The 144,179-nt window shown below is 33.0% G+C and overlaps 1 protein-coding gene across 1 annotated transcript; it reads right to left on the bottom strand.

The window, feature by feature from the left end:
• Positions 1-35,008: 35,008 nt before the first annotated feature.
• St8sia4 (ST8 alpha-N-acetyl-neuraminide alpha-2,8-sialyltransferase 4) lies at positions 35,009-130,125 on the bottom strand. Its single transcript, XM_076856973.2, has 5 exons — positions 129,695-130,125; positions 123,689-123,820; positions 116,386-116,643; positions 83,840-84,133; positions 35,009-39,496 (listed from the first exon to the last, which is right to left on the bottom strand). The coding sequence occupies exons 1-5, from the start codon at positions 129,805-129,807 to the stop codon at positions 39,214-39,216; spliced, it is 1,080 nt and encodes a 359-aa protein (XP_076713088.1). The 5' UTR covers positions 129,808-130,125; the 3' UTR covers positions 35,009-39,213.
• Between the last annotated feature and the right edge of the window lie 14,054 nt (positions 130,126-144,179).

The raw sequence follows: 144,179 nt of genomic DNA, 5'->3' as shown, positions 1-144,179 counted from the left end.
TTTCTTGTTTGGGCCTTTTCTTGTATATTCTGAACTGCACTTTCATGATTAAAACTTCCACATTGTCATTGGGAAATAGTGACCCATAGATCCTTGAAATTAACCCTCCATTTCATATCATTAAAATTTATACTGCCTACTTATACTACCAATAATTGTTTGAAAAAAGAAAAAATTAAACAAACTAGTTATTTTCATCAGAGTAACAAAGAAACCACATACTTCCATTTCTGTAAATGTTTTAAAATTAAACTGGGAGTTAACTTGATGAAGATGCAGGATTGGAGCAAAAATGGTGCTATATCTGTAATGGGATTGGGAGGAGTAATAAAGTCTGGGTCTCATGGAGAGTCATCTTTTAGTGAAAAACCTATCCCCTTCTTTTCCTTGTAAAGAAGATAATGCATAGATGCAACTGGCTTTTCTAAACATTAGTGGGAGATTGATGTAAAAACTGAATTATCTGAAAATGCTGCCTATCCATTTGCTTGCAGTAGCAGAAATGACCACCTAGTCAAGACAAAGAAACATATGGGATTTAACTACTTGAAGATAGAGTCTGTTACTTATTGAGCAAATGACACCTTGAACTATTGCTTATTACATTGTAATAATTGTATTGATCACCAGACTTAGTTCTAGCTGATGCCAATTTTTAAATTTTTTAATAACCAAAGTGATATGCATGTAGTGACCTACTCCATGTTAAAATATGTTTATCTTTGGGTGGACTCATTAGTTTTAAGGATATAAATTTATGAATGAACTCTCAATTATAGTAAGCAATATTCCTAGCATCTGTATTCTTGTTCACAATAACTTTCAGAGGATCATCATAAAAAGTTCCAGAAAAATGCAGGAGTAAGTATATTGAAAATTAAGCCCAAGCTTCAGTCAGCCATGATTTCCTGATGACCCACCCTTTACCCACACATTCTCACCAGCACTTATTAATTTTATTTTTGATAATTTTTTATTCTAACAAGGGTGAGATGAGATATAAATGTAGTTCTGATTTTTACTTCCCTAATTGCTAGTAATGCTGAACATTTTTTATATAATTGTTTGCCATTTTTACTTCTTTTGAGAAATGTCCGTTTAATTCACTTATTCATAAATTGAATGGGTTATTTTTAGTGCATGGTTTTTGAGTTCTTTATATATTTTAGATATAAATCCTTTGTCAGAGAATATCTGGCAAAGTCTTTCTCCCATTTGTAGGTTATTTCTTTTCACAGTTGTTTTCTATGCTGTGTAGAAGTTTTTTAGTTTGATGATGTTGCATTTCTTGATTCCTGGTATTTTTTTTTTCCTGAGTCAAAGAAGTCTTATTGAGGAAGTCCCTGCCTGTGATTATATGTTGGAGTATTGCCCCAATATTCTCTTCTAGCAGTTACAAAGTTTCTACTCTTACTCCTGGTTCTTTGAGAATTTTAGTTTTTTGGGGGGCAGCGTGAGAGGAGGAATGTATGTTCAATGTTTTACACATGGTTATCCAGTTTGCCCAGCACCTTTGTTAAAGAGGTTGTCTTTTCTCCAATCTAACTTTTTGTAGATATTTTAATGGGTTTGTCTCTATGCCTTCTATTTTGTTCTGTTGGCCTACATGCTTATTTTTATGCCAGTACCAAGCTATTTTTGTTATGATGGCTCTGGAGTGTAATTAAAAGTTAGGTATTGTTATGCCTCCAGCTTTACTATTTTAGCTTAGAATTGTTTAGGCTATTCTGGTTCTTTCTCACTAGCAAATAAATATCAGGATATATTTTTCTGCTACTGAGAAGAATATGGTTCATATTTAATGTGCATTGCATTCAATCTATAGATCACATTTGGTTGGTCATTTTAACAATATTAATTCTGCCTATTCATGAACATAGAAGAGTATTCCATCTTCCAGTATCTTCACTTTCTATTTTTGGTGTTCTGTAATTTTTCTTATAGAGATCTTTCACTTATTTGGTTAGATTTATTTCTAAATATTAAATTTGTTGAATTTTTTTCCTGATTTTATTCTGAGTAATTTCATTATTAACATATGTATTAAAATCTATCTTTTGTATGCTGATTTTATATCCCACTGCTTTGCTGAACTTATTTTGATCTCTAGAATTCTTCTGATGGAGATTCTGGGATCTTTGAAGTATGTGATCATATCTTCTACAAACAGGGACAATTTGACTTCTTAATGATTAGTGTTCTTTTTTATTTCCTTTTCTTACCTCTAGTTACCATTTTTCTATTCTTGCAGTTTTCTATTAGCAAGATCAGGGAAGGGTTCTTTGATGGAGTGGTTAGACTGAAAATAAGTTTGTTTCAAAGTAGGTTAACAAATAAGACAGACATGTGAGCAGAGTTTTAAAAAAACTAGTAGAAATGCATTTGACTCAATTTTAATTTTTGTAGATTCTTAGGCCAGAAATGCACAAGCAAATAAAGTAAAATAATCAACCACTTAAAAAAACACTAATGCATTATAAATATTAATTTATTAATTATTTTGTTTAGCACAACAAATCAGACATCAGTAGAAATGTTTAAGAGTAATTAATCATTTATACAGACTTTCAGTAATCTCTGGTTTGCAGCACATATGTCTACAGAAAAAATAATGCCCTGACTGACAAGAGATTATTACATATTAAGATCTATTTTACCTATTATCACCAATAATAGACTCATGATTATCTACAATCAGTTATAATTTCAGTTAAAAAACAAATTTCCATTCTAAAATAATTATGCAGCATATTTTTGGAGTTCCAATTCATTAAATAAGTTGTATATTAATTCATAAAATGTAACTAAATTACATTTTAATTATTATATTTGAACAACATGAGTATTTTTTGACAAAATAACAGAGAAATTAACAAACCTGGGTGGGGGCATAGAGGGTTGTTTCTAATGCTAAAGGGAAAAATAATTAGAACTATTTGAAAATTTTCTGTAATATAGATAATAATTTGTTTTTTAAAAGCTTTTTAATAAAGTACTTTCATAGACAACTTAAAAAGGTGAGTTTTGGTAAATCAGGAAAAATAAAAAATTGCAGTAGCTATAGCTTTCATTCAATGGCTTATATCACCTGTGTGAAGAGGAAAGCAAGAACAGATTAGTCTCCTTTGAAGGGGTCATTAGTTCAGCAGAAGGCCTGTGACTGGAACATACATTTACTATTTAATCTGGTAGAATGTTTTCTTAATATGTGGTACAACTTAGGCAATACCTGGTAGCAATTTTAACTTCCATAATATAAAAAGGGGGAAAAAAGCAAGATTTTAAGAGCCGTCATTTTAAAAGTGTTTTTGAGTCTTTGTTTATTCAGAAATATACTCTACCATAATTATTAAATAGAAAGTAAAATCCATTAGTTCTAACAATGAGATGGGCTAAATCCAAATGGATTCTTCACAAGCACAATTTACCTTAAGTCCCAAAAGAACAAAGGCAATTTTGGTAGTTGAACTATTCTTTTTCTCAGGATTGTTTATAATTGCTACTGGTTTGACAGATAAATAAGATCAAATTTAAAAAAAAAAAAACTGATGGATTTGCTTATTAGACCTTCTTATTAACTGCAATATATCAATAATGCTTAGAATTAAAATGAAATCACCTCAGTTGTAGTAGAGGTCAATATACTCTTATAGGTTCCCACCACATTTTTATTTATTTTTAAATTTTGCATTTGAAGACTTTTAGCATAGTGCTAGTCATTTCAGTTCAAATCAGAGCAATAAGCCTATATTAAGCACTTACTCTGTATAAAACACAGTGCTAGATGAAATGTGGGATAAGAAGGTATTGAAACTTGACAGCTGGCCTCTAAGGGATCACAATCTAGTGGGAGAGAAACGAGTTTAAAGCAATTAACCACAGAGTCAGACATAGTGTATTAAGTGCTATAATATAGATACAATGTGACAGGAGAGTTGAACAAAAGCAGGAAATAATTCAGACTAGGGAAGAGTAAAAGATTCCTGAAAAGTTTTGTGAGATATTTCATTTTGAAAAATTCTCATTTTGATAGATTCAGAAGGAAGAAAACTCAACACATATGGTGGGGCTTAGCACTTCCTAGGAGTAAGAACCTGGCCAGAAAAGGAGGTGCAGCATGGGTTGAAGCTAAAAAGCAACGTGGAAGTTAGCTCATGAAGGACTCGGGATGCAACCCTAAGGAATTCTCACTCTATTCTGTATGTGATAGGAATCCACAAAAACACAGAACAAAGCACTCTGACCTGTGTGGGGGAAGGCACGCTCAGAGGCCAACACAGGAAAGGATTGTTGAAGCCAATAGTTCAAGTTAAGGACATCACATAATAATTATTAACACTACATTGAGGGGGCACGAAGTATTGAGCTATATAAGTTGTGACAAAGAAAATGTAGAAGAGAAAGTCAGTGAAATCCAATGACTGATAGGGGTGAGGCAGAAACATGGGTCAAAAAGGACATTGGATCCTGGACAATTAATGATGTATTTAAAGAAAATGTAGACTGAGAAAGTTTGTATGTGCAATGATGATATTTCATAGTTTTAACCATTACAGTTTTGTGCATAATTCTTAAACTAGTTTCATCATCCACCTCTCCACTAATTACTAGTACTACATTTCTAATTAGCTCATCCTAGATGCTTTGCTGTCACTTCAAGCTCAATAGAATATATTGAGTAATATATAGTGAGTACTAGAAATTATACTAAAACTTAGAATGTTCATGATTTAAGAGATCATAAAACTCATGAAATCCAGTTCTTGTTCACTGACTGAACATTAGAAGCAGCTAAGGAGTAATATTTCAAAATACTGATGTTTGTAATCTGCTTCATGAGATTTGGATGTAAGTGGTCTGGCCATGTATTTATTTATATTTAAGTTTTCCAAGTCACATGAAATGTAGCCATACTTAAAACCCCTAAAACAATCTGTGACTTTTATTTTTATTGTAAAGATTATGCTGATATTCAACAAGATTTGGATCCCATTGAGAAGTTTCCATTTTATGGTGGATCATGGTGCTGACTCTTCTTCCCCTGCATCTGACTCCCCTTCTTCCTTCTGTAACCATTATTTAAAAAATTGTTCTTTTTAGTTATTCATGATGGCGAAGTATATTTTGACAAATTTATTCAAACATGGAATGCATCTTATTAGGATCCCAGTCTTGTGATTATACATGATGTGGAGATTCACTCTAACCATTCTTTTTGCATTTGTACAATGAATCTCATCAGTGAGGTGCCAAGTATTGTTTAAAAAGTAAAAAAATAAGAAAATGACTACAGCATGTCTACTGTTTGTATATGCAATGGTCGTATTTCATGGTTTTCAGGGTTTTAATCATTACATTTTGGTGCATAATTCTTTTTTTATTTTTTGAAGAGAGTGTGGGGGAGAGAGAGAGAGAGAATTTTAATATTTATTTTTTAGTTCTCGGCGGACACAACATCTTTGTTTGTATGTGGTGCTGAGGATCGAACCCGGGCCGCACGCACACCAGGCGAGCGCGCTATCGCTTGAGCCACATCCCCAGCCCGGTGCATAATTCTTAAATTATGTCCCTCCTCCAGCTCTCTCTTCTAACTCCCAGTTCCACATTTGTAATTTGCTTGTCCTGAATGCTCTGCTGTCACTACAAACTCAATAGTTCTAAATTAATTTATCTTCCTTCCAAATATTCATTACTAGTTACACAAGGACAAAATGAGCTACTAACATACATCTTTAGTCATGAAAAACCATCCACATATTCATTCAAATTTAAATGATTTGAGTCATTGTTGCCTGTCACCTCTGATATGAGTCTACCTTCTAGGTTTTCCATGGTACTTTGTATTCAACAGGCATGTTACTGATTAATATTTCCATAAGTTTTCTCTCAGAAGCATGATCATGAATTCAGGACTATTTTCCTCTTCATCCTTTCCCCTTCATCTTCTTCTTTTCCCCTTCATCTTTATTTTTCACTCACTATATGTATACAAACATCTAAACTGGGATAATTTGTCTTCAGTTGACATAGAGAAGTGGAGAGTGAGGGATGGGAAAGCATCCTCCTTACTCCTAATTTTGTTATTTTCCTCACCCCCCAAATCTAGTGGGGTTTCTGTAACCATTATCTGCTTTATATAATATTGAGGTTGAAGTGACAATAGAATATTATCTTAGGTGGCATTTGCCTCTCACACTGCATTACTAAAGTTAGATTTGAGGACAATAAAAAGTCTAAAGACTGGCTATTCCTTTCTTTTTATTAAATCTCATCTTATAATGATGAATATATTGCTTGATTTGGAGGACTTAGGTGGAAATAACAGAAGGAAAAAATTCTAAAAATATTTCACTTTTTAGAGCTTTATTTTAACCTCTTTCTGTTTTACATTCTCAAAATTAAAATAAGGATATTTGTGCTTAGCTCTCATGATTACTACAAAGATTAAATAAAAATAATTGATCAGAATCACTTATTAACTGTTAACATTATTATTTTTTCTGATGGTCTCAGATTTCACCATCTAGTCAACTGGTAGTTGTTTGTCACAAAAAGAATCAGGCAAACAACATGCATGTTTAGGAAGAAAAATATTAGCTATGAGTAGGATTGCTATAGAATTGTCATTAAAATATATTTCCTATAATATTAGCAAATAATGACTCTCAGAGGGTCTGAGAGGGGCAAGTGATCCTGGAAAATACATCTTCAAAAACAATCCTGGAGGACTTGTCAGATGTCATGATTAATTGCTGTTTCTGAAGCAGAAGTAAAAGCATCACAAAACCGTGAACAAACACCAGACATCCAAATAAGCTCCCATCCAGCACAGTTCCACGTTAGCCAAGGTACTCAGCTGTAAACTGGAGGTACTTGCTTGCCTTCTAAACTCATCAAAAAGCTTAGCCAACCAGTAAATGATAACAATAAACAGTTAACCATGCATGAAACAAGAAATCAGAGTTTTCTACTTGTATGCATGCTTAAGGTAGGAGAGATGCCAGTCAATGAGCTTAAAAAAATGTCTGAGGCAACAACAAGATGGCTATTTGGAATCTCTGTCAAGACCTAGGAAAATATGTCTAGTGCCTTACGTAGTGGAGGGGAGCTGTGGCTCCTGGGGGTCCTATGAGATGAGCTTCCTGCAGTAAGCAGGGCAATTAACCTAAAGCAGATTCTGGTTGCTAAGTGAGGTAGAAGGGTCTCTGGTCAGCCAGAGACTTCCTTGGTTCACCCTTTGAACCACTTTTGCACACAAATATGAGTTTTCTGGGTTCAGCATCTTCCTCACAGAAGAGTTCTGAAGATCTCACTTCTGCCATCCTGATTGCACAGCTGAATTGAGAGGACTGAAGGAATTTGAGGGTGGATTGGCTTTGCAGAGAGCTATGTTCACCTGGGGAAAGGAGAGGAGATATGCTTCCGTAGTTCCTTCGGATTCTGCCTTTTTCTCACAGTTTAATTATTTACTGAAAGTGAGAAACAAAATCATGTGTTTTAGCCCTTGATTAAAAAGAGGATAATGTTTTGTTAGAAAAGTCAGCTGCAGAGATTCAGTCTGAATGTGGCGGCTGCTGCTGCTGAAAGGTTTTGATTTAGCTAATCACAGAGGTCTTTCTGGAATACTAACTAAGGATCCCAAGCAGAACAAATTCATTCCTGATGAAGTCTTGCAGCCGACAACGTGGAATAATTTGAATCACAGACCTGTGAAATTTGATCAGGATGGAATTAAACGACTTTCCCGAAGTGATTTGCCAAGTCTGTTTTAACCAAAGTGCTGTGGTGAACCTCAGTAGCTGGTGAGGGATAATTTTCATTGGCAATCTCACCTGTGGTTCTGCTACTACAAGAAATTCTGAAATCCATACCATGGAGGTCATTCTTACTTGTCTGAAGTCAAATTTGAAGATATGCTGCAAACTCACATCTTCAATTTATTATCTTTTATGACCCCATCATTTACTAAGATGTCTAGATACTTCCAGGATCTATTTATGCTAGATCCACCTCTTGGAGATGATTGTTTCTTGATGTGTTTTCATTGTTTGAAATATAATTTATTTTTTTCTCATAAAATTTGCATCGTTTACATTTTAAATGGTACAAACTACATGCAGATGGAGAAACACTCGAAACTAGCACAAAACACAGTCTAATCTTGAATTACAATGCCCCCAATGTAGGAATTCTCTTTAAGTTTAATCTTGATGAAATATATTGAAACATTCACTTTTGTTCTTAGTGCTTATTGATCAAGTGTTATCAGCTTGGCCTTCTGAAGATAAGGTGGGGCTAAGGTGAGGGTGGAAATAAGAGAATGAAGGCAAAGTGAGACATAGGCTAAAGTTCTATAATATCAGCTGTGAATTCTGCTATTTAAATGAAACAGTTTGTACCAAGATGGTCGAAAGATGTATGGATCTTTGCAAGAAAATGATATAAATCATTATTAAACCATTTTTATCATAAAAGAACATCTGAAAAAAATATTTTTAGTGTTATGTTCTACTACTGTTTCTTTTTTAGATACTAGGCATAATAAGGGAAGTTTTTAGAGAATGATACATAGGCCATAATAATCAAATTTTAAGAGGTTAAGATTACAGATGTTTTCAAAGGAAAGAATGATACGAAAGGGAAATATTTAGGGGCAGCTGTGAAACTTAGTGGCAGAGTGTTCATTGAGCATGTGTGAAGCCTTGGTTCAATAATCAGCATGGGAAAAAGAAATTACTGAGTTTCAGAGAAATAAAGTAAGTGGGAGGCAAAGATGATTCAGGAAAATATAGCATTCAAATTACCATATTTTTGCAACAAACATTTTATTGATTAATCATAAATGTCATCAAGTGTGGTTACAAGGGAAATATTATTGCTAGAGCTAGGCACCAAGCAAATGGTTGGGTTCTCCTTGAAATAAGAAGGCTTTCACTTTAATGTACTTGCACAGTAGGCTGATACATCTGTTCTTGGTGGTGTTTAGGGGGACATTATTGTTAGAGACTGAAGGGTGCCAAAGCCTACAAGTGTGATATTAACCTATAAATACATGTGAATATGGCCATGATTTATGTTTCAAACATTTTCCAAATTCAAAGAGAATTCCTTTTAAACTGAGCATTGCTCTTCTAAAGTATTTCTGAGTGGAATGAGGTTCACTCCTCCTTTGTTCATTAGGCAATACTGTATTTTAATAATAAGGAAATTAGGCCAATTCATGTGATGTATTTTCTTCCACATCATGTAAAAAGAAATTACAGCACACAAGTTAGACTAATTCCATACTTTAGTTGAATTCACACATTAGTTCCCCTATTTTTCCCTGAGGTTGAAATGGGATACAGATGAAGAAACAAAAGCTTCTTCCTATCATAAGTCTATTCTATGACTATCCTCTATGGCTTTAAATATTTTTAACATCTCTGATGGCATATTATACACACACACACACACACACACACACACACACCCCTCTGGTCTATAGTATTCTGTTATTCTGAACTAAGACATAATTTCATTTAACAAATCATAATTTTCTTGCTATAATTTCATATATTATATGTACATATTTCACAAACCATAGTTGTTTGTAAAATATAAGACACATACAGGAAGTACTTAATGAAGAAGTATATGTTGCTGACTCACAGAATACACTACAATCTTCTTGAATTTGGAAAATGTTTGAAACATTTTGAAACATTTTGTCTTCTCTACTGAATTCTAATATCAGCATTACTTTAAGGGAGACAGGAATGCCTTTAGGACGCTTAATAGCAACTATTTGTATGTTGTTATGTATTGAATATGTGTCGCCTCCAAAATTCATATTTTGAAAACCCAAACAGCCATGAGATGATATTTGGAGGTAATTAGCTTATGAGGGTAGAGCTTTCACAAATGGAATTAACACCCTTATAAAAGAGACCCTAAGAAGTCTCTCTTTCTTTCTTTTTCTCTCTCTTCCATGAGAGGATATGGCAAAAAGAAAGCTGTCTGAAAATCAAGAACTGGGCCCTTACCAAACACTGGATCTGCTAGTGCTTTGGTTTTTGATATCTCAGGCTTCAGACAGGTTAGAAATTAATGTCCTATGTTTATGTCTCACAGTGTATGATATTCTGTTATAGTGGCCTGAACTAAGTAGGATTATACACAGCCATTATTTTTCTCAGCTACTTTATTCAAAAATAAACTGTGAAAAAGTAGAAAAAAATAAAAATCTTATTTGGAAGCAAATTGCAAGACAATCCAAGTGCTACTTATATTAAATTATGCATATTTTGTCTCTGAATTATTTGAACAAATATCGCAAATCACTTGGTATCTCCTCCTTCTAAGAATATCTAACTGGGCATGAAGATGATAATCCTTATGTTATTGGAGTACTGCTAATATTTGCATTAAATGTCATACATGCTGATAACATCTTTTGATTTATAATAATGGCAAACATCTGTGGAGAACATTTTTTTTATATACTCACGTTGAGTGCATGAGATGAATGTTATTAGAAAAAACTGGATCCCTGCAAAAACAACTAGTAAACATTTGAGAAATTTCTATACACTGTACAAATTCCTGACTTAGACCACATCATTTCCCTCAGACCTGATAAAAGTGTCCATTTTATGGAGTGTATCTAAACTCTTTGTTTTATCTAATGAATTTTTAAAATGTTCATTAGCTCTGTATTCAACAACAACTCCTCAGTAGCTTCCTGTGAGTTTGTCTTTGGTTTTTCTCCTACTGAATCACGCCTTCATTTCCTGTTTTGGGTCTTCTTTGCCCTTCTGCTCCATAAATGTTGACCACTGTCAAGTTTCCATTCTTTATTTATGATTTCTCCTTCAGACGTTTCATATGGCTTCAAATTTTACTACTAAGTTGTAGTTTTTTAAACTAATTTCTTTAGCATCAAGGCTCTGTTAAGATTTCTGGTTGAAATTTCAGTTCCCTAGTCATAGTCTCCATTTATGGCTCCTATGTATTATTTTGGCTTCCAATTTTTCCTAAATATTTAGACTTGGGAAATATATTTTACTTGGTGTATTTGCTTCCCTCTTCAAACACCAACTACCTCTCTGATTTGAATATCTCAGCTCCAAATCAATACTTTGAATATATTCAACTGACAACTTAATAGTTCTACATTAATGTCAAAATGTTACAGCAATTTAACTTATACATAGAGCTCTTGCCTTAAATCTCTCTCAATCTGATCTTTTTCTATAATTCTTTGTTTCCATGAATTATATCACTATGCACATTGTTTCACAAGCCAAAGACATAGAAGTTCTCTTTGCATTACCCACATGGGCAATGCAATCCAACCACACTGTTGACTTAATAAAAGCTATCATTGTCTTTCTTTGTATTACCACACAACTTCATATTTTCTCCATATAGGCATTTTTTTTCTTCTTTAATCTGCTTTCTTTATTGCAACTAGAGAAAATCCTCATTTTCTTTGTTTATCTGAAATTCTATGCATTCTTAAAATCTTAGCTGTGGTTGAATGTTTTTTCAAACTTTTCCATGATTCCCACTAGCCCAGAAATAATATTTTAGTTTTTAAAGTAGCAGTATGATGGAAAATGTATGTGCCTTGCTCATACCCACTGAACAGAGAAATCAAAGGTTTAAAAACAGAAATAATATGTCTGAAGTCACCTATCTAGTTGGTAGCAGCAGGGCTTTGAAACCAGATTTCTGTCACTTAAAATTCATCCTTGTCTAAATTACTATGATGTTTAGTGTTCAGTCTTGCCTCTTAATATTAGTACTCATCTTGTACTTCCATTTTCTCATATTCCCACCTGAAGTAGAAACTCCTTGATAGAGCAACTGGGGCTTCATTCACTCACTTATCAAGTGCTTTTGTCCAAGTACTGGGCTGTCATGTAAGATTTAATAAATAGCAATTTCCAGCATAAAACATGACATTTGGATGATCTTAGTAATAATTAATAGAGTAGGAATATAATCTGCTTTTATTTTAACATTATTAATAATCTCCACTAGACTTTGCCCTTCTAGATTTCAGTCACTAGAATCTTAGAAAATAACTTTTAGTTGTTTGTAATATAATTCAGGTTTTGAAGATTCAAATTCTTTCAAAGAAATATCCTTATAAAATAAGTACTCAGAGGTACAATTATTTTTTACAAGCCCTTTATTATGTTATATAATGTTTAAAATAAATGGCACATTTAATAGTACATATTATAGCAACTCACTGACTAAATTCAGAAATAATTAAATAAATGGATATCAGTATTTGTAAGATAATGGGCACAACTTTATTGTGAATAATAAAATGTAGGTTCAAATGCTCAACAAAAAGCACTCTTGCTAAACCTAGAGGAGACATGAAATCGTAGGGCCTGCTAAGTATTCTGGAAGGCCTAAGCTGCTCTTCCTTATCCCTTTGCCCATGGGAACGTAGAACAGATGAGATTATTTAAATATTAAGAGAAAATAAAGGGGTATAAATTTGTCTAGCACACTTGATATATCTAGACTCTGAATCTGTCTAGGAATCTCAGTATATTCTCAGTGGCCAAATCATTCAAGCCTCATATCAAAAAAAAAAAAAAAAAAAAAAGGAATAAAAGAAAGAAGAAGAAAAAGAAAAAAAAAGCAGTCAGTGCTTACCAAGTAATTAATATAGCTATGCTGTCAGTGTGTCACTAGTGGGCACCTATGTAAAGTGATCTACCTGTCTGGGTCATGAGTGTGCTTGACTGTGTCATATAGCTAGACCATTAACGTATCTAAATTGGTCACTATGTTTGGGAGATGTGTTTGCCTGAAGTCATCAGTAAGTTCTGTTCTTGCCAGATGTTGGCTGTGTCTTTGTATCTTAAGTTGAGGGTAAGTAGACTCTCTGGTGTCAACTGGAATCTTGTCAATTTATTGTAGCACATAAGCAAGATGACTGATATCACCACTCTGGTTGTGTAGAGAAATTGCTAAATTCTCAAAGCAAAAGGAATCAGCACCCTAACATCCAGTCTGTATCCTAAGATCACCTAAGAACAGGATTATAAATCACCATGATCAGAAGGGTGATGGTGGAAAAGCAAAGGGTAGTCAGGCACAGTTTCACATAATGGTAATCCCAGGAACTCATTAGGCTGAGGCACAAGGATGGCAAGTTCAAAGCCAGTCTCAGCAATTTAATGAAACCTTCTCTCCAAAAATAAAAGCAAAAAGGACTATGGATGTAACTCAATGATAAAGCATCACTGAGTTCAATCTCCAGTACAAAATAATAATAATAATAAATAATAATAATATCATCAACAAAGGGTAGATGTCATCAGCCTTGACTTTAAATCTTCCTCTGTGTGAAAATTGAGTAGTGGCTGTAGGGAGACCTGCACAAAGGATCTTATAATTTTCTAGGCAAAAGATTATATTATCATGAACTATTACAATGGCAAAAGGGTTGGTGAAAATTTTGTGTATTCAATAAATATTGAGAATTGCAATGAATGATATTTAATTTTTTGTAGGGACTGAATAAAACAGATGACTCAGTCTTGGTGTGAGTAACTAAGTAGATGATAAAACAATTTAAGATAGGAAATATTAGAAGAAGAAAATGAGTAGAAATGGTTAGGAGTGGAGTGTTTATTAATGTCATACTTCCTAAACAGGCAGTTATCTATCAAAGTCTTAAAGTGAGGAGACAGATTTGGGCTGAAAGATCAACTTTATTTATTTATTTTTTCAGTGCTTAAGATTGAAACAGGTGTCTGAAACACACTTGCAAGCTCTCTACCACTGAGCTACATTCCCAGGCAACATTAGCTTTTAAAGAAGTTGGTATAAAGAGGATGCCACCAAAGCCATAGAAATGGGAAGGGAGTGCCCATAGAGAATACAAAGAATGAAAGACAGGAGGGGGATTAGCTTGTCTATAATTGGTTACTGGCACACTGTACCCTATAAGTTCTTGGTACTCATCAAATCCCAATTAAAATTTGATAAAAGATGAATAAATGCCTCTAACTTTAAAGGTCTTTTCAGAGCAAAGACATATTTTCACATATCAAAAATGTCTAGTTTGGCATGTGCTTCCAATCTGATGTAGTCTTTCCCTGCTATGTAGAAGTTCATGGTGATGACCTGATTTCTTTCTACAGCTTTAAGGTAAGGGCATTTACACACTTTCCCCTTGTCCTATGCTATAAAATTCTGGGGAGAATAGATGCTTCCAGGAGTGGCCACTCCGAGAAAATATGTCCAATTAAAAATAATAAACTTATGATAAGCTAATTATATAATTTTAGTAAGATCTTAGTAAATACATAAGTGCCTAAGAAAATCCTCTGTTTTTTGGACACTGGAGTGGAGATAGAGAAAAATGGAAATAAGAAATCAAAATTCCTGGAAGACAAAAGAAAATTAAATTATGTGAAACAGAAATGACAATTAGGTAGGTTCCTTAGACTTGAAACAAAATGTCAATCATTGCATTTGACCTACTTATCTTATAGTGTTATTGATACATTTATTATTCGAATGAATCTCTCTTTAGTTAGAATCCAATGCTTCATTGCACATCAATTTTAATCACAGTTCCTATTACCTACATATTAAGTCTTTTAAAATGCTAGAACCTATTCTTTGAACTCTGTCAGGTTTTATATGCCATCTCGGGAAATTTGTGTCTTACTAGTTCCTCCATCTGGGATAATCACATCTTCCCCATGTGATAGTAACCTTTCTGACCTGATTATGCAACAGATGTCCTCTTTAAGAAACAGTCTGTCCCTAAAGCATGGCTAAGGAGGTGGCTGAGACACATCACCTATTGAAGGTACATTTTCCTCAGTGAATTCACCTGCTCAGAGTCTCTCAATCTCTCAGGTGCACTGCAGTACAACTCTGAAATGGTAGGTGACATTCTACTGCTCATTGTATTTTCACACAATGCAGCCTTTGATCATGTTGTCACTTTACATGAAGAGATTCAGGTAGACAGTAGATTGACTTCTGCTGTGTTCTCAGAAATGAACAAAGATGCTCTCTCTGGGAATGTCAGATCTTGAATTTTTTAAAATGTTGGAGCACTATTTCACCCAGCCACAAAGCTACCATACACTCTATACTTTCCAATTGCCTTTAGACTTGCTAAACACATTCACAGGCCAGAATGAGCAATAGGAAATACGTGGTAGGTGAAATGCAGTCTTTTCCACACTGCCCCTTTTATTATTGTGTTACAAAAACCCAGGCTTAAAATAGATTGAGGTAGATTTATCTTTTAATGAAAATCGCTGGGAGGTTTAAAGTCAAATATTCTTATCTTTTTCTCATGTCTCCAGTGCAGAGCTGACCTTGCAGTACCATCCTAGAGGGAGCTACAGTGATTATTGCAGATTGACTTGCTTCAGAAGGGACATTTAAAAGAAATGATGGAGCCAGCATGCCTCTTTTAAAGCTCCATTGTCTGAGGCTGTAGGTGTCAACTATTCTAGAAAGCAAGGACAAAAAGTGCAGGGGCATTGTGTGAAACAGAAAGGAGTAAGTTCTTAGGACATTGTTAGGAAGCTGGCCTCAAGTGCTCAAGAGGCCATCTGCAGCACTTATTTGGTGGCATCAGTGGTAATGTGAACTGAAGGCTGGAGGCAGGGCAGGTCTATATCACACACCACACAATGTATACTCCCACTTCCTCCACGCAACATGGGGCAAGACACAGCACAACAGTGGAGCCTTTGCAGACAGTAACATAAATAACTCTTTCTGTAGTCATTGTGGTCTCAGGATACCGGAAATATGTTCTCAGAAACCTGTGTAGAATAAGAGTAATTTTACCAGTTACTTAGTTTTTCTTCTTAAATAGCCCAGTAAAGGAAATCACAATTTTATGCTTTTTTGTTTGTTTGTTTTTAGACCTTTCTTGCATGAATTTCAAAATTTATAATGGAGAACAATTGAGAATTTGTGTTGGGACAAATGATGAGTCTTTTATGTTCTTTTGTGTATTTTTATTTTTTCATAAATTCTACATATTTCTTTTTTTAATGTGTATCTGTGTAAAATGTCATGTGTGATGTTTCATTAAGAAAAATAAAGATAAATAGGCAAGGACATTTAAGGAAAGATTTATTGCCAGTCAACATTTAACAAATATCTGCCAAAAAAAAAAAGAAAAAAAGAAAGAAAATTAAATTGGGGAAATACAGTAAAGAGAAATTTTTGTCAAAAAATTGTAACATTTTTGCCTAAATAGGCTCAAAATGAACAAGAACTCTCTTTATCAAAATTAGAAATAGATGAGGGTATTTCAATAATGTTTTCCAAAACTGAATAGCTCTTAGAAGTAATCCCTTTCCAAGTTGAATATGTAATAGAATAATTAGGATGACTGGTATGTTGTATGTTACAGGGAACACAACTAATATCACACTGATTTTCTGAACTTCATGAACAGAGAAGCATCTCAGTGTAGCTGGTAGTAAATACAATTCTGTCAGAATAGACTTTTATATTTAATGTATATTACTATAAAATCACCTTACTGTAAGTGAATTTCATGTTCAATGGCCAAAGCATATCTAAAACATTTATTAGGACATGTACATTTTATCTATACCCTTAAATAACAGTGTCAATGAATTTGTATGCCACTTAGTATTTAATGAATTTTATAAATTGGGGGAACAAATATATATACTATAAAAGTATGCTTATAATTGGAGAAACAGATATATCTGCTATAAAAGTATGTTTATCTGGAACTAACTCATTATAGTACAATCTACCCATTACCCTCAATTAATGCTCATATTTTTCATTGTTTCACAGAACCACTTAGCATCAAGGGAATTGCCTTGTATCTACATATGGTTTTAAGTAGTTTGGTAATTTTAACAATAGTAATTACTCCAATCTGCGAGCATAAATAACTTTCCATTTATTTATTGTCCACTTTAAATTTTTTCATTAATGTTTCTTAGATCTCAGTGCACAGACTTTCACCTCCCAGGTTGAATTTATTCCTAAGTATTTCTTTTTTTAATATTATTATAAATGGGATTCTTTTTTTGTTTACTATTTCAGTCTGATTGTTATTTGTGTATAAAAATGCCACAAACTTTTTATGCTAAATTTATATTTGGCAAATTTACTGAATTCATTTATTAGATCTAACAGGTTTTGGGAGGACACTGAGCAATTTTCTACATACAGGATCATCCCATCTGCAAATAGAGATGATTGTACTTCATTTCTGATTTGGAAGTCTTTTATTTATTTATCTTGTCTAATTGCACTTGATAGTATTTTTAGTACTATACTGAATGGATATGACTGAACAATTATGTTGAGGAACTATCTTTTTTAATATATAAACTATTATAAATTTTTGCAAAGAAGAATTTGAAATTTGTTATAGTTTGTATATATATATAGTGTGTGTGTGTCCTCTAGTACTTCCTCTACTAGAAGTGTGATCTCCTGTGTGGTGATGTAAGAAATGATACTGTTGAGGACCACAGCCAAGTCAAGATGGCGCCTGGCACTTTGCCAGGAGGAGTGGTTTGTGAAGTAACACCAGCAAGTCATTAAGATGATGAGGATTCCATAATGACTGACTGCTGTATCTAGATGATGTTAATTAAGTTAAACTGTGGGTAATTAGTTAAGTATATATACCTCTGCTGTCCTGTAATAAAGCGGCTCCCGCTGTTTCAACATTCACAAGTTGCTTGTCACCCCCTGGTTATTTTGCCCAGCCAGACTGACGCATGATACAACTTTTAACAAGATGCATGGCCTAATTAAAAGTGTGATTAAGTCATTGAAGGTGCTGCCTTTGGAAGGAATTAATGCTAGTCTCCCTGAGTTAACCAGTTTTTATGAGAATGAGTTGTTATAAAACAAATAATGTGACTTCTGAATCCCTCTCTGATTTTCTGTCTCACCATGTTATCATTTCTGTATGCATCCCATCATTGTAATGCAATCCCCAGTGATGGAAAACAGAGTCCACCTCCTGCCCTTGGCCCCCCAAAACTGTGAGCTATGTAGAACCCCTTTCTTTTAAAATAATTTTTATCTCAGGAATTTTATTATAGCAATAGAAAATGGAATGATACAAACTTTGTTGAGTATATTTTTTGCTGTGTCAAAAGATATGATCATATGCTTTTTGTCTTTCAGTATGTAAAGGTGATACATCACATTCCTTGATTTGAGAATGTTAAATCAGACTTGTATGCTAGGGATATATCCCATTTCACCATGATATATAATCTTTTTGATGTGTTGCTGAATTTGATTTAGTAATACTTTGTTGAAGAGTTTGACATCAATGTTGATCAGAAATATTGGTCTATAATTTTCTTTCCTATGGTGTCTTTGCTTGGCTTAGTTTCAAGGTGATGTTGGTTGACTGAAATGTCTTAAGAAGTATTCTCTCTAGTTCTACTGTCTTTTAGAAGAGTTTAAGAAGTATTGGCTTTAAGTTTTCCAGGAAGATCTGATAGAACTCAGTTGCTAAATCATGCTGTCTTTGGATTTTCTTTGTTAATGAGAATGTAAGTATCTCAATATCTTTTGGTTTGCGTCTGTGTAGGCTTTCTATGTATTCTGTATTTTACATTGACAAATTGTAAGTTTTTCCTAGGAATTCATCCATTTCCTTTAGATTAAACAATTTTTGGTATGTATTTGTTCATAATGGTTCCTTATAATCTCTTCATTTCTAAGTTATCAGCTATAATGTTTCCACAATGATTTCTAATTTTTATGTATTTGAGTCTTTCTTAAGCTAATTAACTAGGTGTTCATTACTTTTGTTTAGATTTTTCAGAAAACAGTTTTGAGTTTTATTGATTTTTTTCTGATTATTAAATTTTGTATTTAATTTCTTTCTGTTATGATTATCGAACTTTTATTTCTATTAATTTAGGTTTGGTTTGTTATTTTTTTATATTTCCTTAGGTCTGATGTTAAGCTATTTAATTTTGATATTTTATTGTATTAAATATAGATACCTATGGCAGTGGATTTTCTTTTGAGGACCACCTTTACTACATCTTGCAGGTTTTGGTAAGTTGGATTTTCATTGTAATTTCTATCAAGGTACTTTAAATCTCTCACTATTTTGTTAGTTGTTGTTGTTTTTCTTTTTGTCTTTTGGCCTATTGTTCAGGAAAATTTTACTGAATTTTCACATATTTGTGGACTTTTAAATTCTTCTGCTGTTAATTTTTAGTTTCATGCCATTGTGATCAGAAACAATATATAACATGATTTTAGTCCTCCTAAATGCATTAAGAATTGTTTTGTGGGGCTGGGGTTGTGACTCAGTGGTTGAGCACTTGCCTAGAATGTATGAGGCACTGAATTTGATTCTTAGCATTGCATATAAATAAATAAAATAAAGGTCAAGTGACAACTAATTATATATGTGTGTATGCGTGTGTGTGTGTGTGTGTGTGTGTGTATGTATAAAATTTTCTTTCCTATGTGTCATTGCTTGGCTTAATTTCAAGGTGATGTTGGTTGACTGAAATGTCTCAAGAAATATTTCCATTTATTTATTGTCCACTTTAAATTCTTTCATTAATATTTGAATTACATACAATTACACACATACATACATACACACACACACACACACAAACACACACATGTACTGTGCAAGTGCATGTCATTTACCAGATGGTCTATCCTGAACAATGTTCCATATGCACTAGAGAATAATATTTATATTCTACTGATGTTGAATCAAAAGTTCTATATACTTTAGTAAGGTCCATTATATCTAAAGTACAGTTCAAGTCCAGTATTTTATAGTCAATTTTCTGTCTGTTTGATGTGTGTATTGTTAAAGGTGAGATATTGAAGTCTCCTACCATTGATGCATTGTTCTTTATTTTTCTCTTTAATATTGGCTTTACATATTTAGGTGCTTTGATATTGTATGTACAGGAGTTTAGGACAACTAAACTGGTATGTCTGATTGATGAAATGAGTTTTATCATTAAATAATGATAACATTTGTCTCTTATCACCAATTTTTTATCTGAAGTCTGCTTTATCTGATCTAAGTTTAGCTGTCCCTGCTGTCTTTCAGTAGCCTTGTGCATGTAATATTTTCCATTCCTTTATTTTCAGCCTACATATGTATCCTTGAGGCTAAAGTGGGACTCATATAGGCAGAATATAATTGAACCTTATTTTATTATCCATTCAGTCACTCTGTGCCTTTGGATTGAAGAAATTAATTCATTTTCATTTGAGGTAATTATTGCTATAGTAGGACTTACCACTGCCATTTAGTAATTTTTCTGATTGTTGCATATATCCTTTATTTATTTTCCTCTCTTGTTTATGTTTGTGATTTCCTGAGTATATGCAGTGCTAGTATTTTTTTCTTTTATAATTCATGTTTTTACAATTGTTCTTTGCGTTTTGGTTACCATGAGGCTTATAAAAGTATTTTGTAAGAGGCTGTTTTACTCTGATAAAAAAGTTAATTTTGGTCACCAATAAATACCCACCCCCTCACAATTTATATTTTTGATGTCATAATCTTTATCTTATTATAGTATGTATTTCTCAACAACTTATTATAGATAGTTATTTTTTATTTTTGACTTTTCATATTTATGCTAGAGGTGTATTTGATTTACACAGTGCCATAACATTACTGGGTTACTCAGGATTTGACTACATATTTACCTTTACCTGTGGATTTTATACTTTCATATGTTAGCATGTCAGTAATTAGTGGCCTTTTGTTTGCACTTAAAGAACTCCCTTACCATTTCTTGTGAGGTTCTTTAATGGTAATGAATTTCTTCAAATTTTTCTATTCAAGACACCACTCTAACAAATTTAATTGTGCCATGAAGATTATGCCTATAACTGGACTTGCTTGAAAATGTCCACTTTACTCAAATTAGTTGAAAACTATGAAGACGTTTCATAGTAAAAAAATCTAGAATAATTCAATTAGAACTTGAACCTAATCAAAATCATCACTGTAGGACCTGGTTTTACACATGTGCAAATGATGTAAAATTCAGCACGCTCTTCACCAAGCTACAAAGGAAACTTCTGTCCCATTCTTCAGTTTAAAAGATCTTGCAAAATGTTGGAAGACTCCTATGTTTTAGTGAGGAAAACAAAGGAGTTTCTGGTTAGGTGAACAAACTTTATTTAGTCATATTCATATGGTGAAGAATAGTGACCATCAGGATGTCTGCTTTTGCTATTTGTTCTTTTAATTTTTTTTTAATAAAGTTCTTTTTTCTAAGATAGGAGAGAGAGAGAGAGAATTTTTTAATATTTATTTTTCAGTTTTCGGTGGACACAACATCTTTATTTTATTTTTATGTGGTGCTGAGGATCGAACCTAGTGCCACAAGCAAGCCAGGCGAGCGCATTACCACTTGAGCCACATCCCCAGCCCATAAATAAAGTTCTTTATGTTAAGCAAACTGACTGCTTAGTACTCTTAGGTTTTTGAACCTATGATGGGGCATTTTATAATCCTATATTAAAGAAAGAACAAGTGAAAGAATAATAATACCTTGAATATAAGAAATTTATGAAAATCAAAATGAAGACTGAATCAAACATATTTAATTGAAAGTTTTATTTATTTATTTATTTTCTTATTTAGTTATTTATTTATTTTTGTGGTGCTGGAGATTGAACCCAGAGCCTTGTGCGTATGAGGGAAGCACTCTACAACTGAGCTATGTCCTCAGCCCAAAAGTTTTACTTTTTAAGGTTGCACTGAATTCCAATATGTAAAGTTAATGAGTTTTAGTCATAAATAATAGTTTTTTTTGAAGTAGGCACAAGATTTTTTAATGTTAATTCCTTTATAAGCTATCAAAATTATGGTTCTGAATATTGTTTTAACCCTGATTCCTAAATCATATTTTGCCTTAAAAAACTAATTTTCTTGATATCCACTATGTGTTAGACACTGTTTCAAATGCAATAGAAGAGTAGTGACTAATAAAACAAGACTTCCTGCCTTATTGAAACTAACCTCTTAGTAAATAAAAATAGACAACGAGTAAAAAGTAAAAGGCAGTCATAAATGTTGGGAGGGGGAAATAAGCCAGAAAGAGAGGTGTGTTTAAATGTTATATAATATAGTTGGAAAGGGCCACCAAGAGGGTGACATTTGACAAAAGTACAGAAGATGAAGAGGAAAGGAGCCCTGAAGATACACAGTGGCAGAGGGAACTCTAGGGATAGGGCAGATCAGTACAAAGTTTCTGGCTCATAACAGCAGGAAGCCACTACAGCTGGGGTGGAGTGAAGGGGGAGGACACTTGACTGGTTCAGAGTTGCAGCCTGGGAACAGACACTGTTAGGACTACATTATGTTGAGTGAGATGAGAGGGGTGGCACTTTCACTAAAAAAAAATAAATAAATAAATCCCACTACTCTCATTTACATTTTTTTTTCTTGATATCAGGTTTGATTTGATGGTTTCTCTTTTTTGAGGATGAGTTTAAAATAAGGCTAATCTTATCCTTGCAACTTTAGCTTCTTCCTTGAGCCAGGAAGAAGAGTTTTATTACATTTTGTCACCTAACTGTCCATATTATAAAAAAACATATGTAATAGAGGTCTAAATTGCACCAAAAGACCTAAATGTGTTTTCCATTTTTAAAATGTCAAGGTAGGATCAGCTACACAGAAGGCTGATGGAAAGTGTGGGGTCATATGGAATGTGAGACCCAACATGCAAGTGTCCAGAGCCAGATCCCATCTGTGGTGGATCACTTGAAGTCTTATTCTTTAGAAAAACCTGGAGACCATTGAAAAGGCATTGACAGCTCAGAATAATGAGTGTGGTACTTCCTGCCCACTGAGCCATAGAAGCCTGAATTTTATAACAAGGTATTGCCAGGTGCCCTTCTCTTTTGGCACTGCTTTATTCAGTATGCACAAGCAGAGGCTGTCTCAAACAGGAGTTCATGACGTGTACTTCAGATATAATGATAGGTGTCATAAATCATTTGCAGGTGGTTTCTTTCTATCTTTTTTAAATTCTTTGTTTCTTCTTTGTGTCCTCCCTCCTTTCCTCCACCTCTCCCCTCTCTTATTTATTTATTTATTGGTCATTATTGAAAATAAAGGAGATTAGATTTAAGTACACTTTGAAATTCTTTCAAAGGTGCCTGAACGCGTGACCAATGAGACTACTCAGTAAGAGGATAACCAGCTTAATAGAGGCATACATTCTTTTAGGAACTTATAATCATTTTTTTTGAAAATGGATAAACACATCCTGAAGACTTATTTTGCTTTCTTCTAATTATTATACTGCATAATAGAGTTGCTGTTTTTTTTATTATATATGGTAAGTGATATCATATTTTGTGGCCAAGGGGTCTAAAAATTTTACTTATTGCCTGACTAGAGCTAACTTGTTTTCTTGTCTCTAACTACAAAGATTTTCTTTGTGGAATGTCTGGTATGATATACTGATTGGGCTTATAATCAAAGTATTTTAAATTCCTTTGATCAAATTTTGGGTTGTAGTAATTTGTGTTATTCCAACTAGTTGATGGTGTACTAAAGAAATAGTTCAGCAACTTGCATTGAGAATACAGATGTGACTGACAGAAAGGCTCTGGTCAATACAACTTGACAGTTAATAATTAGGGCATTTCACCTTATTATTATACTATTTATTAAATTTCAAATACAATAAGCAAAAACTGATTTCAAACTTCAAGCACTTTCAACTTAATGACCTTTTTCTTTTTTTTAGAACCAAAGACATCATCAATTGTCAGACACTATCATTTGGGTGAAATGGAAACAAAAACAAACCTTCCAAACAGCCCTATGTTGTTGATCAATGTCTGATTTAACACCTCTGATTTTAAATTATTTTAATATGTATGTCTTGGAATTGGCAAAACACAGTAATTAAATTATTTATCCACATAAAGATATTGAGAACCTACTGTATGCTAGGTATTGTGATAAGCAGTCTGGTCATAAGTCTTGAACTAATAAAATCCAACCTATGACACTAAGCTATTAAAAACTATGACACATACAATTAAATAAGTGATAATGATAAAGATTTTCACAGAATTCTGATGAGGTGATGTAGCCTAATAGTTCAGCTAAAACTCAAATGTTAAATAGATGTTATCCAGATAACATAGGAATAGGGAATCAAGAGCAATGTTCTAATAGAAATAGACCAGGATGGTGCACTTAATAGTCTGAAAAAAAAAAAATTCTATGGCTAAAACCTACGTTTGGCCCTGATAAAGTTAATGGAACCCTATGCCAAAATATGGCACCTTGACATTGGAGAAAACAGTAGAAGCAGGAAAGCAGCTCTCTAGCTCTCTTTTCTCTCACTTTTTTTTTTTTTTTTTTTTTTTGCTTGAATCAGGCTATAAAAGTCATTCTGATTTCTCCTGACTTTTTCTCTTGAGGCAGGTCATAAAACCTTCTTTAAAGAGATACCCTCCCTGTACTCAGAGGAAAAGAACCTCCTTACTTCTGAAAATACAGGGCTATAGAGAAGAATCTGAACCAGTAGATTGAGCTAGGTCTTCTTATCCCTGCTCTCTACCACCATTAAAACACACATTTTGTATTATCATGCTTCCCCTGACTGATCACACATCATTAAACCTGAGTATAAAAATGCACATATTTTCCTTTTTCTTTGAGAATTTATTTCTAAAGCCTCTTATGGCATATAAAACTATTATTAAACAATTTATATACAGTTTTTCTCTGTTAATTTGCCTTTTCTTATAGTGGTCTCGGCCATAAACTTACCAATTAATGGGAGAATGTACTCTTTATTCTCCTCTAGCCCGTAAGTTTAAGCATCAAGAAATGTGATAAAATATATGAGAAGACATGAATACCTGAAGGATTGATGAGCACAGAATAAGAGAAAACTACATTTAGATCTATAATAGCTATCATTTAATACAGTCAGAGTTCTTGTCACCCTGAGAGCATTTTCTCCTAAAATACCTTATTTTATTTACAGGCAATGGATTGAAATGTTTGTGGTGAGGGAAAATGTTTACTTGGAGGATCAACCTGTAATTAAGAGAACTTTTTGACTTGAGATATACAGGTGTGCACTGGAAGTACATCTTGCTACATGCAGAGAAACTAACTTTGCTGGCACTTGGTTCTTGTCTGAGAATTATTCTTTATTTGAACATTTAAAAGAAAACACTTTAAAAATTTATATTCATACAATTGGATAATAAATAATAGTGAAAATGTATTAAATGGTGATACATGTAACAATATAATAAATAAAAATACGTTTTTAAAGATTTCGTGGGAAATTCAAGTGCCCTCTATAAATATGTTAATATGTTAATATTTTTGTATTCTAATAGTTTTGGGAAACAAGATTCTTTCAACAATTTTCAATATCTAGCATACTCTGCATGTTACAATTTTTTTCAAACTTAATATTATTTTCTATAAATTGTTATAACTCATCATTTCTCTCAGAATCTGTGAGAATATTGTTATTCTCTACAGTTATCAGATGCAATAAAAATCAAAGATTTTGCCTTAAATGAGAAAGGGGACCAAGACCAAGCCTTTTGCCTTATAGCCATCATCTTTGACCTACGTTAACATAAACCTTTAACCAGGGTTATAGGATGTAAAACTTATCCTACAATTTATCAAAGAAGGAATATGTTGAATTGTGTCTCCAAGTTGTCTTATATTGCTATAGAACACTCTAAATCTAGTTCAGGAAAATTTAGGAAGTCAATATTTTGGAAGGCATGTAACAGAATCTCATTTTTTTAATGCCCCACCACACTTTTAAAGTTAAGATTTGACATAACAAGTACCTTTGGTTGAGAGTTTTATCTTTTTTGAAGCTAAGCTTTCTTCTATTTAGATGGTTAAATAAGGGCTTCCTCAGCTTTCTCTGCCTTCTCAGTGCAGAAGAATGTCTGTGTTGTCAGTGTTAACTCTCTGAGTGTCCTTTTATCTTTCCTGCTACTCTTCAATTGCCTATTAAGTCACATTTAATTTTTTACCTTTATCTTTTTCTAGTGCATCAATTATTGTGCCTAATAGTAACCATTCAGTCCTACGATCCTTCTGTTTACTCTTTTCCCTACGTCAATGACCTGTACCATCTGAATTTATAGTTATTATTTGTAACGACGCAACACCAATTTAAGCTAGCAGCAGTCTGTTTCGCCCAGCAACATTGGTTAAATGGATTCCCCATTTCCAACTAGGTGACATCATATTTTTTAATTTTTCTGCCACCTTCAGCATTGCCACAGGTTTAATTCTATTGAAACACACACTGTAAGAAAAATTTTTAAGTTGGGTTTTTATGAGAGACTAATATCTGGGAAATAGGTGGAGAGGAAGAATGACTAGGCAAAATGTGTGGGAGTCAGCTTTTCATCCAGGGCATGTGTTGGTAAGATGTGGGCTCCAAAGGGCTGAGGCATCCCTGCCCCCATGGACTGGCTGGTGGCAGCACACATGGGCTCTCTCTTGAGCTGACTCTGCTCACTACCTGCAGCATTCCTGAGCAGATGTTCCATGTTCCTGGCATCTCTAACATCTTTGGGTCTTCAATGCAGCTTTAGTTACACTCTCAGCTTCATGTATCACATGCTCAGGGCCTGCCTGCTTCTAGCTGTGATACCTATTGCCTTACTTTACAGGACTGCCTTTAAAATATTGGTGCAAGAATCTGACTAAATAACATTCATTTCTTGTGCCTACAAAACTAGCACCACATGGATGATGCCTTGGTCTACTGCCAGCAGTAATAGTAACTTGACCTAGTTGGACCATGACTGCAGCAACCTCTGAGTTCCTGTATAGTGGAGTGTTTTGAAAAGAATCCCGAGAAACAACTTTTAAGACGAACCTATGTGAGCAGGGTGCCCCACCAGCTGTTTTCTTCTCAAAGAAGTTTTAAAAATGAGTTTATACTTTCACACACTTGAGCCTGAGGTTGGAAGAGTTAGACCAATTTCTCAATTTCTGAGAAGTCCTCAAGACATCTTTCCTATTGTCTTTGATAAAAAAAATAGTAGTTATTTTCTTTTTAATGTTACTAATTTTTTCAGCAATCATACCTTCCTTGGCCCCAAATTTACAAGCACTATTCTGGTCAAACTGCAAATCTTTCAAATATTTGTGCTCTTATTCTTGCTCCGAATTCTCACTATAAACTTCACTAAACACTGACAGCAATACCCAAGCCACAATTTGAAAGCTGTACTTCTTTAAAATGTGTTCCACCAAATTAATTAATCTATAACCTTTAAATTTGCCCTCATGCAAAGTCTCAGGATCTGGGCAAAATGAGGACAAGTTCTTTACCAGAATGAGCACATGTGGTTTCTAGTCCATTTCCAGATAGAGTTCTCATTCTCATCTAAACATACAGTCTTAACTATCTGCATTCCTATCAGCATTCTGGTCTTCTGAGCCCCAGCAGAATTGTCCATTAAGCTCCATTTACAGAATTCTAAGGATTATCTAGCCTGAAGATCCAAACTTCTCTAAACTTTTCCTGTAAACCAGTTCCAAAGACTTGTGAACCACATGCTTATATATCATCCCAGCAAAAATCTTACTTCTCAGTACCAGTTTTCTGTGTTGGTCATCTTCTCATCTCTGTGACTCAAATATCAGACATAGACAAAGGAGAAAAATTTTATTTTGGGTCATGGTTCCAGAAGTTTCAGTTCACTGTTAACAGACTCCATTGCTTTGATCATGGAAGAGGGTATGTGAAGGAAAGCTGCTGACCTCAAAGCATCCACAAAGCAGAGAGAGATGAAGAGAGACAGAAGCGGGCAGGAGGAAAGGACCAGAAACAACAATACCCTTCCAGGGCATACCCCCAGTAACCTACTTCTTCCAGCCACATTTTATCACATAGTTTTTATCTCCCCCCCCAAGTAGTCCACTAATTTATCAATGGGTTAATCCACTGATGAGGTCATATCGTATCCCAAAAGTCCCATCTCTGACTATTTGCTGCTTTGAGTACTAAGCCTTCAACACATGACACTTTGTGGGACATTTCAGATTCAAACTATAACAGAAGCGAAAGTCAAATTCTATCAGAGATCCTCAACTAACCCTGTGGAAACATAAAGGGAGCTCTAGAACTTTCATCTAACATAGTGGTCTCATATCATCTCAAGATAGTGGAACTTTTATATTCTTACCTAAATTAGTTCTTAAATGTGAGATGTTCTGATGTTGGAGTGGCTCTGAATAAGGCAGATATTTTCAGCTGAGGTAAAATCTGAAGTATTGATTACTAAATCTGTCTGGTATAGCTGAGATAACACATCCCATGCCCTGAGCTGATTATTCAGTTCTGCCATTCTCTTTCATTCCAGACTCATATTTCCAACTATCATCTTTTTAAAATATATTTTTTAATTGTAGTCAGATACAGTACCTTTATTTTATTTATTTATTTTTATGTGGTGCTGAGGATTGAACTCAATGCCTCACATGTGCTAGGTAAGTGCTGTACCCCTGAGTCCCAACCCTAGCCCCTCCAACTATCATCTTGATGTCTTCATTCTCCTAGAATTCTCAGGATCAACACTGATTAGTCTTTAACCTGACCCAGGTACAGTCCTGTGGGACAGCAGCTATGGGAAATCTTCACAGTAAACAGAGTTAGTGGTATTCTTGGTCATTAACTTTATATTGAAGTGGCAAATTATTTTTACTGGTTTGATGTATAAGGGTATAAAGAGACAAAAATTGGGGTGACCTTATTTTGGAGTATTATATGCAGATGTATAAGAGATAGAACAAAAAGTTTTGGATTATTTTGTGTTTCATAAGAATGTCGTATAGAGAAATTTTAATAAGGAGGGAAATCTTAACCACTGAGTGGACAAGATCACTTATTCTGCAAGATATCAGTCAGCTTGCATCTCAGCTAATAGGCTGTCTGTACAATGGCTTCAGAAACAGGCTGTGTAAGGTGTGGCAGGGTGTATGCATGGACTCAATGATATGGGTTCCTTTTTATTGAAGCTGATTATCTGCTACCATTACTGAATGGACAAACTACAGTTATAAAACTAACTAATTTAGCTTTCTGGAAATTTGACTGACTTCTAGCACGTTGGTGAATTTGTTATAAACTGGAATTAATGGTGAGACTATGCTTAGGCAATTAATGTAATAGAAGGAATATATCAAATACCTCTTACATCACTTTGCTTTCCTCAACCTCACCAATGAGTCCAGTCATTAACTCAGTGAACAAGATTGTGTAGACAGTGTCTCATGTCAAGCATTCATTGCTTCTCCTAGCAATGCTTGGATGATTTTTTGACACATGGTAAATGATACATTCTGGGAACTAAGAATTTACATGTACAGAAATTCAGAGACTGAATGACTTGTGGAGAAATTCTTAATTGAAGATATGGTTTAATGGATAATATTCTCAATCTTTCATCCTTTGTATCCTAAGGTCTATATCACACTGTGAACTGAAGTTCAGGTGAGATTGAATACCCATTATTTACAGAAACAGTCAATTTGGAAACATATTTTTATGTAGGCTTTCTATCCTTTCCCGTTATACTTTGTCTAGTTCCTCACAGCCAAATAATTTCCATGTAAACCCATTCAAACTGAGTTTTAAGAGTAATCTATAGTATAAGAATGCATACTTTTCTATGAATATATTGCTTGATTTTTCTATCTTCTTCATATGTCCATATATCTACCACAATTTACAAAAGATCCAAATAAGTAAGACCTTTAGAGTGGAAAAGAGAGAAGAAAAAGATTAAAGAAAAATCTTCCAGAAGCACATTTTGGAGAAGAATATAAAAAGGGAAACCTACAGAGGAGAGACAAGTAATATTAAAAGGTTTCCAAATAATATTTTGAATATTTTGTCAGTTTGATTTGCAGGTTCTGGAGTCACACTAAAAGAAAACTTTAAAAAATAATGATAATTTAGAAACTGCTGTTAAAGTGATGAAAAGAAATTATTTAATCAACTTGTTATTTAGAGTCAAGTACAAGACATTTTCTTTTATGGTTCATTTCTTCAAGCCAGTAACACAAAGTAAATATTAAGACAGTGATATTTGGCATTAGAGGTATTACACAATGGTTAATTTCAGAAGTATTTATTTAATTGGTTTTGGTACAAAGTCCTTGGCTTAGGGTAGGCTTCAATTTTATTTAAACTTATAATTCAGTAATGAATCTGAGAAATTATGGTCAGGATGGGTAGTGGTGATTTCCATAAGTAGAAATTGTAAGGTATTTCAATTTTCTTGGATAGTAAAACTTTTCAGACTCTACTGTTTAGATTAATTAATAAATAAATATATCTGGTTTCTAATATTTTGGGGGGGTTTTGTGTTAATAAAAAACTGTTTTCTTATTACCAGGATATGGTTTGTCTTGATTTTATCATCCAACTACAAACATGCTCTGCTTGGCCCATGTCCTCTGTCAGGATATTTCAAGATTGCAGAGGAGGTACCATTGTACTTTATCAGGAAAAAGGGGTGTCATTCCACCAGACTGAGATCTTTCCTGAAATATTTCTGTTTTATGTCCTGACAAGTCTGTGGCTGAATTAATTCATGGATGATCAGAGGTCTTATGTTGCTTTTTATCCAGCAACTGAACTAAAGCTCATAGATATAAATATTGCTTACTTCTGGTGAGTACATGTCATCAGTCATTAATGAATACTTGCTGAATTATATTTAAAATGTCCTTTAACATTCAGTTCAGTAGCCACTGGTCTAAAGATGCTTTCTTGACTATACATTTTTAAAGGACAAGACAGCTGATTCTATCTTCTGTGTTCCTGGATCTCTGGGCACACTAGAGTAAAGTACTTGTCACCAAATAATATTTTAAAAATTTCTTGTATGTCTCATCTGTTCAAATTTTGACAACCATGATAAAAGATATTCCAAATGTTTAATATTTTTAAGTAGTATTACTTGTTACTTTATATGTCGAGTGTAAATATTTTATAAGATGAATAATTTCTAAATTTTGCATGTCATCAAGATTTGCCAATATACACACAACATTAGTTTATAAACTCGCATAAGAGAAACATGCCATAGGGTCTATAGAATGAAATACAATGAATACACATGTAACTGCCTAGTATTTTGATAAACATGAGGACTGAGAACTACAAATATAGACAATTATTAGAACAACACACAAGAACACTAGCTCAAATTAGGCTGATGATCATAGCAAAACAGGAAGGATATTTCTCTCTCTCACTAGAGCTCATATTTAATCTTTAAAGTTCTCGGTAAATATGTCTTAAAGTCAAATAAATTCCCATTTTTTTTAAAGAAAAATCTTGGCCTATTAGGAGAGACATTAATAAATTTTCTCCATATATTATATGGTCAATATCCAAGAGTTGAGCTAGTACTTACCCTGTTTTTGTTCTATTCCTGAGAGGACATGATCTATTTGAACAGAATGGCCTTAGGCCCAACCATAGAGATTAACTGATGTAGAATCCAAAGCAGCACAACTCCAGTGGTGGCGATCTTTCCTGAAAAACATCTGCTACCAGCTGAGTGTGTTTACATTTTGGCAGTACTAGCAGATGTGCTAGTTGTCAGCCCATCTGTGTGGTGTTGGGAGACTGGGGCTAAGGAACCTGGGAGGGGCAGGCAGCAGTGAGTGAGCTTACTGTAATATCCTCAGTTGTTCCAGAAAGTGAAAATTAGTACCTTAGAGCAATTTTTTTCTTCCTGTGCCAATGACTTAAAGCTAACTGATTTATGTGTATTGCCTAGAATGAACAATAGAGTTTAGCAGTGGGACCTCTATTAGAAATGTAGCCATGGTAAGATCAATATTTTAGAAAAGTGAATAATTGTTTCTGTAAAAAATATTAAAAATTTGGAGAGTAAATGTCAGTTTTAATATTTGTAAATATAAAATATACGGTCTATGGGAAAAGAAAACACTGAGTGAAATAAGCAACAGTTTTTGTAAGTGAAACTCTTATTTTGCTCTCTTGTATTTTTGTTATCTTAAATATTATCCAAAGCAAGTTCTTTAAAACATATTTTCATAGCTAACAGAAAAGTTACTTAGAGAAATTTTCAAGAGAAACCTACAGTTGTCATTTACTGAACACATTTTTTATTTTTTTCCTGGAACACATCATGGATTGCTATATTTTTTTCTTTTACTTGAAAAATTACATTAGCAATTGAGACAGAAATCACCAATTTGGAAACAGTAAATATATAAAGAAATAAACAAATTACCATATATTTACATTGATATTTAATTTTTTCACAGTGTGGTTACTGGTCTTCTAGAAATTAAGCAACTAAATGAAATCTTTTCTCTCTTATATAGGGGAAATCATTAAACTGTCCTCTTAAGTTGAAGATTAGGCAGCCCCCAGGCCTAGAAAGAAAGAGAAATTCCAGTTTAAAGAGAAATCAGTATTAAATGATGAACTTAGCTATCTTCAGAAGTCAAACCTTAAGACATTTCTATAAAAAATTTCTAGTGGAAATGAATGAAACTCTCAAGTTCAATCAAAATGGTTGATAGGAACTTCAACTTTAAGATGACTCTAATATAATGATTTTTTTGATACATAAAATAAGATTTCACATAAGGAAAATACAGGGTGCATGAAAAACATGTACCACAAGTTTGAAGCAAGAAATGGCAATATTTATTTAACACTGTTTAGGGGAGAGTCACTGACCTGGCAGGCATAGATATTCTTATCATTAAAAATAATTGTGCTGTTTTGAGGCAGTGATCATTAATACTTTCCCAAGTCTAAGTTACATATTCTCTTTATATATGTACCTATACTTCTTGTTTCTGCTCATTAAATAATAATCTGTTGGGTAAGTTAGTTTGCCAAGGAAATTCTTGCCAGTTAAGAGGAGGCAGCATCAAATGTGGCTAAGAGAATGGGCCCTGAAGTTAGTGGGCTCCAGTTTTGGTTGTCTCCCTTTTGAGCTGCATGACCTTGAACAAATCGCACAACCTCTTATAAAACTGGGATACCTGCAGCATTCCTGTAATAGTTTTGTTATTGAAATTAAATCTGTTACTATATGTAAATAATTCAGAATCTATTTGATCAGAGTGTGGACAATTTCAGTTTTGTTAACATAGAAGAGAAAGATGTGCATTGGTCTCATAAACTGTTGGATTATTATGAGCATGTAGTCAGTCTATTTTACACTGAAAGTATAAACTTTAATACATTGAATTAGTTTGATTCAGTCACTTAGAGCTAAAAAAAAATCTTCAAAAATTTAGGAAAAATTATTTCAATAATTGGCAGAATTTGTGCTTAATTAAATGAGCACAAATTATTTTGTATTTTAATACCTGTATTTTAAATGAATACTAGCAAATACAAGAACAAAGACATTTATTTTTATACAAGACACTAACAATAAATATATTATAAGGAAAGTGTTTGCCTAGTTTTTAATTCCAGGGAAAAAACTGCAAAAATACTGTATAATTACACTTCTTAAAACATGCATTGAAGATGTAAAAGTTGAATTTGTTTGGTCATTCTTACTTAGAAAAATTAATTTTGTAATTACCCTACTTCTCAAAGTTTGCAGTATGCTATAGTGCCTTTTTAATCCCTGAAGATAAATTGGAATTGTGTGAGAAAGAAATCATTCCTTTGGAAAGCCTGTTGAACAACAGCACACTATAGAGAAAAATCACAGAAAATCTAATCACAATTTCAGAGAACAACATACCTACATCTATTCAAAAGAATAAGTATTTAGTGACTGCTGGGGTGACTCAGTAGTAGAGTGTTTTCCTAGCATGCATGAAGCACTGAGTTTAATCTCTGACACCACAAAAATAAATAGATAGATTTTGAAAATAATAAATAAATGTTGTATACAATATTTGATGGTAGGAAAAAAAAATTAATATTGCCTTTTTTGGGGAGTATTGAGAATGGAACTCAGGGGCACTTTCCCACTCAGCTATATCCCCTTCCTTATTCCTTTTTATTTATTTATTTATTTTGAAACAGGCTCTTGTTAAATTGCTGAGGCTGGCTTTGAACTTGTGATACTCTTGCCTCATTCTTTCAAGTAGCTGGGATTACAAACATGTGCCAGCATACTTGGCTTAACATTGCCTTTTTAAAAAATAGCTGAAAGTCACCATAACTCACCAAAATCCTGAAAGATGCTCTGTAATATCAGAAAATGGAGTTCTACATGATGAGATACGATTATACTCCAAGAACAGAGAGGAACAATCCACTGTTTATGGATCTTTGAAGGTAAAATATAATAACACAAGTATAAAAATAGCATCTTTGCTAATTTTTCTTTGTTAACAGTTACTTATTGGTCTTCAGCAAATTTCAAAATCACAGAATACTGAAAGAGACCTCATGAATTTATAGTTAAAATTTTCTTTAGAAAATAGTGTAGTAAATGAAAACATGGATTAGCACATATGAAAAGTCATGAAAGAAAGTTTAAGTATATAGTCTTTCAAAATCATCCCCTGGAAGGCCACCTGCAAAGAATAGCAATTTGCAGATGAAATCACAAGTCAAGAGGCAGTCCTTGAATATATATGTATAAGGAGTTATTGTCCTCTTCAGCCCTAAAGCTGAAATGACTCAGTTACTTTAGTCAGTGGGACTATAATTTGGATATAAATGACCATCATCTCTGTAATGCTCCTCCAAAAACCAAAACCAAAATGTACTATACAATAAATTGTTAATGATTTTCTCATGTTCTTTTTCTACTGATCTTATTCATATTTCTATGCACACACTTTGAAATAAAATGGTTAGCCTAATTTTCAATGACTGTGGCTAAAGGGAAAGGAAGACAAAAACATCAATAAAAAATTACTAAACTGACCACCCAATATTGACATATTAAGTAGAACCAAGGTCTTTGATATAAAAGCAAGAGAAAAAAATTGAAAAAAGGAATTTAATTTATTTTACAATTTTACAAATGATGAAACAATAATACCCAGTTGCTATACACAAACGATAGGGAAACATTGTTTAACAGAATGAACCTGACAGAAAAAAACCTCATCTCTTAATTCCACAAATAAATGATATAAGAAATTCTCAGTAGCAATTATCCTGTGCAGCAATACTATCTCTGTAAACTGACTTTTTTCCTGCTATATACATTTGAAACACTTGTGCTTTTGCCTACACAAAGAAACAATATTTATTAAAAGGTGCTACTTAAATGAGACACGCAAGGCCTGGAGTCACAATCTGAAAACTGCAATTCAAATACACTGCCAGCTTGAAGACTTTTATTTTTTTTTCATTTAAAAAAAAAATGTGGACATACTAGTCCCTTATTTTAACTCTAAGTATGAACATAGAATTCAGTTTTAAAGTAGGTCTCTCTTAAAGCAGTTTAGTCACTGAAGTTTCAAAAGAACTTCTTTATTCCCAAGTGGTCTAATATCTCCAGGGTAGTTCACAGTGCAGACCCTGAAGATGTTAACATAACACAAATCTAGTGTGTACATTTTACAGACTCAGTGTGTATACACACGGATACACATATATAACATTGTATATATGTTACACACATGTCTATTTGTACTATATAGATATATCTATAGCACATATATAATAAAATATCTATTTCTAGGTGGGCTTTATTTGGATTTTTTAAAAAATCAAATACAAACAACAACCCTCACTCATTTTTTTAAAACATTGGTATATTAATAATGTTTGATGGGGAAACTTCCAAACTTGAAGAGATAACAACTGACTATACATAACTCTTCCCACACCCTTTCCACAATTACAGATAGTCCTTATAATAACCACATAAAAACAATTCTTTTATGAACCAAATACAACATTATGTGCATTATGACTAACTGGCTCAATTAGAAATAAATTACTTTGTTCACCCTTTTCCTGTGTAATAGCTTAGTAACTAGTCGGTATGTACACTACCCCTAGCATTATTTAAATTAATCACTTCTATAAGCATATATGTAGAAATTCCCATTAATAATTGATATACAATTCATATGATATACAATACATGAAGACATTTGAATGCCCAGCACCTTCTTTCAGTTAGGAAAACTTCCACAGTAGTTTCATCAGTCTTGTGGGCTGAATCATTTAGATTTGCCCAGAAAATCTGTTACTGACTCACTTTTTTTTTCAGCAATATAACATTAACCATAGAACAGGCTGGGTAATAATGATGCAATGTTTCCATGGCCTATTCATGTTAACAGCACAGTAACATTATGTTACCTAAACAGGAATATTTCACAATCAGCTGCCTGAGCATTGCCAGGTACATGGTTAAATCATGAAAAATAAGTAAAAAAAAAAAAAAAAAAGAAAAATTAAAGCTGTAAGTGTAAGACAGTTTCAAAAGAAAGAAAAACCCCTGTATTTCAAGTATGTATTTATAATTTGATTTTGCTCTGATCCCATTTGCCCCCTTGTTGGTTAAATTTCAACTCTTTGTTAGTCTTGCTGTTAGCCTTCAATGATTTCCTTGCCCTATCCTTATAAGAAGGCCACAGTAGATATCGAAGGGGGAAGACAGATGGATAGGTATATACAATAGGGAATGAAATAGACTTGTACAGTTGCCTTATTTGAACACTGAATACCTTAATTGAATTCATTCTTGAGTATTGAAAGTTCCCTGAGATGAACAAAAATAGTCTCAGTCAATACTGAAGCCCTTTTTTTATGCTGAACATTTTCAGAACTGGGCAAGTATTTAGAGAACAGAAAGTGTAGGATAATAAAGCAGAGCGAAGAAGCTAAAAAGGCACTACCCAATACATCTATGAGATAAACATCAATGCACAGAAACAGTGAATGGCTGACATGTGTTTGCTGTGGCCTTAAAATTGTTTAAGTACATTTGTTGAAAATGCAGTAAAAATGGCAAGGTACCTTGCTGTTGCTTTTTAAGACAAACTTTGAATGAATATCAAGTTGGAAGATTTACTTGTGACTTCTACATTTCTACTGAATTCAAGATAAAGGCTACTGTAACAATTTATTATGAGAAAATAGTCCAAACTGAGATACAATTTTACTTTTCATTTATTAAATAAATCATACTTTATGAAAAGATTCTACTTTTCATGTTAGATAAATCGACTTTTCAAGTTTACCTTCAAAGCATATGCAATTTTTAAAAAATTTTCAATAGATAAGAGGTTTAATGATAAAAGTACATTAAAGTTCTATTCATTTTTAGCTATGAATCTCCCATATGTATTCCATTTTGCTTTCTTAGGGACACAAGAATCCTAGGAAAATATAGTCTTCTGTATCCCAATGTTCTACCTTATTTTTTAAAATAATAGTACATATCATTAAAAATACTAAAAATCATACTATTCTGAATATCTATACTGTGATAACATGAATATACATATATATTTGTGTGTATATATATATATATTATTCATGCTTTTATTAATCTCTCACATTGCCTTCTCTAAGAAAGAAACAAAACAAACCTATTCCTCATGCTATTTCTTCTTTCCTCAGACACCTTCCCCAAGAAACAAGAAGTCATGTAAGTTGGTTCATGCCAAAGAAGAAGTGAGAAAAAAGTGCTTCTGCTTTCTGAAGAAACAATTTACCATCAGAATTATCTACTGGTGCAGTATAAATTATAAGAAAACTAACTTACTGACCCATTTTGTTATATTTTATACTTTTTAAAAAATTACCTTATGAAAAACTTTAGTTTCTTTAAAAACACATTTAGGGGTAATGTGATTAAATTTACAGAAAATTATTGGTCAATTGAATTCACTTTTAAGTACATAACACTGACACAGTTTCATTGTTAAACCTCTTAACATTAATCATCTCTGATATTAATCATGATATTTTTGCACTAAGAATGATACAAAGAGCATAACAATCTTTGCCTTTGAATCACAGGGGAATATTAAACAACTAGAAGTCACATTTCTGCTATATCAAACTTTATTCTAAACATATACTTTTATTATATTTTTTTTTATTTTCTTGCTTACTCTTTATGCCCCTCTTTATTCTAAAGAGCAAAATGTTTCCACAGAATTATTATGAAATGAAGAGAATATGGAAGATTTCCCTCCAATAAAAATAAAATTTGACTTTGGAAATTTAAAAATATTTAGAAACAACTTTCACGTTAATAGCATAATACTATATTCATTTTAATAATGTATTACTTTCATGAGAGGAGAATGGTATGTTGTGTAGAAAAATGAGTATAATCTTTGGTACCTAAAGTGCTTTTTTTTTTCCTGTTAATTTTCCCATTTTAGATGATCTGGAACGTCTTTCCTTTAAAATGGTCCACTTTTACTAAGTGGTACAGTTTAGCTGGTACCTTCTACACCACTGGAAATTAATCTGGAGGTTTAGAGTTGTGCAAAACAAAACTTAAAAATAGAAACAGTGTGATTGTTTTTGAAAATTATGAGAACTTTAGTAATGATTATTTGACATTTATTTTTCTCATTCATTTGTATTTCCTATTTCTTTATCTCAGAAAAGATTTCTGAGCATCGCAGTATCTAAATCAAAAGAGACTTCAGAAGACATCCCCCCCACCCCCCAAAAAATTAAAAAACACAAACAAAAACATAACATTCATGATCAGACTCAGAGTCCTGACTGAAGGCATTTACTTGAGTTGTCTAATCTTATGGATTTCACTGCTCAAATTGTTTCATCTTTATTTCTGCTGATAAGGATGATTTAATTTCCCGAGGACTGAGTTGTGTTCCTGGGTTCCTCTTCTCATGTGCTTTGCTTTGCAGCGGCAGCCCAAAATTAACGAACATATTTGCTTTGCTAATTAATGACAAATGCATTGTTTGATCTTGTAAACACTACTGATTATACATTCAAACTGTATTCTTAGTGGAAGTGGCACTTACTAGGACCCTTGAAGTCAAAATATTTAATTTTTAGAGCACTTTGCAGGTATTTCATCAGCTGGTAGTGGATTTCACATGAGCTTCCTTTATCAACCTTTCAGTTAATTGGTGAATGCTGAAACCCAGCCTTGTTTTGGATCCTGTTTTCAAATCTTCAGAAGCATCTTCAGAACAGAAGTGCATATTCGGTTTGTTTGTATGTTTTAAAATGTGCTTTATTGCTTTATACACTTTCCTGTTGTCAATTTTAGAGCTCCTCTATTATGTAGCACATTTAACGTTTTGAATTCTAATGGCATTCTGTGAGGACTTGCATTGGAAAAGTACCTATATTTTAAGTCATCATAGTAATGATATTTGACAGCTTTTCCATTTAAATCCTTAGGGAACGGCCAGAATCCATACAGGTGAATTTCATCACAGAATCTTGTGGCGAGTGTATACATGAGCAGACCTGTGCTGGGTCTTTTGATGGGAACTTTGTTTGTTAGCCAGTAACTGGAAGAAAAAAAGAAACAATAGAAGAGTTTAGAGAGACAGGCAACATATTCTCAAGCAAGTACTTTCTATATAGAAAATTTTAAAAGCCCCTCATTTACCAATATTTTGAATGATTACTGAAAAAATGTAGCATTTATGTATTTAGAAACTTATACTTTTATTCTATGGTTTCTTTATTTTCTTGCTTATTCTTGATGCCCCTCTTCTAGCTAGAGAACCTAAAATCTAGGTAACTATTATTCTAGAATACCACATTCAAAAGGAACTACTAGAAAACAATATACTGAATAGAATTTTGTCAGAAAAGGTTAAATATTGCTGGGAATATGCACGATTTTTGGATAGAGAATTATCCTTTTAGGAAAAATAATTTGAAACAATCACCTATAGATTTCAAAATATTTAAAAATCCAATCAAATAAATACTTTATCTGCACTATGCCAACTGATTTTTTCAACTCTAATTATAAAAATCATACTTCAGTAAAGCATACTAAAGCAAATTAAAAGTATTTTCTTAATGGAAGTAAGAATATAAAAAAAAACACAAATAAAATATAGTAGTAGAATCACTGATAAATACCACTTAGGCAGTTTAACATCTTGTAAGTGTAAAGGTAGGTAAAATGTATTTCAATATTGATAAATATTTTATAGTACCAACTTTTGGAGGCAAAGTATTCATAATATTCATATCCGTCACTGATACCAAACTTTATTGGCCTTAAAAACATGCAAACTCTCAAATTAATCAGTACTTCTGGAAGGCAGGGAGTTTCCAGTATTTCTTGGTATATTCATTTTCTTAAAGACAGTGTCTACTGTGAAAACAGCTGAAAGGGGAAGAGTGTGGGTTTTCTCTTAATTCAAAAGTTGACTACTTATACATACAACAAACAATAAACAATTTGTTTGTTAAATTTTTGTTTTCACTATTGTGTCTTAAGTGGGGAAATATATATCCTACATACAAATGTAAGTGGAAGAATACATTAGATCCTGGTAATTGTTATATTTCATATACTTGACTTTGATTTCACAGAATATTCTTTCTCTGGTTTTAAAACAATTCTTAAGGGCTGGGGTATAGCTCAGTGGTAGAGTGCCTGTCTTACAGGTGTGAGGCCCTGGGTTCAATTCTCAGCACTACATAAAAACAAATAAATCGATCCATAGATAAATATATCATGTTTATCTACAGCTTAAAAAATTCTTATGAAGCTTACAAGAGAAATCAAATATATCTTGAGTATTAAATAAGAACAATTTTGAAATGTTATTTTACACCAATTTTTTTTTTATAAAAAAAAAAAAGTAAAGTACTTTCAAACTTTACCAGAAACATCCCAAACAGAGAAAACATGTTATTATGATACTTTGTTTTATCACCCCTTATATTCCAGCCAGGATTGAACTTATATGTTTTATATATTTTTTCTCTTTTGAGAATGCAGTGGGCTAAATATTTTGAGCTCTGAAAAATTTATTATGAACATTTTTTATCACAAAATTGTTTTGAGAAAGTCTGTTCTCAGTAAAGATTTATAAGAAATGTTTAGAGAGGAACAACTGAAAATTTTCTTATCTAAAGGTAGCTGAGTAAACAAAGTATATTATATGTTGAAGGTTAAATGAATGAAGAACTCACAGACAGAAATTCCATGCAAGGAGCATAGTTAAAGTCTAGTTTGAAGATTTTGAAGAAACCAATGTGGTCAGAAGATCCTCTGGCACTAAAATGTTGGTGTTCTTAACATGAAATCGTTATAGAAAAGTTTTACCAGTGATTTGTGTATGGTTACAAATGTCCAGTGATGAAGTTGGTTAGTTAAAAAATGTATCCATTTTTAAATTTGTAAGGTAAGCTAAGTCATTTCAAATGCACAAAATAAAATTGATTATTACCATCATGGAATGTCAATGTTGGAGATAATCTGCAGTATTATAATTATGCTAAATTATTTCCAAGGGGGAAAAAAACTATTAGCAGGAAATAACATGGTGCCTTATTATTTGTATGGAACTGTAAGGTCTTATTATTATTAGATTCTTTCCATTTCTTAATTGTGGAAATTTCCTAGAAGTCTTTGTAACTGTGGATGGATATTGACAAACACCAAAGCAACTTTTATGTGGAATACAAGATGGTAACTACAATGTCAGACAGAAATATTCAAGGCAAAGTATCCATTTAAATTCTTCACACCAGTGTCAGAAATGTGCAATCACTCAGCCTTTTTCGATCCATGGCATCTCATGAGATATCACAATCAGAAAGCCAGAAAAGTGTCTTGAAAATGAAACTCTGGTGGCAAAGCACACTATTTTAAAATAACAAGTAGAGGGGCTTTATAAACTTGGAGTATTGTTCCAAATATATTGATCTGTACATTTATTACAGGAGATTATTAATTTAGCTTTAGACACACTAACATAAGAAGAAAGCGAATTTTATGATGCTTGGCTTACAGCACTTTGTATAATTCCAATGTAAATCACTAATTCAGTACAATGTGTTCTAGTTTTAATCTCAATTTTATATCTTTTACATGGTTTAAAATTTAGAAATATTTCAGCAAATAATGTAGCCATATATGTATTTATGTTATGTAAATTGGTTTTGGAACTATTAAAACAATGTAGGTTCCCTGTGGATAATTTAAAGAAGAAATGTATGAAGAAGAAAATACAAATATGATACAACTACTTAGAGATAATTGCTGCTACAGCATCTCTGTCATTTCACTTCTTCAGCTGATTTGAATCTTACTATGTGTTTTAGTCATTCACAGATATATACAGGATGTTTTTCCATCAACTAGGTTGTTTTATTTCTGCTATTATTGCCTTCCTTTTCCTTCTCACTTTTTCCCTGCCCCTTCTTTTCTTCTTTCTTCTTTCCTTCCTTTGTTCCCTCCCTTCTTTTCTTTTGCTTTATTATTATAATAGTCTCTCCTGATGGATGAAACCAATTTGCTTTGAATTCTGTGTGTAAATAGATCACTTATTACTTTTTTAAAAATGTGATATCCTCCATAGATCTTATTATTCCCAGCATGGAATCTCTGTGCTTGCTAAACCAGATGTCTTATCTACTCTTCCTCCAATGTGATAATCCCAGCTCGTACTTCAAACAAACTCAAAACTTGGAATGCCTCTACCTACCAGATCACTGTTTATGGTCAGAAAACATGGGTTTGGATCTCTTCTGTGATGGTTATTGGTCCTTGGAAAAGTTGCTTTACTTCCTTGGACCTCAGTCAGTGGCATTTTATGTGGAAGATTTTTGCAATAATGTAAAAGAGATAGTAAATGTGAATAAATACAGCATAAACTTGACATGTAGTGACAGTTGAGTTCCAACATGTCCTATAACAACCCATTAATCAATCCCACACATAAATCCCACTTCTCCCTTGGAAGTATATCTTGGTAGAGAATTGTGGTGATACCACTGAACCTCAAAGAACATGTTTCCTTTGTTCAGAAACATAAGCATTTGTATCTATGTCTTGGGGTTTCCTCCAGCTGTAAGATTTTTTTTTTCAACTGGGGATTGAACCCTGAGGTGATTCATCACTGAACCACATCCCCAGTCCCCTCTTTTTTCTTTTCCTATCTTTTTTTTTTTTTTTTTTTTTTTTTAAATTTGAGACAGGGTCACAGTAAATTGCTTAGGGCCTTGCTAAATTGCTGAGGCTGGCTTTGAACTTGCAATCTTCTTGCCCCAGCTTCCCAATCCACTGATATTACAGGTGTGTGCCACCAAAAAAAAAAAAAAAAAAAAATTCTTTTTGTAGTTTAAAATCTCCTTTCTTCACAAAACTGTAAAAGAGTCTTATTCCTCCTCTGCTTCCACCTCATCCTGCTGTTACTTTATTTTCTTTTAGGCAAAGCCAAGAAGGTACTTAGTAATCTTAATCTTAGTAAATGTAATAAATCTTGATTTTTAAAGACAGACTGTATCTCATCATAAAATCAGATGGTAATCACCTGATGAGTCAAAGTATCAGATGGTTTCAAGCAAGCACAATTTTAGAAAGAAAAGCAAAAAATATTACATTTTACAGTACCAATTAGATTGGTGAGAATTTATACTCAAAATATTGGTAAGAATGAACTATTAGTTTGAATTTGTATTTATATAATGAAGCCTAAAGCTTTATAAATAAGGTAATTTGCCTTGTAAAATATAAATGTTCTTCAAAAAATTGATAATTCCTAAGAAAATTCAAATATAGAGAAAGATATCTTACCATGCTAGCAGTTATAAATTAATGTTATATTACATTTAAGTTTCTGTTCATGAGCTCAGAAATTCTTTCTGGTATATGAGATGAAGCAAAAAATATAATAAATATGTGTGTTCTTAATTTATAGGTGTCTCCTTTATTTCCCTTCTTGTGTTTATCTCCTACAACTGAACTTTATCTTTGGTTGTATACAAAATTCTGTAGTTAATAACATGGTTTCTGATTCTAATACATCTACAAAAACTTGAGATATTACAAAAGAATTATATTTCTACATTTCACCTTTACAGGAGATGTCCACATCTCCTCAACTCTACACCCCACCTCCAGAAAGCTAACAGGTTCCATCCATTTCATGTCCCTTCTCATTAAGAATGGCATCATGGGGAAACAAACCAAAAAAAAAATAATAATAATAATTCTGTGAGATTTTACCTTTTTTATTTGCCAATATATTTGTTCATATAAGGAGTATAAGTGGATCAATTCTATAAAATAAAGTGTAAGTCAGTCATTCCTCAATATACTGAAATGCAATGTCTCTGCTATCTTCTTCCAAACTGTTAAAATAACCATTTAGTTGGGTACTGCACCATTTGCCACTGGGCAAATGGTGTAATTCTAGAAGCTTGAGAGACTGAGACAGGAGGATTACAAATACAGCCAGTCTCTGCAACTTTGCAAGGCCCCAAGCAACTTAGGGAGACCCTGTCTCAAAATAAAAAAATTAAAAGGGCTGGCCATGTGGCTCATTGGATCAGTGCTTTTTCAGTTCAATCCCTAGCATCTAATAAGTAAATAAGTAGCCATTTATTACATTCCTAGTCTACAGTATACTAGACAAGATGAATGAATTTTTAAGTCCATAAAATAATACTGTTTGTAAATTATTTTGGTAAAATTCATGATACATTTAAATATTATTAGAGGCCATGCTACTACAAAAAAAAAAAAAAGGTTGACAATCAGTTCTTTAAGAAAGATAGAAGCTCCAGTAATCTGTTTACTAAGAATAATTCAATCAATCATGAATTAATCCTTACATTATGCCTGAAAAGCAAGAATAGATAAATCCAAAATATTTTTCTGATGTAAGGAAACAAAGGGAAATGGCATATTTATTGTGACTTGGAAAACTAACAGTAAACTCAGGGATAAAATGTTAAGCAATTCACTCAGAGTCAGTGATGATAATAATAATTAATTGAAGTGTACCAGACATATTTCCTCTGTATTTATGTTCCTTTCTTTTCTTTTCTTTTACATTTACTTCTCAGCACAAACTCATGAGTAGCTGTTATTTCACAGAGGAGGAAACTGAGGCTTGGTGGACAGGGAGGGTTAAATAAGCAGAATATACTTCTAGAAATTTCAAGTCACTGGACCAGAATGTAAGTTTACACCTACCTGCTTGTAATTGTTTCAATTTTCATTAACAAGAATTTGGACTCTTCAGCTTCTTGAGAACATTCAGTTTGAAACAGCAAGTCTTTTGCTACCATTTTCACATATAGTTCATTGGGTAAATAATAAAGATCTGTGTAGCATTATGATGATTAACAGACCAGCATCAATAGTAATGCTCTTTATACATAGGGCTTTTTTGACATTTTTATTTCAAAGGTAAATATGACCTGACTAATACATAGGACCCGTTTTTCCCAGTGTACACACTCAGAAAGTGTTTGAAGTCAGATGAGGATTTTTTGGTTTCAACATATAATTTGCTTAACCACATTGCAAATGCCAGGGACAGTGACATTGTATCAAAGCATAAGAATTTCCCTGCAGATATGAATAGTGTTCCTTAAAGTATTTTGAAGTGTCATTGAAATGAAAGCAGACATTTGTAACCTCACAAGTCATTTATCAATATTTTTCCTGTATGCCCTTTGTATTCAGAGCTCTGTATTAAGTAGGAGATAAAAAGAAAATAGGCAGAAGCCCTCCATATAGATTATACAAAGTTTTATCAAACTTTAGAAGCCAGATTCATCAAAAGTAGAGGTTTCAAGGAATGGAGAAAGGACTAGGGATATTATTTTACACTCAGTAATCTGTATATAGTCTATATTAGAATGTGAATTCTATAGAACAGTCTATTCATAGACAATCTCTACATTGTATTTGGTAAATATGTAAGCTATTTGATATTTACCATAAGGAACCAAGCTTTGCTCTTAGCTCTGATAACACTCCTTTTTTTTTTTTTTTTATGTTACTGTGAACATTGTCAGGTTGACAGCAGATAAAGGGTTAAGAAATATCAGATAGCCCTATAGTCTACTGGTATTACAAAGTGCCTCATATTTTCTTAGTTAACACATAATTCTCATTATTATGATATTAATAATTTTTTCATTATCATAGTTTCAAAGTACCTTTACATGATCCTCATAAAATGTTTTGATGCATGCTATAGTATACACATATATTCTCTGTACTTCATAGAGAGTAAATTTGTTGCTCGAGAAGTGGAATCACTTATCAATCTGTTCTGTCACTAAATTGTATATTGACAAGCTGCAAAGAGCTTAAGAGCAGACACTGGGTAGTGGGAAGAAAGGGTTACCAATTTGTAACATTTTGGTTTCTGTGGTGTGTGTATGCCTCACACTGCTGATTTCAAACTACTAACCTGACCTCAGTGCACACTTCCTTGGGAACAGATACACAATCAACTGTAGCAAACTAGTACAATTCAGCTTTAGCCCACCACTGACAGGAAAGAGATAGGAAATCTTGCTTCCGACCCATAGCGCTACAAATTTTGAACGACTACAAAAAAAAAAAAAAAAAAAAAAAAAAAAAAAAACAACATTAAGTAAATTTTCCTTACAAAAAATTTCCACGTATTAGTTGTTTACCTAATTTGTAAAGAGAGAAAATGACGTGGATGGTATAACTATCTTCTTTATAAACATAGTTTTACTATATATTAATAGAAAGTTTTAATATTATCACCTAAAGTAAATGGAGGAGATGCATGGCATTTCTGTTTTTTTTTTTTTTCCTGCTGATTTCAAACTACTAACCTGACCTCAGTGCACAGTTCTGATAATGGTTAGCACAATGCTTAATATACAGGAGGTACTTAATATACAATTATTTATTCTAGTTGACATTTTAGAGATTTATAGTGTTAGTAAAATGGAACACATACAATATTCAGTTGTGGGAAAACATCGGAAAAGGTAGAGTCTGGGCTGGTTCTAGTTGTAACTAAACATGTAATGTCGATCAAGTCTTCAAAGCATATTCAGTTCCATGTGTCACTACATCTAAAACTTTCATTTATAAAGAGTCATAAGGAATCCAAATTTAAATTGTGGGAGTTTGGAGTTTATCCAACTGTAGCAGGAGTCTAATCTTTTTCTTTAAATATTTTTTTAGATGTCTATAGACTTTTATTTTATTTATTTATATGTGGTGCTAAGACTCGAACCCAGTGCCTCACACATGCTAGGCAAGCACTCTACCACGGAGCCACAACCCCAGTCCCAGGAGCCTAATATTAGTTAATATTGCTCCTACTATCTAATTACTCCTATTTTATCTGACATAATGAGCAATATTTTTCCTCAGTCACATTATATAGGTATTTGATAAAATCATTCCTACTGCAAAACTTTCAACAGTGTTTCCAGCTTCTTATAGTGCTTGTAACTAAAGGTCATTAAATATTCTCCACTCAAAAATTCATGACAAATTAATTTTTTATTTTTCTAAAAATTGAAAAATGTTTCATTATAACTTCAAGTATAAAGATAATGAGAGAGACTGATGTCACAGGACTACTGAATCTTTTTGAGAAGTGAGAGAAGTTAAATAAAAATACCCACAGGGAATCCTCTATACTTCATTTACATGTCAGAATCCTGAAGGGAACTAAAATGGATCTCTCCAAACTACATAAATGACTTAAGTTATCATATTTTGGCTAGATTTTGATAAAAGTTTTTTTTTTTTTTTTTTTAATTGTCATCATCCACAGATGGATTCTAACTGTATTTAAGAAAATATCTTTGGGGAGTTCTCAAAGATAATTTCAAAAAAACGAAACTGGTAAATGGCAGCTCCAGCAAAACATAAAATAGATGTCAAAACCACAAGTTTTAATGACCTTCTCTTTTAGCCCAGTTTAATCTTAAGAGAAAACTAAAACTCATAATCTAAACTACCAGAATAAGGAAGTCGTGACGTACAAAAAAAAGAACTTCTGGAAACAGAATGGGCAGGATTTTTTAGAGCATGTTGAGGGAGTTAAATGGGACTCACGCTAAAGTGTCTTGTGCACTTGACTCTTGTGATATAGGTTCACTTTTTAAAAATCAGAGATTCTGGAGACTTTATATTTTTCCTATTAAGATTGAAAGGAAATTGTGTAATCATTCCTCATAGGGCATGAAGGCCTACAAAGACAAAAAAAAAAAGGGGGGGGGCGGGGATTGGGATGTAGGAAACCCAAAAGCTTGAAAAATAGATTAGACAGTGGAAGCTGGAATGATGGAGATGTGTATACACGCATGCACCCTGTTCCTTACATTAACATTTAGTCCACGCTACTAACCTGACCTTAGTGCACACTTCCTTGAGAAGAGAGGGAAAATAAACTGTAGCAAACCAGTACAGCCAGCCAGGTCCAGCAAACCCCTGTCAGTAAAGAAATAGGAAATCTTGTTCCTTCCTGACTCTTAGCATTACAAATTTTGGACAAGAAATTTAGAGAGTAAACTTTTCTTACAAAAATTTGCACATATCAAACTTTGAGATTACACTTCCACATTATCCAGTTAACAAAAGGATAGTGTCTTAATAAAAGTCTATTTTTTTTAAGAGAGAGTGAGAGAGGAGAGAGAGAGAGAGAATTCTTTTTTAAAAATATTTATTTCTTAGTTATCGGCGGACACAACATCTTTGTTTGTACGTGGTGCTGAGAATCGAACCCGGGCCACACGCATGCCAGGAGAGCGCGCCACCACTTGAGCCACATCCCCAGCCCCAATAAAAGTCTATTTTATTATGAAAACAAAGTATAAACAACTCTTCCAATGGTCTGATGATCTCTTTTTTTTTTTTTTTTGTTCAGTTTTGACTGCTTACAAATAGACCTGCCCAATTTACATTAATAAGTCAGTTTACATTAACCTCTCAGATAGGAATGTGCTAAAATCATTTCAAAAGGTTTAAAAGGCCAACAAGTGTGATCTATATTATAGTCAATAATACAAAATTCTTGCTAACAAACTGTGCAAACTAAATATCAGCCAAACACAGAGTTATCAAAACCAAGTAAAAGAATAGAATTATGATAGCCATAAGCAAATTCTAAGTAATTCCTTATGGCTTTCCAGAAAGTATAAGACTAATAGCATTTGAGAGGATAGATAAATGTAGACATTATTCTCAATTTCTTTCCGACCATAAAGGATCAGGTGCTGAAGGGACTGCCTATTTAGACAATTGTCTTGTCCTTTGCACAATTTTATGACTCAATTTCAGGGCTTTCCATGAACATATAACTTGAGAAAGGGGCTTCCAGCTGAGGAAAAATCCCTTAAAGGAATGATGCTGAGGCCAGGGATGTAGGTCTTGAGATCTAAACTACATTACAAAGCTGCCTGTCACTAGAAATACAGTAAATTCTGCTCCACAAATTTATTAGGGGATAGTTTAAGTTGTTATCACAAAAAACTTTGATATAAAATATGACTCAGCAAGTCAAATGTTAGTAAAGACATATTTTCCTGCCCCCAAGTCAATCTTTATTTGATGTTATGTCAATCTAATAGAACCAATATTAATCTTCCTTATATTTCTCCTTTTTAGTCAATGCTGGTATCTTTGACATATTTTATGTAGAATCATTTAATTTATAAATAACATTTCTAAAATTGTATCTGAATTAAAGAATATAGAGAATTTTTTTGAAAGTAATGTTATTCTGAAGAAAAAAATTAAACATGCAGCTAAAAATACAATTGCATTATGGAAATATGCTATGTTTTACAATGAAAAATAACAAAAATGAAAATAATAGTACAACAATCAGACACTATGTAACAATCAGACACTATGTAACATTATTATTTTTCCCATTATTACATTTCTCATAATATTCAGTTAAAATGTATTGTTGAAAAATAAAGTTTGGCACTTTTATCATGCTATTTACAAAAGCTAAAATAGATCATAGACCTAAATTTAAGGGCTAAAACTCTAACAGGAAAATGCAGGATTTAAGCATTTTGTCTTTAGGCAAAATCTTCCTAAATATGACAATAAAATAAAAGATCAAACAACAAAAGAAAAAAAGATAAATTGGAATATTCAAAATTTAAAAAAAAAACTTGCATGCTATTATAAAAAGGAGAAAGTTCATGGAAGGAGAAAACATCAGTAAACACATCTTGTAAGAAACTTGCCTCCAAAATACACAAATGACTTTTGAAAATAAATAATAAGAAGATATAAAAATACAAATGTAAAATGAAATAGAATCTGAATATATGTTTACCAAGATTATAATAAATAAATGGCCAATATGAACATCAAAAGATATTCCACCTATCAGCATCAAGGAAGTATAAATCAAAAACAACCCTAGTTACTCCACATCATGTTCAACCACAAGAATGCAATCCTAATTAAAATAAATTTGTCAAAATACATTCTACTGTCATGTATATCTAAAAAGAACAAATCAAAAAATTTAAAAAATAAATAAAGTAAAAAAAAAACCAAAATGAGATACTATTTCATGCTGTCTAGGAGTGGCTATAATAAAAATATTCAAATAATAAGTGTTGATAAGGATATAATGGAATTGAAACCCTCATACATTGCTTGGTGGGAAGGTGAAATGGTAAAAGCCCTTTTGGAAAATGGTCTAGAAGTTTCTCAGATGATTAAAAATAGAGTTAAAATATGATGCAGCAATTGCATTCCTAAGCAAAAATTCTCCCATTGTCCAAACTCTACTTAAGCTCCTCTAAGCCCCTTCTTAACTAAATCTCAACACTGGCCTTCTAGCTCCATCCTTGCTGAGTCCAGTTGTATCAAAAATCTTGCTAAACTTATATAGTGAGAACTCTTCTACTCTTGATAACTGAACATGACTGATCTACTGTCCAGTTCCTCATTTCTTGTCCAAATCCTTTCCCTGTTTTTAGAAAGAATTCTGTTAGGCCTGTCTATTAAGAATCTCCCTGTCCTCCATGTCTCCTCTTAGTGATTTTTTTTTATACCTCTTTCTATTCCTTGGCTATAAATCCCCTCTTTTCCTTCCAACACATGAAAGTGAGCCCAGTTATATTTAACTAATCTTTTCTCCTGTTATTTTGAGATTTTTTTTCCTCCTTCACAAGTCTCAAGAAAATTGAAAACTCATGTCCAGCCAAAAATATACACTCAAATACTTATATAAAATTACTATTAATAGAAAAAAAATCCAATTTTTATTAACTAATGAATGAATAAATAAATTGTGGTATGTCCCTAAGATGTAATATTATATGATGATTACAATGAAGTACTCAGCCCTGCTAAAAACCATACAAATCTTGAAAACATGATAGCAAATGAAAGGAGTCAGCTACAAAAGAACACCTAGCCAGGTATGGTGGTGCATTCCTGTAATTCCAGTGGCTCACGACACTGAGGCAGGAGGATCATAAATTCAGCAACTTAGAGAGGCCCTAAGCAACTCAGTGAGACCCTGTCTCTAAATATGATAAAAAATAGGGCTGGGGATATGGCTCAGTGGTTGAGTGCTCTTGAATTCAATCCCCAGTACCCCCCGCCCCCCACCAAAGTGAAGAACCCACCTCATAAGAATCCATTTATATGCAATATCTGAAATAAAATAGTTCATACAAACAGAAAGTTAATTACTGGTAGCTAAGAACTGGAGTTGAAGCTCGGGAAAAATGGGGCATGATTGTTAATGAATACAGTCTTTTCTTTTTTGTAAATAAAATGTTCTAAAGTTCATTATGATGATAGTTAAACAACTCTATCATTAAACTAAAAACTATTTAATTAGACAATTTAAATGAATGAATTGTATGGTATGGGAATTGTATGTGAATAAAGTTAATTTATAAACTAATTTATAAATAAAGTTAATTTATAAATTTATAACTTTACAATAAATAAATTTATTGTAAAACTTCAATATTGAATATATAAACCTCATATTGGTAAGGAGATAAATTACTAGATCAAGCATTATTTTCTCTTAATGTTATTAAATGCATTACAACTTTCAGAACTTGCTTATAGGGAATTATAATCCTTAAGAAACTGAACAATAAATAGTGCTAAAATTGAGATTATCCATCTTTCAATTATCTCTATATATTACATACATGTTATATGTATGGTTTATTTAGTATTAGAACATTTTTTAAAATGAGAAATGGAAAGATTAACTCAGAAGTATGAATGAAATTGACCCTATTGTACTGTATTACTTGCCAGCTTTTGTGCATGAAAAACCCTAGAACTCAGAATGAATTCAGCTGTTAGAATCCAAACTGAGCCTCTTGTTTATCTTCAGAGACTTGGCTGGTCCTTCTCATGTGTGTGTGAGGTTCCTGAGCTATAAATTTTGGTTAAAACATCTTACCTTCTGAAATGCTGGAGGAATCAAAAGTTAGCATATAAATAATAGTTCAGTGAATTATCAATATACAAATGAAATTTAATATGTCATGTTACTATAACTACATTAAGAAAATTCAAGCCTGTTAGCTATGTAAACGTTCATAGAATATTCAACCAGTGAATCTGAGTTTAGCTTAGTGTAGCTCTTGTTTTTGTTTAAAAATTTTAATGAATTACTGCCTACATTATACAACTAGAGCTTGAAAATCAGCTGGCAAAACAAAACAAAACAAATGAAACAACAAAAAAACCAATAGTTACTTCTCAGACTTGATGAATTTTAAAAGGCAGGGAGATATGATCATGAAGTATCTATCTTGAATGTGAACTACAATTCCACTTACTCTAGCAATCATGAAATTCACATAAACTTGGAGTACTAAGACAACCATCTATTTCATACAATTTGTTTTCTTTCAGCTACACTGATATAATAGAAATTCAGCAATGAGAGCCACAAAGTTTTTTCTCAGACTCTTTGAATAAGAATATAAGTTGATGGAGATAATTAGCTTGGACTTTATAACAATAAACTTAACAAGGGTGAAACACAACTTTCTTCAAAATGAAAATGTGATTGAAATTGCTTTTTGTTATTTTTATTGTTCAAGAGGAATATTTCCATAATAAAGCATCTCAAATCACTTATTTGATGATTGGTTCTACATAAGGGGAAAAAAAATCTGAAGGCAGGCAATCTGTGGGAGTTGTCTTACAAAGTGTGTGTACAGTACTCTTGACCATCTGTTTCCCTCTGTTAGTACATTCATGTAATATTTTTTTGTATGCTGACTCAAATTTATTGTATAAACTTCCATTGTGCATGCAACATGCATAGAGTGCAGAAAACAAGAGATGAATCTGTAGAATAAAGAGGTTCAGGAAAAAAATAGACTGTCAGAGAATAAATTTCATTTAATCATTAGAAAAAGAGATTAAATTTAAAATATTAAGAAATGTCATCTTGAATCTCTAATAGCGTTGCTTAACTAATAAAACATCGCTAAAATCTTTTTATTGCTGTCTTAATATCTCTCCTTTTCAAATAAAAAGGATAAATGAAATTCAACACCACAGAAGATTGAAAAAACTTAACATTAGTGGGAACTCTAAGAACAGTCCTGAAAGTCTTTCATTTTGTGCAGTGAAGAAAGCCTTTTCATTTCTGGGCTCATAATTGTATATCAAAGCTAACTCAGAAATTCAGGGAATAATTTATGTATCTGAGCAATATTATAGAATCTGAGGCAAATAACAAAATGAAGGTAGGCCACCCCATTCAGTTCCTTAATTAACTAGAAGAATGCACACAAAGAGTTTCTCAAAATGGCGTGTATATGAGAGATTTTGCAAATACTATCATTATTCAGCTTATTAGAGCCAGTGATTATTCCCTGAAAAAGGAATAAACATATGACTTTCTAGAGTAGAAGTGAAGCAGCATGATAAATATGGTTGTTTTGATTAGGTTCAAGTTATACTATTTAACTTATCTTAAAATTCCAAATATTATTAAAGAAAGACATGAGGTTTTATGTTTTCTGAAGAGGGAAAGGCTTAGAATAACTTTGAAGATGGTTTATGAATTCTACATAAACTCATTTTGTAATAATTACATTAAACTTTCTAAACCAGTGCTGTTGAAATAACAAACACAGAAATAAGGAGTGCATTAATGGCTATCTTTGATCATTCACATTTTGGTTATTAAATTTTTTTATGTAGCACATGGAGTTTCCAAATTCTCAAGTGCCCTATAATTCCGTTATCTCTTCTAGGCCAATCAGCAATTGGATTCACCTCATAGGAAAGCTAAGAATACTTACTATGACAGTTCTTTTCAAATCAAGAAAAACTAGGTCAGTAACAGATTCTAGAAGTGCGGGACAGTTACTAAACTCTAGACATTAAAGGGTCTTTAAACTTGGGAACTGATTATTGTCAAGAAAATTATGCTGTTTATAAATGAGGTATCAATTTATGAATGAATATACATTTTCCAACTACAGAATTAAGATCTGTCTTAGGTGGATACTTTTGTCACTTTGTATGTTTTATATTTTGAAAAGGGGTCCCGCCATGTTTCTCAGGCTGGTCTTGACCTCATAGACTCAAGTGATCCTCTTACTTTAGCTTCCAAAGTAGCTGGCACTATTGGTATATATCTCCATGTCTGGCTTTTCTGTAGTTTTTGTATTTTGTATTTTTTTTAAAAAATATCCTTTACCTAATTTGTAGCTTGTAAAGAGCATTCTTCAATCCTGAATTCCCCAAAAGCCTCAATAGGACTTACTGTATTTGGGTCAAATAATTCGTATAATTATATAAAATTCAGAAATATAAACATCTCTTCCAGGATAATAGTCCATTTGTTTTTCACTCACCATTTCACCAGCACTTGCTGCATTTTCAGCACTCTAGTGTTTTGGGAGACTATTCTTACCAGAGTAAAACACAGGCTATCCGACTAAAGGCTAGGGGAAATCTAAACTTTTTTTTATATGTGGTATAAACTAAAGAAATATGGAGCTTATTAAAAAACTAAATGGTGATCTTCCAGTTTTTTTATTGTCATGCACCCTGGCCAGTTTCCCTGTTTTCTGTTTCCTTTCTATCTTAAGAGCTGACTGCATATTCCAATGTGGGAAAACACTGGTCCTTTACATCAGAAGTTCCACATAAGTTTCAAATTCCAGTTGATTCATCAAAACAAAGCTAGTTCAGAAAGGGGAAAAATTACAAATTGCTTACATCTGTTCAACCTAAAATATTATTCATGATCTGCCAGTGATGATGGCTAAGCCATCTGGGGAATATGATAGGTGTTAAGGGGAAAAAAATCTGTCACACTGCATTGAAGAAATATCATGTGTAAAGACCTCAATGTTATTCAAGAGTTCAGTGATGGCTTTCAGGTATTTTGGGATATGCAATTTCTACATTTAAATTCACACAAACTATAAGCACTTTTGTACTGAATAGTTAATCATAACATAAAAAAAATTAAAAAATATTTTTAAATAAATTAATGAATTATTGATTTAAGATTTAGGAGATAAGTGAATCAAATGGCTACATATTATCATTAGGCATTAGGACATTTCATTTAAATTAATAAAATGGATAAAGATATATTACAGGTTTTCTTTTAACTATGATTATAAAATATGTGGTATATTATATTTACATAAATAAATATGCATAATAAAATACTTCACAGAATGACATGTAAGTAGATATAAAAAGATAAACATATGTCTACAGTTTACTATATAAATGTATATACACACACATATCTCTTATGCATATTATAAGCTACATAGTTGACGATAATTAGTTAATTTAGTTAAAATAAAAATAGTTTGGAACACTGAAATATTTTTATTTGTAGTGTTAGCTGAATCAAATGTTCTCTCATCCTATTTGCTTATATCTATTGGTTGACAATGTAGGTATGCAAAATTCTAGAGAAAACCCTAGCTAAGATGAGGAATTTTTATTTGAGATCTATTAGAAATAGTTTTATCAAGAATATGCTTCTACATTTCAGGAACTTTTAATATAAAGCTTAAAAAGTAAGAAATTGCCACCCAAATTGCTTCATTACTACTAATCTGGGCACATCTGTGAAAACCTGAGTATTAGTTCTTTATTGGGGAGAATAGTTCATGTGAATCCTAATTTTATTCACTCATTATTTTGACATTGACAATACAAATTAGGAGTTTTAAATCTTTATTATAAATTTTGTGCTTGTGCTATAAATTGATAATAGTATGGAAACAATAAGCTCAATATCAATAAATAATCTCTCTTTTTGAGATGTTCCTTAGAATAGCTTGAAGGATCTATAAAATTTTTTCCTTCATTGAGGGAAGAGGATAGAACTGCTTATCTTCAATCTGTTTGTCTTTCAAATGTTCCCTATCCTTCTCAAATATAGAGTAGGAAAAATATGCCTCCAGAAAATGTGTGGCAATGAATGACTTGAGGAGAAACTGGGGTCACTTCCACTCATCTGCATATTTAATATAGAACCTAATGTTGAAAAAAAATCACATTGAAATATGTTAGGAGCTGTGCATTTGTATTCATTCCACCATGGAAACAGTTTGAATGTTTTTCTCTGGAGACTTATGTATCAGTGGCAGCTGCATTGCCACAATATGCTGAAGTGGCTCATCTTGACAGGTCATATCCTGGATTTCACATTCTGAATGGCAGCTGGGGGATGTCAGAGAGTTTCTCACAGTGGGTTGGCCCTGCATTTAATAAGTCCCTCTCTGGCCTTAGAGACAATCTGCATGTACAGCCACAAGTAACTGCAAGAAGTCCAGGATATCCCTTTATCTCTCTACCTAGTCCCTAAATAGCAGTGACATTCATGACAGCAATCTCTTCAGGTCTGTAAGAACAGCCTTGAGTGTCTTTTAAGATCACAGTTTTATTGTAGTACTCTACTCTACCTGTGTTTTATTGTAGTACTCGACCCTGATAATAGGTTCAGTAAAAGCATCATGTACACAGTTGATAAGCACTGGCTAAGTTATTCAAGTTTCAAATTCAAATCATGCATTTGTATGCTTTTATGCGTGCATATACAAAAATGTATAAATTGAAGCACAAATAAACCATCTGATGGTTCTCAGAAACCTCACCAATCAAAGCAAATCTGTGCTTGCAACTATAAAACGTTAGTCTACTTCCATTTACAGGTAAGAAAATTACCTATACTGGGAGAACCTTTGATTCCTGGTACATTGTGGCCGTTAGTTTTCATGGTCATGGAAACAGTACATTGTCCACTGAGGTCTGCATAAGCCAAATGCCTTGCAAATCTCTAATGAGGAGATGGGTGATAAGTTGATATGTGTTGACTTGAGGAGTATTTCCCTCACTCTTTCAGGGTTCCTACTTAGTGCCTGGCAAGCAGCTTTTGAGGCGGTTCATCCAGAGTACCTGAGAGAGCAACTCTGTCAGTGATTTTGCAGCACCTAAGTCTCCACTTTTCTTCTGAGATTTCAAAAAGCAACACTTTTTTGAAAACCTCTCTGAAAGCTGCTCATAACGGCATCAAATCTTTTTGTGTTAGATGGAAACAGGTTGAGTTTAAGTACATCTTTGCAAAAAGGCTCCTCTCAGACGAAAAGTATAGATTGTGTCCTAGGATCCTGTGTCTGCAGGATTCCAGAGACATCTAGGATCTCTTTCACTGGTTAAACCTGTACTGTGACTATTGATAATTTAAGCAGAAAGTTTCCAGAACTCTAGAGGAGTCAGTGGTTTACATAGGATCTGGTAAATTCTTAGTCTGTAATAAATGGTTCGGGAAAGGCAACATACTGCTGAATTAATTGAACAAGTGAAGTATTCAGCTTCTTCAAAGGCCCAGTTCCCTGTGACACTTTCTTATCAGGTCTGAGACTGAGAAGAATTTTTAATGGCCTAATTACAATAGTCAGGAAAAGAACAAGCTCTGCCAAGTGAACAAGGAAATGACTATGAATTTTGATACAGACAATATTTGAGCCCAAAATATAGTCCAGTGACCTTTATAAAGGGTATTGGAGTAGGCATTTTTATGCTCAGGGGTATTCCTATGCCACACACCTTTACCCATGAAATGGTTAATGTTCTCCACAAAGATCCTCAGTATGCATGTGCGGTGGCTCTCGCCTCATGACTGTGCTCTGATCTCTTAGGATAAATGCCCAAAGAATCCTAGGGCATGATAGAACTCATGAGCCTCTGTGGAACTCCAAGTAAAGCAATCTTCCCTCTTTTAACCCCCTAACCCCCCAGAAAAGAACTAAAGAAAGAAACCAACTATCTTTAGGCATGGTCCTTGTCCTTTGTCTTTTTCTTTTTTTTTTTTTTTTTCATCACATGGATTAGAAATGTAAACACAATTCTTTTTCAAATATAAACAAATATATCCTCTTTGATCCACTTATCCTTTGTTTCCTCCAAACTATTGACTATATACTTTGATAAATCTTTTAATTTATTTTAACTTTCTTCTTAGCCTAAATTCTATTTGGCAGTAATAAAGAAAGGTTAAAAAAATAAAGGATATTGACAGTAATCCATTTATAGGGAAGGAAAAAAATTGTCATAAGTGAATAAGAAAACAGACATAATGAATTCTTGTGTCCTTAACCTCTAAAGTATTTGACATACCCAGAATATCTTTTACAATTAAAACAACATTTCTATCTGCAACCCATTTTTCTCTAAGGAAAACTGACTTTGCTAAAGCACAATTAAACAAGATGAAAAAGTACTATTATGTTGTATTTTTATTATTTATGTTATATTTTTATCAGTACAGTCATCCAATTTTTTCCACAAACATGCCACAATGAAGATAAAGTGTTCATGTGTCCCAGTCTCAAAGCTCTGCTACCATTTCTAAAATTGTTATTTTAGAAGACCTTTTCTAAGAAGCAAACAAGTAAAAGGAAATGAAGCTCAGCAAGATGGATTCTTGCACAGTAGTTATGGGTACTCTTACTGGAGCCAGACTGATGGGGTTCAAAGCCAGTACCATTATTTATTGTGTGAGCTTTGACAAGGTATTTAACTTTATTGTACTTCATTCCATCATCAATAACATTGGGACAGAATTTAGCTAAAACAATTGTTACGGAGACTAAATAAGTTAAAATTGTCATAGTGCTTCAAATACTGCCTGGAGCATAGTTAGCAATAGAGTATTTATTATTGACTATAACAGCGGGTGCTGTCCCATTTCAGCATCACATTTTTTAAGCCCAATTCATTTCTAACTTATAAACTAAGCATATGAAAGAAATATCCATACAAAACCTAATATGCCTTCAAAGCTTCAGTGAATCCATTTTATGACTTAAAGTATCTCTGGATGGGAATATATTATAATAAGCTTGGAAGTTCAGTCAAATAGTCAAAAATGACATGACAACTCAGTATTATGCTATTTAGACAACTCTGTGCATTTTGTTTGTGTGATGCACGTGTGTCTATAGGTGCACAGATATCTGAGACATACATGCACAAATACAGCTAAAATTATTCTCAAAAAAAGCTACAAGGCTGGGAATGGTAGTGCATGTCTGTAATCCCAGCAACTCAGGAGGCTGAGGCAGGAAGACCACAAATCTGAAGTCAATGTCAATATTTTAATGAGACTTTCAGCAACATAGGAGGACCATATCTCAAAATAAAAAATAAGAAGGGTTGGAGATATAGCTCAGTGGTAAAGTGTCCCTGGGTTTGATCCTCAATACAAAAAAAAAAAAAAAAGCAAACAAAAAGATACATACAATCATACAATATTGTTTCTAAGAGGATTAAGCAAATAGTCATAGCTATAGAACTATACTTGCATACGGCTTCTAATATAAATATTCTATTTTATTAAGTTTGCTTAGGTTGTAAATATGTACAATGTTTTAGTAACAAATTACTAAAATATATTATGACCAGTGTAGTGTATTAGTTCTTAAAATTTAGACCTGTACTTTCTCAGAACAAATCTGACTCTGTATATATAGGACTTGTATTAAGTGTCTAATGACAACTCTCTTTATCAGTACTGATTGAAATTGAAATTGCTGGTTTACCAGTGAATCATTAGTTACATTATAATATTGTATAATGTAACTAAATTAATTTTAGAATGATTTCTTTTTTCATTTATTGCTTCAGTCCTGCAGCAACCACTATAGTTTTGAGAGTTTGGAATTTTCCAGGTCTGCTGGTGAATAAGCAAAGACCTGGACAGACACAGTTCTGAGAGACATATTGTGACAAACTCCACCCCGGAACTGAGGATTCAGCGAGCTGATCATAAGCTAAAAAGATACTGTATGGATTGCCTTGATGTCCCAGATCAAGAAAAGCTCCAAAAAATAACTACAGTAATACCAGGATTGCATCTTAAAAAATAAAACACTTTTCATTCTATATACTTCCTATCTCTAACAAACCCCTGCAAACCTCAATTATAATCTTAAAAAGAGACTTATCAAACCTACTTTTATGTTAACTCAATGACAAAATACATGGCCAATAACTGGAACTGTTTTTGGCAAGGTAATTCTGCCCAGGCAGACAAACACCTCTTTTCCAACCCGTCTTCCCACCTCTGCCCACTTCATAGCCCTTTCTCCCTCAGTGCCCCCGACTGCACTGGTCAGCATTCCACTGTAGCTGGCATCCTGTGCTTAGCTCCAGAGTCCCCAGAGAAGTCACACCCGATCATCTCTGAACAGGGTTCAAAACAAAAACTTCATTTAATAATTTTCCCCATTTGACTACTGATCTAACTTTTGAACAATTTGGGGCGGGGGTGGGGTGGGAAGGGATCAATAGGTGTTTTAAAAATTAGGACATGATAGGAATCTCTATGCCAAGTGAAAAATATTTGAGTATGTTCCCAGAGTCAAGAACCATAATCTTATTTAAAACATTCATTCTGGAAAATACTTATCAATACTTATTAATCAATTGTAAACCTAAGCTAGTTTAAACACCTTTTTACTCTTTGTTTAAATAGATGTCAGATGCAGTGATAGAAATAATATTTAGGTAGGGTGAATGTGTCATGTTCTTTTATATTTAGAACAGGAAATTTAATACAAATCAGTTCAAACTTTAGGTTTTATCTTTTTATTTAGTTAATTCCACATGGTCTAGTTTTTCTTTTGGGGCTCTGTTGGGGCATCACAGTTTTTTCAATTATAACTAAAATATGAAACTGCATATCTGGGACATATGCCTGAGGGAAGCCTTCCCAATACTTACAAAATATTGAAGATATTTTTGTATCACAGATGTTTCATTATTGAAGATATTTCAGTATCACAGATGTTTCATTTTCAAACATGCTTTGGACCACAGAAAGTGCAATAATAGGAAGAAAGATTTCCTATCCCCTTCAGTGAAATGAAGGGAATTGTTCTTATTTTCAAGGTGTGACTTTCCCTCTTTCAGCTAATGCAGGTTGGTACCCTAAAATGTGTTACAGAATTCTAAAAACTTAATACACCCCTGGTTTACTTCCTTTTTCTTACTTTTATTGGTTTGCTTTAGATTATCATTGATTTGCATAAAGTTTAGCAGACTGGCCTCTAAAATAAAGTTTAGCAGACTGGCCTCTAAAATATCTTCATGGGCTCCATTTAACCAATAAAACATGAGTTTTGTAAAAGTACAGTTCTGATCCTATTATTTATTGCTCAAAAAAAATGTCTACTGAGTCTCCATTTTCAAAAGAATTGAGTTACTTCCTACAGCATTCAAGGCTTTTGAGAACTGAGTGTCAATAAAGCTCTTCAGCAAATCCTCCTACTGTACTCACTTGTACTCATTTAGGCCTCTGACTTTTCTACTCTAGTGCTTTTTTTCTTCCACCCTTCTGTATCTTATTTCATTTTGCTCTGCCCCTATGCCACCTTCCATGATAGAAATCCAATCTACAATTCAGGGCCCCAAATGCCTCTTTTAATGAAATATTTCATGATTTACCCTGATGGAAGTGATTCTCTGCTTTATATTGCATCCTTATGTTCAGATATTCATTACATGTTTAGGCAAGTTTTAGAAACTCTAAAATGAATTCTAAAGTGAATAAGGCCAACTCTATGCCCGCCTAGCACACACAGGTGTGTTCTCAGTTGTATTTGCCTTAGGTATTATATATTCTTATTCATTTACACATCACTTGCAGGAAAAATTGTCACCTCATTGTAGGCAGAGATAAAACTAAATTATCTTCATATACCTAATTACTAGCAAAGAACCTTGTAGAGGAAGAAGACAATGACTCTGTGAAGAATTGAAGTGAATTCCATCTCATTGCTGATTTATGATTTATGATAAATGACACACAAGCTTTTTGGTGAATTGTGTTATTTTGGCATTTGTCCACTGGTGTCTATTATAAGTTTACCAACTTTATTGGACTGCAAAATGAATACCTCGTATAATAAATGGACTTTTTTACTTCAGTGAATTCCCACTGTTAAGAGTGGCATGGAATTGAGAGACTTCAGAAGATGGAAACAAGATGCTTGGCTTGGATCTTGGCTTTGCCTTTTACTAGCTGTGTACATGAGCAAGTTACTTAACTAATTCATTTCTCAGTTTCTTCATGTGGAAAATGAGATTAATAGCACAACTAGCTTGCAAAGTTGTTTACATACTGTGAAAATCACTCTAATAATGACTGGCACATAATGTTATAAGAGTGTTAGCTGATTTTACACAACAAAATGGTTACACAAAAGCATCTGGTTTCACACTTTTCATTTTCTCTGCCTGAAACACTTCCTATTCCTGGCATAAATTAAAATATCAGTTGTTTCAGCAGGTCTTTTTCTTTTAATCAGTTCCCACCTCAGTTCTGCTAGAAAGGTCCCTCTAGAGAGCATCCATTTCTCCCCCATCTTGCACTTATCACACTTCACTGTCATTTCCTGGTGCTGATAAAATCATCAAGTGAGGTCAGAACCATAGCTACTTAATGCAGATTTGTGTACCTCAGATCTAGCAAAGTCCCTGGAACATGGCATATGCTCAATTAATGTATGCTAAGTGAGTAGATGAAAGAATTTAAAATACTGAAAAGACTGGGAAATCATCTTAATCAGGTTCTTGAAACAATAGCCAAATGTTGTTACTTACTAAAAAATACAAATCAAATATACAATATATAGTGTATTAATATTCGGGACTCCTTTTGCCTTTTTTCCTCTTTTTTCTTTCTTTCTCCATTTCTTTCATTTTTTTCCTTTCTTTTCTTCTTCCTTCCTTTCTTTATTTTCTTTTTTATTCTTTTTCATTCCCTTTCCTCCTTCCTTCCTTCCTTCATTTCTTTCATTCTTTTTTTTTTTTTTTTTTTTCCAGAGATAGGGTCTCTCTCTGTTGGTCATGTTAGCTCAAACTCTTGGGCTAACACTATCCTCCTGCCCCAGCCTCCTTGGTAGTGGGAACTGTAGCTATGTGTCTGCACTTGACTTTTGAAATTTATTTTTACTAGAATTAGAAAGATTGGAAAGGTAAATTACAATAAAACATGTAATCCTTCAGTGACAACAAAAGGATCAAACTTTATTTTGTTGGGCATGGAAAATGAAGAGAGTGCTTAGGAATTAGCATTGTATAAAACTTCATTTCAATATTAAATGAAGTGATTTTATGATTATCTATGTCAAATAAAAAAGAAATAATTTTATTTGTGACAATGATTGTAATTTGGTATCTAAAGTGGCATTAAAAGGACACATTATCATGGAATTTAGGTGGATTTGAGTTTCTGGATGCTTTAGTATTTTTCTTTTAGTTATTTCCTCTCTTGTTCTTAAATTGTAATCCTTGATCAAATTTACACATTCTTTGTAGATTATTTTTTCTCAAAGCTTCAAGACAAGAACGGAATGGGAGGAAAAGAGAAAGAACTAAGGTGCAGAAGTCTTTCAACTTATATTCTTGCTTTTCAGATGTAGTGTTTTTATATCCCAAGCATGAAACCAAGACTCTTTTTCTATTGTACACAAAGTTGCCAATCACAAATTCTAAAGACACTCCTAGGTTCAGATCTATTATCAAATAGCAGTTCATTAACTATACAAAGGAATATTTCATTACCATATGGGGAAGAAAGAATTATTCATGGAAATGTGACATATTCTGAAAGCCAAGCTTTGTCCTCTATTTATTTTGAAAGACATTGCAATTTTCTCAAACTTAAGCAAACTATAACATAATCATATAAATATAGATAAATGTGTAGAAAATATTTCTAAAATCCTCCTATCCAGCTAAAAATCAATGTGGCTATTTGAAATCTTAAAATGTCCAAAGGCTATAAAACATAAACATTGGAAAATTTATGTAGTATTGAGATTACTGGTAGTTGAAATAAACTTTTCTACAAATTCATATTCTCTCATGGCAGATTACTTGGTACTCAGAAGTTGTAATTGCCACTCATATGAAAAGCTTAATATGAATTTTAAAATTATAAAAAGAAAAGGCCCTTATGGATGATGTGGTTGTCAATTAGTATTTCATAAATTACATGGTTAAAGACAATAGAGATTTTATCACCAAATAATGTAGGGTCATTGCATCTGCCAGGTTTGAAATATATGTATTCCATTGAGAAACTCGTTGGACATGTTCATCTAGTATTAATATCCACCTGAATGAAAAGATAAATATCAACTGACTTCAATCCAAATTGAGAGAGAGATAGAAGTGGAGAAGAAAAGAAAATTATCCACCTGAATTAGAAGGATTTCTGAAATCAAGGTATGGCAGATGTAATCATCGCTTTTCTTATTTGTTGTCCTAACCCAAACTCTTTTTGAAATTTACTTCAAGATACTTTATTAGAAACAACTGTGATTAATTTAAACAAAATAGTAGAAAGGGAGGTGGTGTCTGGAGAGGAGAAAATACCTTGAGAGAGAAATGAGCTTTTCCTAATTACCCAAAGGAGAATTTACTGAATCTGCTTTTCAATGACACACTAATAGGAGTTAAGCCTTATTTAGCATTTGTGATGTGCCAGACTGTTCTAAGCGCTTTACAAGTAGCTCAAGGGATCTTCTCAACAACCCTATGAAGTAAAGCACTCAAAAACTACAGATGAGGAAACAGAAAATCTATGATAGCCAGTAACTGGCTCAAAGTAACAGAGTGGGCAAACTGCAGAACTGTGGATTGAAAAGCAATCTGGTTCCAGTGTCAGTGCCCTAACACCAGGTTGAGCTGGAGCTCTACAATAATATTATTTTGGCTATATTGGATTACATTAAATTTAAATTTAAAAATAAAATTACTAAGATTATTGAGGGTCTAAGTTTTATAGTTTTCTTTTTGTGGTAGTCTGAGATGAGTCATTAGGTGATTTACCCTACTGATAAAAACACACACAGAAGCACAAATCCTCCTAAAATCTAATGGATACAACATTAATATGCTTGCCTCATTAAATATATAGTACTCCTTAATAAATGTAACCTATAATTGAGCAGCTTTCTCTTTTCTACTGCAAATGTTAAACACCATGTGCACATCTTTACTTGATCCAAAGTGATCATTGTTTTTTTCCAAAGGGCACAAATAGAGTTTTAGAAATAAAAATTAATTTAAATATTCAACTTGAACTATTATTAGAAAAATTACTTTATTACTTTCAGATTCAATTTTTACTTAGATTTGGAAGAATATGTTTATACCTGGGAAATAACAAGATCCCTCAAAGGAAATTGCTACCATTTTGTGCTGACAATAAAACGGAATACTTTGGAGACTTAACTTTCCAACTTTCGTCTAGAAATATTCCCATGTCACTTATTATCACTATTGACTTTACTCACAGGAGCTTTAAAGGAAGCTGCCTTAAAGGAAGCCTGGGAAATTTTCTCATTGGCGCTCATACACCTGTGCATGCCCACACACGCGCGCGCGCACGCGCACACACACACACACACACACACCCTTTATTACACAAGGGAAATACAAAACCATTCTGATTTTTAGTTCTACTTTCCACTTATAAAATCTAAATCAGTCAGAGATGCTTCAGGAAAGCAGTTTTGAATTGGTTTATAAAAGAAAACAAGAAAGATGAGGGAACAGATTGATTCCTCACATTTTATTTCCCCTATTGCAATTTCTTTAAATTTGTGGGCAAAAATAATGAAATGAGAAGCCAATTTATATGTTGCTCTCATGCAGCTATTGCCAAATTCCTTCTCAAGGATAATGCTAGAAACTTGCCTACAGACTATTTAACTTTTCTTTTATAATTTTTTTCTTTTCTTTGTTCATGCTCTATTTGTTCCAAACTCAAGGTACTTTCTCCAACTCATTAAAAAAATAAATAAATAAACAAATAAAAATAACATTTTCACTGATATTATGGGTAAAGAACAATAACTGCTTTAAGTGAGTCTCCCAATACACACACACACACACACACACACACACACACACACATGCGCGCGTTTTTTATTTTGCCAGTCTTCACAATTCATATGTCCTGTGAGCATCAGCAACCTGATACTAGTATTGAAATATTTTTCAGGAGATTCTCTTTTTCTTGCTTTTGCTAAATTAATTGTCACATTTTCTATTACCTTATTCTTTCTTTCAATACAGGGCAGTTAATGGAAGCAAAAGGGGCAGATTCTCTATCTGTAATAATTCTGGAACTTTGGGCAAATCTTCATACCAGAAAGGTAAAATATTTTTGATGAAATGGTTGCAAATGGAACCACATTCAACCATAAGAATGAATTTAAAAGCTGTTGGATTACGTAACCACTAATTTACTTTGCCTGTTCATCCCCACAAAATCAATTTTTGATTAAACCATTTTATTTTATTATAATATTAATACTGGTAGAAACCAGAATATGGTCTTGACTATTGTTGCAAATATTTCCAGTTCACTTTGTGAGATTCTTTTTATTATGTAAAATGGAAGAAATACTATTTCAATTCTAACCTATTTTTTTTTCTGAATTGACAGTGGATAATAAAATATCACAGGTGAAAGTTGAGCTGCTACATTGCACACAGTGTTTTTGTTTCTATTTATAAATGAATCTTAACCTGTATTAACAATTAGTTCAATAAAATCTTAGGGTTGTGAAATTAGAAACTGAATTAAAGGCATAATAATTGATGTGTTTATATATGATATTTTTATAAATATATAAACTGTAATATATATGCATGCACACAAACGTGTACAATTAAATAAATATTATTATCATTATTATTATTAATTTTTATACTAGAGCTAGATCCCAAGTCCCTTAACCTGAGCCATATTTTTTTTTATTTATATTTTTCATTTTAAAACAGGGACTTGTTAAGTTGCTGAGGCTGGCTTTAAATTTGTGAGCCTCTTGCCTCAGCCTTCTAAGCCATTGGGATTATAGGTGTGTGTCACTACACCCAGATAAGACTTATTTTTAAGTGAAAAATTTGTCATAAATTATATCTCATGCTATATATTTAATTGTGATTAAAGGAAATGACAGTGTAATTTTACTTTATCAGATAAGCTGTGATTACTTTTACTAATGTCCTTTTGGATTTCACTTAAAGTTGTTAAGAAATCTAATTTTTCCAATTATGTAAGTAAATGTGTATTTTACTGTGGGAATCAATGTCATAAATAGAAAAATTTAAATCCTGTTAAATTTATCACAAGCATTTATAATAGAGAAAATAGAGTAAATGAATTGTGCTGTCATAAATATTACTAATTATCTCATAATTTTTTACATTTTAGAAAAATGATGAATATTTCAGTAAATAATAACAGGTTTAGAATAAATATCCATCTCTGACAAACACTATGAAATTTGAATGCTATTCAAAAGTATTTAGTCAGACCTAGCTCAATAGTAAAGAATTTAAGTTCTTCTTCTTTAGTCAATAACATTTAGACACTCCACTTTAAGGATTATTATATAAAATGTCCATTATGCATGCTTATATTTAATTAGAATAATAAACCAGAAGAGGCTAATTAAATAAAAGCTATTGATTTGCTTTTATAAATATCACTGTAGTCAGTGCATTTGCATTAGCCAATCTAAACTATGATGACAGATACAATAAAAAGAAACATTCTGATAAATGAGATAGTATTTCTGATAGAGCTCTCTGTGTGATAGAAAGGATTTCATCTAATAAGGCTGAATGTAAGTGGCTTCATTTTTTTCTTCACTCAATACAGACAAAAATTTCCTTTAACTATGTACATATTTGGGTGTACTATAGCTGAAGCTTATTAACATACAAGGTTTGTCAAATTGTCTGCAATTTTGCAATCCAGTTAATATTTTATCATTAACTTGAAACTGGATATGTTGGGAGTATATACACTATGAAAATCAACAAATATGAATTCAGATTTTTTTGTTTACCTAGACAGATCATTGTTAAACAGTCACTAGCACACATTGCCTGAAAGAAACTTCCCATTGGTAAGATGCTGCCTAACTTTCTGCAACTATTTAACATTTGGTTTCTTAAACTGGTGACAAAATATGTGCATTTGAGACCAAGCTATTGCATATATATTCTTACTAAGTCACTTAACTGACTCAAGAATATCTTAATGTGATTATTTTAATATGAAATCTTGATTGATGTTATGCAAAGTCTTCTCTACTTCTATGAGTGTCCGAATCAATTATCATACATGTTTATACCTTTTCCTACTCTTCAAAGGCAGAAGAATGAAACTAAGGGTTAATGATCTGGTGTCAGTGTGGGAGAGACAAAAGGGTACCTGGGTTGTAAAGGACTGGATGGCAATACCCAGGCCACAAAAGAAAGCACAGTTAGCTGTTATTACAAGGAAAGAAAGATCTATTTCAGACAGATTTTCAATTTTAAAATAAATTTTTGCAATTTGGAATTTCTTTTGAAATCTCACTATTTTTAAATGTTGGCATCCAATTTAATTTTTAAAGTTATATGTTCCTAAGTAGGTCAGTAGACTTGAAATAAACTGTGAGTCATTAGTTTGTGACTCCTATTCTATAATCAGAAATAGGAACGGAAATGGCAGTATGGTGTCCTACAAGAGAAATGAGAGAAATTACGGAATTTAAATAAGGACCAATGTTATATTACACAAAGTGGTAACATCAAATAGATGCTGAATAATAACATCATAAAAATTTGTCTTGTTCATAAGTAGTATTCAATTTATAGTTTTGTAATTAGGTCCATACATTAGTAAACTGATTTAAAAAAACATGCTATATTAAATATTAAAAGTTCAACACCACATGTATTTCCTTATTTATTTATGAGAATGCAATTAATTCAATCTGAATTTTTAAAATGAAGTCCCTCCTACCCCCACTGTCTTGTGTTCCAGACAATCAACTCTCAACATTGTAGACACTGAGAATATAAATATATTCTCTGGTACTTCTTCAAATATATCCTTGAGAATATCTGCTTTGAAAAGAATAATAAATATGTATAAGGAAAAACAAAATTATCAATATACAGTGTCAGTATGCCACAAATTCTTTTGCTAACATTATGTGACCCATATTAAACCTTTTAGTAAAATAAAGTAAAACTATTGACAAAGCATGCCCTAAAAACTAAAGTTTTTTTTTCTTTTATTCCTATAACCCTTTACTAACTTTGAATGTGTACAACTTGATATTTAGTTTTAAAATGAATTCCATTTGTTCTTTGGCCAAATACATACATTAAGGTCTCTAATTTTGTTTCAAATTTCAATTAACATAAAATATTTCAAATGTAGATGGTTTGAGTTTTACAAATAATATGGTGCACCATCAATCAATTTTCCAGAAGAGATCTTGATTTTGCTCTGCAGATGTCAGCTGAAAGCCTGAGTAGATAAATGAACTTAAATTAAATGAAATGCTTCCGAACCCAGCTATAGAATTTGTGCTATCTTTTTTAGGGTTGAAAAAAAAATGGAATTCTATTTTAGAATTATTTAAAAACTTAGACTTGCAGTTTGGGCTATAAATCCATAGCTAGATAAGCATTTTTTTTAGTTTTTTTTTTTCCTCTTCTAGTCTGTGAAAAATAATCTTTCTTTTATATTTGTCCATGAAACACAAGCCAGAAACAGCTCCAGATCTGTGATAACTTATAAACTGAAATGCATTCAATTTCTGAATATTACTTTGAAAAAGTAAAATGGCATATAAATCAATACTATTATATTGAAAAATCATATATAAAAAGGAATGATTAAATGGCACAGATATTGTTATACCAATATAACGCTGCACTGTTCTACAGAAGGAGTGCTAGAAAGATAACCTGGAATCAGCAACTCTGGTTGTGCCACTAAATGAGTGTTTATTTTATTCTTGAATGAGTCTGTGCTTTAATAGTGCCCTACATAAAATGAGAAAATTAATAGATTATATAAGAGATCACTGAAATATTTTCATATATATTTATTAGCTATGCATAATATATACCTAATTTTGTACGATAGTTATATCATTTTACTGTTATATATATATATATATATATATATATATATATAATTTTAAAAATATTAATTCCTCATCCTGAACTTTTATATCATATCATATCATATTTGGTCTCACCAGGGAGATAGAGTACACTTGCCTAATACTTGAAATGAAAATCTCCAATGTTTTTCAAATGACTCATCTCAAGTGACTTAGAGTGCTTCAAGAAGTCATAAATTTTCTCTCACCTTTTCAACATTTTTAAACATTTTCTACTTATTTTATGCAGTATTGTAGTGCTTTACTGCTCTCTGAAGTACAATGCAGTTATTTAATCATAAACACACACACACACACACACACACACACACACACACACACATGATCAATTCCAGACTTTCCTTTAGGGTGAAAATGGGGGAATTTGTAAAAGACAATGGAACTAATTTTCAATGTATTGCTATAATGGAATAAAGAACAAGCTATTTAATTTTTTTCTAATATCATCAAACAACAGCTTGGATAGAAAGTCCCCAGTCCACCATATGTATTAACAATTGAAAGGTCCAGAGCATTCAGAGGCATCCAAAATTCCCCCAAGCAGTTCATTTAGTTATGAGTCACAATGCTTGGATAATGCAAAGTCATTTCCTAATATGTGAACCACTGGAGAGGAAGCTGGATGTCAACATTATCTGTTTCTCAGTACAGGCAAAATATCATTTTACTAGTTTTTCATTGGGAAAAATCTCTTTTTTATGTTTCATCTGGAAAAATCCTTTTCCTATTTCTTTCCTCAGCCTATGTTTGCTCATCTAACATTTCAGTCTCCTGGTTACTTAAGGTTATATATATATATATATATATATATATATATATATATATATATATATATATATATTTATCAAAATTTTCTTGTTATGGATATCTTAAAGAATACAACAAATAAAGATAGTTCATTCTTTTTGTTTTGTTCTTTGTTTCTTCTTAGTGTATCCTTTTAATTTTTTTTTCTTTTTGCTTTATTCTCCAGTAAGGGTCCCTTTCCCTGGCTCCCACTTAATCTCTGTGATCACAGTATGCTTCCTCATTATCACACAGGCTGTCACAGTGAGAAACCCAAGAACTTATTTCCTGTGTACACCAAGTTAAATGAGAAAACCAGAGTAAGGGAAATGCCAAATGTACAGTACTTCATAGTAGAAAGAGAAAAGACATTCATAAATCTATTTACAACATACTTTTGTCATCTTGAATTATTTCTTAAAAGGTTAGTCACTGCAGTCATCATATAACTATTTACTCTTATTTTCTTCTAACCTTTGTATCATAAATTTCAGCATGCAGGATTATATAATTTGGATCCTGAATCTTTTTTTTTTCCAATGGGACCTTGACAATAATACCTTTGTATTCAGGTCATAAGGTACTAGAATCATGTTTCATTCTTTCTAAAGAAGACTGTTATGTAATATACAGTTATGACCCAACACAGGAATGGACACCACTGTACATTCTTGGTGTATACTATTAGCTGACCATTAATGCTTCCTGGAATCTCTTCTGTGAATTTCTAATTGGTAACAGCAATATCTCACTGAAGATATACCAAGTGCTTGCCAAATACCTTGGAATACCCATTCCCAAATTATCTTGCAGCTTGGAATATCAGGGTGGGAATTCTGTCACTTGAGTAAGCACAAGTTTTTGTTATCTTCTAGGCAGCTCCTGGCTGAGCCCAGCTCCTGGCATAGAACAGCATTCTATAAATGTTCAGCAAAGGAATGAATGTGCTGTAGCAGAAGTGGGTCTATTCATGTTTCCCAAATGTTGTAGAATTATGTGATTTCAAGTATTTTGTTGCTTCAATAAAAATGTTTTAATGAAAAAATCTGCATTGCATTTTTATCCAATCTGATAAGCAAACCATGTTTTGTGCATTACTAAACTATTTGTATGAATATATTCTGAGCTAATTATTTCCTGTAAAATAATCAGTTTACTAATTTTGATACTGACAACAATTCTGTTCTAGGCATATGTTTCAGAAAAAAATAAAGAAAAAGAAAATATTTGCCAGCTGAACAAACTTAAAAATATTAGCAGCTCTTATTCTTCCTTATAGTGAGAGTTATTAGTAGAGATCTGTGGTTGGATTATTTGATTATAGTATCTATAGGTGACTTCCACAAACTACTTTTTCCCTAAAAAAAAAAAAAAAAAATCTGACGACTAAGAAGAAAAAACAAAAATAAGAATTCTGGTAAAAGTAAGTCATTTCTAATGACTATAGTATTTTCCCAAGTGCTGTTTAGAAACTGGTATTTTGGTGTAAGATTATTGTATCATATTGTAAATATTATATATGTTGCTATAGAACCATTTTGATTAAATCTTTTAGAATTCTACTTTGAGCAATAAGGTTATCAGTGAAGAAAATGCAATTTCAATTCTTTAGCTGCAAATGATAATCTTACTTTAACTAAGATCCACCAGAGAAGATGAAAGAGAAAGAGAAAAGTCGGTTTCTACTAGAATAAATTATCAAAAATATCAATAGCATAGCACAGAATTCCTGGCATTTTATATTTTGTTAATACATAAGAGGTATTTGCATGATTTCTGTAGCTATTAAATGTCATTTGAATTTGTTATTGGTCAAAATATCATTATCTAAAGCTAGGAAGTTCTAAATCTAAACTCAGTTGCTTGTTGATGCAGATTAATTAATTCTGGCAACTTTCACTAACATTGTTTTAAAGACCAAGGAACCTCAGGTAAGAAATGTTACGAACAGAAATCTATACAAGCTATGGTCCTAAGAATATGTAGTTAGTATACTATCTCCTTATGATTTTATTTATTATTTTGCAGAAAGAGATTTCTCACCCTTCCTTCAGTTTATCATCTCTGGGATGACATCAAAGATTTATATTTTCTTCAGGAATGTGCTTTAATGATGGGACAAGTAAAAAAAAAATCTTTTCTTTTATTATGAGAACGATTTGATGCTCACAATGAAAATATATACTGATTAAAACAAAACCAGTTTAGTCTTGGAGAAAAATGTACTAAGAAGGTAGCAATTACCAGCCCAATCTCTCTACTACATACTGCATTGGAGTAGCCACATGGTTACTGAATGATGGTGTGGAGGATAAAAGTGGAAGCAGCATCAAATTCATAAGATATTGACATTTGTCTGATTTTCTCACCAACTAAAGGTATCTAGGAAACAGGTAAACAATACCATTGCTGGAGTAATGAATTCTTTTGTTGAAAACTCATGTGCAAACATAAAAGCAACAAGTGTATGCCCAATACAGAACAATGTTTCCTCTCCTACCACTTTTTGGTACTGAGCTTAACTGTGATGCCTAACTGGAAACCAGCTGCCTAAAGATGCCCAGAGCCCAGGATCACATGTGCAACAGAAGGCAAAGATGATGAAGCTTCATATATTTCCCCCTTCTTGCTCCTAACTGCTCAAAATTGATTAATAGGGACTTTATGATTCCTTTCTTTTAATCCAAATTTGTTGTAAGAATTAGCTATCAGTTATTTACACCTAAAGCATATTTAAGTTGTTTTGTTACCTCTCTCATATATTTGAAGTTTAGGTAGTGATTCTTTTGAGGTCTGAAGAATCCTTCATGACATGTACAATATTCTACTGTATGTCTAATTTATCCAAAATATTGATAACTATAAGGCCACAGCTTCTAAGTTGTAATGGCAAGGACCATTCCCTTGTAATGGCAAGGACCACTCTAAGATATTTTCTCAATGAGAAAAATATCTTAGAATTTTATTTTTATTTTGACCCCACAAGTGACAACCCCAACATAATATCATAGGAAGAAAAATCACTGGATTTTAACAATGACCACTGATCTGAAGAAAATGTATAAGAATTCATATTTTATATAATCTGTTCCATTGAGCAATATTTTCCATATACATACATGTATGTGTGTGTGTGCGTGCGTGTGTGTGTGTGTGTGTGTGTGTATATAAATCATCACATACTATATTTAAGTATCAACTCCAGAAAACCAGTTTAAATCACAAATGCCCTAAGTTGAAGTGAGTGCACAGTTGCCTTTTAAGACACAAACAAAGATTGTCATTTGGTATATTTGTATGGAATGCAGAATAATCCTGGCTGTTGGGCACACACATAGATTAGGGCACTCTCACCAGGGCGTCATATCAGACCTCAGAAGCATGTTTTCTTATCAATGAACCTGGTGTTGACCAAGGCTTCACATTGTGATTATTTTCTTGCCTCGCTGAATGCTTGTCTTCACTTATTTCATCCATGGATTGTGAAAACATAAGGGACTAAATTAAAATTAAAAATATTTTTGTAGCCAAATTCTTCAAGCTTATTTTTGCTACAATGTACTTTTACCCAGATTTTTTAATGGTTTGGAGTAAGGTTTTAGAGGAGAGAGAAAAAGGAGAAACAGAGGTATTTCCTACCTTTTCTCTTTCCAATAAGAAACATGATATGCTGGCATACTGGTCTTTGATACAGGCAACAATAAATAGCTTGTTACCTACATGATAATTCTAGTGTTCTAGCCTCAAGTCTTTTCCCTTATTCTTTTATTTATTACTGGCCTATTAAACTGGCATTACAACTATCAGTAGCCATAATTTGGAAGCTGTGGCCTGAGGTTCTGACCATATTGTCAACCATATCAGGGGCTGATTGACTATGATCAATCACAAGGAAACACCTAATCTAAACTATTTCTGTCAAGCTAAACTACATCTAAATTATTTCTAGGAGACAAGAAACTGTAACTTTTTAAATATTTATGAGATTCCTGATTCAATAACCTTTCTCAGGAACTCAAGTATCTACTCATGCTTGCTGTCTAAAACTGCATTAAATATATTTGCCATTTACTTTAACTTCACAATTAATTATTTTAATATATGTGAAAAGTCTCTGAATAGCTGGACTTACAAACGTTTTATGCAGATTAACTCAATAGAAAATGTTCTTATTGATCAGTCTTCCCCTTTTTTCCTGAAAGGTCAGAGATATAAGGGGATTTCTGAGGTTTACTAAGTATTTTCTGCCACTCATTAGAAAAGTGAGTCTTAAAATCAGAAAGATCATAGAACAAAAGCATATAGTGAATATAACTCATGGTAAGAATTCAAGATTTTTTCCTGTAACTCTTGAATATAGCAGTATAAACTTTTGTCCTACTTGCTAAATTTCAGCCTTGAAATTTTAAAAAAATGTAGTGAAAATCAAGTTCTTTCCCTAGCTAGTGTGTTTGAAGTAATCACTTTCCTCTAGAAAGCACCACGTTAAATTAATATTGTTTAAAAACTGATTCATAGATTAATTAAAAATTAATAGATCAAATAGACTAACTCTGAGCTAAACATCACAGTCTTACTTTATCATAGCTTTGTCCTTTTGAACAACTCTAATCTCCATCCTTTGCACAGATTTCAACATAGCATATTCAGAAAATTTATGCTTTTTATTAGGTTTATGCAGATAGGGATAAATCAGTCTTTGCTCTCATGAAATTTACCCATGGGGAAGAATATGAGCAACAATGACATATTTTGATCACTGCTCTAAGAGAATCATGCATCACTTGTGAAAAGAATATAAGAACAGCCAAGTCAATCTAAGAGAAAGTACAAAGAGTGAGAAATTGTGCCCAGTTGGAAAATACTTTTAAACTGAAATTGAGGAGTGAATAAAAATGATATATGTAGAGAAGGAAGAAACCAATATGCCAGTGTCACAGAGGTGCCCTTCGGCTTTATCATTCCTACAAAGAAATTCTGGTAGCTTTGCAAAGAGTTTTCAACTCAGTGGAGATAACCAACAATTGGAAGGTGTATTGGACAAAGACATACTGCAAGCTGTTGTACAGGAGGAATTCATGTAAAAGTCATATGTATATGAATGTCTTCTCAGATACAAGGTCCTTTACAGGATCACATTCTACAATGGAATTCAAACAAGAGGGATTAGCAGGAAATACTACTGTGTCTGAGGGTAACCAAGTTTGACCCTGTAGGTTAGAATGGCAGAGGGCCAGAGTGTACCTATAGGAGTCCTCTTATTAGGGAAAGAAATACAGTAACAGTGTTTCTGGTACAATATTTTATGCCCTTCGGCATAAAATACCTACTATGTAGTGTCTCAATAGTCAAAAACATTTAACTAGGACACATGCTTTATGAAGAAGTTTTACAGCTGTGTTGCTCATAGGTCAAAATAGAAACTATACGGAAATGTTTTTAGCATAAGGCTAATTTTAAAGCAAGTAAGCCATTTTCAGAAAACACTTGGAGTGAATATTTCCATTTTCAAAGTTGTTTTTAAAATTGCTTTTCCATATGTGTCTTTGAGTTGATTCAATACTCCAAAACAATCTATTTAAATGACTGTAATGAACTCAATTCCCTGAAGTCTACTGATGATACATGTTGGCTTATATTTTCACTAGGGACTCTACTGGGAGAATAGTCTGATTCAAATTCTTCTGCAAGTCCATGGCATTCAAAGAAGTTAGTTTGGCATGGGGAAAACATCTTAATTTAAAACAGAGTTTTACATTGAAAAATGAACTCAACTGAAGTTCTGAGAAATGGTGTTTTTGTGTTAATCATAAAACTGCAAAGAGTTTATCGCTTTAATATCCAAAATATAATGTATTTGTAAAAAATGACATAAAATTAAATGTTCAAATTATGTGCATGTATGTGGAGTATGTAGTATGCAAAATATGTGCATGTAGGTTGAATATGTAGTATGCAAAATATGAATTATTTGTAAACAGTTATATGAAAATTAAGTTTTCTGAGAATCTTCAAAATGTATATATGAACCCCAAATTAGAAAACACCGCTATAGGTAATTATGTGGTAAACAGTATTTCAAATGAAAATTCTTAATTCCATGAAAATATAAGAAAGTTGTACAGTTGATTTGTACAGTTGATTTCATATAATTGAACATTATTTCTGTAGTCATTCAGTTCAACTTGATAAGATTGTAAGATTTTTGAAAGAGTTACATATATTCTCCACAAAAAGATAAAGATATGTGAGCCTTGGGTTCTATCCCCAGCGCCACATACACACAAACACAGAATAAAGTGTGTATTGAATAAATAAGACTTATTTTGAATAAGTAAAATGTATTCAATAAATTTCTATAGAATAAAAATTTAAAAACTAGCTGTGAACTGAATTGAATATGCAGTGAATTATTATGTTTGTTGTAAATCTTTTTTTCTTTTTTTTTGGTGCCTGGTATTGAACTCAGGGACTCTACCACAGAGCCACATGCCCAGTCCTATAATGTATTTTATTTAGAGACAGGGTCTCAGTGAATTGCTCAGTGCCTCACTTTTCCGGAGGCTGGCATTGGACTTGGACTTGTGATCCTCCTGCCTCAACCTCCTGGAGCTGCTGGGCTTACCAGAGTGCGTCACTGTGCCCTGCTGGAAGTCATTCTGGGGAAGATGTTTGTTTGCAAAAATATTGGACATCTTTAAAATCATTATAATGATCATGACATTACAGGACATTGCATGCAGATAGGAATAAATGCTAATCACGTGGAAGTTCTCATTCCAAGTGTTTATCCTGTTTAATACACAGCAGCAGTTTCTCTGTTCAATGATAACATAACCCCTATTATATTAAAACAAATTAATATATATAATGTTGTTACAAACTAGAACAATTATATTAATAGGGGATATGCATGCTTAGGAAATAATTGAGTTAAATATTTCATTTTAATTTATATAATTAATAATAATTAAAATAATTGCCAGGAGCAAAAAGATTCAAATATAAGTGTTTTAACATATTTTTTACAAAACTTATGACAAAGAGATCAAAGTTCAAACCATTTAATCTCTTAAAGTTAAATATTTGATTATAGGCAAAAAAATCCGTCTACATTTATTAAAGTCTTTTTATTTGTGAAATTTTAAAAAATTCTGTAAATGTATTTGTAGATACATATGTGTAAAAGCATATGTGTACATAAACACAGACAACAATAATAGAAAAATATAGTGCAAATCTTAACTATCATTAGCTCAGGGAATTGTAATTGAAAAAGAATTATAACATATAACATTATATATATAATATACACACATATATGTATACAGATATACATATATATGTGTTTATATATTTTTGTTTAGAGTTATTATAATGAGTATACATGAATTTTATGTTTTAAAAAATACTGTTATTGTATTAATTTAATAAAACCACAATTGTATATTTAAGCTCTCTTTCCAGTTAAATGTTTATTACAATAAAATAACATTATACTAAACAGCAACAACCAAAAAAAATAGGGTTTAATATAAGAGTTTATCAAACTGGCTGGTTAAATACAGAAAAGTAAGCAATGGGGTAAACTTTCCATTGTAAAGATTGGGCTGTATCTTTAAGTGTTGAGAAAACAACAAATGAATTTATATAAACAAAGTGAGGAAGAGTACATATGAATATAGTTGTGGAACTACTAGCATAACTACATGTTTACTTTTAAAAATATAGAAATTTAAAATATTCTTATCAGTCTATCCATCTAACTGCTAAAAAATTCTTAAGAAATTAATTCTGATAGTTTGGTAGTACAACTGAGGCTCCACTTTGTGTAATGCTTGCTTTTGTGTTTTGTTTTAACATGTTGCAAATTAGAAAACAAAGAATAATAATTCCACTTTAAAAACTCATAAATATTTGGATATTATAAATAAAATACAGGAAATAAAAAAAATGAGTTTTCATAATGAAATATTTTTTATAATATATTTTGACTTGAAGTATGTTTTCAATAGTAATTTAACATCATATAAAACTGTTTCTATGTTAACAGTTTGTTGTTTTGTTTTGTTTTGTTTGTGATGCTGGGAATTGAACTCAAGACTTACCACTGAGCTACATCTGCAGCCCCAGTTAAAAGTTTTTTAAAGGAGATTTTGAGTTGTACATTGACTATTTTATTATAAATGTACAACATATTCTTTTTGTTGCATGTAAGAGTAATTCTGAAGTTTCAAAGTGCCCTCTGTATTCTTAAATCTTGTAATTATTCATTCTTCACAAAATGCTTTAAAAACCATAGACCACAGGGGGCTTTCAAAGAAGATTCTATAAAAAGGTTCTAATCGAGCATGGATTTAATGTATTCTCTTAAACTCGTGAATATATATTTTATTTGTGTCCATTAAATTAAACTTTCACTATTTTTCAAGACTGTTCTTAAATCACAAATTATCTATATAGTTTTCCTCCTGTTTCCCTTAATATGACTTTCAAAGAATTATACATTTAATCTTAATCCAATAATGCCATTACACGTTATGGTTTCATTTTTAGAGCTTTAAAAAAATAAAATGAGTGTTTAAAGTTAGTAAGCATTTGCAATTTTCAGAGGAAAAAGTTGAAATAATGAAACTGGACCATGTGACAATAACCTAAATGATCCTTGTTGTGTTTGGGAATCTTGATGTTCATTATCACCTAAACTTTCCACTTGCAGTTGCAGTACTTGGAAAGGTCTTGACATTCAAGCACTGTCATCATGCCCACCCTGAAATGCGTGAGTTGGTATTCTAACCTTTCATGAGAATCAAAAAAACTCCCAGTAATCAACAGAGGATATGAAACTTTTTCTTAACAGTATTAACCACAAGGCTTCAGAGTGATAAATCAAGAGATATGAAACAAATACTTAAAAAAAAAAAAAAACAGTCTAATGGGAGTTCGCCCTTGCTTTCATTTAATCTAAATTTTCTTTTTCATTGGTGTTCACACGTCCTATGATTTTTTAGAGTTCTAATAGCTTTGTAGCATACACATATTACATTGAAATACTACCTTGTATGCATAAATGTATTAGTTTCAATAATTTCATAAATAAAATAGCCTCTCACACACACATATGTACTTAATTCTATCTCATTTGAAAAGGGATAGGCCACTATGGAGCTACTTTTAAACATTAGGTTATCCTTCAGAACTCTATCCCTTCACTTTAAGGAAGGGTATGTAGATATAAGAGGAAGAAAGTAGTGGAATGAGTTCTTTTTTTATTTATATATGACAGTGGAATGCATTATAATTCTTATTATACATATAGAGCACAATTTTTCTTATCTCTGGTTGTATACAAAGTATATTCACACCAATTTGTGTCTTCATACATGTACTTTGAATAATAATCATCACATTCCATCATCACTTATGACTCCATGCCCCCTCCCTTCCCCTGCAACACCTCTGCCCTATCTAGAGTTCATCTATTCCTCCCATATTCCCTCTCTTTATCCCACTATGAATCAGTCTCCTCATATCAAAGAAAATATTTGGCATTTGTTTTTTTGGGATTGGCTAATTTCACTTAGCATTATCTTCTCTAACTCCATCCATTTACCTACAAATGTTTTTTTTTCTGGAGAATTCAAAATAAGACTGGTCAGAGGTGGGGTTGTGGCTCAGTGGTAAAGTGCTTGCCTAGCACACATGAGGCACTGGGTTTTATCCGAAGCACCACATTAAATATAATAATAATAATAATAATAATAAGAAGAAGAAGAAGAAGAAGAAGAAGAAGAAGAAGAAGTAGAAGTAGAAGAAGAAGAACAAGTAGTAGTCTGTTCAAAAAAACTAAACAAAGTAATCAAAACAAAGCATTCCATTAACTTCACCAGTAGTCAGAGTCTGACACTATTTTTATCTGGGATACAACACTAAAGGATCAGCACTGTACTTTATATGTAAATGATTATGGAAGAAAAGAAGATAACACAAAGCATAAAAGAAGAGTATTGAAAAATTACTCAAAGAATCCCCAAGTTTTACTGTTCAAAATGTCTAAGCCAGGTGTGGTGGGATGTGCCTGTATGCCAGGTACTCCATTGGCTTAGGCACAGGAGTTCAAGGGGAGCTTGGACAACATACACTCTTTCTCAAAAAAAGCAAAGCCAAGCAAAGAAAAACAAAACATCTGTAAAAGCCTATATAAATTCACTGTTCATCATTATTAATTCTACCTGGATCTTACTTTATTGAAAGTACACTATTTCAACCATGTCTCTGATTTCATGTTTAATTGCTTTTTTAAATTTTTATTTTTGAATTGTGAAACATTAACCGGAATCTAGCAAACTAAAATATTAATTCAGCATACTGTTAAAATATTTACTTTGTTTTCCATGGTTAGGGGTTACTTACTCGTAGCATTTGTTTTTAAACTTATGCATCTGTCTCTGTAATGTGTGTTTCTAAAATTGAAAAGTAATTTCTCCAAGTTTGTTTTCAGAACCAAATAATACTCAACTTTGTCATCTCAAAAAAGTGAGAGGTGGGAGGGAAAGGGAGAGAGAAGGGAAATTGCATGTAAATGGAAGGAGACCCTCAGGGGTATACAAAATTACATACAAGAGGAAGTGAGGGGAAAGGAGGGAAAATATAAGGGGGAGAAATGAATTACAGTAGAGGGGGTAGAGAAAGAAGAGGGGAGGGGAGGGGGGAGGGGGGATAGCGGAGGATGGGAAAGGCAGCAGAATACAACAGACTCCAGAATGGCAATATGTAAATCAATGTGCAACTGATGTGATTCTGCAATCTGTATATGGGGTAAAAATGGGAGTTCATATCCCACTTGAATCAAAGTGTGAATTATGATATATCAAAAACTATGTAATGTTTTGAACAACCTACAATAAAAATCAATTAAAAAAAAAAAATGGAGAGAAATTAAAAAAAAAAAAAAAAAAAAAGTGTTCTTAATACATGCACTTGTAAAGTTGCTCTTTGATAAGAATATATCATATTTAGAGTCAAATTTTAAATATAAAATATTTTAATTTAAAAAATGACAGTTACTTGTCCTCCAAATGTACACATTCTATCTTATTTTGTTGAAATTTTCAAACACAAAGATATGAATGTTGAATAACCATGATCTAATTATAAGAATGGACTTTAACTGTGTGAAGTATAATACAATACAAAACATTATCTGCAGGTTTAATCAGGAAAGGGAAAATCCTTGCAGGAAAGGACCTCAATACCAAAACAAATAAAACAAAACACCTTAGCCTCCTGTCTATTACAGTACATAAAGGAAGTTATTTTTAACTATGGGCTTGGAACACTGTCTTTTTTAGGAATTCTATCTATTGTATTTAATCGATCCCCTGAACCTGTCATGCTCAGTGCTTCTGTACTACATCTCCATTAACCTATGAGTAAAATAATCAAAAAGGTTAGTTGGCCTTTGCACTTTTAGTGTTTTACTTCTCTTAAAAGAATCTGCAGTTACAAGTGTACCTTCTCAAATTGATACTGTTTATACAGGATAAAACTAATTCCCTGCCCAACCATATTCCCACTTAGTTTTCCAACTTCATATTCCAATTCTCCACAATGGACTCCATTTTTCCATACCTTTACTGTGCACCTAATCATTTCCTTGTGTCAGTTTCCCCTAATGAGGCAATGATATTTCCTTCTGTTTGGTTCCCTCTCTCACTTTCACTTTCTCCTTTTTTTTTTTTTTTTTCCCAACAATGCTATGCTGTTTTTAAAGTTCAGTTCAAAATGCTAAGCCCACTAGAGGGACAATTCACCCCTTTACTTTAATGCTAGAATTGTATACACCTCTGTTTCTACCATGAAGCCTATGCATCTAAGCAGTGAGATCCTCACTTTTGTGCTGACAGTATCTGACACTCAGCATACATACATTCAGTAAATAAACATAACGCTTATCTGCTTATGGGTTTTATGACTGAATTTGGCCTTCTGGTCACTTGTCACTTCTAAGCAAGAGATCATTTCTTATACTTTTTCCTTGAGAGTAAAAAGCCTATGATAATAAAAGGGAAATGTTGACTTAATTCATGAAGTTGGCATCTGTGACTTTGGGGTGAAGTGTTAAGCCGTATCTCAGTTAGTCTTTTCTCTCAGTAGTAGGCCTCTTGGCTACAGATGGGACTTAATTGCTCCTTAAATATGTTTAACATTTATGTTTCGACAATATTACCCACTAGTCATTTAGCACTTCTGTTGTAGCTTTGTTATCCTAAACTCATCAATTTTACTATGAATTCTTATTACTCTAGCTCAGAAAAATATAAAAATCAGTAGTTTGTTCATGAGTAGACATAAATAAGTGCCAGGTTCAACAGCTTGCTTTTATGAGAAAAGGATGAGTTAAAATAGTAAGTACACAGACAAAAAATCATGATTGTGAACAGGGTAACCGTTATAAAATAATGGAAACATATATTAATTTGGAGATTTTACTGAGTCTCCTTCCTGTCTAGCAAAAATGTTTAGTTATGTGTTCCATTGTGCCAAGGACAGACTAGTCCTTTCCAGTCACTTACCCTCTGACAGCGTGAATAAGTCTCAATGATGGATAGGCAGTTCGCACTTTCAGTTTATTCTTAAGGATTAATGCATTAACCCATTCCACATGCTTCTCTCCTCCTTTGACCATGAAAGCAGGAATCCAAAGGACACTGTCATTCAGCATGGAAAGTCTATGCACAAATTTTTCTCTGTCACTCTCATTCCGAAAGCCTCCAAATGCTCTTTGGACAACTGATGGATTCATGGTAATAAAATCTGATTTAGTTCCCACATCTGCAGCAAACTCCACCACAGGAGCTAGGTTACACCTGAAGAGGAAAAAAAATCATGGACAAATGACAAATAAATATGAAACATTCACTCATAAAATGACATACATGAAAAGAAGAATGAGGAACAAGCATGTTATTTTTTTTTCTTTTCCTCTTCTTTTTTCAACAGGTGAAGGAAAAATTCCAAAGATAATCTGCCCGGTAAAATTATGTTTTCAGTAAGTCACCATACTTTCAAAAATATTGCTACCAATAAGCATGTACACTACCATTATAAGACTCAAATTGCCACTTGTATTCAGTCTGTTGTCTAAGAATATTTTTACTGTTATTTTCATTACACTATGATAGAATTCACAGTAAGTGAATTTATGATGACAAATTCACTATGGCTCTGTTGCCATGCAGTAGGAAATATAATCCATATGCTGTTTGGGTAAGTACGTAAAACACATTGGACTTGGTATCTCAATTTGTATGGCTTGTCAAGCTTATGTCTTTTCAACAACTTCATATATATAACTGAATGAATTCAACTTCTGTATGCTCTGAGTTAAAGGGAATAGTACAATTCCTTACAGAATTTTGCACAAACATATTTGTCATCTGTGGGTCAAGTGGGGAAGAAAAGAAAAGAAAAATGTAGACATAATATTTATTAAGTCTTTCTGATATTTGAAGTAAAAACAAAAAACAACAACAACAACAACAAACAAACAAAAAAAAAACCCTTTGATGTAAGGTCAAGTATCCTCCATTAGGTTTCTTTTGAGGACACCTTAAAGGTACCTTCTTTCCCTGTTAGGACTTCTTCATCCCTAGGAAATGTTCAAGTTAGAAAGAGAAAGAACTTGTGGTTCTGAGCCAAAAGGTCTTGAAAAGTGCCTGACCTGATTTTATTCATGTAACTAGGTTCTATTCTTGTATAGGTTCTATTCTTTGGAAAGCACCTTGAATGTCTATAATTCATTTGTGATGCTTTCTTGATTCCATCATATTAATTTTGGGATATTTGATGTAAACTATAGCCTTTTAAAAACTCACTATGTTTAATCTGCTAAAAACGCAGGCTAAAATCAAATGATGAATGAAAAACTAGATTTTTAACAAACATGAATTTACTAAGAAAAAATTCATTTGAATTTTTTCAATCTAAATCATCACAAAATATAAACATACCCCTCACACACACACCCACATGCATACACATGCATAAATAGAACTTCTCTCCCCCACCCCCTTTCCTTTTATCAACCTTTCAAGGGAAAGAAACATTAATAGATTTTCTTTTTCAGTATTTTTATAGATTTGATTTCATTATGAAAGCATCTCACATTTCTCTTTCTCATATATTGTACTGCGTTAATTACATTTTTCCAACAGCTAAATTTTAATTAAAAATTAAGCATGTGTTTTATTAAAAACATTGTCTTGTATATTGTTCTTATATCTCTTAATTAATACATTTTATTTTTTCCCAGATCTTGTATAACACTTAGCTATTGAACAAATCTCTTTCATCTCCCACTGTTAAGAAAATTCTACAGTGAGCTATTAAAAGAGAAAAATGTTAATGTCAAGATATTATCTGCAAATTATAGATTAATTATTATCTTTCAATTTATATGTCTTTATACCCACTATATCGTATGACAGATTATTTGCTTTCACCACTACTTGAGATTGGATATTGTTCATTTCCATCCTGATAATGATATTAGAAATAGGACTGCCCAGAAAAATAATTGTTACCCATGAACAGACACCAAAGTGAACATTCTATTGTGAATTTCATAGGAGATTAAGATTTTGTATTTTTGAAGTTCTAAAAAAATGTGCTGCACACAAAAGTTAAAAAATCTAAAATTTTAATCAAATTGATTATAACATGAATTTGGATACTGTGTAGGGAGGTGTATTCTGAATATCATTATTGCAGTCACTTCTCATTTTTGATGTAAAATGTCAAGAACACTTGTTAACATTACAGTTAGCATGTTCCTGCCAGGGGAGATGACAGCATACATATTTTTCTGCTACACAGCAATGCTTAGCAATTGCTTTCAGAGGGTGCTCACTGTAGAAAAACAGTATCTAAACTCTACTTTCTCCATAACATAAAAGTAATTAGAGCAACCCCATTGAAGAGAATAAAAATTATATTCTGTTGAATATTGTTAAGAAAAACCTTACTTAAGTACATTATATTTTTAGTTGTTTTTCCTCACCTCATGCTTAAACACCCTATGTCTTAGGCCATGTTTGTCAACACCTACTCTTTCAAGATTGATTACATATATTTCTGACACATGTTTGTCTGGGCATACATCTTCTAAGAAGTGACAAAATGTTCATCAATTAGAGCTGAGGGCTAAACTCAGGTGCTTTTCACTTTGGAAACAAAAGGAAGTTTATCAAATATTTTTGGTGAACAGGATTGATCTAGGAGACAAATACATTAGATGCAACTAAACAATGATAAATGAGTTTAATGACAAGGAGGAGAAACTGGATATCAAATGGTATTAAAGCCATGCTTATATACATAGGACATGGAGCAGAGGGGATTTGAGCAAGCCAAATCAGGTCTTGTGAGTTATGGTAACTGAGGTATGGAAAACAGAAAGACAGTGACAAATCATACAGTATACACTGTGCCAGCTCTGGGAGTCCACTTGTCATGTTCGTGGGAAGGAGTATGTGTAATTTCTCACTGGAAAGAAAGAGTAATACCCCGGTCCACATGTGGCCAGTAAATTGCTCTGTGGTTGAGTCAGATATTTTGTCATAAAATTAGCTGAATGTCACATAATCAAGGGAAAGAACTCAAGAAAGCCAAAATAAACAACCAGCTGTGCTGTACTCGGCAGTTCAGTAAACTCAAGAACTAGAGAACATTACTTGGAGCAATATTGCTGATTCAGTAAGATTCTAAATGCATTCTCAATCTCAACGCTTTCATCTTTTTAAAAATTTTAGAGGTTATAATATTCAAAAGTAACTGAAATGTTTCTCAAGGATTTATGAAGTGATACATGATTACTCATATTAATGTTAACCTCATAAAATAGATGAGTGTCTAGTTTTTAAATGGTGGATTTTTGTGATCCAGAGCTGCTGAGTGCATTTAATAGACTCAAGTTCTATTGTCTTCAGCCAAATCAATTGTTTTTTGTACTGTCAAAGTATTTGACAAATCAGAATCAGGATAATGTACATGCAAAATTAGATGTGGTGAGCAAACCTTCTACTTATTCTAAACTGTTCAGGACTCCATTTATTGAGGTTGATTTCTCAATGTTGATTAATTGCTCACAAGAACAAAGCTAGGTCCCCTTGTATTCTAGACCTCCGGAATTTTCTTCTGCACACACCATAGCATATCACGCTGCATATCATCACTTCTCAGCATTCTTTACATGCAGAAATGAAGACATTTCCTTTAAATTTAAGGCAATATACCACACTTATTTTAAAATTCATGTGGAAAGTAATGTTTACTTCATGTACAGATACTACAAGATCATAGAATTTCCTTACAAAAAAAGTTTCTAGGATTTGTCAATGTTCTCTGCATTTCTCTTAAGTTACAATTCCAAGGTCTAAGCAAGTAGGAGGTCTCTCTTTTATTTAGGTAACAGCCATGCACAGTTCATTGTGCATGACACTAGGTGGATAGAATGCCTTTTCTAGTTATTTTGTAATTCATGCTACTTTACAAAGACAGAAATCCGTCCCAAGATATTCCTAATACTAAGATAAGGTTCATTCATTTAGTCATCTGCTTATTCATTCTATGGTATGTTTCACATATTTTTGAACTAGTTACCAAGTTTCTGATGTAAAGTATAAATGGTATACTGAAAATTTTGGAATTTGTACATTCTTACATATTCAATGTAGATTAAATTAAATTAGAAGAAAACAATTCTAAGTGGGTTACACCCACTTTTTGGTTAATATTCAGACAAGTCCTAACCACATAATTAACATATTTCCTTTTTCCTCTTTTGGCCAATCCGCTGTGTCTTTCCTTGTACTAACACTGAAATCTTTCAACCTAAACTATCATTATCAATGGGACCACATTTGCCAGTACACTGGAAAATAGGAGAGTCTCTTCTATTCACAGAGGAAACTTCTGGAAGCTTACTCTATTCTTGCTTCTTGGCTTCAAGAGCCAAGAGAATAATCTCTGTTACTTTTTTTTTTTTTAAGCTTTATGGTTACACACTCAGAAAAGAAGTTGGAATATGCAATCTGTTCATCTCTGACTTCTTGAGGTGAAAGGTAGTAGGGCTCCAATCATCCTGAAACCAACCATTTTTGGATGAGGTCAGGAATAGAATTATCTATATATTTAAGGATGAACTGCAGTAAAGGTGATTAGGAAACATGCCCAAGGGCATGGAGATTATGAAAGAAAAGGACAATCAGGTTTGGAATGGCTCCAGGACTGGAGTTTTAACTGGCTTTGTTTGTACATATGATTTCTTTCGAAATGAGGGAAAATGTCTATATAGCCATCTTCACACAAACCTTCATATAGAAGAAAGTCTGCTTTGTCTTTCTTACCTAGGTTTTAGTCTCAAACACCCCACATTACAGCAAGGCCATGTTATACTAGGCCATTCTGTCATGACTATCCCCAATTCTAAACAGTTACTAAACAAAGGGTTTTAAATACCTACAATATTAGATTAATGTCTGTACATCAGATCTTTTGATGGAATAGGTCATCAGAATGTTAAATAACTACTTGATAAGACTGTTTGACACATAAAGAATAGGAATAGAAGTTGATTTACATGTGGTCTGGCATTAGGTAGTAAACAAATTACAAGAAATAAAGATGCAAATCATGTTGAAGATTTACATTCTCAGTATACCAGATGAACAGGGACACACACACACACACACACACCATATATTATGACTGCTTAAACATTGATAAAATCCTCAGTGTTATAATTGAATACAAGCACCACGATTTGTGAAAATAATGATGTGACTTAACAGAAGAGGAAATTTTCCACAAACCCAGGTTTATTTACATTACAGGCAAGGGTGGGAAGAATACTGTCAGATAATTTCTAGGGAAATCCACAGAATGAAAAAAAGTCAAACTCATTTTACAAAACAGATCTTGTGCTGAGAAATATGTCAGACTATGTCATTACAGACTTTGGTCAAAACAGAAGTGGAATTAATGGTCAAATACACTACAGCAGCAAAGTCACTTAGATTCAGTGACTCCCAGGGGAGTGGGAAATGGGGGGAAGTATACCATTAAGTGGTATAAGGTGTTTAAATCAAATAAAAGTGTTAAATATACACTTAGAATTTATCCAATCTTGAGTACAACTTTTAGGAATAAAAAGTGTCCGGTTACATTTCTGTCCTTAGTCATCTCTAGTAGCAACATCTGGGTCACCTATGTTGCCATCCATCTATGTGTGACATCAGGTAAATTTCTTACCTGAGATTATAATTCTTCTTTTCTGTTTATTAGGATATAATTGAAAAATAAAATATTTCTTGGAATTTTTTTTTTTTGCTTTAAGTGAGACTAACACTGAAATGCTATAGAAAAAAAATTAAATGCAATAGTGAATTTCCCCTCAAATTTTCTTTCCCTGTGTTAATAGTGCTTGCTAGAATAAAGTGATCCTTTTTACATCATGCTTTTTCTTTTATAATCTATCTTGATTGTAAATCTTTGAAATGCATGAAGGAATGTTAAAAGGCATGTCAAAGAAGATCATTTTGAGATACAGTATGAGAAAGCTCAGCCTTTATGACATTTAGTAAGCCATTTTAGTGGAATTTAGTTTCAGTCTCCTAGAAATTGGGGCTTTAGTAGATGATGGAGCTTAACTGAAAATATATTAATTATTAAAGAAGGCAAATTTTATTCCATAGGCAGTATGGAAATTTCAATAATTCTTTGACATGGTAAACTACATTTAAAAAAGAAGAATGTGGCTCAAGTGTTCAGGAGAATAAAGCCATCCAATTAAATCTTCATAATGTAATGATTCACATATAAAACAACTAACATGTTTTGTTATGATTGCAAGAAGAATTGTAGCCAAGTTTTCTTGAGCCATTATTATGTGGCTTTGCAAGCAGTATCACATATATTTCTCACAAAACCCATGAGAGAGAAGTATTGTTGTTATACTTTACAACTGATGAGAAAGCTGAGTTGCAGGAAAATTACACAAGATTACATAGCTTGTAAGTATTACAGGGAGATTTTTAAGCCCATATTTTTAAGCCTTGTGTATCAATCAATGGGAATGAAGAGGAAGCGCCAGAGCAAAAATATACAGAATAAGGCCCCAAATATGTGGCTATAACTTCTGTCACCTTATGGATTCTAACATCTGCTCTGGAAGCCTGGTTGGTAAAGGTGAAGGTTATCCTTCCTCAAAGTTGGGGTGTTCGATGGGAAATGTGTTAAGTTTAATATTAAAGCAAACAGATTGGAATATGTCCTCTTTTTTCTTTGTCTTCTGAAGATTTCTGTTACTAAAAGTGTGTCCATCATGAAAAACTACAGATGAGCAAATGTTACTGCTGCAGGGCAATTCCTTTACCATTGGAACTCAGATATTTCTAAAAATGATGAGGCTACTGTAAGTTTTATCTCAGATAAGAGGATACTAGAAGATCACTAGTAGTTTTAATTAACTTCAATATAATATAAAATACAAATATCTTCTTTTATATAAAGCAATGGGTTAAGTAAGGTCTAAGTTTATCAGTTTTCCAAAAACAACAAAACCTTCTATCCTATATGATCACTACTAACTCCAGCACACCAACAGACAAGAATCTGGGGATGAGGGAAAATCATTACAGTTGGATTGTTTCATTGCTAATTCACATTTTTAATCAAGCTCAAGCTTCACTTTTATCAGCTTTCTCCTTGGAGCCTACTTAGTTTTGAGTGGTTGACTAATTACAAGTCAGGACTTGTTTTTCAGGAAAGGATAAAAAAAAAAAAAAACAGAGGAGTAGGCAAAAGGAAACATGGGAGGAGTGAATGGGGAAAATGTAAGACATCATAAAGACAACAATTCACAAAGTATTTTTTCTCTCAATTAAAAGTAGAGTTTAACAGCCTCTGGCAATCAACAAATGATTACATGCACTAAGCAATGTAGAAAATAGAGCTCTAACTTTTGTTCTCAGACAACATAGAAGATATCAGAAAATTCTGAAATGACAACAAAATGCATGTCCTAATAGTGCAGGCAGCTACTTTTTCTAATTCACTATTGTAGTCTCATTGCCCAAGAACATTATGCAGGTGTTCAATAATAATTTTGAGTGAGTTAACTTCCTTATTTATTAAATTCCATAAGCCCTGAGGGTAGTGACTCATATGTGGATTCCGAGCAGCTGGGGAGGCTGAGACAGAAGGATTGCAAGTAGGAGGTCAGCCTCAGCAACTTAGTGAGACTCTATGCAAATTAGTGAAAGTCTATCTTAAAATTAAAAAAAAAAATTAAAAAAAGGGATGGGGATGTGTATCAGTGGTTATATATCTGTGGGTTCAATCCCCAGTACAAAAAAAACATCATAATCAGCAATATCAATGAAACCTAATAAATAAAACCTGAAAACTACAATGTCAAATTTTTATTCCAAAATTGATCAATTATTAAACTGTTCTTTATTTAATTTGTATTCTGTTTCTTAAATTTCAGTGCTGTATATTTCTCCTGTTTCTATTCTTAGCTCTTCTGTATACTTTTCTTTCAAATTAGTCATAAATCAACTCTGGCTAATTTGAAAGAAAAGTGATTTGTTGTAAGGGTGGTTGCACAAAAGAAATCACTAAAGAGATCACACTAACAAACCATTTTTAGGTGTGGAGGTGTGGATGTGGTTGACTCTGCCATTTCCCTATGTCTAGGACGCTGTTGGGTCTTGCTGTCCCTGAACCTTTCTCTCACTATCTAAGGTCATAAACAAGAACATCTTGTTGGACTACAGTTAGCCACATTCCATTCCCTTGTTGCCTAGACAAGGAGGAGAAAATATCTGTTCCATTTTTTTTTTTCTTTTGCAATGGACAAAAGTGTTCCTTCCCAGTGTTTGTGGATTCTGCTCAAATAACAATTATGATTGATCAGTCAGTTGTCAAATAGCCAAAAAAGGCAGAAATGTTCAGTTCAATTTTAAGATTCTGATGTTTACTTGAGTTTCAGTTAGCAGCCATTCCTTCTGTCTCAGTCCACACCTTGCCTCTTGGCAAGTTCACCTACTCCCTTGCCTTCAGTCATCATGGTTAAGAAACCCTCCAACTGTGATCTTTTACCTTAGATCCAGTAAGTTACTGAACTCAATAATTGCTCCAAAGATATTTCAAAGCAGCAAGTCCACACTAGAAACCATACCTGTAGTGTTCTCTGTACTCTTCCATAAATCCCCTATTTATTTTTTATTTTCTAACACTGTGTCAACTGTCACCTCTGCTGTCAACAGAATTGAAACATCTGCAAGACTTCTTATACTTCACCTTTTATTCCTCATACCTACTGGTCACCACATTCTGTCTCATGTTTACTTCCCTCCATTCAAATAGGAGCCGTTTTACTTGGTCTCATTGACATTGTTTTATTTTAATAAGGTGCTGTCTTGCCTTCATTGACACAATGATAACACAATGCATATTTATCTCTGCCATTGCATTTATCACATTGTATATTAGTTACATGGTATGTAAGTTTCTCCTAAGAGACTGCAGTTTCCTTAGACCATATCTACTTTCTTTTTGTATCTCCAATCCCTGACAGCTCACATCTAGTGTATACTAGTAATGTTATGTTTGGTTGTGAGGTGTCCTTTAAAAGCTCATGTGTGAGACAATGCAAGAAGGCTTAGAGGAGAAATGACTGGGTTATGAAACTCTTAACCCAATCAGTGAATTCATCCCCCAATGAGGATTAACTGAGTGGTAACAGAAGGTGGGTAGGGTGTGGCTGAAGGAGGTGAGCATTGGGGATGTGGTTTTGGGGTATATATTTTGTATCTGGCAAGTGGACTCTCTCACTCTGCTGCCTATCATGTGAGCTTCTTCCCTCTGCCACACTCTTTAGCCATAATGTTCAGCCTCACCTCAGGCCACAAGGAATGGCAAGCCGTCTATCTATGAACCAAGACCTCTGAAACTCTGAGCCCCAAAATAAACCTTCCTCCTCTATAAGTGTTCTGGTTGGGCTTTTTAGTCACAGAAGCAAAAAAGCTGACTAAAACATTAAGGTCATTAAAATATTTGTCAAAATGAATGTTTTTTGATAAATTTAGGGTTAATTTTTCCACAATTTTCTATCATGTATTGCACACCTAAATTTACTTTTAAAGAGTAAACTGAGCCTGGTGCAGTGGCACACACCTATAATTTCAAAGGCTCAGGAGGCTGAGGCAGGATGATTGCAAGTTCAAAGCCAGCCTTAGCAACTTAGTGAGGAACTAAGCAACTCAGTGATACCCTGACTCTAAATAAAATACAAACAAGGGCTAGGCATGTAGCTCAGTGGTTGATTGCTCCCAAGTTCAATCTCCCGTACCAAAAAAAAAAAAAGGAGTAACTGAAAAATATTGACATAGTTTAAATTAATGAATATGAAATGCATTTCTTGTATGTGACTGGAAGATCAAACCTAGGGCTTTGTGCATACCAGACAAGCAATTTATCACTGAACTACATCTACAGAACACGAAAATAACCTATATTTTTAAAAAAATTTATACAAACACATGCACACACACACACACACACACACACGAATATATATACAGAGTTTCCCCCAATATCAATTATTCAGTCAACTTCATGTATAATATATTTTTTAAAAGTTAAATCTGTATTGAACATGTACAGACTTCTCATTATTACTATTTCTAAAACATCACATTATAACTATTTATCTGGAATTTCCATTGTATTACGTACTATAAATAATATAGACATGATTTAAAGCATATAGGAGAATGTACATAGTTTACATGCAAATGCCATATTACTTTATAAAAGGGAAATGAGAAAGTAGAGAGTTTGGTATCCACAGAGAGTCCCAGAGTCAACACCTCATAGATACTGAGGGATGATTGTGTATACTCACAAGGACATACACGCACACACGCACACACGCACACACACACACACACAATCATTTAATCCTCATGTCACCACAATAGAGTAAAATCATCATCAATATTTTACAAATGAGTAAATTAAGGCTCAATATATGCAGGATGGATGAGAGTCCAAGGTCATTTGGTAGAAACCAATGTGTTAAAATGTTGTACACATGTGCAACATAGCTGGAGCTCAAAACCAAGCAGTCTAATTCATGATTCTACACTCAAGCATTTTTAACACCTGGAATAAATAACCAAATAAATATGTAGATATAAACAAAATGTGTTTTATTTTGTATGTCTTGAACTTCATAATTTTCCTAAGCATTGTCAGAAATTTTTCACTATGCTGAATGAATTATCAAAAAAACTACAGTCTAAAAACACAATGGGATACTATATAGCAATTAAAAAAGAATAAAATCATGTATTCACAGAAAAATGAATGAAACGGAAGTCAACATATTAAGCAAGATAAACGAGACATAGAAAAACAAATATCACAACATGGGGCAGGGAAGGGGAGAAGATGATGTAATATTCGAAGAATAAGGGGCTGGGGATGTGGCTCAAGTGGTAGTGCGTTCCCCTGGCATGCGTGCGGCCAGGGTTCGATTCTCAGCACCACGTACAAACAAAGATGTTGTGTCCGCCGATAACTAAAAAATAAATATTAAAAAATTCTCTCTCTCTCTCTCTCTCTCTCTCTCTCTCTCTCTCTCTCTCACTCTCTCTTTAAAAAAAAAAAAAGAAGTTGTTTTAGGGAAGAGGAAGTGGACTGGGGCTGGTAAGATGAAAGGGTTAGGAGGGTAGTAGGGAATATGACATGAATAAAGCATAATATATGCACAGTTGGAACTATCTCAGTGAAAACCATTAATTTGTACAATTAACATAAGTTAATACATATAATAATAAAATTATGTGCAAATGTAGCTAAAAACATAAAATAATTCATTCTAAAAATAATTAAATATGATCTATTAAATTCACCATTTATCTCAGGCCATTAAAAACTAAAATGTGGTTGACTGTCTTCTTTTTCACAAAAGTCAATATGGATATATATGGTAGAAAGACCAATATTTATTTGAATCATTACACATATCATGTTCCTTGAAGTAGCATATAGTATTAATATCAATTGAATCGAGTGAATCCTTCCTTGGTAATTACAAATTGGAATCATTTTTATTTTTCTGAAGGGGTACAAGAGAAAACTCTCAAAGTTTTTGAGAAATCCTTGTTTATTGTCTCAGGCAAAGTTTCATGATTGGGATATAGAAAACTAGGGATTCTCAGGATATATTTTGATATACTTTTGCAATAATTGTGTCATTTAACTGGACTACTCCTTGATCTGTCCTTGCTGAGCAGTTACTACTGTTTCACAAAAGGAAGAACTGATTCAGTACAAAATTTATATCCTTAAAAATTATGTTGTACATTAAGGGCTCATATGTGCACTTGCCTAGCACATATGAGGCACTGTATTCAAACCTCAGTGCGACCTAAAAAATAAATAAATGAATAAAGGTACTGTGTTCATCTACAACTAAATATATGTATTTTAACATATGTTTTACATTAAAAAGCAAAAAACAAAATGAATACAATATTATGATTGGTACTTTAATCACCCATGCTAGAAAAAAAAAAGGCAGAAAATCTGTAATTTTTCCTTTTGTAATTCATGATGTTAAGAAATTATGTAATGGGGTCATTGCAGGGTTTATAAGAAAGATATTTTTGAGTTCTATAATTTATAGCAATTATACCTTCAATGATGTCACAGCAACATTGTTTTGCCATTAAATTTTCTTATTTAAGAATATTTTTAAAAACATAAAACTGTTTTGGTTTGCTATTCTTAAAAATAAACTTTTCTTCTTTTTGAAAGTACAAATCAAAGTTAAGAAATGTTGTCTAACTTAGTATGTGTGATTTGTTTAAGAATGAGTCTTGCAAAGAAAGTACACTGATCAGAAGATTTGGCATTCTGATACCAATCAAGCGTTCAGAAAATTATCATAAGTGTATAAAAATGAAGACTTCAATTTCTAATATCACAAGGTAGGCCATGGCAACTTCAAATTAATTGCCTTGAACTTATTCTAATGAGATCATTCTCAATCTCTGTTTTAAACAGTCACACATTAACCTGGTTGAAAGGCCTTGATTCCCAGAACTGTCTATCCTCCACACCGACTTATTAGAGACATCCGAAAATTTATTTTAGGAATTAATCTGTATATATTCTCTCTATTTCTATTTTCTCTGCTGACCTCAAATATACCTATATTTCTTTGAAATATTCTTACAATATTTCCCTAATTAATTTTCCAACAATTAGCTAGACCCATTGGTGGACTATGGATTATTTGGGGACTCATAGGTCAGATTTTGAAAGGATGAAAAAAAATAGAAAATGGCAGTATTCTCTTCATATAATTTTAATAAAATTTGCTTCACATTCTCTGTGTGTTTCTGAAGACAGTAATAATAGTATTGGAAGCAGTAATAGAAGTTGAGAATAATATAAAAATACATTTTTACTATGTATCTGTTCAAACATTTAAATACATTGAGTTTTCAGTTCATTATCTTAAGAACTCTTTATCAATTCTCTGTTTTAGAGAAGGCATTGGGTTGTTAAAATTTACATTTGATCATATTATTCTTACCAAAAATCTTAAGCAGCTTCAGTTAAGACTCCTAATCAAAACACATAACCTGTCTCTGTCCATCCCATAATTTCTTCTCTATACATCCATTGCTTATCTTAAATTCAAATAACATTAGACTATTCCATGAATTTTAAAAAATCTATGTCCCTTTATTTATGCCATTGTGTGTGTCTGAAATGCCCTAACATACTGTAGCTATTATCCTGAAAAAATATTTGTTTTTAAACATCAAAGATTAAAATCTATTATTACTACACTTTTCATTTATTCTCAGTAAGATCTAATTGCTTACATTGATCCAGTGTAAAATATTTACCTATATCTTTATTCTACAAAGTAAAACATACTGGCAAATTTAGTTACATGAATAGGCTTGATATCTGTAATAAATTAAGAGTTAAATACAACCACATTTGGAGTTATCCTGTGTTTCTGTATGTGTGTGGGTGTGTGAATTGGAAATCTGTTCATACTAATTTGGTCTTTCAGTCTTTCAGGAGTACTACTGATGCTCCTAACCAAGTCCTAGAAATACGCAGGCCCCTGGACCAGAGGGTAACACAACTCTACAAAATGTATAATTTTGCTTGGATGGTCCTCATTGTAAAGAAACACCAGCCTTTTTTGGGCTTGTGATAAAAAATACCAAAGAAAACAAAGCTATCACCAGGACTGGGTCCCAAGACTGTCATCTGGTAAGCTTTGAGTATCTTTTGGTTCTATGTACAATTGCTTCAAGTTTTATTTTTAACAGGTTGGTTCTGTTAAAAATGTTAAAGGTATTTCTTTAGAAAACCACTATTGTATTGTGTGTTTGAGGAGGTAAGCTAAGAAAAACACCAAAGGTAAATAAATGGGTCTTAAGCTGAAAATAGCTTTTAAACTGCTTCAGAAGTTACACTAACTAAAATGGACTAAATTTTTTTTAAAAAGCAGGTGATGGTGGAATTATTATATTTAAATATACAATGTAATTGCTTGAACTGATGTAAACATTTTAAATAACTGGTGTTTTCCTTAAGCGGGTACAGGACCATTCATAACAGTTAGAGACTAAAGAAATTTTGAAGAAAATTACTCTGTTTTTCGCAAACAACCGTAAATAAAATTTACTCATAAGAATTGGCACGTAGGGATGATAAATGGGCAAAAGAAACTATGATATTAAAATCTCCTCCAATTGTTAGTATGTCTGCCCACTATTCATCAAACTCTAACAGCTTAAACTTGAAATTTATATTAAAAAACTGCATTTTTACTTAATCAATGTAGTATTCTTTTTTATGTCAAATATCACATAAAATCTGGAGATATGCTTAAATGTCTATTATATAATAAAATTGCCTGAGATTTGGAAATCTTCTCATCAGATAATTAAAGAGTAGAACAAAAATAGATTTAATATAAAAGGTGCTAAATTAAATGTTCTAATATTAATAATTTTTTAAAATTACATGTAGATGATCAGGTCTGAAGAATCTGAGAAAGTAAAGGGCTAGCCATGTGTTTAAAAATAAAGTGAGTTAAGCCCTAACAGTTTTGATATATTGCTAATGATCTTAATCTTCGAGGTTAAAATTCTTGAAATGCACATGCCCACAATACTGGGTTAAGATGATGTGCATAAAAAATGAAGGCAGGGACCAGCATAAATTGAGGACATTCTTGAAAGGGAATGACTTTTCCTTTCCCTAATAGAACTACCTTTGCACTTAGTTTAATTCAACCTTGTAATGAATTCCTTCTGTATCACTGCCAACAATGTTTTCTCCTATTTCTATTATTACTGTCACTATACTATGTTGTTCTTCTTTACATGTCTGTTTCCTCCTTCAAGCTACAAACTACAAGTAAATAGAACATATAATTTACCTTTCTATCCCTATTGCCTACTGATGTTGGCCAGAAGTTGTCTCCCTGCTGGCTGTTCATAACTGTTCATTGAATGAATGAACTACTTGTTGAATTAATGTAATAAAGAATTAATAGAACTTATGATTCTATTTTAAAACTTCAAGTAAATGATTTTTAATGTTTTATATTATCTTATTTAGAGGCTAAACATTTATGTCAATTGTGAGATCACTACTCAAATCAAAAAGTAACTATAAAATAATTTTGAATATTTTTCCAAAGAATTTATGAATCCTAGTACAACATTTAACCTCAAATCCCTATACAGTCACCACGTTTTTACTTGACTGTGATGCTTATTCTTATCATTCATTTAACTTAGTAAGCATGAGGATTATTACTTAATCACTACCTTGTGCCAGGTACTACACATGTCTGAGTTATTCAAATTTTAAGGAGTATTTGTATAATCAAATATTAGTAGTCACATTTCACTAATGAAGAAGAAAACCCCTTCAGATTACAAGTCTTTAGAGCTGGGATTGAAACATACTTTGAATCAAAATACCGAACCCAAAACTGATCAGGCAGAATTGCCTTTTCAAATTATTGAGTATTCAAGATATAGATTTTCCCTCATGAAAATAAAATAAAATAAAATAAAAACAGTAGCAGCAACTCCAATGTCAGCACTTAGGAGGGACTATAGAAACCTACAGGCTACAAAATCTCACAAATTAAGTATTTTTGTGTTTTAGAATGACATGCTAAATTTCACTCAGTCTTGTAGCTGGACGATAAACACAATTCTCTTTATAGTCAGAATAATGTCACACTTCCCATTCTTCATATTTTTAAATTAAAAAAGTTAATTAATTTGCATTCATCCTCTATATTAAAACACTATGAGTATTCACTTTATAAGAATCACGTAGGTGTGCAGGTGCGTGCACGTGCGCGCGCGCGCACACACACACACACACACACACACACTCACATACATGTTAAAAAGAAGCCTATCCCCAAAACAAGGTAAGTTAATTTTTAAATATAAAACTCTTGTAATATTCTTTTGAAGGATAAGATAATCACTGTTAATACTTGGCACCATAAGACTGCATATGTATGTACTTTCAGGTTTTTTATGTGTGTATGTGTGCATGTGTGTATATGTGGAGCTATATACACATATATAAAGCAAATATATATATATATATATATATATATATATATATATATATATACATATATATAACACATAACACATAATAACATAAATACATACATATGTTTCCTGTAATAACATCAGTCATATAATATTTAAAGATCATATTCTGTACTTCCAGGAATTTGGGGGGTTACCATTAAAGTAGATATAGGAACTGGGAGGTCTTATCTCCCAGAAAAATGTCAGGGTCTTTCCTCCAAAGCTATACCTAGTGAGTTTGATGTAAAACAGTTTCTCTCTTTTGATATTTGCACTTACTGTTTCTCCTTTCTATCTCTTGTACATCCTGTGACTTCACAAGGCTCTGGCCTTATCATATTTCCAGGCAACTCTATGACTCACTTAAAAATAGGTTTGCTTTTCTTTGGCTAAGCATTGATACTCTTAGCCTGATTTACATCTTAACACTTGCTTACTCTCATCAGGAGGAAGGGAAATACTCATGGACCAAAGAAAACAAAAGGCCAGGCTACAGGACATAGAACTAAGTGGAAAATGTTATTTCCACAAGTTCACTGATGAGCAGGAAATTTATTCATAAAATATGGCAACCAAAAGGGAAACAGCAATTGAAGCTGACAGTACCCACTCCAAAGGCATTTATGAAATTATAAGAATATAGAATCATAGAGTTTCAGAGTCAGAAAGGTATTTATTTATAAGACCATTTAGTTCAACTGCCTTATTTGGGAGATCAGACTGGGAAAATGAAACCCAGAGTGCTTTACATCTTTTCTTCAAAGATAACTATACTTACCTGCAATACTAAAAGGAGAATAAGGTTCCTTAACTATCAAATGACTATTGTTTTTTTGACTATACATCATGGGAGAGTATGTCCTGCTTAGGGATGACGGCCATTTAGTTATAAAGTTTGCATCTCCTCTGTGTTCAAATTAGAAATATAATTTTCACACTCTGAATATACTGAAAGTTAATCCTAAATAGCAGAAGGGAGATTTGTTTTTACTGAATAATAAATTTCTGCTGTTTATATTAGACTCCTTCACCCATATTATCTTGTTTTTAACACTACAAACTACACACACACACACACACACACACACACACATACAAACACACAAACACAAATAGAAGATATGGATCACTTTCATCATATTATAAGAGATGAACTTGGGGCTTAGAGCAGGTGTTATCCATTTAAGATTGAATTCATATTAAATGAAATAGCTGGTACTTAAACAATAGATTTAATTTTTATCATACCTTTTGATTAAGGTATGATGTGATAAGGTAAAGGTCATAAGTTTCCTTCTTATTCATCTTTAGGATGTTCTGATGTGTTTTTGATGCACAGTATAGACTCGCTGGACAAAAGAAGTTCACATATAATAGTCCAGAGACCACAACTGGAGAAATTGTTCAACATTATAACTTTCAGTGCGGTTTTTGGACTTTATCTTCCTTTGATTCTTTCACATTTGGTTTATTAGCCTACACTTTGGAGAATTACTGGTACCTCCTTAAATTATCAGATGTTACAATGGTATTGCCTCTTCTTTCATGATAAGCTATTAAAATTTGGAATCGGGCTGGGGTTGTAGCTCAGTGGTAGAGTGCTTGCCTTGCACGTGGGAGGTATTGGGTTGAGGTACTGGGTTTTATATTTATGTGTTGTTCATCTTCAACATCACATAAATATAAAAATAAAGGTATTGTGTCCATCTACAACTTAAAAAAAATATTTTTTTTTAAAGAGAGAGTGGGGAGAGAGAGAGAGAGAGAGAGTGAGAGAGAATTTTTTTTTCTTAATATTTATTCTTTAGTTTTTCGGCAGGCACAACATCTTTGTTTGTATGTGGTGTTGAGGATCGAACCCTGGCCGCATGCATGCCAGGTGAGCGCGCTACCGCTTGAGCCACATCCCCAGCCCTAAAAAAAAGATATTTTTTAAAAAGAAATTTGGAATATAGCCTGAGAAAATTCTTGCTTTATTTTCTATGTTTCAGAGTCATTGTACAACAAAAAGCCTCTCAATTGAAAAAAAAACAAAAAAACTTTTTTCTTTATAAATGAAAGACAAGTGCTTTTTAATTTTTATTTGAAAATAAAGTATTGGATTTTCAGTTGGAGAGAAGACTGCTGTTTTGTCATTCTTTCAACAACTTACTGGGTACACTGAAGGAAGGCATATGAAATCCTGTTCTGCTTAGATTTGCCTAAGCATAGCTACCTTAGAGAAAACAAGTAGAACCAATGTGGATTATTCAAAAGTAATTTTCTGTTTATTGTCTGTAAAACAACATGTCAGTGTTTTTCAAAGCAGCATATTCATACAAATGGCCATTTGCATATTCCATGTACCATACCAATTCATATCACTTCTGCCTCTTGACTTCTGCTTGTCTTTCAAGTCCCATTCCCACCATCACTATCTTAGTTTACCCTTCATAATCATCACATTTCAGCTGTTTTAGGTAATATAGGTTGGTCAATCGTAATACAAATACAAACACAAATCTGAAACATTCCGAAGTCTGCAGATTTTTGAGTGCCAACATGATGCCCCAAGTGATGAGTCACAATCAAAATGCAGGTGTATGAAAATATTATCTAACATTAATTACTTTCAGACCATGTCTGTAAGGTGTATATGAAACATGAGTGAATGTCTTGCTTAGATTTGGGTCCCAGGCAAAAAATATGTCATTATGAATATGCAAACCTCCAAAACCCAATAAAAAATCCAAAACACTTCAAATCCCACATGTTTAGCATAATAGATATTCAATCTGTACCACCTCATCTCCCTCTCTTTAATCTATTGCCTCAAAGATTGCCTGGAAATTCAAGTTTAATCATACCAGTTCTCTACTTAATGGCACCCACATAATTGAAAAATTAAATTCAGCCTTCTTTTTTGTGATTAATAATTAACACTTTAATGTTAGTTACCAAGAAAATCACAACATAAACTGTTATGTAACACACTGATGATGTTCATAGAACCTTTAGTGAGCAGTTGGAGCATTTGAATACAACAAAGAAATAGTAAGCACAATGGATTGATCTACCTCTACAAACTCACTTGCTTCCACTAACCCATGCACTCTTCTATTATAGCATGCTGAAACTACTCTTCATGTCTTTGGACCTAGAAAAGCTACTTGTACCCATGCCCTGGTCCCTCCACACATCATAACTACAATTTTTAATATGCTTCACTTGTTCTTCTTTCCTTTCTACATTCATCTTCTCAGTCTTCATGGTATAATTCAAGCACTGCTTCTCCCAAAGAAACCATCCTTGACTATACAGGTTAGATTTCCTCTTTGCCTCATCACACAGTGCTAGTTCTATAAATGTCTCTAATATTGCAATTTGTATATTCTCTGTTCATTAGTTTTTTTTCCTTCCCTGGATATGAGCACCTCAAAAGAAGAGACTTGCTCTCTATAATTGTATCACTACTTCTTGGTACACTGAAATGCAAGAAAATTCTAAGAAAAATGAAAGCATACACACATATTCAAGACATGTGCATACACACACACACACACACACACATATATATATATACACACACACATATGTATGCATATATGTATGTATATATATCTTCCAAGCTATACACACACACACACACACACACACACACACACACACACACACCTATAGGGAGAGAGAGAAAGAGAGCATGCTCACGAGCGCACTTGGAAAAAATATGTATATATCTATAGATGATTACTACAAATGCCATACAAATTCTTAACATCACATAATAATTCTTCATCTTCCACATTCACCATAACTTGCCATTTCCTTTCCCAAGTTGTTCTTTCATAGGACCCAAATAGTAATGTGGTCCCAAACTCTATCTTATGCTAAGACCATGGAAACCATTTGCATTAAAATTTGTCTTTGTGTTTACTGGTTACAATGCCTCATATTTCTCTTCTTCTTATATTGAATAATCACTCTGAAGAACATATATTGTGTATATATATATATATATATATATATATATACACACAATATTGTTTAGTCAAATATATATGTGTGTGTGTGTGTGTGTGTGTGTGTGTGTATATATATATATATATATATATATATATATATATATATATATAATTCCTATAACTGGAAATCATGAGTAAAGCAACAGAATTATTATTGATTGTTGATGTTCTTAATAGGTAGCATCAACTTGATTCTTAGAAAAAGTTTATTAATCTGCATTTTAAAGCATTTCACTGAAGGATGAATACCAATTCAACTCTGTGCTGGACATTAAAAATTTTAAAAACTTCTTGCTGGATTGACAAATGGAAAAATTGTCTATATTTATTTGGAAATGAGAGAACAATATTCTAAAATTTTAAAGAGTTTAGTCCTTTTTTGGCCATTTTTATAGTTATCTCATAGATAAAAACTTTTCTTATCTAAGGAATGACATGTCAGAAAAAATAATAGCTGTGTATAACATCAAAATTCATAATAATTTTTTGTATTTACCTTCAAGTTAAATTTTAGTAGCCAAGAATTATCAGAATAAAATTTAAATTCTGGTTTGTACATAGGACATAAGTTTTATTCTTAAAGTCAATAGACAATAACAATATAATTAATTTTTTAAAGCTTACAGAATTTCATAGATCAAAATAATGAACAAACTATTAAGCAAAATTGTGCACAACAAATATTATAAGTAATATTGCTATTGCTAAAATATAAAGTTGTTATTAAAATTAATAAAAAAATGAACAATATTTCTCATGTCTGGTGCCTCTCTCTCTACGAAAAAAAAAACTTCATTGTTTGTTATCTACTATTCAAATTTATATATATATATATATATATATATATATATATATATATATATATATATTTATATATATTCTCTGTGAAAGCATAAGGGAAAGAATTAAAGACAATCTTAAGAACGCATAGGAAAAAGGTCATTTTTACCATCTCCCATAAAAGAATCTGTTTTGTTGTAAAACAGTGAGCATTCATAAGTCAAAATTATGATTTAAAGTTTGCCATAAATTATCCACCAGTGGAGAGTAAAAAATTTATTTGAGTTATAAAAATGTGTTGTATCAGTCAAGGATAGTCGATTCCTCCATCTTTTTCTTTTGTGAAACATATCATCCCTTATCATAGGACTATAGATCATCATAAAATAATACATCTTTACCATATTGCTTTAGTTTCCAAAGACATATATATCTTCACTACATTTACATCTAATTTTATATACTCAGATTTTATAGATCATTTGAGCAATATTGTTTTTGTATTTGTGTATCATGTTGCTTCATATGTTATTCAGATTCACTTATATTCAGTCATTTTGCATGAAGTTGATACATATTTCATAAATTTGGGGAAAGTTTTTCTTTTTTTATTTGTATTAGATGAGGATTTGCATATCTTATCAATGGGCTTCCCTTTTAGCCATGACTGCTGGGCAATGTAGCATTGAATTTCATTTTCATCTATAATTAATTCAAAAAATATATGCTAGTCAAATGTTTTCTCTGAGAGGCAGAAGTTAATCCAAAACAAAGGATGGATTAAAGAAAAGAATAGAAGAAAGAACAGTGGAGTAGACAAAGGGGAATGAAGGGAAGAGGGAAGAAGTAGAATCCATCTGACCTAACTTTCCTGTGGATATATATGAAATATATGAATATACCACTGTGAATCTCACTAGCTTGTACATCCATAAGGCACTAATTTAAAAAAAAAAAAAAAAGAAACTATAAGTAGCACCAATGTCAGTAGAGTGGGCGGGGGGAGAGGGAGAGGCAGGAAAGAAGGAACAAAAGAAGTTCTAGGTCTGAATAAGAACAAATTATATTTCATGATTTTGTAATTATGTCAAAATGAATCCTACTGTTATGTATAGCTAAATATAGTCAATGAAAATATATGTCTTAATATGATTCATCATTAGCTTAGATTTATAGTTTATGCTTTATGTGTTTATATGAGTATGTGCTATATAATTTATATTTATATCCTTTATATATTCTACCTGATACCTTATGAATACACTATGTTATTGATAGGACTGTTAATATTAACCTCATTTTAAAGGAAAAATCATATTTATTTAATATTATATTTCTAGTCATTGTTAGGAATCCAAGTTTTGATTCCCAATATCTGAAACATTTTACTTTATTAGTATTTAAATTTGTGCATTTTCTGGCAAGGGTTTGAATTACACTTATATCTGACTCCTTTTAAATTTAAATTTTTGGAATTCAGTAAACTATAAAGTCTAAGACAAGAAATACATGAACACAATCCAATTTGTATCAAATCCTACGTTAATTCCTTCAGTCATTTATTCATTCAACTTATAAATGCTATATACCTCAGTGTATCAATCTTGTTCAGTCCTAGAGTTATAGAGTAAGTAAATCAGACATACTATGAAATGAAAAAGGGAAAGATGGGGAGGTAATTCAGTAGTAGAGAGCTAGCCTAGCATATATATATAGCCCTCAGTAAAAATCCTAAACAATTAAAAAAATGAATGAGTAGAAGAAAGAGTTTTAGGATAGAGGGAAATGCAGAAAAGGTAGAATGATGGAAGAAGAAATAAAAAGAAGTTAACAAAACTAAATAGAAAAATCTAATTATCCAGAATAGACACATGAAAGTGTTCTGAAACTTTTCATTGACAATTTCTGAGTCAATTACATCAGACTCACTATTTTTAAAATATCTGTTAAGGCAACATGAGGAGTGTGAGGAGTGATATTTGATGGCCAAATATCATTAATATTAGTTACTAACTGCAACAGTTAATTATCCTCTACCCCAGAATCCACCACATGATGCAAAGTCAGTACAGTGCAGGACTAGATTCACTTGTGACAGAGTCTAGACATTTCTTTTTTATGAAAAGCCAGCATTGAAATGCTGCTTGATATGTCCTATAATCTCTAGTTAGTCCCGAGATGGGAAAGAACCCACACTACACTTTCAAAAAAAAAAAAAAAAGTGGGTGAAATCAGACTAGAGTGATTTCACTTGCATAAAGTAAAAATACCAACAAATGTAAACTACACTGCTTGGAAAAGTATATAATGAAAGAAAGGGAGCAAGGCAGGGAATTCTGAGGGCTAGTACTATATTTGGTCCTGTTCCTAGTCACATTCTTAAAGAAACAATGTGAAAATTGGTACTATCCTTATTATTGGTTCAAAGTTTAAATTGTGGTATTAGTAAAACAATACAAGGTAACAGAAAAGAATCAAGAAAGAAATGTACATTAATGTGGACTACTGATTTATGACCAAAATCATTACATTACAGTGGTGCAAAGAACATTCTTTATAATTTATAGTGGTGTTTTGATTGACTATCTTTTGGAAAAAATGATAATTTTATATCAAAATAAAAAATCTATAACTTTGAGAAAAACGCTTGTAAAGAGGTAATAGGGAAATAAAATGAAAATTTATTATCTACCATTTCTCAGGGATCTATATTAGCAAATATATGAATAATTTTGTTCTCATCAGAAAACCATTATTATTAAACTTGTGGAATCTAGAATATAGACACAAATACTAGAATAACATTTTTGTGGATACAGATTGGAGTTAATTATATGAAAAACTTGAAAGATAGCTACAGAAAAATTTTAAAATATTTTAAAGGTTTTTTTTTTGCAGAATTCATAACATTTATTACCATTAAAGAAAGTAATTCTTTCATGGAAGTTGTACAGTGTTACAAAGTGAAAAAAATAACCAAAGAAAGGACTCAGTGGCACTTTGAACAGATTACAAAGCTTCTAAGTCTGTTTTCCTTTACCCATCATGATATATAAATGATATATGCTGCCTTGAAAACTCCAAATTAGTGAAATGTCACAGCACATTTTTGGATAAATAAGTATACATGATGGGGTGAACATTCATCAGGCTTTGGGGTGTAATTCTATTATTCTGTGATCTCTGTGAATATTGTAATAATGTAAGTAAAGAGGAAGAGTGCATAAAATAATCTCAGTTTCTAATTCAGAAAATAAACTATAGAAAGACTAAACACCATCTATTATCACCTAAAATAAACCTGGTTAGACTCCAGGAGTTTATAATGAGTGATGATTTTTCTATGTAAGCACAGCATTGATACTCATACTGTCTGTCTGTCTCTCTATTACTTCTATTACTATGTTTTAGCTTCTATTATCTATCTGCCTCCATATATGTAAATCTAATATTTCACAAATCAGATAATCCAAATATAAAGTTTAGGAAAAAATATTGATTGGACAATTTTTCTAATAATTGCTAATTTCTGTTAACTTAGTGACACTCTAGTGTTATCTTTAGTTTTGTTTGTATGACACTAAAAAATTTTTCATTTAAGTTAAATTTGGCTCAAAAATGGCACTCTTCAGAGTTTTTCAAAAATTGTATAAAAATTTGTTCTATATATGTAATAAGAATTGTGATGCATTCTGCTGTCATGTATTTAAAAAATAAAACCAATAAAAAAAAGAAGTAATGTATGAAGACACAAATTGGGTGTCAACATACTTTATATACAGAAATGTGAAAATTGTGGTATATATGTGTAATAAGAATTGTAATGCAAAAAAAAAAAGTACATCTGTAAAGACATGAATTGGCGTGAACATACTTTATATACAAAGATTTGAAAATCTTTGTATTTCTATATGTGTAATAAGAATTGTAATGCATTCCACTGTCATGTATTTAAAAAAATGAAATCAATTTAAAAAAAATAAATAAAATGTTCAAGAAAACTAAAACTAAATTTTAAAAAAATCTAAAAGTACACTCAACTATTCTAAAGTACCACTAGAGTAGAAATAACCATAAACTTGAGGCTCTGTTGAATGTTATTTAGTACATTTTAAAAGTTAATCAGTTAGTAGTTGACTATTCCTATAAGCTGTGTATATGTTTGCTGTGTTCTGCTTGGTATGTGGAAGGACAGTTTTTGGCACTATCATAATACTTTAAAATTATCAATGATATCTTCTTGAAATGCATTACTTGTAATATCCAAAGATTAGTAATCTATCTAGAGCTATCCTGGAATATCTAAAAAGACTAGGTAAAATTCTGACTTTCAGGATTCCTGTGTTGTACTGAAATCATATTTACTTTCTTTTCCTAACATTTTATAAATCCTTCAGCATTATTTGAAGTAACAGGACTGTTCACAGACAAATATGTGTGTCTTCAGAGATATTATTTTAGTGATTATTCCAGATCCCACTCAGCTCCATTCTCCCTTTAAAAAGGAATGTAAAGATATTCAGGTATGAAATCAGGCCCTGCTCATGACTTATCAGAGAAGATTTCAGGCCAAGAAATAAGATATATTCAACTTGAGTCATTGATTTTTCTCCTATCTGAGCTTCCTTAGATGCTGCAGGGCATTTTTTTATTATTAGTATTGAGGAAACACATGCAGATGTCTTGAGGTTTGCATATATTTAAAAAACATTGATCACAGTTTCCTTAATACTGCTGTGTGCATTATGATTTTGGAAATTTTTACTAAGAAATACGTATTTCTTCTTTCTTTATTACTGAGTACCAGTATACATTAGATTTAGATTTTGGAAACCAGTTAAATATTTAGTTAGTCATTACACAACCAAAGTTAGGTTTTAATTGATTTTCCTATTTTCATGATTTGTTTCACTGTTTATCTTTAAGAATCAAGTAATTATATGATAAGGAACACCTTTCATTTAATATCCCACTGAAACAACAATTTAATATAATTCATTAATGATACAAGCAGTCACTGAGAGAGTTCCTTTTATAGGAAATGAATTGCATTTCCATGTGCTGTCTGGATGTCTGCAAAAACATCCGAGCAATTTTCACAGGCTTATCTTTAATATTTTTGCAGGATATTAAAAATAGTTTTCAAAACTACACTTAAAAAGATAATAGTGCAATTGTTATGCCCCATGTCCCTTTTCCCAATAGAAAAAAAAAATGTTTGGAGCGAGAGACTCCCATTCACAAGCAACAATGTATTCTGGTACACTGGTAAAGAAGATTACATTGTGTTTATTTAAATCCTCCCCCCACAAAAAAAAGTCAAGCTAAAAATCTAATTAATGTTGAATAAAGATTTTATCTAAAAATAGTGCTTACATTTGTCAAGTTAGAGGTTAGCTTGAACATAGTCTCTGGATGAATCTGATCCTAGAGGAGTCACTGTAAGCATACCCAACACAATTTATATCTCCCTCAAAAAAAATTTTTTTTCTAATAGGAAAAGTAGGAAATAAGTAAGCAAACTGGGAACACAATGAACAAACAATATACAAACATTGAGAAAACCAACTCTATGTAATGCCAAGCAGAAACACAAACAATACATTTCCAAGAAGGTAAGATATTTGAAATATTATAAATGTTATTAGTAAGAGCATGTGATAATTTTAATGTGCTCAATGTGGATAAGAAACTTTTTCAAGCAAGAATGATGTTTTGATTAAATTTTTAAGCAAATACTTTCTGGACTGCTGAGGCTCTAGGAGACATAAGCCAAAATAACAATTAACAAACAACAAAGTCCACATGCATTAAAGGAAGGAAAAACTATTGGGTACACAAATTATGAGCCAGAATGTAATGGAAAGGGCAAAAATTGTTAGGAGGGATGGGAGTCTGGCATGATTATATGTTATTGAAGACCCTGTGTCCACAATCAAGTGATGTATTTGTTGATATTCATAAAGAAGATTAGAATTTTATTTTTTCAAGGGTTAGCAGAACCCCCAGATCATTAAAATAGAGCACAATAGAACTAGGTTAATAGAAGATAATCATACTAGGGAAAAAGGTATAAATAATAAAAAATCTATACGTTGAACACATATACATATCTGAAGTATTATCTATTATTAAAATATTGCTAACTGGATCTTTGGTCTCTGCTTACATGCTCATATTTAAATAACTCATGGTCTTGATTCCTACTTTTCAATTACAAATTAGTATTTCTGGGATGAAATCAGCTTAATTTTTCCCTTGGAAAAAATGTGGGTAACATTGAATTCTACTTTAGTCCTTCCCTATTATAATTCAGATATTCATATGTCTGTTAATGAACCTTTCGAAAGGATATAACTAACAACTAGTTTAGGCAGTGGGAGAATTTGGCTTATCATTAAGATTGCCAGACACAGCAGCAAATTTTCTGGTTCACTAGTTTGAAAGATGTTACATTCTCAGGAGTGTTCTAATTAATAAAATGAAAGAAATGGTGTCACATTCTCTTTGGCAAGAAGTGACAGTCTTTATTAAGAGGTGACAAAGTTTTGAATGACATGCATTACTTATCTCAATTTTTTCCCCATGTAGAATAATAACTCTTAAGTACTAGTTAAATTTTGCCCCAAAACACCTATTGATAACTAAGTGTTAAAACTTTGCTTATTACATCATTCAGTGGAAAGAGGCACAAATTTTTCAGGGTATGAGTATTGAGAAAAGCTACCAAATATGTCCACTACTTAGTACTATAGGATATAATAAATAATCATACAGATCCAAAATACAAACAATAAAATTAAACCCAAAGGAGTGATTTCCCCAACTAGCTATTAAAAGTGGGGATGGTATTTCTGCAGAGATTTTTTTTTCAAAAAAATAAACATTTTTTCAAAAATATTTTCTAGAAAGTCACATTTTTTTTTTCTTGGAAAAAAATCAGACCAATTTGTAGTCCCCAAAGAAGTACAGAAATTCCTCAAAAAACTAGGTGTAGAACCACAATTTGAACCAGCTCTACCACTCCTCGGTATGTATCCAAAGATTTTCAAATCAGCATACTACAGTGATGCTATCACATCAATATTTATAGCTGAACAATTCACAAAGTTAAGCTATGGTTCCAACCTAGGTGCCCTTCAATAAATTAATGAATATAGTATGTGTATATGTGTGTGTGTGTGTGTGTGTGTGTGTGTGTGTGTATGTATTCAACTATTAAGAAATGATTTTATGACATGTGCCAGTAAATGGATGGATCTGGAGACTAGCATGCCAACTGAAATAAGATAATCCCTAAAAATCAAAGGTTGAATGTTTTCACTGATATGTGGAAGCTAACCCACAATAAGGGTAAGGAGAGGAAGAAGATAAGTTTAATATTTTAAGAAAGTGGAATGAGGTGAAGGGAGAGGGGAATAGGAAAGACAGTGGAATTAATCTGACAAAATTTTCTTACGTACATAGAAAAATACATTACAGTGAATCTCACCATTGTGTACACCTATAAGAATGGGGTCCTATTAAAATAAGATATATGCTATGCTTGTACAATCATATTAAAATGGAATCTACTGTCATGTATAACTAAAAGAATCAATAAAAAAGAAAACATGAGCTACATATCCTTAGTGTACACTTTTTTCTAGAAAATCTAAAATTCTATTTTTGAAGAATGGTGAAAAAGTAAAAAAAAAAAAAAAGGAAGAAGAAAGAAATGGTATAAAAATATACAAATGTGTCATGTACTTTTCCAGGTACTGAATCTACAATGAAGCCATGCAAATACTATTTTTTTCTCTTATATTTTAGTTGAGGAGACAAGCAATGAAGTGGTAACCGTGGAATGGAAAAGTTCCAAAGGTCAAGTGGAATGTCACAGATGGTGATGGTGGCAGACTGTTTCATATAATGCAGGCAAGGAAAACTCTGGCTTCAGGCAAGTATGCAACCAGGATGATCAGTTAATGGACTACTTCAAGGTTCCAAGCAAGAGTTGTATTAGGGCAGTAGTAGAATTCATGAGAAATCATTAGATTCAGGATATATTTTGAAGGTAACATCTGTAGAACTGGCTAACATATTGTCAATGACACTAAGCAGAGAAAAGGATCAAGTCTATCTTAATGATAATTATAATTTCTTCCATGCACATTTAACATAAAAATAACTAAAGATATTGTATGTGCCTGATATGTGCAGGTGTGTATATGAATATAAACCAGGAAAGAAATTCATATAAGCTATTTCTCACATCATAATAATTTAAGTGCTAACTTCCCCTAAATATGCCTTTTTACACTTGACCTTTTACTCTGATCTAAAGTTTCTAGTTTCATATAAAGCTAAGATTTATATAACAAAATCATTAACAATGTAATATAGGTTCTAGTACAGTGTAGATTTGCAGAAATACATATGAAAATGTACAAAAATATTCCAAAGCCATAAGTATATATTAAAACTCTAATAAAGCTAATGGTTTATTTATAAACTGTGGTCTTCATATCTCTTATTACAAATTACAAAAATCAGTTTACTATCAATTGAGACTATAAGTATTTCCTGTGACATATATTCATATATAGTAACTATCATTTTAGTCCATGGTAGGCCTTTTTTTTTTTCTCTTGGAAGAGAAATCTTTTGGAAACCCCTAGCAAGAAAAGACACTAGCTGATCAACTATTTCAATATTATTCTTGAAGTTTTCAAAGTGTTTTTTTTCATACTACTTTATTTTTGCTAGCAAAGATTTTTACCTTTAAAAGTTTGATTATATAAGTAGTAGACTCATGGAGTCTGAAAGAAGGCAAAGTATATATATTTCATACAAAGTGTGATGTTGAAATGTCACTGTGGATTCAATGAGGTTACCACAAAGGAAGTGGTAAAGGTATTCTTCACCTTGTTCTTCTAAAGCATTCGTCTTGTGTCCTGTGTTGACGGAGACCAGTTACCCAGGTATCAACAACATACCCTCACATCCACCCACTAGTTAGTAGATTAAAGACACAGGAGCCACAGAGTGTAGAGTTAAAACAAGTAGATCAGTGTAGTGAGTATTTACTGGAGCAAGATTGCTGTAGGAATAATTAAAAAGTATTTCAAAATTAGAGTGGAGTTTATTAATTTAAAGCAGAATATAAGGTTTTTTAACCCTAGAAAGAAGACACTAGATAATTAAAGGAAGAACACATATATATGTTTGTATTATCCCAGTGCCTAGAACCTCAGTATTTTGCTGGAGGAGTCCCCAGAGTAGCTTAATAGTGATATAAATCTGCAGTTGTCCACAGTAGAGGACCTTGATAACAGGTAGCCTGCTGTTCCTGTTTACTAGCAAAAGAGGAAAAAAAATCCTAATTTTAGAATAAAAGAAGTGGCCTGTATGATTCAGGGAATCAGAATTTTATTTACAAATGGATGAGGGCCCAAGAGTCTCAAAACCTACAGATTTGTCAAAGCCAATTACAGGAGAGTGAGCTACAGTGCAGAATGTATAGTTTCTAGGAAACAGATGCAGGAAAAATGAATATGAAAGACTGTCTTACAAAATAAGGACAGTTACTGATGATTCTTAGGGCATTCCAGAAAGAATATAGGAATCCATTCACTAGACATTTAATGAAATGAAAGATAGGTAATTGGGCTGGGGATGTGGCTCTAGAGGTAGCACGCTCGTCTGGCATGTGTGCAGCCCAGGTTCGATCCTCAGCACCACATACAAACAAAGATGTTGTGTCCGCCGAAAAACTAAAAAATAAATATTAAAAAATTCTCTCTCTCTTTCTCTCTCTCTCAAAAAAAAAAAAAAAAATAGGTAACTCAGTAATTTTTGAATTGGAATAATGCAAAGAACCCAGCCAATAGAAATTGAAGTAAAAGAGTCTGAGTAGAAAATAATATTAATAAACTGATATTAAAGGATAACTTCCATCAGGCCCTTCTCATTGCCCACAGATAATAAGAGTTTTCATTCTAGAGTCAGAAGTAGGGTTGAATCTAAAAGCTTAGCTAGGCCTCATTGTCAAAGCTTAAAGAGACACAGGAGTAAGAAGTAAGCCACATTTTGAGCGTTTTCATCCAGTAATAATCACATTTTAAAATACCATTCTTTATTTTGCAACAATTTCTAATGTACCTTAAAATTTTGCTTCTTTATTCTAGCTGCCCTGATATTTTCTTCATTTCAGAAATCTAGAAGTCTTACATTTTTGTCACTTACCACAAAAACATGTATGTTTGAACTCATTTGTTCTACTTCCATTTTCATTTCCTCATCTAAAATTCTTTCTCCTTTTTGTAAACAATTTCTTTTTGAATATTTACATGTTGATGGAATTTTTCTCAGAGTCTATTCAATTTAAGAGTTTATATGTTTAAAGGTCCAACTCATTACAAATCAGTATCTGACCAGGCAATCCACAGAGAAGACAATAAAATAAAATGTTCACAGCCATGTTTGTTATTGTAAATTGTGCTCACCTGATAATGCTCAATGGGATTGTTTCAAAGCTACTACTGTTTGTTTGTTTTTTTAAGTAGTAGCCTAATTATGGTCAATGCATATGTAATTAATAACTATATTTTTAAGTAAAAATATAAATTTTTAAGAGTTATATTTTCACAGCATATTTTTAAAGGGATTCAAATATTTGTCAATTTGTCAGCTCAGCATGTTTTACTATATATCTTTATACCACACTCTTGCATATTTAAATATATATGTTTGTATATGTTTCACTCAATAATTTTTTTTTAAATATTTATTTTTTAGTTGTAGTTGGACACAATAATTTTATTTTATTTACTTATTTTTATGTGGTGCTGAGGATTGAACCTAGGACCTCACACGTGCAAGGTGAACACTCTACCACTGAGCCAAAACCTCAGCCCCTCACTCAATAATTTTTATAAACAACTAAAACAAGTCAAAACCCATACAGATATAACAACTGAAAATTAAAAATTAATAATAGTTTTGATGTAATATAATTACTTTTCTACTTTTAATTTTTTTCAGCTAATAAAAAGTAAACCATAATTCATCCAATATTTAATAAACACCAATGAGGACCAAACAGACATGTTCAATTATGTAAGAAATCTCAAAAGCTAAAATACGCTAACACACACAAATACTGCAAATAATGAATAAGAAGCAATTTCTCTTGGATATCAAATATAAACCTGATAATGACTATATCCTTAGAATCCGCTAAATAAAAAAGTAAAAACAGCTTACATCTATCTCATCACTGCAGAGCAATGTTCATAATCAATAAATGAACTTATACAAAACTAATGAATACAAATATGAGTGATTAAGAAACCATTGTTATGTTAGTTTTAAATTTAATAAAATGGTTACTTGCTTTCTGTCTCCCCAAGCTGTTGTGAATCATTGCTACAATGAGATCACCTCATTGAATATTAAAATGAGCACAGTCATTTTAATATTCTATCCAAGGTAAATATAGGTTAGGATACAATACAAAAAATAATATTTTAGATAAATGTTTGAGTTCTCAGTAGTACTTAATATTAAATTCCAACATTTCATCATTTTTTTATTCTTAAGTAAAATGAGGACGCTCACCTTATTACAAAATCATGACTGTCAATCTCCTTTCCACATTCACTGTCTAGCAGAATGCCAGAATTTCCAACAACTGCACAAGTCTTAAACCTGCGGTTTTTCATTGGCGAAACTTCAGGTAGGAGGCTATGTAGATCGTGAGAAATATTTAATGTCCGGCGCCTGTCAAGCACATAGTGAATGACATCACCAGGCTTAAAACTGCTCTTGACTACTGAGACATCTCGTTCAGCATCTAAGAAACGAAGAATATTCTTCCTGCATGTGAAATACAAGCAAGATTTAACATTAATGACAACATATCCAAGAACTGGTTATATCATTTGCAAAGTGACATGTGAAAATGTCAACAGGTATACTACTAACCTTAAATTATTAGTGGTAATCAAACCAACCAATTAAGTAGATTTTATAGGAAGTAGAGTACATTTCTTAAAATCCTTCATGCAGAAATTTACAATGGTTTTGTATACACCCATTTGTGGAGCAAAAATATACTTCATTCATCAAAATATGCTAAAACAACCAAACTATTAAATACTGCTGTCACTTGATTTTACAAAATGAAATATTCTACTAGTTTTTTTCTAAATAGTCATTTATTTTGTTTAATGTTGTTTGGCTGTGAAGACTAGAAATAACTTGAATGTACTTTTATTTCCATCATAGATTATACTTAAGAAGAATAAGTTTTCAGTAAACATATATAGGTATCCAAGACATTAATATTTTACAATATTTGAAGAAAAATAGCACTAAATTTATATGAAAAATTTCTTCTAAGTTCAGGACCCCAGGAAGTAAAATGGGTAAAGGAGAAGATGAATTGACATAACACTGGATTATATATGGCAGAGGTAGCTTATTTTTCCTTATTGGCCTTTCCTCCCATCTGTCTTTTAGTATTGAACCTTCAAACTTTCACATGTCATGGATGGTCATCCAGAACATCTCCAAGTTTTAAGATCCATGTACAGCTTGGTTTTGTCATAAGAGTTAAGTTTTCTAAAAGGGGGATATGAGTGGATCATGGACATGATCATATAAGAGACAAAGAAACTTCCCTTCCAAATTGTTGGCCACTGTATTAGGTTTCCTCATCTAATACCTAATCTATAAATTAGTCACAATGTGAAATGTTATAAAAACATAAATTATATGCATATGCTAAATATTTAGAAGATAGAAAATGAAAAAAATGCATACAGATCACTTCCTAGAAATTGGCAAACCTTGGTATGAGCAGACAGTGCATCATCTGCCTGTCATATTTGAAAGTTGTGCCTTATATCTAATAAATTTGTTGCCCTTGGAAAACTGATTAAAAAGAGTGTATTTGTTGCACTGTGCTGGTTTCTCCTTTTAGAAAAGCATTAAAAGAGATGAAGTCAGGCTAAGTCATAGCTAAGTTGGAAGCTGAGATGAAAGAGAATGTATCTGGGTGTGTATTCTGAAATATATGAGAGTCTAGTAATTTGGACCTCCCAAATGTTTCTGTATCCCAATTAGTGAGAGATGTGACTATAAATTATAGACATCTCAACAACATAAAGTGTATTGCCTTTCCATGTAAGACTATAGACTCAAATGAAGTAAGGATGGCTATCATTAAATTGAGGAAAAGGAGAGAGAGTTCAGAAGAATTAGAGGAGATTAAAAGCATAAGAACCAGGCTCAGCAGATATTTGGAGTTATTTATACCTGAAACTAACTAGAAGAAATCACTATTAGGACTCTAGTAAATTTTTTAGAAAATTCTATTGTCAAAAAAAATTATGAACCTGGTCTTCAATAATTTGACATTATTTGATCCATGGACTACAAAGCATATACTAACAAGAAAGTATCAGAAAATTTCACTCCTAGGTTACATATTGGAGAGTATTATAAACTTGCATTTTCAAAGTGATAAAAAAATATATGTTAACAACTAGCACCTAACACCAAAAGTGAAATCACAAAGAAGTTTTTATACATACTTGTTAACTAACATTTATTTGTCTTTTTGGAAAAGTAAGTAAATACTTTGACACCTGGATTTCAACAAAAATGTTCTCATTTCCTGTAAAAATGACAGGGCAGCCTCTAAAATAAAGACTGCACGGATGTGGGGAAATCATCTAACTAGGTGATGCTATCATTTTCCTTTGAACATATTTAAATAGGTTGCTGTAGATGTATTTGAAGATGTAGTCTCACAAGTACTGACATGTTTGCAAGCTTGAGTTGAGTAGGTTAGAAGTTCAGATATGAAATTCTTTATCATGGAAATCCAAAAGGGAAAATTCTTTTTATAGCATCAAAAGAGTTGACACAAGAGGGACTTTCCAGTATTGGTACATTTTCCATGTAATAAAAAATTAGCAAAAAAAACTGTACACATCTTCTAAATTATTAAGTATAATTAAACATCTTTGTTTCATTGGAAACATAAAACATTTTGGAAAAAAATTATACAAAAATCAGACTACAAGAGTTGAGCAAATCATAACCCACTTGAATCAAAGTGTGAAATATGATATATCAAGAACTATGTAATGTTTTGAACAACCAACAATAAAAATTAATTTTAAAAAAATAAAATAAAATAGGTTTTAGAAAAGGCAAAAAAAAATATGGCTATCCCAATACTCATGAATTAATAGAATATATTTCTAAAAGCTAGTTCAGTAAAAATTACTAGTTCAATCACAATAAATGCATATAAATATCAAAAAAAGAGTTGAGCAAAGTTAAAATGTTATTTTAACTCACAATTGGCAGAAAAGAGTGTTTAATGAGATAAAAAATTTTAAGTGCAAGTGGTAATATATTATGTATCCTTTCAATTTGTATCATAGGGTCAGCAGTATTTTATTCCGTTAATTATAGCAGTAAAAATAGTAAAAGTGCTTTTCAAAGCAATAAAAACTCAATTCATATAGATTAATCAAAGAATAAACATGTAAAAGTTGCTTAGATAAAATTCAAAACAATTTTTTTTTTCTGGATGTAGAATTGAACTTTTTAAACCAAAAAAAAAAAAAAAAAAAGGAAAGGAGACCTTAAATAACTGCAGCTTGTTCTTATACTGACCCACACTTTTTAACTTTTAATTTTAATTTTAGGGCTTTAAGCAATTGCAGAGAAAAAAAATGATATAGATTCCTGATATAACTGTATGAAAGACTAAAGTAATCACTAGGAGTGAGTAATACTCTTCAGAAACAGGAGAGGTTAGTTTATTTCTTCACTGTAGCAGGCTGAAGGCATTTTTTTTAGATTACAGATGCAATGGACCATAACAAGCTCTGTGGATTTGCTAAGTCTAGTTGTTGTTCAGACTATAAATATGTGAGGAGAAAAAAGACAAATAAAAATAAATAAATAAAACTTGTATTTACATATATTAGCTAAATGTCATTGGAAGCATTAAAAGTTCTTGTATTAAGGTAAATGAAGCAGCACTCTAAGTATCACCAAGGAGATAAATATGCTTTTGTTCAGACAAAATTGATATGAGTTTAACAGCAGGGTAAACAAAATTACTTCAGAGCAAAGAAAAAAGAAAACTCAATTAACATCTGAGCATTAAAGAAACATGAATCAAAAATAAAAAAGAAAAAAAGAAAATGTTTAATAGGCTGTACCAGTACAAGTTTTCCTAATATGTGGTCAAGTTACTATCAGGTATTCAAAGCATGGGTTGTGCTTTCTGTGGAGGCCTTCACAAAACAACAGGAGATTCCTCTTAGGTCTTCTGTGGTCATTTGGTGATCCTTATGAAACTTTTGAAACCTCTTTAGATAAGTAAACATCTAGATTCAGCAACTGTTTTAATGTTAAAGATAACTGAACAAAATCTGAAACCATGTTTCACTTTCAGTGGAACTAAAAATCTTAGTCATAAAAACTGTCTTTCCTTAGGCAATGTTGGCTTAAGATGAACGGTTGGTTTAGACTGTTAAACTGACAGGAATAGATTCTATACTGAAACTTTTCAACTGAATTTTCAACTAGAACTTCCCTTTCAGCATCACCCATCATTGAAATAGCAGCTGCAGAGTTCTGGAGCATTAATTTACTAAACCTTGTTTTCACTTGTGAAATGTTAAATATAGCTAACCTATCACCAGATGCCATTTTTTTTTTTCTGTAGGTTTCTTGTCAACAACCATGCATGCTCTAGCATCTAAAATTTAGAATAAATGGCATAAACCCCATCAGAAAGTATTTTGTGACAAAACTTTCAGATGGAACACATCACGAGTTGAAAATAATATATATTATATATCAAAATACATATATCAAGAATCAGTTTTTGTATACTCTAGCCAGTGACTCCATGCATACCAGCCCCCCAAATAAAAATCACTAAATGAATTCAATCGGTAATGCAACAGTTCAGTAAAAAGAAAAAAAAAAAAAAACTTTAAAAAAGGATTAATGGTTTATTATGCCTACAAAAATAATTAGAACACACATTTTTTCAAAGGATTATTTCTACAAGAAAATTTGTCTCAGAGGTCTAAAAGAACATTCTCTAAATAGTTGATACTTCTGAACTTAAGGTCTAGGTGTTATAGGGAAGATAATCCAGTATCAAAAGAAAGATTCTAAACAATTACAACCAAATAAAATGCATAATTGTCCCCAAAACGTTGAAGAAAAGCATTTTCATTTAATTTATACACTAGACAGTAAATTCTATTATTTCAGCACAAAAAGTGCCATGATGTTGTCCATAAATATGCATGCTAATTGTTCATATTTTTAGTACCAAAACATAAACTTCCTAGAAATTTGTTTTATAACAAGACTGGTTCAATATGAACCTGTCAGACAAGATAAAATTTGGGTCTTTACTTTGTTACTAATAAGCTTCATGACCTACAATTAACTATACAGATGACTCAATTTGAAAACTAGGAAAAAGATGGTATAATCCTTTTCCTAAAGCAAATATATGCATGCACTACCAAATTATTCTTGACAGGTAAGCAAATATAAATTTGCTATCATGTTTAGTTAACCCATATGTCTCACTTGTTTGGAAAACTTGATATATATTATACTAAGAATTTAAAATATTCTATAAATTGTTGAAGTCCTAAGCTCTTCTCATAATTAACTAAACTCATACATTTCTATATATCTATATTTGGCATTTGTATTTCTTTAGAATTTATTTGATATATAAAATTGAGAAAAATATGAAAAAAGTCAAACCACAAGAATTGGATATAATCAAATAAATCATCTCTCAGTACAAAGTTCACAGATGCATTCACAACATCTAACGCAACTCAAAAATATAAATGTAACTCTCATGAATTTGTAAAGTTGCAATAAGTGTAATTCTTAGGTCAGTTTATGTTTAACACCTTTACCTTGAATATCTTAATAAGAACAAAATCTATAGTGTCATATGAACATTTATAAGATTCACTTTTTATAGATATTTGGAAGGAATAGCTGAATATACTAATCAAACCAGTGTCAACTCTTTAATTCACTTGCTAGATTTTAATTTACCCAACATTATTTAGCTTGGCTGTATATGTTAATTAAACTATTATAATTTTCTTATTTTACTTAACTTTCTTTCACTATTTTGCTCTACCTGATTTGTAGAGTCTAACCTAGTTGGCTTTCTTCTTGCCAAATCATTCAATGAAAGTTCTCTTTCCAGATATGCTTATTCATCAATCAATTTTCTTCCTTTTTATTTAACCATATTTATGTTTTTTTCCAATGTGCCTCCAAGAAATATGAATCTTTTTAATTATATCTGGTCTTATGGTCTTCTGCTACCAAATTTCTCATAATTATCTCACTTCTTGCAGAGTATCTAAATTCAAATAGGATCTGGCGGTCTGAGGCAGAAAGGAAAACAGTATGCAGGGATCATGAGAGAACAGAGCCAAGGACATAAATATGTCAAGCTGTAGACATCCTGTTCCTCACCACTTCAACAAAACAGCTCTCAGGAAGAATGCGGGTGCTTGGAATCTCTTGATCTTTAATATTGGCTTGAAATTATTTTCCCTATCCAAGTGAAAACAAATTGTCCTTAAAAGTCATGATCTCACCAGGGGGCACCAATTAATAAAGTCATTAGTCTCTACACATCTCCTCATTTTATAGTAGATCAAGAAAATATACAAAGCTCCCCATAAACTAAAAGCAACCAAACTTATATCACTGGGCAGTACTGTAGATTGATTCCTATTTCCTTTCCAGTCACTTCCAAACCTTTAATACAAAGTACCCTAACTTTTTTCTGCATTTCCCTGCCATCATTTCTTAAACTTCCAGACATCTTTCAAGTATATTTCAACTTACAGTGAGTGTCTTTGCTGAAATGCATTCTATGAATGACTATACATACTCTCAAGATAGTTGTAATAGACTCTCCCCTAACATTGTTTATGGTCCACCTTGTGTGTAGTTAGGAACCAAGAAGTGAGTAGGCAGAAACCTGGGTAGATAAACCAACCCATTTTCTTCTAATGAAGAAGCTACACTTACAAAGTATTTGCATTAATATTCAGGCATTGTGTAATAAACATTTGATACTAGAAAAAATCAGTGGTTTTATTATGTAAAGGATGTATTCTTTGGAAATTTTAGAGTTATGATTTACTGAAATACTCTAATTTAGACTTCATCTAACAGAAATGTAATGAAAAGATAAAGAGAAGTAATATCCATAATTAGGAGATTTCTTACTAGTAACAGGATTATAATGGAAGAAAATAACTTAATGGATACATGTAGGCACTAAGCTTGATTTCAAGTGCATTTTGGCTAAAATACCATGTATTATAAAAAATAAAACAGAATCTAGAAGTTTATTTTCTGGTTTTTATCCATTTTATACTCATACAGATGTAACTATTTAAAAAGATAAAGTCAGATCTATTTTTAATGATCACCAAAATAGGAGTTGAGTAGTCTCTATTTTCATCTTGATGAGAAAACACAGGATCAAATGAGGTCTAAATAGAGATCAGTTTTCTCAAAATATATGTCCACCCTCAGTAACTAAGCATATTAAGTACTTGTACCTTATTGACTATTTTGTTCCATTAATATAAAGACATATATATTTGAAACTTACATATTTACCTTTAAATTTTTGACTATTTAATTATTTTATTTTATGGTTTAAAGTTCTTCAATGAACAGCATTAAATATAGCTGTATCACTCTTTTGTTAAAGTAGTCATACTTACACTATAAATCAAGTGTTCATATTAGTTTGCAAGCCCAACCTATTTGAGAACATGATGTGAAATTGTGCCTTATTAAAGAAACTCACCTTATCTCCAGGACCAAAGAGGAATTGATTTTCCAACCTTCCACAGAGTGCTGGAAGATTGTCGTTCCAGCCTTTCGAATGATTTTATCAGAACTATTCACAAGTGATCGGCTCAAACACAATTCACCATCCCTGAAACAAAACAAAAATGACAGTTTTATGAAAGTTAGAATTTTGTCTAAGACGCACAATACCTAATTTGATTAATCATAGTGGTGAAAAATTAGATATAATTTTTTCTGCAGTTTAGAAGGAAAATATAAGCATGATGAAAGATGTTACAAGAATAACTGTGAGAAACAAGTGGTTCTCTGTATTAAAAAGTAATTTATAAAGCATTATTGAAATGCTAATTTTAAAAATTGGTATCAAAATATTTTCTCAACAATAAGATAATTTCCTGATTGTAGATAATGGTTGAAAGACAGGGATTGTAATAGGAAGAAACCCATCAGTAAGTATAACTTTTGATAATTTCTGCTGTGTCAAAAAAAAAAAAACTATCTCCTTTCAATCAGTATTGTCAGCTAGTATCACATGGGGCATGGTGTGTTGATTATCTGGTGGTAATGATGATGGCTAGAGACAGCTCTGTTATCAGTTATATCATTTAGACATAGCTAAACAACTCATTTTTCAATATGCTATTCTCTTGGCACTTTATATATGTATCAGATTCAGAGAAAAAGCCAATTATTATGGAACATAAAAAAAGACATAGCCAACTCAGGATGTAAATTTATTTATTTACATATCACTTTTAAAATTTCTTAGAATCTCAAAAGCATAGTTAAAAAGTAACATGACTATTTGTTCAATCACAAAGTCTAAATTTGTGTTTATTATGTAGGCAATCCTCTCCTACTATCAATGGAAACATTGCTTGTGTAACAGCTGTTGGATGAATTCCATAATTGGATGCTGATAGTTTGGTATTTTGGTTTGCATTCTTTTTTAAACATGTAGTTTAAATTTGAAGCATCTCAAAGCATCAGATGAAGCCACTCCTTGTGAAATTTGGAACTCTATAAAAATTAATATTTAAACTCTCCTACTGATGAAAATGATACATTTGCATGCCTGAGCATGGCTAATAATAATCATTTTACAGAGGTCATTTAGGATGCAAGGAAACAAGAGTGTTTTCTTCACTACTCCGTGGCCCAGAAGTCAGTTTTCATATTGCATGTTTAATGATAATAATTGCATGTAGATGATAATGTGAACATGTACAGAAGTTAACTTTTACATTTTTGAAGATGTGCCTTTAAGAGCATAAGCATAAATTATCATTTTTTTGTGTGTGGAAGGAGGGATCTTTCCAATCTTCCTCATTAACAATTACCCTGTCAGTATCATCTTTCTTAGTTGCCCTCTGCAGAGAATGACTGCTCAAGAAGAATAATGCTACATAGTTTGCTATGATTATAATAATTATTTCTGATACTAACTTATCTTCATAGAAGTACAGATACACATGGTTGCACTGTTTTACATCTATAGGAGACTGTTGCATTGACATGTGGATGCATTTTTATCTGTACAATGATTGTTAGGAGGTACTTACATGGACCCTTTTCAGGACCACCAAAATTTCAGGAGCAATTTTAAAAGTTTAGATTAGTTGTATATGAATAAAATGTTACCATCTTGCTCTGTTTGAATTGTGTATATTTAACTGATGATAGGCCAAACATCAGATGTTAATGACTGGGAAAGAAATTTGAATGGGATTATCTACAAGTAGTGACACTTTTCCCTTATAGTCAACAGAATTCATGTGGGAGATGGCCAAGCTCAGTGTAGTCTGAGATTCTAGGGCAAATTTTTTGTGTATAAAGTTCAATAAGTCCCAAGAGATTTTTCACATGTGGCCTTGGTAGCATTCTGTCTTAGAAAAGACTTCCTTCCTGTGAATGTAAGGCATGAAGGATGTCACCACCCACTGCTTATTTCGTATTCCAGATTGGACATGACTTTTGAACAGCTGCACCACAAACATGTTTTGCATAGGACTATCTACCAAAATATTTAATATGTGCTTTTAAAGGCAAAATAGAAAACACATCAGATAAATCACTCATAAAGCAATATATTATACATTATTCTTGCTTATAACTGAGAAAAACCCAGGAAGACAGTCATCTCTAAGATGAAACTAATCATTATTTTGTTACCTAGGATCTAAAATATTTTTTTTCTCTTTTGATATGAATTTCCAGGCTTCACCACAATTTATCCATTTTCATTCTGCAGTTCATAACAAATATGATTTAATTCTTTTCTGGAAACTTGATCCCCAAAGCCCTACATTCAAGCTGATGAAACTCTTCATAATTTGGTTTCGAAATGAATATTATCCCTTAGGGCTAGGCTAAACTTCCTCCCTAATTTAAAGTTTTAAAAGTCATTTAAAAGAAAAGAACTCACATCAAACTAAGGTTGAACACAAACAGCAGGCAATTTGGGGTTTTTATTTATTACATAGGTACCAAACAACTGAAAATAAAGATGAGATGTTCTACTTTAACATTTTGCTTATGGGTTTTGGCAGAATTGCAAATGTAACATGTGAAGTAAGTGCAAATTCTGGAATTCCTAATTTACAAGAGTATATTCTACCCTAGAATAAATTGAAACTACCTTGGCTGACAATAGTAATACTCTGAATACTTGTCTTCACCATCAATTTTATCACCAATTTCACAATATGTTTGATGACTTAGTAATATAACCTCAGTAATAAGCCTATTATAAAGAAAATCTCCAGATAAGAAATATAAGTTAAAGTGTCATTTGTGGTCAACCAGGAAAATAATGTGTAGCAAGTTTTAAGTATAACAATCAAACACCTATATCACATTAAAGTTTGTTACAGTTTTTGTCACATTAAATGAACATATCATGTATTTTACCTGTGGGAGTCATATTACCCCGCAACTTTCAGTGCCATTAAGGTGTGTGGGGGCGGGGGCGGGGTAGAAGCCTGTCAAGACTAGAATACTAATATAACCAATGCCTTTTGACTTAAACTTTAGTAAGTTATAACAATCACATAAGTTCTTTGCAATTCTTTGAGTTAATCACATAAGTTCTTTTATCACTTGACCTATTCTAGAATAATTCCTTATTAAAAACATACTCCTAGTGTTCCTTTGGACGTATGAAAACGTAGATGTTTAATCGAAAAGTTGTGCTGGTCTTCTTTTTCCCTCTGCAGAGAATGACTGCTCAAGGAGAGTAATGCTCCATTATCTCTAGTTGGGACTCCGTTAAAAGAGGAAAGGGGTCGAATAGATGCTTGCCTGTGGGTGGTGGGGCGGGGGAATGGTAGCAGGAAACCTAAATATATATTTGGTGGAATGTTGTAATATTAAAGGGCTATGGGAGTCCTGTAACTGCAACTACTGCCCACCTGCAAGGGATGCAGTGCCCCCCAAAGGCCAGAAACTGACTGTTACTTCACTTTGAAATTAAGTACTGATCTGAGCTTTTGGCACCAACATCCAGTTTAGTTTAAACTCATTTAAAAAAAAAAAAAAATCAAATAAAATAAAGCCCGGCCTCCCTCAAGGCTTGAGTAGAAAGAGTCAATGACATTATTAGATAGTCTGATGAGTCAACTCCGCTACCAGAAGCACTCTTTGGGATTTGAAAGAAAACCACGAGTTTGCATCACGAGCTTTTCTACTGAATGTTTCATTCTGGGGAAAAGGCAATGGGCGCTCAGGGACACTAACTACCTTTCTGGAATTGCTCAGAGCAATGTCTGGGGCAGGAACTTGAGGCTGCACAGCAGCCCGGACACTTAGAGGCAGCAGTATGAGAGTGACGCCTGCGGCCAGCTTTTTGCCTTGCCCCGAGGGACTAAAATTGCAGGTTTTAATTAAGGAGGAACAACTGGGTTGCCACCAAGCACTGAAAGTGATTTTTTTGTTGTTGTTTTAAACGAAAGGAGTCTGATCCCTGCAAAAACAGATTTCCCCCGTTTTCTCGTTCCTTCTCCTACCCTGGCTGCTAGCTCACTGGGGATAGATCCAATGCGCACCCCTCTTCCTGTTTGGTTAACTCAAGTGCCCGCCCCATGCCTTCTCAAAGAACTGACCCTCAGCTCTGCTTGGAAAGGGTGCGGAGAAGAGCTCAGTCCCGCTAGCCCAACCGCTGCGCCGGTGCCCGCCTCTTCTTCCTCAGTGCCCAGGGCTGCGTCCACTGCCCTCGGCATCCAGTAAAGGGCCACAGAAGAAACGTCTCCTGTGTCATATGAACTGTAATGGGTCTGTCAATTCCCCTAAAAGGACTGATAGCGCGCTCCTTCTTCCCGCCTGCAGTTTAGGGCGGCTCAGAAAGGATGCTTCCCTAGGATCTGGCGCCCCCCTTCCTACATCCACCCCTCCCACTCCTGCTCTCCTGGGTTGCCATCCAAGGTCCCAAACCCTCAGAGTCCTTGCTGGGCTTGGCCGCTTTGTCTCCACACAGACTTATCTTCAGAGCCCACCAACGTGGAAAGGAACAAAGAGCCTCGACCTTCACACTCCAGCCTCCGCCTATTATGAGAGCCCCCACGCGCGGGATCACCACCTTGCTAAAGACCTCTTTGTCTGCCTGGCAAGCGCAGGTCACCAGAGATTGCTCACCCTGCCGCCCAGTCCTAAGACACCAAAGTCCTCCTTTCTGACAACTGTCATGACTGAATTTTCAAACCACCCACTCCTGTGTAAACGATCTCAGAGGGTTCTTTTATTTATTTATTTATTTATTTATTTCCCCGAATGAACAGATCCTGAACAGATTTGTTGATGTATAACAACCATTTAGCCCATTCTTTATTTGCTTTTCTTTTTTTCCAGTCTCTCTTGGCTGTACTACTGTTATCCTGGTCTTTATAGAATAGCAATTCCTTCTGTAAGGATAAATGTGCGTTTTGCACTTAAATGCTCATTAGTTAGGGAGGAACAGGAATATTAAATGGGCTGTATGAAGTTTAAAAGTATATTTTGGCAGTGCTATACAACACACACACACACACACACACACACACACACACACATACACAGAGGCAAGTTCTCACTCTTGGTTTCAATAGTGCCAGAGAAAACAAAAACCAGAAGGGAATCTCTGCTAGAGTAGAGTTTCCCACAGTGGACGCCTCCGGACTAGGGAGGATTTCCGAAACAAGACTTTGAACAGAGTTGACAACCAGGTTCACATCCTCAGAAAATCGCTTCCAAGCTATGTCCCCAACACAAAGTTGCACCACCCCCTGGGTTAACTTCAAAGGCACAGAGCCCAGAAGGAGGGAGGAAGGAAGTGTGATATTTAGAGAACTTAATGGGGTGGGGAGATTCTGAACTCAATTAGACAAACTAAAGAAATAACAGAAATATTGCCTGTTAAGATGAAGTACCCAGTTTCCTTCTAAAACTCTATCCAGGACGCTTATGCGTTTTATGTGGTGGTGCTGGATTTACTAATTCAAATTAAAATGCACAAATCTGTCCAATGTAAAAAAAAAAAAAAAGAAAGAAAGAAAGAAAGAAAGAAAAGAAAAAGAAAAAGGAAAAAAGAAAAGTCGGATTTCCTCCTTAGTGGGCTTTAAACTTCATCTTTTCAGGAAACCAGCTTTCTCTAGTATCTCCCTAGATTTACAGGGCAGAGAAAGAAGGAAGGGCAACCGTTTGGTGAATAAAGATATCTCGCTTGAGTTTTGCCCACGGATTAAAAGGACAAGGGCACGTTCTTTGTTGACACTTCTGCAGTGACTTCTCCTTTGGCGTGCGAACAACCGGCAAGGATAACAATTGTCACTACCACACAGCGCAAGTTGAACTCCTACTGGGAACAGCCTAGGGAAGCACACACACACCTCAACAACAGCCTTTGTTATTTAAATCACAAGACAAGCCACACACAAGCTCAAATACTCACAGTATCACAAACATCACTCTATGCACATTTCATTTATGGCTTGACTTTGAGTCATATCCTGAAATGAAGCTTTGAATTTACCCAATGAGTTGCGTCTCCTGGTGCTCCTCAGTTCTTGCTATTTCTTTTGTCTTATAAAAGATCAGGAGCAGACTTATAGTGCAGATTGTCCACCTCTTCCTAATGGAGCGCATCTTGGGTGCCCGCGAAAGTCCTGGTTGCCCCAGCTCCCGCACCTTCTCTCGATATAAAGGCTCCGTTTTGGAGAATTAGACCGGTGGTTGGGGGGGGGGGGGGTCTGAAAAATGCGAGGAGAGCGTGGAGCCGGGATCCTAGGATCAGGTCGCTAAGGTCCTCTGCAACGGAGCTGCCTCTGGTCCTCCAGCGCTGCCAGGAGCCCTCCCGAGCGGTTAGCGCCAGCCCGGCCTGGGTCGCTCCGCGCCCGCCTCCCTGGGGCTCAGGTTTCTTTTCAGATGTGACACCTTGTGCATTGGAGGTGGCCGCCGCTTCTGCAGCTGGGTTCGGGGGCGTCACTGGCCCTTCCCTCTTGCTAGCAGGGAAATGATGAGCAAAACCAGCCAATCACTGGGCTGAGTGGGCGGAGGCTGCAGTTGCCTCGCGTTGCTGGAGGCTGCTTGGATAGTAATGTCGCGGGCTCTGTCTGCACTGTGCCTGGAGAGGAAGCTCACGGTCGTCTGCGCGCGCGCTCTCGTACACACACACACACACACACACACACACACACACACACACACAGACATACGCGTACTATATCCTAGGACACCGAAGCGTCAGCTCTCTGGACCCGGAAGCTAGTGTGTTGGCATTTACATGGAGAGAGCACCTTTACAGAGAACAGATTAGGAAAGCGTCCCGCCCAGGAATGCTGTGAATAGAGCTGGGCGGGGGGCAGGGGGAATTTGCCAGAGGGATAGCTTCTTCCAAGCGTCTTTGCTAAACATACACACTTGCACTGGCAATACACGCCCTTTGAGGTAGTGTGAAACCGAGCAGTAAAGAGGAACGAGGAGGACGGACGCTTATTATTCCATGCACAGCTCGATGTAGAAATCACAAATACAAACGACTCAATTAGCTCACTCAGAATAAGTGGTGGACGAAGACCCTGGTTCAAGATCTTCAAGAAACAAGTGATAACTGAGCTGTCATTAGAAACTTTATAGATATTTATGTGACTCTCCCATTGTCATTGGGAAACTCCTCACGAAGAAGTCAAGGAAACTCCAATACCACTTAAACTTCACTGCGGAGAAACAGGAATCTGACAAAAAGTAGCTACCACGGACCTGTCTTAAAATCAGCATACCTACAAACACATTCACAGTCTCAGGAAAGAGGAAAGCTAGGAAGGAAAGAAGGAAGGGCAAGATCCTCTCTGAAGGTCTCACTGGTACTTATTTGATCTCTGGTTTTCACCCTGTTCTCCTTCCTAGCATTTTCCTTATTCTATTGTATTGTCAGGCAGATGCAGGTCATTCTTGGTCATTAGAATTTACATGTTTCCCTGACTGGAAATGGTGAGGCCCACCACCACTCCTTTACCAGCAAGGGGTAAGGGAGGATGTTCTAAGTTACTCTTTCCCAGGCAGCTTGAAATAACAATAACCATCACCTTATTTAAAATTCCCACGTCTTAGGGATATAGATCTATGGTGGAGGTCTTGCTTAGCAAGTGGGGGAGGGCAGTGAGGTGGAAGGAGTAAGATGGGGGCCGGGGACTCTTAAAACCTGAGGAAATTTCAGCCAGTGCTTGCCATTCTCCACCCAGGGTTTAGGAAGTTAAGAATCTCTGAGTTACAGCTGCTTCTGTGCAGTAGAATGAACTAAGGGGTTGGATCTAAAATGCTCAAAGGAGCAAGTAATTACTAGCCTTTATTGACACTACAAGTAGCCCACAGGGAGCCTTTTGAGTTTATTGATGTCTAGGCAAATCCCGCTTGCATTAATGCATTTCTATTACACTGACTCCTCAGCTAGTAGAAACTGCATGCATAAACCAGGTTCTTATTTAACTTAAAGGGAACTGGAAAGATGGAGGGGGAATCATGATTAGGACATTAAATTCTCTGTTAAATTTTGATTTTTAATAAATATATTTTGGATTTTAAATAAAATATAATTCTCTCATTGAGATGAAGCAATATCCATCATTTAATTTTTAAATTCATCCAATATTTCCTAAACAACTACTTTGGGTCAGGGAATATATGAGGTCATGGGAACACAGTAATAGAAAGAAAGAAAAAGTAAGGAAGAGTATCTTCTAACCAGACAGACATGAAGTTTACTCACTAGGAAGAGTATAGCTTTTAAAATAATTTTCAATATGGTACCATGAACTAGAAGTGTCATTTGAAATATATACCTGTTATCTGGGAAGCTCCCACATAAAAACAGTAGAGGTTTTCAGCATAAGGAAGGTGAGCTTCCTGATGGAGGAGACACAGACTGAAGATTTCAAAGTTAAGAAGTAACCCAGGAAGAGAGGGTAGAACATTACAAGGGGAAGAAGAAATGTATGCATAACTTCAGACAGGAATAAGATGCTAGTATCTTAGGGAACTTTGAAGCAGTTCCATACTTTTGAAATATGAAGTAGGAATGGAGAGTGGTGAGCCGTAAGTTTTCAGTGTGATCTTAATATCCTGTGTTGAGAGTCACAGCCAAGTCGGAATGGCCCCTGGCATTTTGCCAGAAGTAGTGGTTGAGAGGTGACACCAGCAGCCATTAAGATGATGATAATTAAGTTAAGCTGTGTATACTTTTGAGTTCTCACGGAGTTCCCTTTGAGTTCAGGTTGAGCTCTCTTGGGGATTCCTGGAGAGTTCACGTTGGTTGGTGGAGTTCTGATAGAGGGAGTTCTGGTTGGTGTGTGGTGTTCCTGGAAGGGCCTCCTGGGTGGCGTTTTGTGGGAGTTCAGGAAATAAAGGAGTTCCTGTTTGAACTTACAAGTGCCTCCTGGCGGCTGGGTTATTTTGTGCCCAGCCAGACTGCAACAATCCTGCAGCTCCCCAAAAAGGAAATGTCTTCTCTAGTGGAAAACCAAACAGAATTTTTTTTTTCAAGAGAAAAGTAGGTTTAATACATCTATTTATCTTTAAATCACATTGAGAGAAACTATTTACCTGGCCTAAATAGAAAAACAAAACAAACCCAACAGCAAAACTAAAGAACTCCAAGAACTAGTTAAGAGAATACATGAAACAAATTTAAATGTCAAGAAGGGACAGCATGATCTTTGCAATTTTGTTTCTGAATTTGACTAGCTACACCACTCCTCAGTTTCATCCTGAAGAATCAAAGTCATCATAATACAGTGATACATGCATACCTCTGTTTATAGCAGCACAATTCATAGTAGCCAAACTATGAAACCAGCCTAGGTGCTCATTAACAGATGAGTGGCTAAAGAAAATGTGGGATATATACAAAATGAAGTTTTATTTAGCCACAAAGAAAAAAGAAATTATGTCATTTTTAGGAAAATGGTTGAACTAAAGACTATTAAGCAAAATAAGTCACACTCAGAAGGTCAAGGTTAATTTGTTTTCTCTTATATGGAAAAGCTAGACAGGAAAAAAGAAAAAGATTAGTGCAGATCAGCAGAAGAAAGGGGTGGGAGGTGGGAAGGGAGGGGGAAAGTGCTAGGAGAGATATTGGCCAAATTATATTGTTATATTGTGTGCATATATGAATATGTAACAATAAATCACATTGATATGTACAACTATAATGCACCAATAAAAATGTAGGGAAAAAATAAAGAATAGAACTTTTTATATGGAGTTAAACAATTTGGGAAGAATACTAAGGGTTCCTTGAGATTCAAGAAATTTGCTTCCCATATTTAAACAATTTAATATTTGGAATATAATATAATGTCATATGTTTAACATCATCATATTGATGAAATATGTGTTCATCCCAATTTTCAAATTTAAAAAAGCAGATAAGCTAACGATTAAGCCAGTGTGGTTCATCTCAACATGTAATTGAGTATAACAACTCTAAATAAGAAGTATTGTCCACATGGTAGGATTTGTAAAATCATCTCATTGTATTATAATGATCATTTTGATGTCTCTGAGCAAACAGTTTTTTCTAAATTTCCATTCTGTCTTTGGACAGTAAGTTCTTCAATAAAGAAATGCATTTGTCTTTATTCAGCACAATTCTCCAATTACACATTAACCTATGAATAAATAATGCAAGCAATGACAGTTGGCTTTAAGATGCTAATTTTTTTCCTTTAACTTAATGGAAATTCATATTTTAATTGCTGATTTGGGCCTCAACTTTAGCTGGTAAGAACTGCATAGATGCTTGTAGTCTCATAAGTGGAATGACCAATGGCATTTGGAATAGATTCTTAAAGCATTTCGAGTTTACAGAAAAATTGGGGAGAAAATATAGCAATCCTTCCCTAGATCCCAGTGCCTTGCCCACTCAGAGCTTCTCTCACTATTAACGTTCTTCATCACAGCAGTACTATTTTTTTTACAATCAATTAATCTAGATTGACATGTTATTATCACTCATACTCTACAGTTTACATTAGGTTTCATTCTTGATGTACATTCTACAGATTGACAAATGAATAAGGGCATTTATCAATAATATTGTCATATCATTAATATTATTATATCATATTAATAATATAATATATTAATAACATATTAATGGATGCATTAATATGTTTTATTAATAATATAATATTAGTAATATATTAATTATTGATAATAATAATAATTCCTTGTGCTGTGTCCCCAGTCCCTGGCTACCACTAATTTTTTTTATTGTGCCCATTGTTTTGATATTTCCAGAGTGCTGTGTTATTGGAGTCCAGATTGGTTGCTTTGAATTAGTCATTTACTCATGGTGAAATAAATAAATAAATAAATCGATAGATTTTTAAAAACTCATTTTTTTCTTAACACTGTACGTTGTATGGACATACCACAGTTTATATATAGCTTTAATTACTGAAAGACATCTTTGTTGCTTCCAAATTTCAGCAGTCATGAATAAAGCTATTACAATGAATCATAATGCATTCTGCTGTCATATATACCTAATTAAAATAAAGACATTTTTAAAAATTTTGTTTTTGTTCATAAAACCTTCAACTTATTTGAGTACACAGCAAGAGACATGATTCTTGTATTATATAAAAATAATTTTAGTTTTGTAAGAAACTACCAAAGTGCCTTCCAAAGTGACTGTGAAATTACATTTTCACAGGCAACAAATGAAAGTTCTTGCTTCTCCACTTCCTTGGCAGCATTTGGGATTGTCAGTGTTTTGGCTTTTGGTGATGCATGTGGTGTTATGTCATTGCTGTTTTAATTTGAATTTACCTATAACATATAAATCTGAACATCTTTCATATGCTGATCATCTTTGGAGAAGTAGTTCTGAAATTTTTTTTCCCTTAGGTTTTTAAAGAAGTTTTTCATATTCTTCCTGTTAATTAAGATTACTTTGTAAGGTTTCAGTAGTATTCCTTTATCACATACACCTTTTGGAAATATTTTCTCCAAGTTTGTAGTTTGTCTTCCTATTCCCTAACAATTTACTTCACAGAGCGAAAGATTTAATTTCAATGAAGTCTAGCTAATCAACTAATTTTTCATTGATTGTGCCTTTATTGTTGCATTCAAAATCCAATCCTAATGTTATCCAAATTTTCTTGTCTTCTAGAAATTGTATTGTTTCATATTTTACATTTAGGTCTAGGATCAATTTTGTGTGACATTGTGTGGCTTTTTGTTCCCCTTTTTTTTCTGTTTTACTTGTGGATGTCCAGTGTGCTAACATTGTTTGTTGAAAATACTGTCTTTTCTTTGTAGTAGTGACTTTGCTCCTTTGTCAAAGGTATGTTGAATATATTTAGATGAGTTTACTTTTGGGTTCTATATTTTGCTTTATTGGTCTACTTTTCTGTACTGTCACCAATACCTCACTGTCTTATTTTTATATTTTATATTAAGTCTATAATTAGGGTATCATCATTTCTCCAATATTTTTTTCTCTTTTTACGTTGTTTTCACAATTCTGAGGGTCTTTTGACTCTGTATAAACTATGTACTGTTTACCTACAAAATGATTTGCTAGGATTTTGATTGAGCTTACAATGAGCCTATAGATCAAGTTGGGAAGAACTAATATCTTGATAATCCTGAATCTTTCTGTACTTGAAAAATGTCTATCTCTTCATTTAATTCATCTTTGATTTCTTTAATTACAGTTTTGTCCTCACCTCATGTAGGTTTTGTAAATATCTAGTTAGATTTATACATTTTAAGCATATCAGTGCTTTGCAAGCTAATATAAATGATTTAATTTTATATTTCAATTGTTATCCACTTGTACTGATGACATTTATAATAATGATGTATATGTTTAAATGTTTCAGTAATGTTACATTGTGTGTTTCCTAGAATTCTCTTTTAAAAAAAAACAGAATAAAAAAATCAATAGAAATTTGTATAGAAGGAAAATAAGGAATTTTTTTAAGGGAATAAACACACACAGTGTGTAAGTTGCAGTTCCAAAATCTGGAGGGTAGCCTGGCAGATAGGGGCATAGCAAATATTTGATATTAAAATTTAAATGTAACATTGTTTGTGAGCAGGATTTTGTCTTCTTTGGGATATTTGATTCTATATTTAATTAAGGCTTTCAACTGATTTGATAGTTTCCACCAACATTTTGGAGGGTGATATACTTTATTCCAGATTTACAGATTTAAAATTTATTTTCACTAAAAATAATACCTTCATGGAAATATCCAGACTAGTATTTGACCACATAGCATGTTACCATGGTAAATTGATACATAAAGTTACCCATCAAAAATGGGAAGGTTGAAGTTCTTATAGATGGTCTTATCCTAGTGAGGATTATTCATGATTGGCCTTTTACCTCTAAGTCGAATGACCAGAAAAGGCAAGAATCATAATAATGAGAAAATTCTACTTTTTACCCCAGGCAATTTTATTTTTATTTTTACCCTTTACTAGACAAAATTTAGTTATCTACTTTTTTCTAAGTTAATTTATTTTTTCTCATATGAATATCATATAATATTAATAGATTTTTTCATTATGAGAATTTATTGGACTTCTGTTACATTTTCATCTATAGGTATCAAATGTAATAAATTTTCAATAGAAGGTTGGCCTTGACTTTACACAGGAGACACAATCCTAAACTTAGAATAATTTTGGAAACAATAGAAAAATAGTATCATTGCTAGTCTCAATTTCCCCCTATTATTTGGCCCATTTCCCTTAAAATATTGTTATTTGCAGTTTAGTCCTATTATTTCTATTTAAATGTAAATGCCCTTATAGTAGACATAAGTACCTTAAGTACCATTGGTTAAATATTCCTCAAATTCTAATATCCATTTGGAATGTTCTTTAAGAGACTCTTTTTAACTATTGCTGATAATTTATACCCCAGTTTGTAATATACATTTTAGTTATTCAATGTCTACATTTTAGTTGCCTATAAACCTTCATCACCTTTAGTTCTATAGTCCTAGTTTTTATTCATTATCTTCCACTGCACTGCCCCGAAATGTTAAAAATACACAGATGTGCTGTTCCACACATGTTTTGGGAAGTCTTTCCTCATTACCTACTGAGATCTTTTTATGTTCTGACTAAACATCATAAGGGGAAGAGTCTGGTAGGAACAGAGCAGTCTTCACTCTATGCCGCAGTCTGGCTGGGCACAATTCAGGAGCCACTTGTCAAAAGAAAGGAACTTTATTTTTAGAACAACACACACCAAACAAAACAGCTCCTCAGGAAAACCTTCAGAGCCCAACTGCCACCACCGGCTTCCCACAAGCCTCTCAACCTCCCCCACTCCTCCTGCTCTTGAGGCCCATTGGCTGGGTCGCATGGGCGGAGCCAAAAAAAGTCCCCCAAGGAGCAGCTCCATGGTCTGAAAGGGCGGGGAAACAGCCCAATGAGCATCACCGCAGAGGAGCCAATCAGTTGGCAGCTAGAAGTTGCTGGGGCCGCTATGAGCCAATCATCAGCTGGCAGCTGGAAGTTTGCTGGCAGCTGGAAGTTTGCTGGGGCCCCTTCGGCTGTGGCTCTCAACAACTCTACTTGTTCCTCCTGTTTTTCTGTTGAATAGTGGTTGTTTACTGGGTGATTTTCTGTGTCACTAACAATAGGGAGTACATTTTTCAAGGCTGCAATTTCTTTCATGTTTTGGTCTTTCTAGAATTTGCTTGTTTCTGGTATGGCCTAATTCTTTTTCCTCTTTTAATATATTTCTTTTCTCACATAGCCCAGTTTATTCACCAACTTAATTTCTTTAGTGAAACCCACCTTCTTTTTATACTTTTTAATCCATCATATTCAAAGCAAAAGAAATAAATGGATAGAGTTTTCAAGGCTAAAATTCATTTGTGTTAATTTATATCTTTTGAGATCTAATTCTTGTATCATACAATTAATATATGAAACATGTTGCTTCAATTTTTACATTTAATATGTAGAGTTCATATACATATTATTATATAAAATAATTGTTTGTAAATTGAATTTTATAAACCACATAACATTTTTAATGATTTTTTTGGTATTTATTATTGGAAGACACTAAAAATTGCCATGGTCATTATTAGCTAGTATACTCATGATGAATATTGCTATCAGAAGACATGTTTTCCCGAACAGTAGATTAAAAGTAAATGAATACATGTGTAAACAAAATATACACATGCATACATATAAACACATACATGTGTAATTGCTAGTATTCCAAATTTACTTTCTTTCTTTTTAAAATTTGTTTTAATTAGCTACACCTGACAGTACAATGATCTTGACATATCATACATTTGAATATGATGGGGTATAATTTCTCATTTTTCTGAGTGTACAGGTTGCAGAATCACATTGGTCATGCAGTCACGTATATGCATACAGCAATAATCCAAGTTTACTTTCAAAAACATCATAAGACTGATTAACATCAGATTCACTTATTCTGACAGCAGTATTAGGTGAAGTGGAATATGGATGAGTCATATTACTTTCTACATAACTTTGCTAATTCCAGAAGTTTTATTTATTGCTTTTATCTACTTGGTTCCTACATCAATTTGAGTTTGTAATTGCTAAGTAATACTTGGGGGTAAAAACTTTATGATGTCTGTTTAATGGATTATTTTTATACTAATCTCAACTATTTTAAAGTGAATAATTGAAAGAGTAATTGAACAAAGCCCCCTTATTAACTAAAACTTTGAATACTGAACTTCAAGATCTGCCTGATCTGTCAGTAGGGGAAAGCTTCTCTGAGAGAATGAATCAATGACACTTATTGGTGGGAGCCAGTGGGAATATGAAAAAAAATTGTCTTAATTCACATCTGACCTTTGTCTTTCCAGCATAATATAAATAATTGATCTGTCCACTGCATTACCACGATCATAAATGCCTACATTCTAACAGAAACTTTTATATCAATTCGTATGGGTAGCTATACATTGTGGTTAAATACAGCATGTTCACAAACCTAGTTTTTACAAATTCTGACAGTTCCTGCTAGTTGAAATTGTAATCCTATCATTAGAAAATCAAAGAAATATATTTTAAAATTCTACCAGGAAGACACTAGATATTGGAATTATTGCAAGCATTATATAATCTAAATGTCAAATTATTTACTTTTTTGGCCCCATGTCTTAGATGGAAACATGAAGAAGAAAGTAGAATGGATTTATTCACTTTAATCTTTTGGATAAAAGAATACATTTACAGTTAGTTCTCAGGAATAAATGGATTATGATAACATTTATTATGTATAAAATTATGTGGAGACTGACCCAGAATTCCAGAACATTTGAGTATGTGTCTTCAGTGTTATTCCACCCAACATTTTTCTTCTAAGAGGAGCTTAAATGGTAAGCTGAGGATTCTTGTTGAGGATGCTGAAGTTTCTTTGAAGACGCAGTAACCTATAGTGAGCATCAAAAGTAGCCAGATATTGACAATTCTTTCAAGTTACCAGTTGATCCAACTACCCACCTAATCTCATGGTATGGTTATTCACAACTTGGGTTAAGGAGTGGACCACGATCCCAAAGAATAATTTGGAAATCATGTAATTTCATCCTCTCAGTTTACAGATAAAAATGACTAAAATATTATCAAGAATTTTTTATCTATAGTTCATCATTTTATGATCAGAATCATGTTTTAGTGCTTGGCAGGCACTGCACAAGGAAATAAGTAAATAGCTGAACACAAAACAGCAAACACCTTCTCTTTTTAGTTGTCGTTGGTTTGTTTTGCAATGCTGGGGATCAAACTTGGGGTCACTTATGTGTTAGGCAAGTGATCTGCCTTGGAGTTACAACCATAGCTGTGTCTTCTTCTTTAAAAGTTTGATTAGACGAAGAAAGGTATAAAACAGAAAGAAGGATGAAAGTACACACTGTAATTAATTCTGTAAAGGATTCAAGAGAACATTTTAACAGAGTAATAAAGGAATTCTTTGAGCAACATGGCCAGGCTAGGGCTCTCTGAAGGGGTGGTAATCTGAATTTAGATCTAGAGCATAAGGAAGAAATGACCAGGGTATGAGCATTACTGTTCATGAAAATAGCAAATGAGAAGATCAGGAAGTGGAGAATGGCTGGGCAGAAATGCCAGAAAATTTAGAATAAGCCAGGAGTGATGATGCACACCTGTAATCCCAATAACTAGGTAGACAAAATGATTGCAAGTTTGAAGCTAGCCTCAGTAATTTGTCAAGGCCCTAAGCAACTGAGCAAGACCTTGTCTCAAATTAAAAAAAAAAAAAAAATGAAAAGGGTTGGGGATGTGGCTCCGTGCTTAAACATCCTGGGTTAAATCTCCAATAACTCTGCCAAAAAAGAAAAGAAAATTAAGAACAAGGTGGAAGCCATTATACTCAGCACAAGAAATTAAGAAAAATAGGAGACTATGTAAAAAAGGGATTTGTTAAAAGCAGAGTTATGAAATATTTATATCAAATCCCAGAAAAGAAAACTTAGGACACATGATATTATTTTGGGGCAGGGATGCTGTCTCTTTGAGGTCTGAGCTCATAGATTTAAGGATATATGACTATTTACAGTTAGCATTCAGTTATATAGATTTTAGACAAGAATGTATATCCTTGAGTGTACCCACAATTTTAATTTTCCATACAAGTATGACAAAGGGAGAGAATACATCACTGAAAGTGCTTAAAAAACTCCTTATAATAAAGATGAATTATCAAAATGTAAGATTGTAAAAAGGAGAGTGAAAACAGAAAGACTAATGCATAAGGTTTACCACTCAATGGGGTAAAAAAATCTCAATTTTAGGGGGCTTCTAGGGAAATTAAGATGAAAAGATGAGAGATGGTACTCAATGAGAGCTTTGCAATTAGAATTTATAGTGAAAATAAGTTACAATGGTCCAAAAGTATCTCAGTGGGAATGGGAGAAGAAATTAAGATGAAACCAAACTATGCTACAGGTGAGGAAGTACAGCAGCAAGAAGAGCTTGGTAATTTTTTTGATGGTGAGTGTATATGATTATTTTAAGTCATCAAGAATGATGACAGGGGCAAGTATATATTACGTGAGAGACCATACCCTGAAATCTTTTCTTTTTTTAAGTTGATTGGTTCTTTTTGATTATATATAACAGCAGAATCCATTCTGATATAATTATACAAACATGGAATATATCTTTTTCTAGGTATAGTCCCATTCTTATGAATGTACATGATGGTGGTATTCACTGTGTTATTTTCATATATGTACATGGGAAAATTATGTTAGATTTTTTCCACTGTCTTTCCTTTGCCTATGCACCCTCCTTGAATTATTGAGAGTGAACAGGTGAATAGAGGACAGCAGCAGAGGTAGAGGGAGATGCCATTGTGAGCATAACTGCTAAAGGAGAGAGAGACATTTTATATGTTGTGAAACCCAAAAGTATGTCCTTCTTATAACTGACCTGAAACATCAAAGAAAAAATGACCTTCTGTTAGAGTCTGTAAACAAGTCAGGATGGCACCTGACATTTTGCCAGAGAAATGTTAGAGTCTATAAACAAGTCTGGATGGCGCCTGGCAAAATGCCAGAGGGAGTGGTTTGTGAAGTAACGCCAGTGAGCCATTAGTGTGGAGATTCCTTATCGGTTGACTGCTATATCGAGTTTATGTTAATTAGATAAGCTGTGTGGAATGTATAAATACCACTCCTGTCCTACAATAAACGGCTCCCTCTCCTGCTGTATCAACATACACAAGTTGTTTGTCACCCCCAGGTTAGTTTGCTGCAGCCGGACTGTGGCAGATGGTGGCCCCGTACGGGGAGCCCCAGGACACTCGGAGGTAAGTGACGAAAAAAAGGTGCCCTCCATAGATAGGACGGGAGCAATCTGCTCATCCCTAGGCAGATAGGGCGAGAGGAAAAATGGCCATTTCAAGAAAATGGAGAAGATTGATACAGTATGTTTGTGTCTTGTTTTGTCTTGAAATTTTGTATTGTCTTTGTGATGAAAATATGGAAGGGGTAAGAAGTAAATTACTAAGGGAAGGAGGCACCCCAGTGGAACCAAGAATAGTTAGGGCATGTGTTGATAAGAGCCCAGGAACTCTAGTCAGAAAGAAGAAAGTTCAGAAGAGGAAGAATTATCAGGAAAAAAGTTGCAGCAAAAGGCTACTACTGAATACTTTTCGTTACTGGAGGGTGCGTGAATTGGCAGCAGCCGCCACGTGCAGGAGCCAGTCACAGCGCAGAAAGGAATTTCCAATTGGCAGCAGCCGGCTCTTCCCTGCCCCCGCCCGGGGAGCAGGATGCCACTGCGAGACCCCAAATCCAGACCTGACCCAGAGGCACAGTCTTGAAAGCTTTTGATCCCTGTGCCCAGTGGCAGTTTGAGTCCGGGATGCTCCCCGTCTGCACTGCTAAAGAAAATCCTGTAGTATTCCACTAAGAAAACAACCTTCTGAACAATTTAGTACATTATCTCAAGGTTTTTTACATTTGAAATAAGCCTTAATAGTGCTCATTACTCATTAGCTTCCAGGTGTGGGAGAACCATTGTAGTTACTGGGCCTTGGAAATGATCAAACTTCAGGGACCCCGTGTGTGTCCTCCGCCCAGCTGCAGGATTTTCTTTAGCCATCCGGAGTTCCTGCCTTTGTCCCAGTGCCAGTGGAAACAAAGGTGGAAGAATTTCCAGTGCTGCTGAGAACTGGAGGAAACTTCGGCTGAGAAACAGAGGAGACTTCAGAGCTATTGCTGTTTCTGCTGCTACAGCTTAGGCTAGCTGCCTGCAGAACTTACCTGGACTGTAATTTAAGCTAACTGCCTGCAGAACTTACCTGGACTGTGATTTACCTGGACTGTGAGTTAATCTATTGAGACACTGCTTTACCTGGACTGAGACAACAAACTGTAATCTACAACAAATTGTAACTCGATATCTTTGCTAAAGGTGTCATTGCTGGTATAATTTTTCCCCTCTCCCCTCCCCTCCCATCTTCTCTCTCTACCCCATCTACTGTAATTCATTTCTCTCCTTGTTTTCTTTTTCCCATCCCCTCACAACCTCTTATATGTAATTTTGTATAACAATGAGGGTCTCCTTCCATTTCCATGCAATTTCCCTTTTCTCTCCCTTTTCCTCCCACCTCATGTCTCTGTTTAATGTTAATCTTTTCCTCCTGCTCTTCCTCCCTGCTCTGTTCTTAGTTGCTCTCATTATATCAAAGAAGACATTTATTGAGACAAACTTTGTCCATATGAACATCTAGCTATTTCACCAGGACTGGTTGACAATAACTTGTCAATAATTTGTTCTCCATTGAATTGTCTTGAACTTTTGTCAAAATCTAGTTGATCACTAGAGAGACTATATTCTAATATGTATTCTATTTCATATATTTTTTCTATTATTCTATGACTAAATACTTTTTAAATTACTATAACTTAATAATAAGTACTTAAGTAGAATAAATCCTGAAATTATTTATTTATTTATTTATTTGTTTTCAGAGTTTTTTTCACCTAGGTTCTTTGTATTTACATATATATTTTAGATCAGTTTGTCAGTTTCTTATAAAAATTTTAAAAATATTTTGATTGGGATTACATTGCATGTATAAATTAGTTTCAGAAGAAAAGACACCAATGCCTAACCATCAGAACTTAGAGGCAAAAAGGTTTGCTTGGACACATTTCAGAGTCTCACTATGTGGTCTCATGACTGCATTTCTGAACCAGAGGTGAAGCAGAACACAATGGCAGAAAGGCATGGTGCAGCAAAGCCGATCAGCTTAGGGAAGCAGAGATGCAAAGAGGCACAAGGGAAAAATATGCACCCCAAAGGCATGCCCCAATAAACTACTTCCTCCAGCCACTGCCTGCCTGTCTGCAGTTATAACCCAATAGTCCACTCAAATTATTAATCTGTTAATAGATTAATCCATGGATTAGATTAGAGTCTCATAATATAACATGTTCACTTCTTAACCACTGCTACAT

The sequence above is a fragment of the Callospermophilus lateralis genome, chromosome 5 (assembly GCF_048772815.1).
Source record: "Callospermophilus lateralis isolate mCalLat2 chromosome 5, mCalLat2.hap1, whole genome shotgun sequence".
NCBI lineage: Eukaryota > Metazoa > Chordata > Mammalia > Rodentia > Sciuridae > Callospermophilus > Callospermophilus lateralis.
This window is presented reverse-complemented; position numbering and strand designations above follow the sequence as displayed.

What these genes read in the sequence shown, in the direction of transcription:
- St8sia4 (XM_076856973.2), bottom strand. Translation starts at nt 129,807, where the DNA reads ATGCGCTCCATTAGGAAGAGGTGGACAATCTGCACTATAAGTCTGCTC. An exon ending in TCTTTGGTCCTGGAGATAAG is followed by an intron (nt 116,644 to 123,688) that starts GTGAGTTTCTTT and finishes TTTCACATGCAG; the next exon opens with GAAGAATATTCTTCGTTTCT. An exon ending in AGTCATGATTTTGTAATAAG is followed by an intron (nt 84,134 to 116,385) that starts GTGAGCGTCCTC and finishes TTTCCTCTTCAG; the next exon opens with GTGTAACCTAGCTCCTGTGG.